This window comes from Rattus norvegicus, chromosome 20 (assembly GCF_021556685.1).
Source record: "Rattus norvegicus strain SHRSP/BbbUtx chromosome 20, alternate assembly SHRSP_T2T, whole genome shotgun sequence".
NCBI lineage: Eukaryota > Metazoa > Chordata > Mammalia > Rodentia > Muridae > Rattus > Rattus norvegicus.
In genome coordinates, this window is record NC_141553.1 from 3,272,799 (window position 1) to 3,411,223 (window position 138,425).

At 49.6% G+C, this 138,425-nt stretch overlaps 8 protein-coding genes, 4 long non-coding RNA genes and 3 pseudogenes across 73 annotated transcripts; 6 read left to right on the top strand and 9 right to left on the bottom strand.

The window, feature by feature from the left end:
- Positions 1-17,393: 17,393 nt before the first annotated feature.
- C20h6orf15 (similar to human chromosome 6 open reading frame 15) lies at positions 17,394-18,995 on the bottom strand. Of its 2 annotated transcripts, NM_001166267.1 has the most exon segments (3): positions 17,394-17,943; positions 17,977-18,657; positions 18,869-18,983. In NM_001166267.1, coding segments are annotated over 3 exon segments (1,155 nt in total). In that variant the 5' UTR covers positions 18,936-18,983; the 3' UTR covers positions 17,394-17,536.
- A 7,986-nt stretch (positions 18,996-26,981) lies between these two features.
- On the bottom strand, positions 26,982-31,813 carry Cdsn (corneodesmosin). The gene is given in 2 exon segments (NM_001399511.1): positions 26,982-29,186; positions 31,702-31,813. Coding segments are annotated over 2 exon segments (1,623 nt in total). The 5' UTR covers positions 31,787-31,813; the 3' UTR covers positions 26,982-27,648.
- Rpl22-ps1 (ribosomal protein L22, pseudogene 1) lies at positions 37,709-38,308 on the bottom strand (annotated as a pseudogene).
- Psors1c2 (psoriasis susceptibility 1 candidate 2) lies at positions 49,761-51,182 on the bottom strand. Its single transcript, NM_001166016.2, has 2 exons — positions 51,089-51,182; positions 49,761-50,504 (listed from the first exon to the last, which is right to left on the bottom strand). The coding sequence occupies exons 1-2, from the start codon at positions 51,141-51,143 to the stop codon at positions 50,155-50,157; spliced, it is 405 nt and encodes a 134-aa protein (NP_001159488.1). The 5' UTR covers positions 51,144-51,182; the 3' UTR covers positions 49,761-50,154.
- Positions 51,183-53,247: 2,065 nt separating this feature from the next.
- Cchcr1 (coiled-coil alpha-helical rod protein 1) lies at positions 53,248-66,047 on the bottom strand. Of its 50 annotated transcripts, none has more exons than XR_015644939.1 (19): positions 65,857-65,896; positions 65,139-65,310; positions 64,800-64,866; positions 64,474-64,687; positions 61,935-62,238; positions 59,395-59,558; positions 59,148-59,283; positions 58,894-59,004; positions 58,566-58,715; positions 57,421-57,531; positions 57,057-57,163; positions 56,122-56,234; positions 55,912-55,957; positions 55,612-55,760; positions 55,092-55,280; positions 54,912-55,013; positions 53,959-54,093; positions 53,698-53,848; positions 53,248-53,536 (listed from the first exon to the last, which is right to left on the bottom strand). XR_015644939.1 is itself a non-coding variant. In XM_087598022.1 (19 exons), the coding sequence occupies exons 3-19, from the start codon at positions 64,813-64,815 to the stop codon at positions 53,391-53,393; spliced, it is 2,259 nt and encodes a 752-aa protein (XP_087454148.1). In that variant the 5' UTR covers positions 64,816-64,866; positions 65,139-65,310; positions 65,857-65,896; the 3' UTR covers positions 53,248-53,390.
- Positions 61,937-63,428, top strand: LOC147998455 (uncharacterized). Its single transcript, XR_015645388.1, has 2 exons — positions 61,937-62,250; positions 62,614-63,428. It is a non-coding gene; the product is annotated as an uncharacterized LOC147998455 (long non-coding RNA).
- A 274-nt stretch (positions 66,048-66,321) lies between the features above and the next one.
- Positions 66,322-70,441, top strand: Tcf19 (transcription factor 19). Its single transcript, NM_213561.3, has 4 exons — positions 66,322-66,391; positions 66,665-67,192; positions 68,023-68,572; positions 70,001-70,441. The coding sequence occupies exons 2-4, from the start codon at positions 66,955-66,957 to the stop codon at positions 70,005-70,007; spliced, it is 795 nt and encodes a 264-aa protein (NP_998726.2). The 5' UTR covers positions 66,322-66,391; positions 66,665-66,954; the 3' UTR covers positions 70,008-70,441.
- Positions 70,442-70,707: 266 nt separating this feature from the next.
- On the bottom strand, positions 70,708-75,469 carry Pou5f1 (POU class 5 homeobox 1). Its single transcript, NM_001009178.2, is given in 5 exon segments — positions 70,708-71,197; positions 71,329-71,487; positions 72,010-72,140; positions 72,350-72,470; positions 75,006-75,469. Coding segments are annotated over 5 exon segments (1,059 nt in total). The 5' UTR covers positions 75,390-75,469; the 3' UTR covers positions 70,708-70,933.
- A 24,322-nt stretch (positions 75,470-99,791) lies between these two features.
- On the bottom strand, positions 99,792-101,953 carry LOC147998456 (uncharacterized). Its single transcript, XR_015645547.1, has 3 exons — positions 100,389-101,953; positions 99,967-100,270; positions 99,792-99,858 (listed from the first exon to the last, which is right to left on the bottom strand). It is a non-coding gene; the product is annotated as an uncharacterized LOC147998456 (long non-coding RNA).
- Positions 101,954-103,214: 1,261 nt separating this feature from the next.
- Positions 103,215-107,020, bottom strand: RT1-CE16 (RT1 class I, locus CE16). Of its 4 annotated transcripts, none has more exons than XR_015644972.1 (9): positions 106,884-107,008; positions 106,412-106,681; positions 105,966-106,241; positions 104,732-105,007; positions 104,476-104,604; positions 104,266-104,298; positions 104,010-104,057; positions 103,560-103,876; positions 103,215-103,356 (listed from the first exon to the last, which is right to left on the bottom strand). XR_015644972.1 is itself a non-coding variant. In XM_087598077.1 (8 exons), exons 1-8 carry the CDS (start codon positions 106,954-106,956, stop codon positions 103,872-103,874), a joined length of 1,125 nt encoding a protein of 374 aa, XP_087454203.1. In that variant the 5' UTR covers positions 106,957-107,008; the 3' UTR covers positions 103,366-103,871.
- Positions 106,291-110,013, top strand: LOC108353253 (uncharacterized). 2 transcript variants are annotated; one of them, XR_015645530.1, is made up of 3 exons: positions 106,291-107,111; positions 107,337-107,645; positions 108,177-108,838. It is a non-coding gene; the product is annotated as an uncharacterized LOC108353253 (long non-coding RNA). The 2 variants fall into 2 exon arrangements; XR_015645531.1 differs by adding an exon at positions 109,680-110,013 and having other exon boundaries at positions 107,095-107,645; positions 108,177-108,367.
- A 9,498-nt stretch (positions 110,014-119,511) lies between these two features.
- LOC147998457 (small ribosomal subunit protein uS8 pseudogene) lies at positions 119,512-119,957 on the bottom strand (annotated as a pseudogene). Its single transcript, XR_015645475.1, has one exon. The product of XR_015645475.1 is annotated as a small ribosomal subunit protein uS8 pseudogene (transcript).
- A 3,004-nt stretch (positions 119,958-122,961) lies between these two features.
- LOC147998458 (RT1 class I histocompatibility antigen, AA alpha chain-like) lies at positions 122,962-130,053 on the top strand. 7 transcript variants are annotated; one of them, XR_015645406.1, is made up of 9 exons: positions 122,962-123,053; positions 123,256-123,504; positions 123,654-123,929; positions 125,117-125,392; positions 125,520-125,645; positions 125,823-125,855; positions 126,049-126,096; positions 126,230-127,749; positions 129,810-130,053. XR_015645406.1 is itself a non-coding variant. In XM_087598527.1 (8 exons), exons 1-8 carry the CDS (start codon positions 122,981-122,983, stop codon positions 126,232-126,234), a joined length of 1,086 nt encoding a protein of 361 aa, XP_087454653.1. In that variant the 5' UTR covers positions 122,962-122,980; the 3' UTR covers positions 126,235-130,053. The 7 variants fall into 7 exon arrangements, 3 of the variants coding, with proteins under 3 accessions (XP_087454653.1, XP_087454655.1, XP_087454652.1); XR_015645407.1 differs by having other exon boundaries at positions 126,230-127,745; XR_015645405.1 differs by having other exon boundaries at positions 126,230-127,210; positions 127,299-130,053.
- Positions 130,054-130,253: 200 nt separating this feature from the next.
- On the top strand, positions 130,254-130,917 carry LOC147998459 (cyclin-dependent kinase 2-associated protein 1 pseudogene; annotated as a pseudogene).
- A 4,141-nt stretch (positions 130,918-135,058) lies between these two features.
- Positions 135,059-135,932, top strand: LOC147998460 (uncharacterized). Its single transcript, XR_015645556.1, has 2 exons — positions 135,059-135,618; positions 135,723-135,932. It is a non-coding gene; the product is annotated as an uncharacterized LOC147998460 (long non-coding RNA).
- Positions 135,933-138,425: the final 2,493 nt, after the last annotated feature.

Genomic DNA, 138,425 nt, shown 5'->3' on the forward strand with positions numbered 1-138,425 from the left:
GACTTTCAATGTCCTGCTGGGGTCTACATCAAAACAAGTGGCAGACACCCCATCTAAGGCTACTCCAGAAGGCAGGACAGTTAGTGAATGCCCTCTGCCGTGAGGGGTATACTATTCAGCTGAGATAGATTCTGGAAGAAATCTTTTCTTGTCAATACTCTTGGCAGTACAGGAAATAGATAGTTCCTGAAGGCATGACATGGTGGCACACTAGCCATTTCATAGAGTTTCAAAGACCAAGGATGGAATGTGCTTGATTTGTTTTGGTTTTTCAAGGCAGGGCTAGGGCTGGAGAGATGGCTCAGTGGTTAAGACCTCTGACAGCTTCTCCAGAGGCCCTGAGTTCAATTCCCATCAACAACATGGTGGCTTACAACCATCTGTAATTGGATTTGATGTGTCTGAGGACAGTAACAGTATGCTCATATACTCCAAACAAATAAATATATCTTCAAATATAAAAAAGAAGATACATTTTGGAAAAAAAACAGCAACAAAAAAAACAAACAAACAAAAAACAAACAAACAAACAATGCCTAGCACTCTTGCAGAGGATCTGAGTTCAGCTCCTTGCACCCATATTGGATGGCTCCCCAACCATCTGTAAGTCCAGCTCCAAGGAATCTGATGCCCTCTTCTGGCCTCCAAGGGCACTGCACTCTCATGCACACAGCCACATGCCGACACACATGTATAATTTTTAAAAGAAATAAATAAGTTTTAAAAAAAAACCCTCAGGGGCACGGGTACTAAAGAGATGGCTCAGTGGTTAACATCACTGGCTGCTCGTACAGAGGATCTGGGTTCAATTCCACCTGGTGGCTCAATACCATCCGTAACTCCCATTCCAGGGCATCCAATGTCCTTTACTATCCCCAAGTGCACTGAGCACATGAGTAGTGCACAGATATGCATGCAAGCAAAACACCGTGCACATGAAAATTAATTATAAAAAACCCTGAGGGCTGGTGAGATAATTTCTTGGCTGAAAGCACTTGTCAGACAAAACTGAGGTCCTGAGTTCAATCCTCAGGGCCCATGAAGAAATCCAGGTGTGGTGGCACACATCTGTAACCCCAGACTCTGTCAGCAAGATGGGAGGTTCTAACAGGAATAGGACAAACCCAAAATGCTGTCCTTTGACCTCCACACACACACACACTCACTTACAGTCACACACACACACAAACATACACACACAGTCACCTGCAGTTAGACACACACAATCACCTGCAATCACACACACATACACATTCACCTGCAGTCTCTCTCACTCTGTCGTTCTCTTGCTCTCTCTCTCAATCTCTCTCTCTCACACACACACACACACATACTCACACATACACACACCCACCTGCAATCACACACATATTCTCACACATACACAACACTCACCTGCAGTCACACACACACACACACACACACACACACACACACACACACACAGTAATAATTAATCTGAAGCTAGGTTATTTTTGTAAGCATAAGTAGCAGAGGCACAAGTCGACCTCCTTATGTCAACTCTTGGTATCTAACAATTGATCAGAGACTAAAAATCTAAAACAAAACTCAAAAGTCGCTCTTGTTCCGAAGATCTCCCTGAAGCTGACACATATGGAGCTTGAAAGATATCTCAGTGGCTGAGAGCATTGGCTGCTCTTCCAGTGGATCTGGACTCAGTCCCCAACACCACATGGTGGCTCACAACTATCTATAACTCCAGTTCTAGGGGATCCAATGCCCTCCACAGACACCAGGCCCGATGAGGTGCATTTACATGCATATAGGAAAGCACCCACATAAAATAAATATTTTTAAAAAGGTGACCTGTGGCCAGGGCCTGGCTCTCTTATCTACACATGAGAGAAGCTGCGTGGAAATGCATTGAGGCAGACACTAAAGCAGACGTTGCACACCTGAGGAGCCAGCAAGCCAAAGGGGCAAAAAAGCTCCATAACCATCATTAAAATAAAGCACCATTAGCCCAGGCTATGCACCCAGAGTCCAACGTGAACTGAAGCAGTCTTTCTGATTGAACACAGCCCTCTCACCACCAAACACAGAGTAGGAGTTTGCTTTGTTTTGAGACAGTCTTGTGTGGGGGCTGGACTCAAACTTGTTACGTAGCTAAGGCTAGCCCTGAATTCCTGACCATCCTGCCTCTGCCCACCAAATGCTGAGATTATAGGCGAGTACCACTCTGCCCACCTGGGACAGGTGGGTTTGTGATTTGATAGATTCTCATGAAATCCTGGCTCGCTTTGAACTCTTTATGTAAACACGTTCTCCGACTCCTGATTCTCCTGTCTCCACCTCCAAGGTACTGGGGTTTTAGGTGTTCTATACCATACTGGGATCTAAAGAGGTTTTAAAAGTCAAGACTGAGTGGTGGTGGTGCATGCCTTTGATCCCAGCACTCGGGAGGCAGAGGCCGGTAGATATCTTAAGTTCAAGGGTAGCCTGGTCTACAGAGCAAGGTCCAGGAGAGCCAGGACTGTACAGAGGAACCAAAATTTAATTAATTAATTTTTTTTAAAAGTTATTAGGGGCTGGAGAGATGGCTCTCCTTGGTGAGGAACACTGGCTGCCCTTCCAGAGGATCTGAGTTCAATTCCCAGCAACCATATGGTGGCTCACAGCCATCTGTAACTTCAGTCCCAGGGATTTCATGCCTTTTTAATCTCTGCAGTACCAGGCATGCACAGGGTACACATACATACATGCAGACAAAATATAACTCATGCACATAAATCTTTTTAAAAAATGCATGGGTTAAGGGTACTAGTGCCAGCACCCACATGACAACTCACAACTGTCTGTAACACCAGTTCCAGGGTCTCCAACAACCTCACAGACACAACAACCACGCACAGAAAGAAAAATAAATGAAGTTTCTTTAAAAAAAAAACAAAAGTCAAGATTCTCAGAGTGTGCTGGTGGAACCCTGTTTCTCAGGACTTGGGAGTCTGAGGCAGGGGGATCACAAACGAGCGGGAGGGGTGGAGTAAAAGTGAACACTCCACAAGTACAAAGTAAACAACTTCACATAATCAGCTTCTCCTCAGAAGATATGGCTCTGTCTTTTTCTGACTGGACAGGGAGGCAGCTGAGTGGTTAGGATTGAAAGTAAGTGGACGTTGTATAAGATATATCTGTATAAGATTGCCTATGGAAGGCTGGAGAGATGGCTCAGTGGTTAAGAGCACTGACTTCGGGGTTGGGGATTTAGCTCAGAGGTAGAGCGGTTGCCTAGCAAGCGCAAGGCCCTGGGTTCGATTCCCAGCTCCGAAAAAAAGAAAAGAAAAAAAAAAAGAGCACTGACTGCTCTTCCAGAGGTCTTGAGTTCAATTCTCAGCAACCACATGGTGGCTCACAACCACCTGTAATGAGATCTGATGCCCTCTTCTGGTGTGCATGAAGCCAGCTCCAGTGTACTTGTATATAATAAATAAATCCTTTTTAAAAATTGCCCATGGAACATTCTAGAAGCAGGCGACTTCCACGGCCAAACCTCAGAGGGACCAGAACACCAAGGGCCTCAGGTGTCTAGACCTAGTAGACAATCTCCAAGAAGCTCACAGTCTGCCTGACCCAACATGGCTCAGGGACAGACTCACACACACACACACACTCTCTCTCTCTCTCTCACACACACACACACACACACACACACACACACACACACACACACACACTCTACCTTGGGAGTGAGTTGCTCTCTGGACAGTGGCCAGGCCAAGGGATCCCTGCAGAGCCTTCAGTGTGGAGTTCCGAAGGGACTGGGCCACCGTTTGCTTCAAACACACCCCTCCGGTTGGCTCCTCTGAGGAGGAACGCGAGACCCAGGTTTCTTCCCGTTTTACCAGCCTCAACCACACAGGCAAAGGTTTGCAGCTGGGCAGCCTCTGTTAACCCCACTGGCAGCAGCTGGTCCCTAAGTGCAGGTGCCCGGCTTTCCTGTCACAGCTTTCTCACGGCCTCTAATGAGGACCTGGGACCACACACGGACCACAGCTCAAGGTGCCAGCCACAAGGCAGGCAGGGTAGCATTGACCTGTAGTCCCAGGCCTGGGAGGTAGAAGCAGGACAATCAGGGGTTCAAGAGAGTCTTCAGCTCCAGCGAGTGAACTAGAGACCCGTCTAAGCTACATGAGATCCTGTCACAAAACCCCTAAATCTGGGTCTGGTGAGATGTCACAGCTGGTGAAGTTGCTTGCTCCCTCCCTGCCAAGCCTGGTGACTGAGTTCCATCTCTGGGACCCATGTAGTGGGGCCAAGTCCCCTGAATGTCAGGCTCAGACATGGGAAAGCAAGCATTCTTTCCGTCACTGGCGTTCCACCAGCGCCCTCTGCTGGCAAAAGCTTAATATTGAGCTTTCCCAGACTCTGATCTGTGGAGAACCAAATGTCTGGATGCCATTCCCCAAATCTCTGCACTTGCTTGCTCAGCACTCCTAAATATTGTTGCAAGTCCCAAAGGCCCTCCAGGGAACCCCCTGCTGATTACTACAGCGAAGCAATGTCTATGCCAGGGCCCTACACACAGCTGCGGAATTACACACTGTTACAGAATAAAACAGTTAATAGGGGCTGGAGAGATGGCTCAGCAGGTAGGAATAATACACGGCTCTTAGAAAGGACACAGGTCTGGGTCCCAGCACCCATACTGTGGCTCACAACCCTCCATAACTCCAGTTCCAAGGGACCCCAATACTAGGCACCCACACGGTGCACAGACATATATGTGTAAGCAAAACATGCATGCACATCAAAGTAAAATTTTAAAAAGGATAAACAGAAAAATGAAAACTATGCAGGGCTCCGGACCTGGCTGTGGTAACGCTGGCCTGGTGAACACACGGTCCCAGCCTATGGCTCAGGGTTTGTAGAAGTTTGCATTTTAAAGTGTCTCTATCATGTTAGTGGGATAAAAGTTTAAAGCTGTTCACTAAGGTCTTTTAGGAATTGATATACATTAAGGCACTAAAGAATTGAACTGGTTTTCTCTTCAATCAAGGCTGGAGAGATGGCTCAGTGGTTAAGAGTGCTTGCTGCTCTTGCCAGATGGATCCAAGTTCAACAGATTCTCAGCACCCACAGAGAGCACCTCACAATGCTCTGGTTCCGAGGAATCTGGTGCCCTCTTGTGGCCATCAGCAACACCTGCATTTGTGTGCATGGACAAACACAAAATTCTGAATAATTCTTTTTCAATTAAATAAATATATACATTTTCAAGGACTCAATCAGGAAAGAGCTCCCCCACCCAGGAAGACTGCCTGTTACTTTGGCAGTGGTGTCTGGACAATCTCACAATCTTGGAGATTTACAAATGTATCAGGAGACAAATGTATCCTCTTGGGAGCTCTGAGCCTGTCCGTGTCCATCCAGTGCACTGTAGCTTGCTTCCATTCTCATGTTTTGCTCCTGTCCAGAGCTAAGTACATTCCACATGTTTGGACCACCAAGAGACACCTGCCAGACAGCTGCCAGCCAAACAGCTGCCAGACACCTGTCACACAGACACCTGCAGACGCCTGCTAGATACCTCCCAGAAATTTAGTGTCCTGCTGAGGTCTGTGTGAAAATGAGTGGCAGACACCCTATCTGAGGCTGCTCCAGAAGGCAGGGCAGTTAGTGGATGCCCTCTACCAGGAGGGGCATACTCCAGCTGAGAGAGATTCTGGAAGAAATTTGTTCTTGTCATTACTCTTGGCGGTACAGGAAATAGATTGGTCCTGAAGGGAGGATATGGATGGCACACTAGCCATTTGGTACAGTTTTACAAGGACCAAGGATGGAATGTGGTTGGTTGGTTTTGGTTTTTCAAGACACGGCTGGAGAGATAGCTCAGTGGTTAAGAACTCTGACTGCTCCTCCAGAGGTCCTGAGTTCAAATCTCAGCAACCACATGGTGGCTCACAACCACCTGTAATGGGATCTGATGCCCTCTTCTGGTGTGTCTGAAGACAGCCTCGGTGTACTTATTTATAACAAATCTTTAAAAAGTAAAAGAGAGAGAGAGAGAGAGAGAGAGAGAGAGAGAGAGAGAGAGACAGAGTTTCTCTGTGTAGCCCTGGCTGTCCTCTGTAGACCAGGCAGACCTTGAACTGAGAGATCCATCTGCTTCTGCTGCTTTGGGCTCGGAGGTAGAACAGGTGCCGGGTATGGGGCCAAGGTTCCAGGTTCCATCCTGACCAGGGGGGCAGTGGGTGACAAAGATGGTCATTATCTGGAGAGAGTCCAGACATTCTCTTCTGAGCAGGAGACTTGACAAGTAGAGAAAAAAGTTAGAGCCTGAGGAATCCCCAAGACAAATATCAACTGAAATACAGTCTGCTTCCAGAACTTTCCTAAGATATAGTGGGACCTGTGCAGGGCCTTGGCTGCGATGGGAGAGGTGACATGTCTCACACTTTGAAAGGTACTGCAGCGCCACCTAGGGGTAAAGTGGCGGCCATTCCATGGTAGTGGGAAGATATATGATACTGAGCTCAAAGGTTTTTCAAACCACGGATCTTGTGGAGATGTGGGAGCCACGAACATTTCCAAAAATAAAAGGGTCCTGAATGTACAATTCCCTCAAATACATTCAAAAATCAAAGAGGTGTCGAATCTGGGGTGTTTCTAACCTGTCCTTCGTGCTGCAGCTCCATGGCAACCTTGATTCTGAACACACCAGGCACACGAAACCTACAACACCCACAAACACTGCACCTGCAACGCCCACAAATGCTGCCTGAAAGACCGCGGTGGCTCAATTCTAGGCCTTTTAAACTTACCAACTGCAGGTTTTTACTGTATAGACGTTTTCTGCTCTTACAGAAACATGATAATTATGATAATTAAAGGGTGGAGAACAAATATTTAAGATTTCCTTATCCTTTTTTTAAAATATTTTACTTATTTATTTATTATATGAGTACATTGTAGCTGTCTTCAGACACACCAGAAGAGGGCATCAGATCTCATTACAGATGGTTGTGAGCCACCATATGGTTGCTGGGATTTGAACTCAGGACCTTTGGAAGAGCAGTTGGTGCTCTTAACCGCTGAGCCATCTCTCCAGCCCTTTCCTTATCATTCTTAAGCATGTAAGCATCACATTAGTACATCTCTAGATGATGCTAGACAAAGCCAACCACATCCGTCTAATATGCAAAATTGCTATTTCCTCTTAATAAATAAGGAGTGAAATTACACATACCAAACAATTCTTTTAAGATAAATTTGTATTTACTACCTAAACTAAAGCATAGCTGTTTTTCTGTTTTCTGTTTTTAAGGGAACATTATATAACATAAAACTTATTTGTGAACTGCCCTGGTGTGGCCTGAGCAGTAGCTGCCATCTCTTACCCTCAGACCTTCTGGAAACTCCAAGATCATCAGAAAGAGGACCAAGAAGTTCATCCAGCACCAGCCGGACTGGAATGTCAAAATTATGCGCAACTGGTGGAAACCCAGAGTCACAGATGCACACACCCCCTCTTGGTAACTGTCATTCCGCGACTCGCCACTAGAGGGCAGGTTCTGGGTACCACAATGCCATCTTCTGCAGGCAGAGCCTGCCCTCTTGTGGCGAAACTCGGAATGACAGGTGTTTTTTTTCTTTTTTATAAGTATGGGTTACCACACCCTCTTACCGAATTGCAGTGAGAAAAATTCATGCTTATAATGACGCTAAATGTCCCGCGACTCATAATTTTATATCTGCTGGTGAGGTGGTGATGCAATCTACTCCTGTTCAACAAATTAAAAGTGGAAGCAGCTTGTCCCATCAGCCACCAACCAACAGCTACAAGAGTGCCCATGCCTGCTTCGACACTTTCCTTCTCTGAGTCCTGCTGCCTTGGGGCTTGGCCCCTTAACACCAGCTCTTTTCCTTCTCTGCCCCGAAAGCTCATTCTCCAGACATGAGTTTACCTTCTGAGGCCAAAGGGCAAACCTGTCCTGCAGAGTGGCGCCTTCCCAAGACGCTCAGTTCCAGAGCACCCAGAAAAGAAACTGACTCAAACTCAAGATTGTTGCTGGGTCTCTGGTACCTGGCCACTTAGCTACAAAGGTAAAATGTTCTTGTCCATTGTCTGGGGTACAAGCTACCTAGGAAAGGGCAACTGCCAATCAGACCTCCAAGTGATGACCGGAAGTCAAAGTCAGAAGAGGTGAATCTTTATGGGACATTTCAACCAGGTCATAGTAAAACCCAGGCCTGCAAAAGAGTGCGGGATCACTTCCAATAGCCTTGCTTTAACATTGAATGCCAGCGGGACACGGTGCTAAACATCTTCTGTGTTAGTACTGGGTGGCTTCATCGCAACAGCCGTATTGCGTTGGGAGCTCTGACTATCCCCATTTTGCAGATAAGGAAACTGAAGCGGGGGAGCTTATGCGCGGCCCATTAGTCACATTAGCCAGAGCTGTAATTGGGAGGTGGCCAGGGGTCAGGACGTTGGCCTGTGAGTCACCTGCACGGGCTTGTCTGTTTGGTTGTTCTGGTCTCATTGTAAGTCGCTCTGCACGGTCCTTGACAGAGAACAAAGGAGTCGAAAAGTTCTGGAGAACATCTCTCACCAGAGTAACCACCGGAACCCTCGTGAATGGACTCTCACAAGAGAACGGCTTTCAGCGAACAGACGCAGGAGCTGCCCCATATAGGAGGCCACTTCCCTGGAACTTTCTGCCCCTCCCTACCTTCAAGCCTCCGGATAGAATGAGGGGGCAGGACCATCCTGCCATCTGGATGCCTTTATTCTTCCTGCTGTTCACTATGTGCTCACTCCCGCCTGCCCCTAGCTGAGGACATGGGCTGGGCCTGGCTCTCATTTGTTCGGTAGTTATTTGAAGTCTTAGCAAAACCATTCAAGTTAACATTCGCATGCCTGTGCAGATGCTCATGAGCGTGAAGGTCAGGGGCAACCTCAGGGGTTATCCATCCACCTTGTAGTCTGAGACAGAGTCTCTTACTGGGACCTGGAGCAGGCTGATCAGCCAGTGAGTCTCAGGGACCTCACTGTCTCCTCCTCTCCAGCACTGGGGTTTTATAACCGTTCTCCATCACACCCAGCTTTTAAAAAATATTATTTTTATTTTATGTGTACAAACACATGCATATATATGCACTAGGCTTCTGCCTGGTGCCGGAGGAGGTAGGAGAAGGGCATTGGATCTCCTGGAACTGAAGTTAAGGATGGTAGTAAGCTGCCGTGTTGGTGCTGAAAACAGAGGTTCTTTTTTCTTTTTTTTCTTTTCTTTTCTTTTCTTTTTTTTTTTTTCCAGAGCTGGGGACCAGAAAATAGAGGTTCTTTGCAGCAACAGTCAGTGCTCTGAACTGCTGAGCCACCTCTCCAGCCCCACGCCCACTTCTGGGCTCTGATATTTTTTTTTTTCTTTTCTTTTTTTCGGAGCTGGGGACCGAACCCAGGGCCTTGCGCTTGCTAGGCCTAAGCGCTCTACCACTGAGCTAAATCCCCAACCCGTGATTTTTTTTAAAGCACCACAGACAATTCAGTTTTAGTTTCCCTCTATCCCTGACCCTGGACTCCCCTAAGGCTCCCCAGATTTCGTGAACACCCTCTGGAGCTGGAATCTAGTGGGTGGGTTGTCCATTTACTAGGCAGAGGTAGAAGTGGGTGGATGGGAAGAACGGGGTGCACAGTCACCCCGGCTTTCAGGGCAGGTCATTTGGTAGGTCAGCAGGCGGGTCAATGGGCGGGCGCCTGCAGCATTTATGAACTTATCTGGCTCTGCAAACACTTTGAGTGTCATGCCTGACAGCCGTGCCTACCCAAGGAGAGGGTGAGGAGCAAAGTCAGCCCAGCCCAGAGCTTCGGGCAGCTACACAGGACTGGCCACTAGTGTGTTCCAGCTAGCCTTTAGGGAGTGATGGGATGCCTGGCCCAGAGGACTAGGGGTGACAGAACCTGTCCGTATGAGACAATTAGGAGACTGACTAAGCACCAGGCAGGAGGCCACGAGGATCCCCATGTGAGAAAGAAGGGCATAAACAGGAAACACATTTAATAATTAAACGAAGATACCTCCCTTGTGTGTGCGCCCAGCCAGGCCCTATAGAAACATCTGAGGAGTCACTTCCTCCCCGTCCCCGGCTAGAGTCGGCCCCAGGCAAGCTTCAAGCATCTCAGCTGTCCTGAGCGCACACAGTGCCCTTTCCTTACTGAAGCCCCTGAGAGCTTCCAGTTCTCCCTGTGTATGTATATATACACAGATATTAAAGAATTACATATTCCTTATGTTACATGTTGTATGTTATGTTATATGTTATATTACATATCACATTTTACATATTAAACATTACATATTGTGTTATATATTATGTCTTATATTTTATATTAAGTTATACATACATACATACATACATACATACATAAGCATTGGGAAGTAGAGGGAGGAGGACTAAGAGTTCAAGGCTATTCCCAGCTACACAGCTAGTAGAGGGCCAGCCTGGGCTATGTGATAGATGCCTCAAAAACAGAAACAAAAAAAAAAAATCAAATAAGATCCAATGCATACATTTAAGTCAGCAAATTCGGTAACTTGATACCATTTGTCTGCCTTAAAGGTAGTCAACAGATGATAATTAGCTCTTTATTTCCAATGCTGGAGACCAAACTCAAGGGGCCATGCATGCTAAGCAAGTGCTCTGTCTCTGAGCTATGGCCTTATTTCCCAGGAGAAAAGCATCTTGCCACCAGTTCTCATCCGGATGCCAGCACCTTGTCTGTGGTTCAAATCCTGGTCTCCACTTAAGGAGATGACGTTCTCATGGGGCCCGAGAGAGAGAGAGCTCAGTTAAGACTCCATGCTCTTGCAGAGGACAGAGTTTCAGTTCCCAGCACACACAGGTGGCTCACGGCCATCAATAACTCCACTTTGAGGGAGCCCGGTACCCTCTTCTGACCTCAGTGGGCACTGAGCACATGAGCAGTACACAAACACACACACACACACACACACACACACACACACACACGTAAGCCATACACTCAAATATGTAAAATAAAAGTTCATTTTTTAATGTATAAATAAGTCTGAACTATAGATAAATCTTAAAAAGAGAGGGGAGAGAGACTGGGAGGGAGGGAGAAGGAGAGAGAGGGAGAGAGAGGGAGAGAGAGGGAGAGAGAGGGAGAGAGAGGGAGAGGAAAAGAGAGGGAGAGAGAGGGAGAGAGAGGGAGAGAGAGGGAGAGAGAGGGAGAGAGGGAAAGAAAGAGAGAGGGAAAGAGAGGGGGAAAGAAAGGGAGAAGGAAAGGAAGAGAGGGGGAAGCAAAGGAGAGAGAGGGAGGGAGAGAGCGAGAACGAGAGGGAGAGAGAGAGAAAGAGAGAGAGAGACAGAGACAGAGACAGAGAGAGAGAGAGAGAGAGAGAGAGAGAGAGAGAGAGGCCTTAGAATGTAAGGCTCAGGAGATGGCTGGTTTTACCAGTCAGGGAACATCAGGACAGGACTGGAATGTTCTGTCATCTCCAGAAAGCAAAGATGTTTTCAAGAACGCCAAAGAAAGTGCTGGAAAGAATTCACCACTGTTCAAGTGGGGACATGTATGCACAGGACCTGAGTGAGAGGAATGGAAATTGCAGAGGCTGTGGAAGCCCCTGATACTCACCCGACACTGTTGATACCAAGGTCACCAATACCCCTACAATAAAAAACCTTTAGAGCCAATGGGAACAGTAAAGGACCTAGCGGGTCTGTCTTCCCTGTTGTGTGTCGTGCCCTACGCAGAGGGGGGTAGTTATGCTCCATAATCAGAGAAGAAACCTACAGAGAATCTCAATAAAGCAAGAAAGCATTTCAGATGAACTTTCAGTGAAATGAGGCCCCCTGTCAAAGGCTGGAGAGGTGGCTCTGTGGTTAGGAGCTCCGGCTGCTTTTGCACAGGACCCAGGTTCAGTCCCCAGCACCCACTTGGTGGCTCACAGCGGAATGGAACTCTTCTGACCTCAGGCCTGTGTGTGGTTCCCAGAGTACTCATACATGCAAAATAAACAAATCTAATGAAATATGTTTTTAAAAAAATATATCCGACAAATGATGTTGTGGAAGGCAAAAAGGGAAGAGAAGACAGCTTCGATAACAGGTACCAAGATGATAAATTCATACCAAGAAAAATCACTAAACAGGAGAGTTATCCAGGCCAACTCAATCCCTTACTTCCTACATTATTAAACGATTATATTTAGAGCAAAATAGAAACAAGAAAATATACTTAATAATGCTAATTAATGAAGTCAACTTTTTTTAAAAATATTTATTTATTATATATTATAGTACACTGTAGCTGTCTTCTGACTCACCAGTAGAGGGCATCGGATCTCTTTACAGATGGTTGTGAGCCACCATGTGGTTGCTGGGAATTGAACTCAGGGCCTCTGGAAGAGCAGACAGTGCTCTTAACCACTGAGCCATCTCTCCAGCCCAAATGGAGACTTTTTTTTTCTTTTTTTCGGAGCTGGGGACTGAACCCAGGGCCTTGCGCTTGCTAGGCAAGCGCTCTACCACTGAGCTAAATCCCCAACCCCGGAGACTTTTAAATTAAAAATATTTTCACATTTATTAGTAGTGTGCATGTGTGTGTGTGTATGTGCGTGTGTGCGCGCACAAGCACTACATTCCATGTGTGTGTGTGTTTCAGGAATCAGCTCCCTCCGTCCACCACATGGGTCCTGGGGATTGAACTTAGATCCTCAGTCCTGACAGCAAGAACACTTACCCCATGAGCCATCTTGCCCAAGGGAGACACTGAAATATTTTATATGTGCTCGCTCAAGAAAGTAGACTGCAAGCTTTTAAAAATCTATGTGAGGGGTTGGGGATTTGGCTCAGTGGTAGAGCGCTTACCTAGGAAGCGCAAGGTCCTGGGTTCGGTCCCCAGCCCCGGAAAAAAAATAAATAAATAAAAATCTATGTGAAAGCTGTGCATCTAAAAAGTATTCTTTAGTAGCCTGTCATGGAGGTGAAGGCCTTTAATACTAAACTATAATCCTACAGAGTAGACAGAGACCGGAGCAGCATCACAAGTTCAAGGTCATCCTGGTTGGTCTGTATAACAAGACCCTATGTCAATAATAATAATAATAATAATAATAATAATAATAATCACCTGACAACAATTAAGAACTGGTACATGCCGCCACATGGAAAGCACTGTGCTAACAGAAGATAACGTTTTTATATAATTTTACTTACATGCCTCAGATAGACCAATTCACAGGGACAGAAAGTAGGTAACCTACAGGGAGTTAAAGACCTCACAGCCAGCGTCCCCCAATCTGTCTTGTACCCCATAGATCTGCACACTGGTGTTCCTCTCTCAAGGAGAGGCCACAGGAAGTGTTGTCTTCTCAGCCCGCACGGGATTGTGGCGCCACCTTCAGTGCCAGATGCCCTCACTCTCTCCACCCTATACGTCACTAGGCTTCCTTAATTCCCCAACAGCATTAGGATTGTCTAGTGATTTCCTTCTTACAGGTAAAGGAACTGTGGTCCAGATACCCAGTGTCAGGTCATCAAGACCAGCGCCCAGGGGCTTTCGATGCCCGGACACCGGAACGCAACGCAACCCTCACAGAGGTGTCTGTAGAGAGCCGGCAGCCTGAGTTTGGCGTTGCCTCTCTGTGAACCAACTACCTATCTCTGTTCCTCTTCCCCAGCTCGGGGGATACCTTATGTTCGCTTCTGTCTGCTGGTCAACATTTTCCTTTTGTCTTTCAAGAAGCTTGCTTGGAAAAAACAAAAACAAACAAAAAAACCCCAACCAACAAACAAACAAACAAAAATGGAAAAAACAAAACAAAAACAAACAAACAAACAAACAAAAAACCTGGAGTGTTCTCACAAGGCCCTCAGAAATGTTTGCCAGGGTCATGAAGGATTCAACTCAGGTGGGCGTGTTCACAGATTGGCAAGTAGGTAAAGCTGTGGGGTATTTTATTGGTTAACGGCTTTTGTGGGTGGGTCCAGCTCACTGTGGGCGGTGCCACCCCGACCAGGTGGTCCTGGGTAGTGTGAGTGAGCCAGGGAGAGCAAGCTGCTGAGTAGCACGCCTCCATGGTCTCTGCTTCAGTCCCTGCCCTGACTTCCCTCAATGATGGGCCGTGATGTGGAAGTATAAGCCAAACGAACTGACTGTAACTCGAGCTCCTGGGGAATCCAACACCCTCTTCTGGCCTCCTTGGGTACTGCATACTTGTAGTACACATACATAGACTAAAGGAAAACAGTCATATACACTAAAATAAATCTTTTTTTTAAAATTTTGATCAGCACTCTACCCACACCTACTCAGAGCCCCTCCACCACTCCGTTCCCAGCTGCTAAGGGTCATCGGCAGTGCCTGCCCAGGCCAGCTTCACCTCATGCTCAGGGTTGACTGTATGCAAGCCCTCACCCCAACCCTGTCTGGGGCTCTGTATCCCCTGCACAAGGGGCACTGCCACGCCTTCGTGGGTGGGGTTGTTGGGAAGATTAGCTGAAAGGATTTGCGTACACACCTTGTCCATGATGTAGCACACTCGGTAAAAGTTAGTTGGTATTTCTGCTAATTGCACTGCGCCTGAACACTCCCCGGATGGATGAGCTTGGAGTCATCGTCTCTGTCATCCTTGACTGTGTGAGTTGCTTCATGTCCCTGACTCTGTTTCTCTGCCGATTAAAAAAAGAAGAACCTTAAAGTGCTTTCGTCACTGGTATTAACAAGGGTGACATGGTGAGATGTGCAGAACCTTGCACGGAACGAGAAAAGTCTCGAGAGCTCTGGGACGGACGAGGCAGCCGTTCAGCAGTGGTTGAAGGATAAAAGTGAGTAGAAGAAAGAGAAGCCTGGAGACTTGGTGTTAGCATTCTAAGCTCCACCCCCCACAGTTACCTGGCAACAGCCAGGTATGCCTGACTGTATAAAGGGGGCTGCTTGCCCCCTCCTCACTCTGTTCTCTCTTGCTCTTCTCTTTCTCCTGTCTTCCCTCCCCCCATCTCTCTACACGTGCTCATGGCCGGCCTCTACCTCTCTACTTCTCCACTCTCTCTCCGCCTTTCTCTTCCTCTACTACTCTCTTAACTCCCCTCCCCATGCCCTGAATAAACTCTATTCTATTCTATACCATTCTGTGCCCGGTCCCTCAGAGGGAAGGGATGTCTTAGCATGGGCCCGCCGACATACCCGCTTCCCCCACACCTCACCACACCCACATAGAACATATTCCCCCCTCTGTTTATCTTTTTATAAATACATCACTTGGTGTTGGCCAGGGCTATCATAACTCACCTGAAACAGTCAATTCACAGAGGAGAGTTTTGTCTGAGCTCACGGTTGCCACTGTTGTTTGGGGGTGGGGGGTGCTGTGGTGAGAGCTCATCAGGCAGGAGGACGATATCGAAATAAGCCATTCGCGGGGCTGGGGATTTAGCTCAGTGGTAGAGCGCTTACCTAGGAAGCGCAAGGCCCTGGGTTAGGTCCCCAGCTCCGAAAAAAAGAACCAAAAAAAAAAAAAAAAAAAAAAAAAAAGAAAAGAAAAAAAGAAATAAGCCATTCGCCTCATGGGAAACCAGGGAGCAAAGAGAAAAGGGAGCCAGAGTCCTGTGATCTCATTTAACAGCACCTCTCTTCAATGATGCAATGTCCTCCCTTGCAGGCCCTACCTCTTAAAGCTTCCAATGCCACCTAAGGGTCCCAGACTGGAGACCAAGCTGAAAAACACAGCTTGTGAGGATCACCGCAGCTCAGTGTTGTGGGTAGACGAGTAGACGAGTGGGTATATGTGTGGAGAGATGGATGGATGGATGGATGGGTGGGTGGATGGATGGATGGATGGATGGATGGATGAATGAACTGACAGACTGACAGGCAGAGGGAAGATTTGCCTGCTCATTCTGTGTTTGTTGAGCGCTTGTCCTCATCCAGACACTGTTCTGGAAGCACAACAGTGAGCATACAAGTTCCTTATCTCACTGGTACAATTATAATAGGACACATAACTTTAAAATGCATGTAGAAGGGGCCTGAAGAGATGGCTCAGCGGTTAAGAGCATGGACTGGTCTTCCAGAGGTCCTGAGTTCAAATCCCAGCAACCACATGGTGGCTCACGACCATCTGTAATGGGATCTGCTGCCCTCTTCTAGTGTGTCTGAAGAGAGCAAAAGTGTACTCACATACAATTATTTAATAATAAATCTTTCTTTCTTTCTTTTCTTTTTTCTTTTTTTTTTTTTTGGAGCTGGGGACCGAACCCAGGGCCTTGCGCCTCCTAGGCAAGCGCTCTACCACTGAGCTAAATCCCCAACCCATAAATCTTTCTTTTAAATGCACATAGAGTGAGTGTAGCACGATGGGCAACGAGGGAGAGAAGTGAACTTGCAAGCCTGAAGAGACCTGTGGGAAAGAGAGATTAAAAACAGTCCTCTACTCTTTCCGTAGCACTGAGAAAAATCAAGAGTCCAAGGAGGGGAGAGGGGCGTGTGAGGAAGTTGAGGTGACAGAGAAACATGGTTGGTTAGGAGAAATATGGCTTATGAAGAAACGTCACATCACAGAATTCTCACCATAGACACTGGGACAGCACACCACACTCCCACCCCTAGACCTTCACCTGCTCCACTCCTACAGGTTGCCCCGCCTCCCGATTTGGGACGATGCCAGGCTGTTCACACAGCCGGACCACTGAGAGGCAGGACGGTGGGGGGAATGCAGTCACCTTTGTCCCTGCTGACTTTTGTCTTCACCTCTATAGATCCACCCTACACCCCTGCCCTCACTCCCATCCTGTGCCAGGATGCTGAGCTCCTCTGCAAACCCGAGGGTGGAGGGAGAGACCACAGCTCAACCAAAGGCAGGGGCTATGTGAACAGAAGTGGTGGGGCTGCTGGCTGCAAGGCCCGGCCTTCTCTTTTCTCTCCTGCTTTATCAAGGCTGCTGCTTATTGGGCAAATGTTCAAAGTCCGTGACCCTGCGCATAAAGCGCTAAGTGGTGCGTGCGAAGGAGGAGATCGACGCACCCTCCGTTTCCAGAAAGCTTGACCATCCGGGGGAATAAAAGATAAGTGTGGGCCACATGACCTCCCCTGGCCCTGTGTTCTATGAATGGATAGGTATTTGTCCCTCTTGGCCTTGTGCCGGCTTGGTGCACCCTCCTCACTCCCTTGCTCCTGCTACAGGTGAACTCCCCACTCTTCCTTCCGTCCTTCCTCTCTGGGACCATATGTATAAGGGCGAAATCATATAGTGGGCCCACCCTCAAATTCCTGGGCTTCGATCTTTCCCCTCCGAAGACAGGGACAATAAATGGGAACCCTAGAGAGGCATAGGGATGGCTAGAAAAAAAAAGGGGGCCCAGGTGCACTGCCGTTACGCCCAGAAACAACGACGCAGAGACAAATCGAATTCAAGAACTGCTTGTGTTTATTGGTGACTAGCTCAGGTCAACAGAGGCTTTAAAAATGGAAAGAGAAGGGAAAACCATGTGACTAGGCCGGACTGAGCATGCTTCTGCTGATCTCTAACCTGGCTCCAAACCAGTTGGAACATTAGGGAGAGCCCCCAGAAGAGCCAGGAGGTTTGACTCCTGGGGGAAGCCGTTTCTGATCCTTAGCTCCCCAGCTCCCTGGTGGATACTGACAATTGGGCCCCCGGCTGCCTGCTGGGTACTGGCAGTTGGGCCCCCAGCTACCTGCTGGGTACCGACCATTACTGCCCCAGCTGCCTGCTGGGTACTGACCATTACCCCCCCAGTTGCCTACCGGATACCGACCATTACCCCCCCAGCTGCCTACTGGGTACCGACCATTACCCCCCCAGCTGCCTACTGGGTACCGACCATTACCCCCCCAGATGCCTGCTGGGTATCGACCACTACCCCCCCAGATGCCTGCTGGGTATCGACCACTACCCCCCCAGATGCCTAGCGGGTACCGACCACTACCCCCCCAGATGCCTACCGGGTACCGACCATTACCCCCCCAGATGCCTGCTGGATATCGACCATTACCCACCAAGCTAGTGCCTGATACTAGACCATTGCTACCCCATATTCCAGAAGGATACGGCATGGGCCTTGTTCCCCACCCAGTTCCAGCCCCTCCACTTCCCCAGGATGTTCCAGGATTTAGGATCCTCCCGGATACACCAGGCAGAAGTTTGTGGACAAGAAACCAGAATGGGCTCCGGGCGAAGGCTTCTGCCTCAGTTTCCAGCGATCTGGAACCAGGCTGTGGTTCAGGCTCTGTGTCCAGGGGGTAGGAAGCCTCTGGTGAAGGTTGCTTGACATGCGCAGAGGAAGCCTCAGGCAGAGGACTGTCTCTGGAAAGGTATGACAGGGCTTCTGGCAGAACTGGCTCCAAGTGGTCCTCGGCATCAGCAAACATCCCTTGCTGAGGGTCCTCTGAGGGCCAGGACTCCATGGGAGGCCGCCCCCAGAAGGGAGGCCGCCCCCAGAAGGGAGGCCCACCAGGCACCTCAGAGCCACCCTTGGGTAGAGATCCATCTTGTGGAGATTCGCTGAGCCTCGGAAGAACCCCTGGTAACTCATTATTCACAGAGTCTGGCTTGGGCTGAGGCTGTCCAGAGTTGAGGAGGCTGGTGAAGGAAGGTTGTCCCGAATGTGGGGAGACTTTCTCCTCTGGTGCCCCAATGCTCCGTGCAAAGAGGCCTGAAGGAAACGGAGGATAGAGCAGCCCGTGGGTCAGATTTGGTACCAGCTACTCCTTTACTCCCTGGCCCCTTTGCTGAATGCCCAGTTCTGTACCGGCACTTCCTACTTCCCTCAGGGACCTAAGTGCACCCTCCTAAAAGTGTCCACACCCCAAGCCTTTACTTTCTCCCTTACTTCCTGTTCCCAAGGGCCCCAGTACCCTCCATACCTGGCAGACCCAGACAGATCAGGAGCAGGCCTAGGGGAGCCTGGCTCCCACCCACGAGGCTCTGCATCTTGCTCAGCTCTGGCTTCTGCCGGGCGCCGAGATAGCAGGCTTTATCCTGTCGGTGGGGTGGAGGACAGCAGAGGCAGTCTGGGATAGTGGTTATAGAGACAATGGGTCTGCCCAGTCCACCCTCATTCTTGATTCGGTCTGTGGCAACAGGTGTCACTTGAAAGTCCCAGAGGAACTGGGTGTTCCTCACCCGGCTACTTCCTGGTACTCCCTGCCCCTTCCTCAGGTCCACAGGTCACCCCTACTTGTCAGCTCTACCCTGTCCTGTCTTGACACCAAGCTGTAGGATGCTGTCTTGAGGGTCTCTCTAAGCAACCCCACTTCTGCATTTAGATCACTCAGTCCAGCACCCTCCATCTATATCTCCACAAATTCACCCGGATGCTGACAAGCTGAAGGTCCTGGGGTCCCAATGCTTCCCCACCTAAGGAGCTACTTCTAGGTGAAGTCCTTACTCTGAAGACATGACATTATTAACTTCCTGCTCCTGTAGCAGAGCGCCAGGAGCCAATAAGTCCCAACATGTGTTGTATTCTTTTCTTGTTATTTTGTTTCCTTTCCTTTGCTTGTTTGTTTCCTGTACGGTCTGGTTTTCTTTTGGAGGGTCAAGTCCGGGTGGGTTAAGGCTGAGTCTCACTATGAGACTTGCCTCAAACGCAATCCTCCTGCCTCGGCCTGCCAAGACTTGCATGACAGGTATGTGGAGTCATACCTCCCCCATGATCAAGTTTGTAAAAGACTTATAAAATTTTTTTAGATGTTACTTATTTTGTTTCTCAATGTGCACAAGCGTTTCGCCTGCATGCATGTGTGTGCACCACACACGTGTCTGGTGTCCTCACAGGTCAGAAGGGGCTTCAGATCTCCTAAGACTGAAGTCGCAAATGAAGACATTTGTGAAGCCCCTTCTTTAGAACCATTCTTTAGAACATTCTTTAGACTAAAATGGGACTTTCTGGGTTAAAATAGAGGGATCTGGGGACTAAGTCCTGTTACAGCAACTCTAGAGAGACTCCACTTGTGGCTCTTTACAGCTTCTAAAGCCATTTGTGAGGGGTTGGGGATTTAGCTCAGTGGTAGAGCGTTTGCCTAGTAAGCGCAAGGCCCTGGGTTCAGTTCTCGGCTCCGGAAAAAAAGAAAAGAAAAAAAAAAAGCTATTTGTGTTTCTTGTAGTAAATCTGGAGTTTCTACCCCACATTTGGTCATTCGATTCCCAGATAAAAGACGCAAAACTTTTATATTTGTGGTAAGTCTTTAAAGCGTCAGAGCTGGACAGATATCTATTCTTGAAGCTATTAGTATTTGGGGTTCAGGACAAGGGCTAGAAACTGTAAGTATATGGCCAGGAGAAACAGCAAGTATTTGGGGAACACCACTGGGAAGGTAGCAGGTCAACATTTAGAAAAGTAGGTACCCCCCCCAATAATTGCCAAAGTCAAATAAAATAACCATAGCCTTGAGTTTCATGTATTTGTAAGCCAGTTGGGGATAAACTGAAATTGGCTGTGCTACAGTTTCTGGCCTCTTGCTTCCCTTCTTCCTCCTTCCAAGCCCCACACAGCAGGTCTTCCCACACTGTATCATCGGGCTTCCTCTTCTGCCTCCCAAATTCACAATCTGAAACACTGTGTTTATATGGGACCCACCCGGATAATCCTGGATAATCCCTTTAGAGTAAAGTCAGATGACGAACAACCGGAACCGCATTAGGAGCCTTGTTTCCCTTTGCCGAGTGATATAATGTATCCATAAATTCCCGGGATTAGGATGGCGACATCTTTGTAACGTAGGGGGTGGAAGCAGGTGTCAGATGTATACAAAGAGTTTAACAGGGGGCTGGGAATATGCCTTGGCAGTTTAAAGTAATAGTTGCTTTTTTGTTTGGCTGTTTGTTCCCCTCCCCCTGAGCCCCCACCCTGAGACAAGATTTCTCTGTGTAGCCCTGGCTGTTCTGAAACTCAGTCTGTAGACCAGGCTGGCCTTGAACTCAGAAATTCACCTGCCTTTGCCTCCCAAGAGCTGGGATTAAAGGTGTGCACCACCACCATCCAGCTAAGTAGTTATTGCTTTTGCAGAGGACCAGTGTTCAGTTCCCAGAGGCCCTCCTCGCCTGACTAACAACATCCCTTAACTCCAGTCCCATGAGATCTGACACCCTCTTCTGGTGTCCATAGGCATCAGGCATGCACAAGGTGGATAGATATACATACAGGGAAAACACTTATACACATAAGTTATCGATCTAAAAAAGTGTTTGCGGGTGGATATAAGAAACACTCAGAGCACCCACGGAGAAGGGCATTTAAATGCTGCTCTCAAATGACCACGACTTAAGCCTTGATGCACTGGGGTGACAGGAGCTCATTAATGATTGGTCAAGTTTTAAACATAGATGCTATGGTTTACATATGCATACACCACATATGGTGTCCCTCACCAGTCTTCAATGTAGGGATATTGAGAGATGCGGGACCTTTAATAAGCAAGGTCTATTAGGAGGTAGGTAAATCCCTGGGTAGATTAATGGGGAACTTGTTGTCATGAATTATCACCTGGGGGAATGGGTTGATCCTAGAGTGAGCCTTGCTGGCTCTTGACAACCTCAGCCCTATAGTTTTAACTTCTTGGAGGCTAAAGTAGGAAGGCCGCAAGTTCAAACCCAACCTGGGCTACAGAGTGAGCAACTTGAGAAGCTCAGGGAGACCCCATCTCAAAAGAAAAAAGGTTTAAAAGGGGAGGAAGGAGGCTGGAGCGATGGCCCATGGTTGAGGAGAACATGCAGCTCTTGCAGAAGACCAGAGTTCTGGCACCACATGGAAAAGGTCACAACCACCTGTAACTCCAGCTCTTGGGGATCTGACTCTCTTTTCCAAACTCCTCAGGTATTGGCTCTCATAAGGCATATGCCCAAACACATAATTAAAAATAAATATTGGGTTGGGGATTTAGCTCAGTGGTAGAGTGCTTGCCTAGCAAGCACAGGGCCCTGGGTTCGGTCCCCAGCTCCAAAAAAAAAAAAAAAAATTAACACTAATACTCTTTAAAGTTAATACTCTTTAAAGTTTTTTGGGGAGTTGGGGTTTTGGTTTTTTGTTTTGTTTTGTTTTGTTTGTTTTTGTTTTTTATAGTTCAACAATAGCTCAGGGCTAGGGAGAAGGTTCAGCGATTAAGAGCACTGACCGAGGGGCTGGGGATTTAGCTCAGTGGTAGAGCGCTTACCTAGGAAGCACAAGGCCCTGGGTTCGGTCCCCAGCTCCGAAAAAAAAAGAACCAAAAAAAAAAAAAAAAAAAAAAAAAAAGAGCACTGACCGCTCTTCCGGAGGTTCTGAGTTCAATTCCTAGCAACCACATGGTGGCTCACAACCATCTGTAATGAGATCTGATGCCCTCTTCTGGTGTGTCTGAAGACAGCTACTTATGCACATAAAATAAATGAAAGTAAATCTTAAGAAATAAAACAATTGGGCTGGAGAGATGGCTCAGTGGTTAAGAACACCCGACTGTTCTTCCAGAGGTCATGAGTTCAATTCCCAGCAACCGCATGGTGGCTCACAACCATCTGTGAAGAGATCCGATGCCCTCTTCTGGTGTATCTGAAGACAGCTACAGTGTACTTATATATAATAAATAAAATAAATCTTTAAAAAAAAAAAAAAAGAAATAAAACAATTATTTTAGGAGTTGGGGATTTAGCTCAGTGGTAGAGCGCTTGCCTAGCAAGCGCAAGGCCCTGGGTTCGGTCCCCAGCTCCGAAAAAAAAGAAAAGAAAAAACAATTATTTTAAAAAAAGAAAACAGCCAGGTATGGCAGCATACACCTTTGATCCTTGTGCTCCTGAGGCAGATACAGGTGGATCTCTGTGAGTTAGAGGCCAGCTTGGTCTGTACAGCAAATGTCAGGACAGCCAGGACTACATAGAGAGACCCTGTCTCCAAAAGATTTACTTAATTAATTAATTAATTAACCAACAGTGAGCCCAAACCTTTCTGGCATCCTACCCTGCCGTGTGACCTCTCATTCAGTTCTTCCATGGTGCTCAGAACTGGGCAGATGCTGGACCCAGGCTCTTGAATTTTGAAAAACAAGCTAAAAAAAAAAAAAAAAAAGAGCTAGAGACCTGTGAGCTAAATTGATCTTTACCGCTACACATTCCCAGGTCTCGGGTGTTTTATTATAGCAATGGAAAGTGAACTGATGCAAATATATTTGAGGGGCTGGGGTGTGGCTCAGTTGCTAGCGTGCCCGCCTGGCATGCACGGAGGCCCTGCGTCCCACTCCTGCACCACATAAAACTGTACACGGTGGTGCACGCAGGTCTGCAATCACAACACTCGGGAGGCAGAGGCAGGAGGATCAGGAGCCCGGGGTCATCCTTGGTGTGCTAGTCAGGGTTCCTGTTGCTGTGATGAAACACCATAACCAAAGAAATTTGGGGAGGACAGGGTTTGTGACACTTGCATATCACTGTTCATCATCAAAGGAATTCGGGTCGGGAACTGAAACAGGACAGGAACCTGAAGGCAGGAGCTGATGCAGAGGTCATGGCGGGGGGGGGGGGGTTGCTGACTGGCTTGCACAACCTACTTTCTTATAGAACCAGGACCACCAGCCCAGGGATGGTATCATTCATACGGACCCTCCCCCATTGATCTCCCATTTGAAAAATGACCTACAGGCTTGCCTTTGGGACCATCTTATGGAGTCACTTTCTTAATTAAGGCTCCTTCCTCCCTGGTGTCTCTCACTTGGGTCAAATTGACCTAAGGCTAGCCAGGACACTCAGCTTCCTAGAGAGCTCAAGGCCAGAATGAGCTACATTAAATCTTGTCTCAAAAATGAAAATAATATATGTGTGTGTGTGTGTGTGACTTAGTCAGGGTTTCTATTCCTGCACAAAACGTCATGACCAAGAAGCAAGTGGGGAAGAGAGGGCTTATTCAGCTTACACTTCCACCTTGCTGGAATCAGTCAGGACAGGAACTCACACAGGGCAGGAACTTGGAGGCAGGAGCCGATGCAGAGGCCATGGAGGGATGTTACTTACTGGCTTGTCCCCCTGGCTTGCTCAGCTTGCTCTCTTATAGAACCCAGGACCACCAGCCCAGGGATGGCTCCACCCACAATGGACTGAGTCCTCGCCGTTGATCACTAACTGAGAAAATGCCTTACAGCTGGGTCTCATGGAGGCATTTCCTCAAGGGAGGCTCCTTTGTCTGTGATAACTCCAGTTTGTGTCAAATTGACGCACAGAACCAGCCAGTACAATGTGAAATTTTTATATATATAAGTACTCTGTTGCTGTCTTCAGACACACCAGAAGAGGGCATCAGATCTCATGACAGATGGTTGTGAACCACCATGTGGTTGCTGGGAATATGAACTCAGGACCTCTGGAAGTGCAGTCAGTGCTCCTAACCACTGAGTCATCTCTCCAGTCCTATTGTTTTATAATACCAGAACTTGAACCCAAGTCCTCACACATGGCTAAGTGAACACTACCAGTAAGCTATGCCCCACCCCCTTCTCCCTGTTTGAAATAAGGTCTGATTAAGCCTTCAGCTCCTTCTGTATCCCAGGTCGTCCTCAAACTTGTCATTTTTCTGCTTCAGGCTTCCAAATAGCTGGGATTACAGGCCTAAACCACTAGGCACACTTAGCAAAAAGTGTCTAATTGCCTTTTCCAGTTTTTAAAATTTACAATTTTGTGCATGCATGGCATATGTGTGCAGATGCATGTGCCACAGCATGCGTGTGCAGGTCTGAAGACAATTAGGGGAGTTGGTTCTCTCCTTCCACCTTTACATGGGTTCTGGGGATCAAACTCGGGTTGCCAGCCGTATGGGGCAAGCTCCTTTACCCACTAAGCCATCTTGCTGGCCCTTTGCCATATCTGTTCTCTCTGTTTCCTCTAGAAACACCTGTCTGGCAGGTGTCCCTGGCTACCCGAAGAGACATACTGGCCCTTGGCTGATTTCTCTAGCCCCATCCTCACCAGCCATCAGTAATAAGCCCTTTCCTGAACTGGCCATTAGGGAACCTTAGAGTTTGGTTTCCAGTTTTGAGGCAACATACACCACACCAACCCTGCCCAATTTTGGTTTTGTTATTTTGAGACAGAGTCTCCCTATATAGCTCTGACTCTCTTGGCGCTATGTAGACCAGGCTAACCTTGAACTCACAGACACTTACCTGCCACCACCTCCCAAGTGCTAAGATTAGAGGCACATGCCACCAGGCCTGCTCTGCCCAAATGTTTAACATGAACCATAGCAGAGGCTAGAGGACTCCTACGTAACTGTCAGTTTCTCCTGCGTTTCTTTTTTTTTAATATTTTATTTATTTAATGTATATTAGTACATTGTAGCTGTCTTGAGATACACCAGAATCTGTTACAGATGCTTGTGAGCCACCACATGGTTGCTGGGAATTGAACTCAGGACCTCTGGAAGAACTGTCAGTGCTCTTAACCACTGAGCCATCTCTCCAGCCCTGTCCCGCGGTTCTTATCCTTGGAGCCTCTGAGGGCTGTGCTCACTGGCACTGTCTGGTTCAATGACTCTTTTTAAAAAGAGATATTATGAGGGGCTGGGGATTTAGCTCAGTGGTAGAGCGCTTACCTAGGAATCGCAAGGCCCTGGGTTCGGTTCCCAGCTCCGAAAAAAAAGAACCAAAAAAAAAAAAAAAAAGATATTATGGGCCAGAGAGATGGCTCAGCGGTTAAGAGCACTGACTGCTCTCCCAGAGGTCCTGAGTTCAAATCCCAGCAACCACACGGTGGCTCATAACCATCTGTGATGGGGTCTGATACCCTCTTCTGGTGTGTCTGAAGACAGCAATGGTGTACATACATAAAATAAGTAAATCTGGGGTTGGGGATTTGGCTCGTGGTAGAGCGCTTGCCTAGCAAGCGCAAGGCCCTGGGTTCGGTCCCAGCTCCAAAAAAAGAATAGAAAAAAAAATAAGTAAATCTTTTTTAAAAGAGAAATATTTTTAAAAAGAGAAATATTATTTATTTAATGTATATGAGTACACTGTAGTTGTCCTCAGACACACCAGAAGAGGGCATCAGATCCCATCACAGATGGTTATGAGCCACCATGTGGTTGCTGGGATTTGAACTCAGGACCTCTGGAAGAGCAGTCAGTGCTATAACCACTGAGCCATCTCTCCAGTGAACCAATGACTCTTAGGTAAATGACAAAAACAGATTATTACCTGCAAGCCTGCTTGACTCTTAAGGACCCTGAACCTGACTTAGATCCCAGGGCATCTGTGGTCAGTTCAGTGTGAAGCCGCCAGTTCTAGACTAGAAGCTTCAGGCACTTCGGACTCGGCACCTGCTCCCTCCTTCCTAACGAGGGCAGAGATGAGTCCCTTTTCAGAAGTTGCAAGAGCCTTGTGCATGAGATCTTCCTAGAGGGACACACACACACACACACCCATCTGTCCTTCCTGGGTCAGTGTCTGCCACAAGGCTCTCACCATGGAGCTTGGGCTGAGGAGGCTGAGGACACTGTGACTTTGTCTGTCACAGGACCTTGTTAAGTAGGCCAGTGAGTCACCAGGCTTGCTGCACTCCCCACACTGGGATGTTGTCTTTCTCACCCCACCCCCAGCTCCCAGAACACCCAGGCTCCTGCTCAGCCTTCAGGAATCTTGCTTGGGCTGGTCCCAGCGTCCCAGAAACTCAAGATGGGCGCTTAGGGCCTCCCAGAGAAGATGAGGCACACTGACGGAGAAGAAGGGTGAGAGAGAAGGAGAGGATGAGGGCTTTTTGGAGGGAAGAGGGAGGGAGGACTCCAGTGTCCGTGGGAAGCAGAGAGGGGATAGATTTCTCGGAGGGGAAGGATCCAGCCGGCAGACAACTCTCTGCTGTCAGTTCAATGTATATTTATTGTTTTACTTCTCTGTGGGGGAGGGGTAACATAGGAACGGCTGAGACAAGTTAGGTATGGGAATGGGAGAGATGGGCCCTCTAGAGGCATGGGAGGTGTACCACCCAGGTACTAAGAAGAGACCTAGGACTCCAAGAAGGCAAAAAGTCTGCACAAAGTTCACAACGTTTATTGAGCCCTGTCCAGGTCCAGAGAGAGCCGGGGAATCTGTGCCAGAGTCTGTGGATGCCCCGGGGGTACACACACGCACACATACAGCAACACCTGTGCTTCGTTCGGGTGAAGTGGCAACCAGGCAGAAAGTGGCATGGAGAGCTGGGTAGGGGGAGGCACGGGTGTGTTTTGGAAATGGGTCTGGTAGGGCGCGGTGAGACTCATGATGCATGGTGGGAACCCAACGATTTAGATGAGGGCTGGAGGAGGCGTCGCTGAGAAATGCACTTTGGTTCTCAGGTGACTGATTGGATTTTGCCTTAATCGGCAAACCGGCAGAGGCACGCTTTGACTTATCCCAGCACCCAAGGTTGAGGTGTGCTTCGAGGACTTCCCAGTCAAGGACTTGAAAAAGTGCGTTTCCAGGCAGGTAATCGGGCAGAGAGGGCACCCCAGTGGCGTGGTGTGGAAGCACCAGGAAAGGAGGAGGAGGAGGAGAAGGATGGAGTCCACCATTTCGAGTGCCGAAAACAGTCAAGAGCATCATCGGGCTAACTGCAGCACGTGAGGCAGCTTTCCCGGGAGGAGGGTGGGAAACTGGGCCCCTGAACGTCTTCCAGTCGGGAGGTGGCTGGCAATTGGAAAATAGCTCGCACGCACGGCTTAAGACTTGTCAAGTGGCTCGCCCTGTGGCAGAAAGACTTGGGGATCCATTAACTGGGGCCCCAAAGGCTTCACTTGGGTCAGAATGTCGCGGATGGAACGGCACGGCACTCTTCCAGGGCTGTTGGGGCCACAGGGCTTGAGAACCACTGAGGGGACAGGCTGAGGAGAGCCATTCAGACCCCCATTCAATGTGGAGGAGGGAACAGAAAGGCAGGGGTAGCCGGAAGAGCTAGATTTGCTGCCGCAGGGCTGAAGGACGATTTTGCCAGTGGAGACGGAAGAGCTTCCCCCGCTAATAGAGTTGGTGCCCGGTGAGGAGCAGGGCCCCTGGGAGGCACCACCACTGCAGGGGTGGTAGGAGGTACTGGAGCCGCTGGAGGTGATCTGAATTCTCGTACCAGAGCAAGGCCCCTTAGAGCCGATCGAGCCAGTGCCACAGGGCTGGACCCCGCCAGAGCCCACGGGCTGGAACACTATGCCCGATGGGTAGGCATTGGAGCTGCGGCTGGGAATGATGGGATTGCTAGAGAAGTACTTGCCCTCAGAGATTGGGGGCCCAGCGGCAAAGGAGGGGGACCCTGGCGAGCCTCTGATAGGGTTGTCCTTAGTGAAGTAGCCCACGGGGTAAATTTTACCCCCACTGTAGGTCATGCCGGGGACCAGATAACTGTCGGCAGAGCCACCTACCACCTCATAGCCGCCATAGGGTTTCTGGACAGAGGTGATGGGAGGGCAGGGCTTGCCTGAGGGGCCACCATTGCTACAGGGCATGCCTTGAAACCCTCCAGGGCCACCAGAGCCATGTTGCTCCACCACCACCACTACAGGTCTCTGGCCACCCGAAACGGTGTGGGAACCGGAGATGTAGGGCCCTGAGTGTGTGATGACAGGCCCCCCGCTGCAGGGAGAGTCGGGCACGTTGGAGCTACAAGGCCGCTGGTTGGAGCTGCTGCTCTTAGAAGTATACGAGCCTCCAGACTGGACAGTGCCTGATGTCAGGCGGGAAGAATTGTCATCCGTCGGGAGAGCAGAGCCATTTCCTGGTCCCTCTCGGCTGCTTCCTGAACTTCCGGACTGGGAACTACTGCTTACCCATTGAGAACTGCTGCTTACCCATCTTCCTGACTGAGAGCCGCTGCTTCCTGACTGATAGCCGCTGTTTCCTGACTGATAGCCGCTGCTTCCTGTCTGAGAACCACTGCTTCCTGTCTGAGAGCCGCTGCTTCCTGTCTGGGAGCCGCCAGAACCAAAAGAATAGCTACTCTGGGAATACCCTGTCCCTGGTTTAAATATCAAGGATCCTGAAGAACTTCCCTGGGAGCTGCTGGATCCACCCTGGCTGCTGATGCTGCTTGTGCCTCCGTGGCTGCTGATGCTGCTGGATCCACCCTGGCTGCTGATGCTGCTTGTGCCTCCGTGGCTGCTGATGCTGTTGGAGCCAGTCTTTCCAATGAGACAAGGGTCATTCGGAGAGGTGATCCTCGTGGGGTCCTTACAGGGGTCCGAGAAGGGCCCAATGCTCTTAGCCAAGGTTCCTGGGGATAAAAGCAACGATCTGTCAGGTCCTTTCTCACCCATCAGCCCCATACCTGACATCTGCCCAGTATCCCCCTAGAGGAACCCAGGCAAGTTCAGAGGTAGAGGAAGGAAACCCTGGCTATTGTCTATGAAGGAAGTGGGGGTGGCAGGAACAGGGAAGTTTGGTTGTCCAAGCAGTGGGGGATGAGTCGAGGAGCTCATAGGTTTCCAAGAAAAACAGATGCTGGAAACTCTGACGTGGTAGGTGTTGAAGGAGTCCCCTTCAGATAGTTGGGAAGGGGACAGAAAAAGTCAAACAAGTGGGGAGGCTGAAGCTTTGGGACAGGACGGAACAAAGAGGCTGGATTGGAGAGATGGGTTAGGAGCACTGACTGCTCTTGCAGAGGTCCTGAGTTCAAAATCCCAGCTCACGACCATCTGTCATGGGATCCAATGCCCTCTTCTGGTGTGTCTGAAGACAGCTACAGTGTACTTATGTATAATAAATAAATAAATCTTTTCTTTTAAAGGAGGAAGAGGAGGAGGAGGAGAAGAGGTGGCAGTGGGGGCAGCCAAGCAGGGTTTAGATGCCTTGGCTTAGCATGCACAAGTCCATAGATCTGATGGGGAAGGGGGTGCTGAGTCAGGAAGGAAACATATGAGCCCAGGAAAAGAGAAAGGGAGAGCAGCTTACGGAAGAGGAGCACACTTAACAGTTGATACCCAACCACCAACTCCCTAGCGAGAGTCCAGTCTGGATAAGGGGTGACATCCCTGCTTCTTGTCTCAGCCGTGGCCATACCAGTAAATCAGGGTGGGGGCCGGGATGTGGGGGCACTCACCTGTTGCTTCAGAACCTGCCAGTACCAGTATGACAGGACACTGCTGCACCCTGAGCCACCCATGTTCTCACTGTCCCAGCCCAGGGACAGAAGTATCAGCCCTCCTCCAAGCCACATGACCATTATCAGTCTCTCTCCCGGCCCGGCCTTCATATGCACCCGCTGCCCCCGTTCCCCTCCACAGTGACTCTTGCTACCTTCAGTCATCCACTGACTCCGCTCCCAGCCCTATGCTCCTTTTCCTCAGTCCGTCTGCACAGCTCTCACCTAAGTGCCTTCTGCCCACCCCAGCCCCTTCAGAGCTACACATCAGCAAGTGACTACTAGCCTTTTCAGGTTTATGTATCCAGAAAGGCAAAGTCTGCCGTGGCTCCCTTCATTGTCACCATGAAGACCATGTGACATCTCTCTGGACCGTATGTCCGAAAACAGCAAACTAGACATCGAAGTGTGTAATTAATACTCATGCAGACAGCTACCACCAGCCACCTCCCAAAACCTCATCTTAGAAAGAAAAGCTCTGAATGCCAGACGGTGGTAGCACAAACCCTTAATCCCAGCACTCAGGACGCAGAGGCAGGATCTCTGAGTTCAAAGCCAGCCTGGTCTACAGAGTGAGTTTCAGGACAACCAGAGCTACACACACACACACACACACACACACACACACACACACACACACACACACACACACTAATAATAATAATAATAACAACAAAAGAAAGAGAATAAAAATATCCCTACAATAAACCCTCCCCTTGCCTTTGTCTCTTTACCCTTAACACAGACCTCACCAGCCGCCCATCCTGGGCTCAGAATCCTGGATACCCTGCTTCTTTAAGTGCAATCTCAAGTCCGTTTTCTGACCTCTCAGGCCTTCTGGATCCTCAGACGCAGAGTGGGAATATGGAGTCTATCATGTCTATCTCAGAATGGCAGTGTATTTAAAGTGCCAGCTACAATGTAGCATTTAAAAGGCTCTGAGCTGAGGGTGGTACAAGCCTGCAATCCTCCTAGCTCTCAGGAGGCTGAGTCTGAGGCGAGGCTGGGCCTCAAAGCACGACCTTGTGTCTAAAAAGAAGAAAAAGAAAAGAAAGAAGAAAGAAAAGCAAAAAGGGACCAGAGGACCTAGATCACTTAGCAAGCATGAGGGCTGGGGTTTAGCTCCCAGAACCTCAGTAAAAATAAATCCATAAGAAAAATAAACAAGTTAATACATCTAAAACGCTTGTGAAGGAGAGCCCTGAAAATGGTAGCGATTGTTATTTCTGTAAAATGGGCTGATTGTGTCTTCTGGCGGGGCTGCCGCCGTTCATACGGCCACCTAGAACTTCTCTGGCTGTGTCGTATGCATTATTTGAGTCAGGAACTGAATGAAACTGGATGATGTTAACCTCCCCTCCAGGTTCCAGAAACAAGCTCGGAACGTTTACATAGGGCTTGGAGAATGGCTTGGCGGCAGAGCACTAGCCTGCTCAGCCGCCCGTGGAGCAAAGAGAAGAGAATTCGCCTGCAGTGACCACACAGAGAGGGCCAGGCAGGGATGAGGAATAGTCCCAGATAGAAAAGTCAGAGTCTCGAGCTCTACCTGTGCTCTCCTTAGGCCCTCTCCTGGACTGGATGCCCCTAGCATCCCTGGCCTATGGTCTCCATCCCCTACTGTCCCCTTCCCAAGGCCCCAGACTCCTACCTGGCAGGATGAAACCGGCCATCAGCAATGCCATCAGCCCGTGCCCTCCCACACGCCCCATCCTGGGTGCCCGAGAGGAACCCATTGTGCACCGTGTGGCCTCCTGACTGACAGAAGCTCTTGGGCACCGGGACCTTTATGCCGGGGCTGGACATTCTCTGGGCAGGAGTCACTGTGGGGAGGAGGAGGGGTGGAGGGGGAGGCTGCCCCAGGGAAGTTGGTGTGGCAGGAGAAGTTGAGGCAATCCAGTGTCCCATCTGCCTACTCAGCAGAAGAGGTGGCTGCAGTGCAGGGGACCTGAAGCCACTGGGCTCTGTCCCCTACCCCAGCTGATCTTCCTGAGCTCTTCATTACCTAATCGAGAACCAGGTGCTCTGCCCTGGGGCCACCTCCTGGAAGCTGGCCACTCTCGCCCAGGGACCCAGTCACCCTACTCTTTCCTCCCTGGCTTGCCCAAGGCCCATCCTCCCAGCATCCCTCCATCGAAGAACAGTGGACAGTGAGGCTTTCCCCGCTGGCCCTGAGAAGCACGCTGCCTACCCCCTCTCAGCCCACTATGCAGTACAACTCCCCCGGGGCTCACGCTGTAGCTCCTACCAGCTTGGCTCCCCGAGAGATTCCATGTCCCTGCCTTCTTCTCCTGCCTCACATGGGAAGACCAGGCCCCAACTCTGGACTCCCCTAAGGCCACTACCAAGCACCATCCCGCCACCAGCCCGTTGAAGTGTCCCATTACCACACAAGCCTTTATTCCTCTCAGAATAAACACACTGAAGACACCCACACACCGAAAACCTGAGGGTTCCTTTCTGGGGTCTCTTGGGTCAACCAGGGTGGGGTTGTGCAGTGGGTACCAGAGCTTGGACTAGGGAGAGGCCTGGGTTGGGACCCCTGTCATAGCTGGGCCTCGGTGACTCACGGGCCACTCACAGTCCCTATCCCATGGTAGTGACCCAGACTAAAGGAGGATGAGCAAGAGGCCAATGAGGCTAATTGGAAAGGTGGTGGCCAGGAGGCCCATTAGCCTGCTCCTTGGCCTAGATGGGCAAACAGAAAGCATCTGAGGTTTGTGCCTCAGTAGAATAAAAAACAACCAGACCAGCTCCTGGGTCCCTGAAGGGCAGGACAGAGCCCTGGGATCCACCACCACCACGAGGAAGATAGTCTCTCTTGCACTAATGTCTCTCCCTCCTCCTGTAGCCCAGGCCCCACCCCAGCCAATTGCTCACTGGTATTGTGGGAGTATCAGTTTCAGAGGAAGGGCCCTGAGTTTCCCTCACTCAGCCTCTCCTTTCCAGATGTCCATCTCTTCACAAGGTATCTCTACCCTCCAGACCTTGGGTTGGTCCCTTCCCTTCCCCCTGCCCTGCCCCTGAGTTCTGGACCGTGTGGTAGTGAATGTGGCCTGTGTCTGTGTACTGTCTGACACCACAGCTCTCCCCCATGCCACACAGGCCACAAGACACTTAAAATGGTTCTGTATAAACCACTGAGTTCTTGTTTTATTTAAGTCTAAAAGACCAGGTTCGGGCTGGAGAGATGGCTCAGCAAGCAGTTATTTGCACAGACTGTTCTTCCAGAGGTCCTAAGTTCAAATCCCAGCCTTCACATGGTGGCTCACAACTGTCTGTGATGAGATCCGATGCCCTCTTCTGGTGTGTCTGAAGACAGCACAGTGTACTCAGATAAATAAAACAATCTCTTTAAAAAAAAAAAAAGACCGCGAGCACTGTCAAGTCCTTTACCTCTCACTGGTGGCTAAAGGGGTTGGAAGGGGAAGAGGTCCAGGGAGCACTGCAGAGAGAAGCGACCGGAACACAAGCCCTGAGACGAGTAGTGGACGATTTTATGTGTAAGCGCACCACATGCTTGTAGTTTCTGAAGAGGCCAGGAGAGGGCGTTGGCTCCCCCTGGAACTGGAGTTACAGATGGTTGTCAGCCTGCTTGGAAGGCGCCGGGAATCAAACACCAGTCCTCAGGAAGAACAGTCGGTGCTCTTCACTGCTAAACCATCTTTCTAGCCCATTGAAATTATTTTAAATATTGACTGCTTTCAAAGGTTTATAAAGAGCAAGCAGGAGATGATAAGAGAGAATAAATGAAGCGGGACCAGAATGCGATCCCCTACAGGGTGGCTCCCCGGCTGGAACTCTCAGTGCCTCTCGCCCAGAGACAGGGATAGTGGAGAGGCTGCTCTTTCTGGAGCCTTCGATGTCTCCCCAACCCCTCCCTAGACTCTCAGGCCCCAGTTAGGATCTGGGGAAGGAGTGGGGCCCAGGCAGGGTGAGGAGTGGCGGAGACAAGACAGGGAAAGGAGCCTTTGTGGTCTGAGAATGTGGGCATCCCCAAACGGGTGGAGAAAAAACAAACCGCTTTCCAGCACAGTTTCCCCCGAGCCTCGGAGTATGCACGTCTTGTTTTCTTCTCCACATTCCTCCCTGTTGCCGTCAGACCTTGGCCAACACAACCAGGATGGGGGAGGCACAGTCTCTCTCGGCCTCGCGCCAGCTCCCAGCCACCCACGCAGTCACGTTCCTCACCCAGCCTCTCTCCTCCTGTCTTCTTCGTCCCATCCTTCACCGCCCTGCCCATATCTAGGACCTAGAAGCCTCAATCTGGTCTCTGTGTTAGTACTGAAAGCCTGTCTGTTACACCGCCTTATCCAATCTCCCTCCCTCGCATGTCCACTATCCACAGTCTGAAAATAGTGCATGGCAGGGGGTGGAGGAATGGCTCAGTGGTTAGGAGCACTGGCTGCTCACCCCTAAGGAGCTCACAAATCTAACTCCAGTTCCAGGAGATGATCCTGGGCGCACCCGCATGATCCACGTACACATACAGGCAAAACCCCAATGCACATTAAGTAAATATTTCTAAAAAAAATAGTAACAATTGCAGAAATAAGCAAGTTGTTGATCTGTAAATAACTCAATACAGTATATCATTATAATTGTCTTGCTCGACTATTTATCTCTTACTGGGTCTAATTCACAAATTAAGCCTCATTATAGTCTGTGTACAGAGAATGCTACCTCAGGCATCTTTAGAATCTTGGATGGTACCCGCTGCTGATAAAGCAGTTGCTACTCTCTAACTGGTCTCTCACCATCGCCGTTAACCCTTCAACTCAGGCAGCAAAACCCTAAAGCCAGTGGGGATCAGAAGTGGAGGCACAGGGTGTTAGCTGAGTGTCTGCACCGGCCAGGGTTACCTCTGGAGACTGCTCACTGGCCGTGGGAATGCTGAGAGCTCTATCAGAGAGTGAGTGCCTCGTTCAGTGAATTGATTGGGTAAGAAAAGGTGGGTAATGCGGAGCAATCCCTTCCCCAAAGGAAACCCAAGTTCCAAGCGCGAAGTGTGAGCCTTTGATGGGTAGAAAGTCCAGGTCCTAAGAATTGGGAGCCCAAGGGGTTGGTGAGAGGGCTCAGCAGTTAAGAGCACTGGCTGCTCTTCCAGAGGTTCTGAGTTCAGTTCTCAGTAACCACGCAGAGGCTCGCAGCCATCTGTCATGGGTGCACTCTTCTGACCTGCGGTTACACAGAGAAATCCTGTCCTGGGGTAGGGCGTGCTGGTGATTGGGTGGGATATAAGGCTACATTGTTGCGGGGAAGGGGGAGGGTAGGGTATGGAAAGGCCTTCATTCGTCTTAGCAGCCCCAGACTGCAAAGGGGGATTAGGGAGATATGGATGGAAGAAGGGCCTGGCTGGAGGAGGCTGAGGTGAGGTGGTCCCTTCACTGACTGTCCATCCTGCTAGCACCCCTGGGAGCACCCTGCTGGCACCCCTGGGAGCACCCTGCTGGCACCCCTGGGAGCACCCTGTTGGTTGCTCTGCTGGTACCCCTGGGAGCACCCTGCTGGAGCACCCCTGGGAGCACCCTGCCGGCACCCCCTGGGAGCACCCTGCTGGCATCTACAGTTTCAACCCTATGGAAGACAACCAGCTTTCTTCACTCTCTTCCTCACAAAGCCCCTGCAACGTGCCTGTCTTCCAGACACAGGGAACATTTCCCTAAGACCTCAGACCCTGGGATAGTGAGCAACGTATGTGTATACCTGAGCTCCCAGCACTCATCCTTGGGAGGCACATGGTGATGCAGGGGTGCATGTATTACATACATGTTCGTGGGGGTGTGTCTGTGCACATGCACACGGAAGTCACGGGTCTATGTCGATGTCTCAGTTACCATTTCACCTTTTAAATTTGTTCCTTAGAATCAAGGTCTCTCACTGGCCTGGAGCTCACTCACTGGCCAGACTGGCTGGATCCACCTGCCTATTACCCCTCCCCCCGCCCCCCAGCCCTTGGAATACAGGCTTTATGTAGATGCCTTGGATTCAGACACAGGTCCTCAAGTTTCCCTAGCAAGCACCTTGCTGACTGGGGCATCTCTGAGACCAGTAGTCGGTGATGTGTTTTGAATTGTGGGTTGTGCCCAAGCCACGCTGCCTCTTGCTGCTTCCCAGGGTTATGTAGTGCCTCTCTCTGGGTCTTACACCTTCCTTCCCGGCTGCCACATGCCCCTCCCCTTCCTGCCACATGTAAAGAATCCAGAGGTGCTGAAGGGGACCTCCAGGGGACACCACACTGGTGAGCAGAGAGCATATATCCAGGTCTAGCTATTGACCCTCTACTGGCCCTCAATCTAAGCTGCCCTCATCTCTCCCAGGTGACTGACTTTCCTCAGACTCTCTTCTCCCCTGGTGGATTATATTTTCCCCCAAGGGAGACAACACGTCTCTGACGCACAGCAGTGTTCACGAGGCTGCAATGAGGGTATACAGGCTTTTTCCCTGAACCATAAAATAGTCAGATGCTGGGCTGGGGGTTCAGGTGGGTGTCCCCTCCCTGTGCAACATATTGTCCCTCCTGAGAGCATCTACCCTATGTTCCTCCCTCAGAAGGTTTCATGCTGTTGTGAAATCTACCTCATTGAGGTGCCCCTCAGCTCCTACCACCTGTTCTCCTCCAGGTCTTTCCTCATGAGCCCAGCCTGGCCAGCCAGGTTTCATTGTCCACAGTACCCATATCTATTCTTCTCTTAGCGGCTCACTGACCGCTCCAAGGGACCCAAGGAGCACAGTGAGGATGGGGTTAGAGCCAACATCTTCAGGCTTCAACTCTGAAAGGAAAATCTAGGGGCCTCGTGCACCAGGTTTCCTGCTCCCGGACTCTCGTCCCCTCATACCATTCTCCCCAAAGCAGCACAGAGTCACCTGAGGGACAGTCATGTTCCCTGAGCTCAATACGTGGCCCTATTTAAGTGACATCTAATTTAGCCACCACCCCTCTCATCCTGTGAGAAGACACAGAAAGAGGGTGTGATTAGCTCTCAGATGAACTATTCTCTTGTCTGCTTTGTGGCACACATGCTGGGGAAACCTGTGTTCATCACCTGCCAATCAGCACGCCTATTAAGTAGTCATTCTTCCATTGTACCCAGGAATGCTTTTTAATTGGTGATCCAGAATCGGAGATCCAGCTCCCTTCCCAGGACTGAAATGCACAAGAGGCTGGAGGGAGGGAGAGAAGGAGGGAGGGTCAAAGCACAGTCAGATGGTTTCATGGCCTCCAGGGAGGCTGGAAGGACGGTACTGAACGGGACTTCTAGGCCAGCGTGACATCCCTGTGGGTCATCTCTGCTCTCCTGTTCCCCCCCCCCCCCCCGCGGGGTCAGGTATGTCAGCTAGCACACCAGATGAGCGGAGAACAAATCCAGTCCCTGGACGCTGCAGCATTCTGACACCCTCATAGTCAGGCCCTCATAGTCAGGCCCCCAGGTTCTCTGGGGCTCAAGAAGATGGAGGCTCTCCTCCTCTGGAGTCACAAATGTAACTTCAGAACATCCGCACAATACCCACTGCGCGCCCTGGAACACGGACTGGAACCAAAACACTGAACTCCGCTAACACTGAGTACACCGCTAACACTGCTCCCATGATGCCTTGCTCCCTCGTTCCGAGCTGTTTTTTTGTTTTTGTTTTTTTTTTTTTTAAGATTTATTGGTCCTCTTCCCATGGCTGCTGCTCAACATGGCGCCGCAGAAAGACAAGAAGCCTAAGAAGTCAACCTGGAGGTTTCTTTTCTTTTTTTTTTTTTTTGGTTCTTTTTTTCGGAGCTGGGGACCGAACCCAGGGCCTTGCGCTTCCTAGGCAAGCGCTCTACCACTGAGCTAAATCCCCAACCCCCTAACCTGGAGGTTTCATTTAGACCTTACTCATTCAGTAGAAGATGGAATTTTTGATTCTGGAAATTTTGAACAGTTTCTACGGGAGAAGGTTAAAGTCAATGGAAAAACTGGAAATCTTGGAAATGTTGTTCACATTGAACGCCTGAAGAATAAAATCACAGTTGTTTCTGAGAAACAGTTCTCAAAAAGGTATTTGAAATATCTGACCAAGAAATACCTTAAGAATAATAATCTCCGTGATTGGCTTCGTGTGGTCGCATCTGACAAGGAGACTTAGGAACTTCATTACCTCCAAATTAGTCAAGATGAAGATGGTTCAGAGTCTGAGGACTAATTGGCCTTTGCTTTTAATAAAATGGAAATATGCTAAAGAAACCTAAAATCAGACTTATCGAGCAAATAAAAATCATTTTACTCTATAAAAAAAAAGATTTATTTATTTATTATATATAAGTACATTGTGGCTATCTTCAGACACACCAGAAGAGGGCATCAGATCTCATTACATGTGGTTGCTGAGATTTGAACTCAGAACCTCTAGAAGAACAGTCAATGCTCTTAACCACTGAGCCATCTCTCCAGTCCCTCCACCCCCGAGCTGTTCTTGTCACCTGTCATCTCCTCAGAAGGGTCCTCTGTGCCTTTTTTTTTTACTTAAAAATATGTCGACTGGGAAGATGACTCAATCAGAGTCCAATCCCAGCACTCCTAAGAGAGACAGGAGGTAGAGATGTGAGAATCACCCAGAAGCCCGTGGGCCACACAGCATAGAGTGAGCTGTGGAGCAGAAACTAGAGCGACCATGCCTGCACAGGGTGAAAGGAAAGAGCCAGCTCCTGAAAAATACCTCCTGACTATCACACATGCTCTGTGGAGCACACATAAATGATTTCGAAAGTATGTCCTAGTCACCACATTCCCACCTTTGCACCACAAGCCTGACTGTCTCTTTCTTTGTGTATGTATATGTGAGTATGTATATATGCGTATATATGTGTATGTTTGTGCATGTGTGTATTGTGTATGTGTACATGTGTGTATATAAGTACATGTGTGTATGTATCTAAATGTGTATTTGTGTACGTATGTGTATATATGTGTATGTATGTCTGTGTTTATATGTGTATGTATGTGTTTATATACATGTGTGTGCATGTGTGTATAGTGTTTGTGTTTGTGTATGTATGTGTATGTGTGTATATGTGTTTTGTGTATGTGTGTATATGTATGTGTTTATATATGTGTGTGTGTGTATTTGTATACATGTATGTGTATATGTGTATTATGTATAGTGTGTTTGTGTATGTTTGTGTATGTATATGTATGTATATGTGTATTATGTATGTGTGTATATGTATATGTGTGTATGTGTGTGTATATGTGTGAGAGAACCAACTGCTAAAAACTACTTCCTGACCTCCATACACATGTGCGCACACATAGTTTTTCTTTTTTTTTTTTTCCGGAGCTGGGGACCGAACCCAGGGCCTTGTGCTTCCTAGGCAAGCACTCTACCACTGAGCTAAATCCCCAACCCCTTCTTTTTAAAATTTATTTATAGATTTTTTTTTTTTTTTTTTTTTTTTTTTTGGAGCTGGGGACCGAACCCAGGGCCTTGCGCTTCCTAGGCAAGTGCTCTACCACTGAGCTAAATCCCCAACCCCACGCACACATAGTTTTAAAAGTGTGTCCTGGGGGCTAGAGAGATGGCTCAGTGGTTAAGAGCGCTGACTGGGGGTTGGGAATTTAGCTCAGTGGTAGAGCGCTTGCCTAGCAATTGCAAGGGCCTGGGTTCGGTCGTTGACTGTTCTTACAGAGCTCCTGAGTTCAAATCCCAGCAACCACATGGTGGCTCACAACCATCTTTAATGAGATGTGATACCCTCTTCTGGTGTGTCTGAAGACAGCGACAGTGTACTTACATATAATAAATAAATCTTTAAAAAAAAAAGTAGGGGCTGGGGATTTAGCTCTGTGGTAGAGCACTTACCTAGGAAGCGCAAGGCCCTGGGTTCGGTCCCCAGCTCCGAAAAAAAGAACCAAAAAAAAAAAAAAAAAAAAAGTATGTCCTAGTCACCACGTTCCCACCCCTGCACCACGAGAGTGACTCACTCTCATCGATTGTCTGTCTGTCTGTCTGTCTCTGCCTCTGTGTGTGTGTGTGTATGTTACTGAACTTCATAGCATGCACCACTACACGATGTCCTATTACAGATACATACCTGCATGCACCTGTTCAGTAGTCACATCCCCCACTAGGGGAGTCGGGCCACTCTCCAGACCCCTAACAGCTGTCGCCAGCTTTAGAGTTGGCTTCTGAAGGAATTAACGTAATGAGCGAGAGAGGAATGGTTGCCAGAGTCTGGGGAGACTCACTGGTTAAACCACCTGCAGTGCAAGCATGGCCACCCTGAGCTCAGATCCTGTTGGATGGGTGCGGTGGCTTTCCTGTAATCCCAGACTCAGAAGGTGGAGGGAGGGGATTCCCAGATCCACAGTGCTGGCAGGAGTAGCCATATTGGTGAGCTCTGAGTTTGATTCGGAGACCCTGCCTCAGTGAATATGGTCCCGGGAGAACAAGAGAAAATGATTTCTAACATCAAATTCAGCCTCCACATGCACATGAATGGACCACAGAAGAGCTCGTAAAGGGGTGATTGTAAAACCAAGCAGGCTATATTGGAATTTTCCCGAAGTCTCCAGTTTCTCTCATCTCACTATGCTGACCAGAACAAAGGAGGGCTCCTTAATAAAACACCGATTAAGAAGCTCTAGGCTGCCCTCTGGTGGCCGTTTGAGGAACACCCACACAGGAGAAATTTAGGGCTCTGCCCAGCACTGCATCCTTAAAGAACTCTGGTCTGGGTAGGGGTAAAGGTCTGCAACCCCAACGCTCTCGACGACATGGAGTCAGGAAGGTCAAAAGTTCAAGGTCATAGGGGCTGGGGATTTAGCTCAGTGGTAGAGCGCTTACCTAGGAAGCGCAAGGCCCTGGGTTCGGTCCCCAGCTCCGAAAAAAAGAACAAAAAAAAAAAAAAAAAAAAAAGTTCAAGGTCATCATATAGCAAGTTCAAGTCCAACCTGGGCTATGTGAGACCGAGTCTCAAAATAAAAAATAAAAAGCAAGGTTGACTAATGCCTACAGTCCTAACACTCAGAAGGCTGAAGCAGGAAGATTGGTCACAAGTTCAAAACCAGCCTGAATTACAAACTAATAAATGCCCAAATGCAAATAAAACCTTAATCCAGGTGTTGTGGTGGCACACCTTTAATCCCAGCACTCGGGAGACGGAGGCATGTGGATCTCAGAGTTTGAGGCCAGCCTGGTCTACGTAAGTTCCAGGGTAACCAGAGTTACACAGTGAGATCCTGTCTCAAAATAAAACAAACACATAAATAGCTGGGTCTGGTGGTGCACAATGGCAGACTCTAGACCCAGATACTTGGGGGCTGAGTGAGGTTGGAGTGTCTTTGATCCTGGGACTCCGAGACCACCCTGAACAACAGAAAGCAGCCATCCCTTAACCATTTACAAAGAAGAAGTCTGAAGTGTGCCTTGGTGGTAGAGTACTTGTTTGCCTAACACGCATGAAGTTCTGGTTCAATGCCAGGACGGTAGTTCAACCCCAGCACTCAGGAGCTGAAGACAGGAGGATCAGACATTCAAAGTCATCCTGAGCTACATAGGGAATTCAGAGACAGCCTGGGCCAGATAAGACCCAATTACTGTCTCAAATAGTAATTAATCATCGTAAGCATCCTAGTGGGTGAGACTTCCGTGTACGGCAGGACTCCTGAGAACCATCCCAAGCATTAAAAAAGAAAGGAAAAGACGATATCAGTGAGAGAGGCTGAGTTCAAGGCAAAGCAAGTTGTCAGTCAGGATTCGAAGACAGCATGGGCAGATGCCCTAACTTAACTGGAATATGTTGTATTGCCACCACGACTGACGTGTTTATTATTTTTTCTCTAGACACAGAGTGCCTTGAGGGCAGGGAGGACAGACACTGCTTCCTGGGTCTGTCACCACACCCACACCCCTCATGGTGGAGGCTCAATAAATGCTGAATATGTGGAAACAGGAACAGATGATTGGTTAGAAGTTCCCTGCCTGAGATCTTCGAAGCAAGATGACAGCCATCTCTCCTTACTGTCCTGCCCGGGGAGGCTGCACTGTCACTTCCTGCTGTGTTCGGCTTCTATAATTAGATTATCCCATGAAACTTAGCAGGTCTCTTCTGTCGTGGGGCAAAGCATTTATGGACCGCCAGTCACGACGGCGTTGCTATTGTTAAGTAAATCTGCTATTTTGTTTCATCATTTAATTCCATGACTCCTTGTTGACACAAGAATGCCATGTCCCTTCTGCATGCACTCTCTGGTGACAAGGTACACAGGGAGGAAGTCACATCGACTGCCACAATGGCGCTCCCTGTGCTAAGGATTCCTCACCGCCCAGTCCCACACAGTTTCCTCCCAGCTAGTAAAACACATGCCATGTGGTCAAAGCAAATACGATCTATTAATAGGAACTGATACCCCCAGTTATCGTCTTCTTCCTCCCACTCACCCACCTGCTGCCTCCAACGGAGACCGGGTTGGAGCCGGGCAGCCCTGAACTGCCCCATCCACACTGGCATGTCTCAGGCAGGCGAGTTCCCTCTCATTGCTCATTGTCCTCTCCTCCACCTTCTTCCCTTCCCCCCTTCTCTCCCTCCCTTTCGCTTTTCCTCCCTTCCTCTTCCTCAAAACAAGCTCTCACTACACTGCCCAGGCTGGTCTCAAACCTTCTGTCCCGCTCCCTCAGACTCCAAGCAGCTACAGCCACGGGCGGGCGCGCAGCACCTGCACCTGGCTTCAGCACAGTATGCGAACCTTTGAAACAGAGCTAAGAACCTGCTTCGTTGAACAACTCTCTTGGCTAAGTAATATGGAACACAGAGAGAGACTACGGAACCAGACAAGCCTCAGTCCCCGACTCAGGACACCCACGCTTAGTAGAAAAAGACACAGCAAACAGCATACCACAGAATCAAACGTGGATCGTGACGTCAAGAGCCCTTGCTGGGCCACGCCAGGGACCATAGAACTATTTCATTCCTTCAATTCCCTCCCTTGTGAGACGTTGGCGTCGTTATCGCCCCTCCTCGCAAGTAGGCTGAGAATGTTCCTCTGTTAAAAAAAAAAAATTTTTTTTTTCCAGAATAACAATACCAACAAACCAGAGCTCCCAAGGACTAAACCACCACCCAAAGACTACACACGGACAGACCCATGGCTCCAGCTGCATACACAGCAGAGGCTGGCCTTGTTGGGCACCAATGGGAGGAGAAGCCCTTGGTCCTGCCAAGGCTGGACCCCCCCCCCAGTGTAGGGGAATGTCAGGGTGGGGAGGTGGGAAGTCGGGGGTGGTTGGGAAGGGGATCACCCTCTTATAAGAAGGGGGAATGGGGATGGGATAGGGGGTTTATGGACAGGAAACCGGGAAAGAGAATAACATTTGAAATGTAAATAAAAAATATCCAATAAAAACAAAAGTTCAACACTAAAGAAAAAAGAAAAAATTTACATAACACAGTTTAGTCAACTGTGAACATTGATTAAATATTTGACAAGAGAACTACATATGTGCTTAATAAATCATTATGGTTTTTTTGTAAAAACCAAAAAAAAAAAAAAAAAAAAATCTCCTAGGGCTGGAGAGATGGCTCAGTAGTTAGGAGCACTGGCTATTCTTCAGAGGTCCTGAGTTCAATTCCCAGCCACCACCACGTGGTGGGTCACACCATCTATAATGGGATCTGATGCCCTCTTCTGGTGTGTCTGAAGACAGCGACAGTGTACTCATATACATTAAGCAAATTGGCAGGGAAGGTTGACATGTTACAATCTCAGTACTTGTTTAAAAAAAAAAAAAAAAGAGTTCCAGGCCAGCCTAGGCTACATGAGCCCTCTTTTTTGTTGTTTGTTTGTTTGTTTGTTTAAAGGTGAGGGAGGAGGCTAGGAATGTAATCCAGAAGTTGGGCCAGATCTCCAGCGTATAAACTGGTCACGGTGGTAACCATCCGTTATCTTACTGCTCAGGCAATGGAAGAAGAAGACTCAGAAATCCAAGGCCCAGGTTAGTCACACAAGGAGTTCATGGCTAACCTGGACATAACACCCTGTCTCAAAAAGGGAGAAAAGGTAGGGATGTATATGCTGATATGTGTCTTTAGCTCCAGCCCTTGGGAAAAAAAGGCATATGGAGCTCTGCGAATTTGAGGCCAGCCTGGTCTACAGAGCTATTTCAGGCTAGCCAGGGCTATGTAAAAAGAACTTGTCTCAAAAGTAAAATAATAAAAAACATTTTTTTTTCAAGAGAGAATGAATAAACAGGCAAAGTGAAGTAAGGAGGGGTGGGGCAACGAGGGGCCTTGAACCTGGTACCAAGGCCTTCCCTAACAGCCTACCCAACAGTATCTGTCTCTTGTCCAGGTTGCAAAGTCTTCCCAGCCACCTCTTAGTGAATTCATCTATTTATAAGATATGAATTAAGGGACTGGAGAAATGGCCCCTTTCTTCCAGAGAAGCTGGGCTTGATTCCCAGCAAGCACCCACATTGTGGCTCACTTCAGTTCGAGGGATCTTGTGCCTTTCTATTTTTACCATTGGGGGTACCAGGTATGTTCAGGGAATGCATGATATGTTTTGTAATGCAGTGGCACGATGTGTTGGGAGAGGGTGTCTCGGCGAGCACATGCTGAGGCATCCCCACCCCTGACCCCTGAGGTACCAACCGTACAACAGGTCCAATATAAAATGAAGTTTCTCTTTGGGCATGAGAAGGGGTGTTGAGAAGGGAGTAGAGGCAGAGAAAGAGAGGGGATAAGAGAGAGGGGGGAGAGAGAAGAAGTGGCTAGGCAGGAACACATGGGTGGGGAGAGAGAGACACAGAGAGAGAGAGAGAGACAGAGAGAGAGAGACAGAGAGACAGAGAGACAGAGAGACATGGAGAGACAGAAAGAGAGAGAGAGAGGGAGGAAGGGAGAAGACGAGACAGAAACAGAAAGGGGGACAGAAAAAGATGACAGATAGACACACAGAGAGAGAAAGAAGCCAGAAAGAGAGAAAGTCCAGAGAGAGAGAAAGAGGTAAGAAAGAAAGAGAGGGAGAGATAAAAATAGAGAGAGAGAGAGAGAGAGAGAGGAGAGAAGAGAGGGGGGAGAGAGAGGCCAGAAAGAAAGGCCAGAGAGAGAGAGAGAAAGAGGTCAGAGAGAGAGAGAGAAAGGCAAAGACAGAGAGAGAGTGAGAGAGAGAGAGAACAGAAGGGAGAGAGAGAGGCCAGAAAAAGAGAAAGAGAGAAAGGAATCAGAAAGAGAGAAAGGAATCAGAAAGAGAGAGAAAGAAAAGGGGGGGGGGAGAGAACACAAACAGTTCTTTTACAGCAGTAAGGCTCCTGTTGCCAGGTAGCCGTTGAGTGGAGCCTAGAAGAAATGCTTGCAGACAAAATATTCATACACATAAAATACATCTAAAAAAACAAACAAACTCCTTGAGTTCGGTCCCCAGCTCCGAAAACAAACAAACAAACAAACAAAAACAACAACAACAAAAAAACCACCCATGCATGCATTAAGGGTGCCAGACAGCTCAGGGACTGGGTTGTATGTGAGGTGCGCCCAAATGAGTAGGAACAAACAAATGTATCAGCTAAAATTAGAGTTGTTGGTACAGAATCAGCCAGAGTCCCATAGCTGTCTCCTGAAGGACCTTCATGAGTCACTTTCCTCCCCTAGGCTCCTATCTCTCCCCAAGATGGTGACTCCTGAGCCCTGCCGGGATGGCAGCTGCTGTCAGGTGAGGACACAGAGCGTGGAGGAGCTTCTTTGCCTCACTTTGCATGCTTGAGCCTCTGGGTTGTACTTTGGGGACCCTCCTAGTCCAGCCCTCCCTTGCTCCAGGTCCCATGGTGGCTTCCTGCTGTGACTGTCCCCATTCACCTCCCTGTGACTCCTCTGAACTCAGGCGTTCCCAGAGTGGAGCTTACATAGCTATTTAGTCTTAGGCACCCTTACTCACTGTAGGTTACTTAACACGGAATGCAAATCCTGTCTCTCCTGGCTTCAAGTTCTGGCCTGTGGAGTCAGGTTTTTAACCTTGGGGTTTTTTTTTTTTTGTTTTGTTTTGTTTTTTTGGTTCTTTTTTTTTCCGGAGCTGGGGACCGAACCCAGGGCCTTGCGCTTCCTAGGCAAGCGCTCTACCACTGAGCTAAATCCCCAACCCCTTAACCTTGGTTTTTGTTTCTGTTCTGAAACTCGCTCTGTAGACCAGACTGGCCTCAGACACAGAGATCCACCTGCCTCTGCCTCCTGAGTGCTGGGATGAAAGCCCTGCGCTAGCACTACTGGGTCAGTTTGCTTTCTTACTCAACCCAGAACCACCTGTCCGGTAGTGGCAAAGACCCTTCCCCATCACGCATTAGTGGAGAAAATGCCTCACAGACTCTTCCTACAGGGTACTCTGCTGGGAACATTTGATAGCTTGTATCAAGTTGCCAAAACCAAAACACTTAATTGAAACTCTATGGGTAATTTTTTTTTTTTTTTGAACAGAGATATCATGTAGACTAATATTGTCTTGAATTAACCCTTGATCCTCTTGCCTCGGCTTCCCATGTGTTGAGATTCTAGATGTGAGTCTACACTCTGTTTAGAGGTGTAAAAATTAAATTTTAATGCCATGATTTTCAACTTCTTTTAGATTTTCTTCAGCCCCATCCCTGGTCAGCTACTGGATTGACACCAGATCACAGGGACTGTATGGACTCCTGCCCTCTGAATGTCACTGCTCCCTGAACAAACTTGAGGAACCTGTAACCCCAACACACTCGGGAGACTGAAGCAGGCTATCCTAGTTAGGGTTTCTATGGCCAAGATGAAACACCATGACCAAAAGTAAATTGGGGAGGAAAGGGTTTATCAGGCTTACACTTCCACATCATAATCTATCATCGAAGGAAGTCAGGGCAGGAACTCAAGCGGGGCAGGAACCCGGAGGCAGGAGCTGACGTGGATACCATGAAGGGGTACTGCTTACCGGCTTGCTCATCATGGCTTGCTCAGCCTGCTTTCTTGTAGAATCCAGGATCATCAGTCAGCCCAGGGATGGCATCACCTGCAGTGGGCGAGGTCCTCTCCATCAATCACTAATTGAGTAAATGCCTACAGCTGGAGCTCATGGAGACATTTTCTCCTTTGTTGTTCGTTCCCTCCTTTTAGACAACTCTATACTGAGTCAAGCTGACATAAACTACCCAGCACACAGACAGACCTCTAACTGGAGGCTGGACCAGGTGTAGTGGCTCAAACCCGTACCTTCTTTAATCCCAGTACTTGGGAAGCAGCGGCAGGCAGAGCTATGTAAATTTAATGGACAGAAATCCTGTCTATTTAGCGAGTTCCAGGACACCAAGGTTACATGATAGAGAGACTCTGTCTCAAAAACAAAACAACAAAGAAGTCACAGAACCCCTTTAGAGACAAGAAGATAAGATATAAATCCTGAGACTTCCTTTTACTTTTCTATGTATGAGTGTCTTGCCTGCCTGCCTGCCTGCCTGCCTGCCTGCCTGCCTGCCTGCCTGCCTGCCTGCCTGCCTGCCTGCCTGCCTGCCTGCCTGCCTGCCTGCCTGCCTGCGTACCATATGCATGCATTACCCATGGAGAACAGAAGAGGGCGCCAGATCCCCTGGACCTAGATTTACAGGCAGTTGTGAGCCACTATGTAGGTGCTGGGAATAGACCCTGATCCCTGCACACACACCCAGTGCTCTTTTTTCCTTTTTTCGGAGCTGGGGACCGAACCCAGGGCCTTGCGCTTGCTAGGCAAGTGCTCTACCACTGAGCTAAATCCCCAACCCCACTTCTTTTTTTCTTAGTTCTCTCATACAATATGGTTTCCTCTTCACTTCTCCCAGGACCCTCCGCCCCCAAATCAGGAAAGGGCGGGCCTCCCAGGATATGAACCAAACACTGCATAGCATGACACACTAAAACTAAGCACAAACCCTCAGATCAAGGCTGGCCAAGGCAACCCAGTAGGAAAAAAGGATCCCAGGAGCCTGAAGAAGAATCAGAGGCAGACCTACCCCCACTGTTAGGAGTCCCACAAAAACATGAAGCTAAACAGCCACAACCTATGTGCAGAGAGCCTACGGCAGACTCACGCAAGCTCAGAGAGCCTACGGCAGACTCATGCAAGCTCAGAGGTTGCTACTGCAGTCCCTGTGAGCCCCTACGAGCCCTGCTTAGTTGAGTCTGTGAGCCACGTTCCCTTGGAATCCTCTGGCTCCCACGGCTTTCCTCCCTTCCTTCTGCAGGGTTTCCTGAGCTCTGAAGGGAGGGACCCAGGGAGGTCCCCAACTTGGGTCCTTTCTCCGTCTAATGTTTGGCTATGGGTCTCTGGATCTGTTCTCACCAGCAGCTGCCAGAGGGGTGGGATTCTGTTATTGTCTTTTGTGTTTGGGGTATTTGATACAGGATTTCTTGCTGTAGTTTGGATTCAGGTAGGCGCCAATCTATTTTCACTGTATTTCTTATTTAAAAATTTATATATGTATATATATATACATATATATATTTACACACACACATATATATGGTATTTTGTCTGCATATACACCTGCACACCAGTAGGTGGCATCAGACACTTGTGAGCTGTCAATATGGTGGCTGAGAATTGAACTCAGCACCTTCCAAAGAGCAGTGAGTGCTCTTACCCACTGAGCTATCTCTCCAGCCCCTTCTTTGTATTTCTTTCTTGTATTTTTTTTTCTTGCTACTGTATATATCTGAGGGTCTCATGGATCTTGGGCCGTCTTCCAAATTGTTATATGGCTGTGGCCTGAACTGGGGGCTTTGCGAATGCTAGGGAGCTCTCTACCAATTGAGCCATTCCCTTTTTTTTATGTTGAGCTAGGGTTTCACGTATTCCAGGTGGCATCGAACTTGATGCGCTGTCCAAGACGCACTTGAACCGCTGAACCCTCTGCCTCCACTTCCCAAGTGCCAGGATTACAGATGTGTGCCAACATGGCCGACTCATGAGGCTCATATCGAATAATCATTCTGCACCGAGTTTATAGTACAACTATCATAAGACACAAATATTAAAGTTAAAAGGACTAATTAGGGGTTGGGGATTTAGCTCAGTGGTAGAGCGCTAGCCTAGCAAGCGCAAGGCTCTGGGTTTGGTCCCCAGCTCCGAAAAAAGAAAAAGAAAAAAAAAAAGGACTAATTAGACACGAAAAACAAACTTTCATCGAAAGTGCATCTTTAGAGGCTGGGAAGAGACAGGTATGGTGATGTGTTCTTAATCCCTGCACTGGGGAGACAGAGGAAAAGGTGGATCTCCATGTGGTGTTGGGGGCCTGCTTGGTCTACATACTGAGAGTTGGGACAGCCAGAACTTGTATGAACACACACACACACACACACACACACACACACACACACGTGGCTGGGAGACTGAGTTCCCGATAGCCAGAGAAATCCTGTCGCAGAGAAACCCTGTCTCTAAAACAAAACAAACTGATCATACACCGTACGGGTTTGCATGTACCACCGAGGGCACACAAGCCACAGCCATTAGAGAGTGGCAGGGACTTTGCGGCAAGCTTTCTCTTTCTTCACAGGGCCTCCAGGAGATCAGGACTGTTGGCTCTGCATAGCCTTGTGATGTGAAACTACATACTCAGCCCTCCTCCCTACACAGGGACAAGGCAGGAACCACAGATCATTCCTAGATCTCCTCAGGCGGAGGGCTGAGAAGAATGCGGCTGAACATTTAAAAACCTAATAAGCAATTGTAAAGAAGCAACCTAGGTTCGGAAGAAAACGAGGCTTTTATTTTTCCACTGGAAGCACCATCCTGGGCCACTGTCAGTTCCCAGCTAAGGACACCAGGTGGCAGCAGTGAGCACCGAGCTCAGGCTCTCCCTAGAAGTCCAGGTCTAGCCGAGCGAGAACAGGTTGAGTGAGGTAGGAGTGTGCTTTCTGCTGATCGAGAGAAGCAGAGGGACAACGTGGGGGTTGAACACGGACCGCAAGGTGGAGAGAGGGTGGTGCAGAGCATGGACGCTTCCAACACAGAACACAATCCAACCAGAGACTGAGGAAGGGAACGAAGGAATTAGGGAAAATTGAGATTCTAAAGGGGCAGACGAAGAAAGAAAGAGGTGGGCTTGGGTGTGCTCTGAGGAGGCTCAAGTTCTCTGGGGTACCCTATCTATACTCTTCCCGGGGTGGGTCAAGGTCTGGCTCCTCCTGAGATTCACTGTCCATCTCAGGGGCAGGAGGCCAGGGATTTTCTGGGGGCTGGGTCCCTGCTGGCCAGGGATCATCGGGCAGAGGAGGTTTAGGGGGATCAGTGCTCGGGGGCTTAGGGGGCCAGGCACCACTGTCAGGAAGATCTCTCCAGGGACGGTTGGAGCCTGGAGGAGGAGGCTCATCAAACAGAGGAGGTGCCCCTGGCCAGGGATCACCAGGGATTGGGGGTCCCAGAGGCAATGGTGGGGAGTTCTCTTCTTGGGTGTCTGTGGATTTGGGAGAGGGGTCGTCACTGCCTGAGATGCCTGTAGAGGAGGAAGGAGAAAGGTAAGAGATAAAAGTCACAAAGCACTTCCCACCCAGCTTCAGACCCAAAGGTTGAGCCTCACTTAGACCAGCACATCCTAAACCCCAAAACAGACTTCGGAGTGACCCCAAAGTGTTCTCCATAGGTTTCCAGAACACTGAGGCCAGCTTCACGGTATGAAAGCCCTGGGCTCATCGGGACCACCCACAGGATCATGCCTCCAAATGGTTCTGTTCAACCATGGTTAGGATAACCCACTGGAACCGCTCCCCAGGTGGTCTACTCCGGAAGTGGTCTTGCCCCACCTGTCACTCAGGCCCCATCTCTGTAACAACCAGCCCTCAACACAGACCTCAGTCCCGCTGACTCCACACACCCGGTGTCTCCACCTGACCCAGCAACATATTCAGAATCAAGGTGCCCCTGAGCTTCTCCACTAAGGACACTCCGAGAATCCCTTTCAGTCTGCGATCCGTTTACTCCTTCCCTCCTGGGGGGGGGGGGTGTCCCCTCCCTAAGGGTGAGTCCTCTTGGCCATCCCCATCACCCCAGCGGTGCTCCCGGCCTCTTCCAACGACTCACCTCCTGCAAATAGGCAAAGGACCAGCAGGCCGAGCAGCTTCCAATTGAGCATCATGGCTGTGTCCTGGCCCCCAAGGTGGGGTGCTCTGAGTCTAGGTGCTTGAGAACCCAAGAGGCTTTATAGCAAAGGAGGGAGAGGAGGTGGCTAGTCTGTGGGGAGGGGCCAGCCCAGCGCCCTGAGGAATCCCTATCAGAGCCTAACTGGTCAAACTCGTTTACAAAAAACCTGCCAGTAAGTATCCCTCTTTTCAGTCCCCCAGTCCCCCAGCCCCCCCCACTCCCCTACCCCCTGACAGTAGGGTCTTCCTATCAGTAACCCAGACCCCAGGAGGCTACACCTCTTGTTTTCACACCTCCTCCATCCACACCCTGCAGGAATCGGGACCCACCTGTCATCTTTATAATCACAGGGAAGGCCGCCTTTCATCTGTGATAGTTATTGGAAGCCACAAAATGGGGGCAAACCCTGCGTGGGGAAGCTTGGTAATTACAGACAGAGGCGGGACGCCTGGGCCAGATAGCGCCCTCTACACTGGCATCTCGGTCTCAGAGCCACCCCCCCTCCCCCAACTCTGGACCATGCAGGCTGCTCTCTGGCGTGTCTCTTCAGTCACGGGGACTTCCCAGGCAGTGACATCTAAGGAATTCCATGGGGAGCCACCTGGGTGACGGGAAGCCAGGATATCCTGGTTCCTGACCCCATGCAGAGGTGACTACATCAACACCAAAGGCTCAGGAAGAGCTTCCCCCTTGTAACCCCAAAAATCTTCCTTCCTCAGGATGGCCCTGAGCACCAGGGCTCTGGGACACACACATCCCTTCCCCACCACCATCACCACCAAGAGAGATTCCTTAAGGATTGAAAGGGTCTGAACTACAACTCCATTCACCACACATCGGTCCCCACCTGGTCTGTTTGGGATTCTGCCTGTGGCTGATCTGGGAAACTCAGTTTCCACTTGCAAGCCTTGTCCCTGGAGCATCCATCTTGATCCAGGGCAATCTTCCTCAGGGTCCCAAGGTTTTAACCCACTGTTACTCTTCCTCCCTCCTCTCTCACACACACACACATTTTTTTTTTTTTTACGAATTGTAAATGAGTGTTTTACAGACAAGTGATGCACGGGGAGGTCAGAAGGCACTGAATCCACCAGAACTGGAGTTACAGTGGTCGGCCTCCGCGTAGTTGCTAAGAATTTATCTAGGATTTCTGGAAGAGCAGCCAGAGAGCTCTTAGGCCCACTTAGCCGGCTCCCCAGCCCACCCCAAAGCCCTTCTGGAATTCTGCCTAGTACTCCCTGCCCTGCCCCTGCCAGTTCCTCCTGGTATCCCCCCCCATCACAGTGGCCCTGGGCCAGGACAGCATCTGCTGAGACTCCTCTTGAATGTTGAATGTTTAGTATCTTACTCCAGGCATTCAACACCCAAAGAAAGTAACTTTTACAGTAAAGGAGGACAAAGAAAACTTGGTCTGGGTAGCAATAGCACAGGCCTTTAATCCCAGCACCGGTGTGGTGTGGTATGGTGTGGTGTGTGTATGCGTGTGTGTGTGTGTGGTGTGTGTGTATGCCTGTGTGTGTAGTGTGTGTGTGGTGTGTGTGTGTGTGTGTGTGTGTGTGGTGTGTGTGGTGTGTGTAGTTGGGGGAGAGGGTTGGGGGGGCACAATACAGTAGCAGGCAGATCTCTGAGTTTGAGGTCAGCCAGATTTAAGGAGTGAATTCTTGATAGCCAGAGCTAAACAGAGACCCTGTCCTAAAAAAGAAAGGAAGTGAGGGAGGGAGGGAGGGAGGGAGGGAGGGAGAGAGAGAGAGAGAGAGAGAGAGAGAGAGAGAGAGAGAGAGAACACACAGACTTGGGAAGCAGAGGTAGGTGGGTCTCTGGTTCAAGGCTAGCCTGGTCTACAGAAATAAGCTCTAGGACAGCCAGGGCTATCTTAAATGTCAAAACAAAAAACCAAACTAACAAAACCACCACCACCAACAACAAAATCTGGGAGATTCTCAGAACACTTCCAGAGCAGTTAGGAAAGGTTTGGAGAAAGGTACCCTCAGAGGAAGGGCAGGGTTAGGAGGATAATCGTCTCACAGCCCCCCACCCCCCACCCCCCAGGGGCTGGCTCCAGGGGAATCCCAGTCTCCCAGACATCTCCAGGAAAGGACTCCATTCCAGCCATCTTTATTCAGTACAGAGTTTGAACTTGGTGGAAGCTGGGGTCCCAAGGCTTGCTGGGGAGCAGGGCCAGGCTGGCCCCACCCCATGTCCTCCCATCCAACCCTCCTGGGGATCCAATTCCAGGCTAGCTTCACTCCTCCTCCTGACAGCTCCGGCCCAGCAGTGGATTGGAAGGAGGGCTCTTAGTGTTCTGGTTATCTTCCAGACAAATAGCGTCGTCTCTGGAGATGGCCTCGCTCAGGCCTTGCAGGTTATCAAGCAGGACAGTCAGGGAGCCTGACAGAGGAGACATTGCAGAATGGACACGGGGGTGAGAGCAGGCTGCACAGGCTGGGAGGCCCTGAGGGAGGATCCTGGGCACACAGCAGCACAGATAAAAGGCCAAGGGCCTCTGGGGCTCGGGCCTGAAATTCCGCGTGCCCTTCAGTGTGTTCTACCTTTCATAGACTCCTTGCACGGTGAAGCTGCTGCAGACTCAGGGGGCTCTACAGGCTGGGAGCTGCACTTCTTACTCACTCCCGAGGGAAGCACTGCTAACAGGCGCTGCTGCTTGTAACGGGAGAGGAGACCCTCTTGCTTCAAGGTGGCCTGGGAAGGAGAGGGTCAGCCACACCGCACTGGCCCAGGCCAGGCCACCCGCCCCTCCACACCTTTACTCAACCACCAGCTCCCATGACCAGTTCCCTGCTGTCCCCTACCAGCATGAGGTTCTTGTCCCTCTCCAGCTCCTGCACTCGCCGTGTCAGCCGCTGCCCTTCTTCCTTCCGGGCCTCGTCCTGCAGGCGCCTGAGCTCCTGATTCCGCTCCTTTTCCAGAGTGGCTTTGTGTTGGATCTGGCGCAAGGAAACCACTAAGGAGATGGGAGTGGGTTAGCCCAGAGCCCCAGAATGAGACTTGAGCTCTCAACTCTCTCGGGGACTCTTCCACACCATGGGTGGGCTGATGTCATGGGATCCTCATCCCCGATGCCAGTTCCTTAGGCAAGACCTGGACAGGGGCCGGAGTGACACTCATGTGATCTGTGTTGCTGCTGTCTTGAGACAGGTTCCGCTATGTGGCCCAGGCTGGCCCTAAACTATTGAGACAGGTTCCGCTATGTGGTCCAGGCTGGCCCTAACCTACTCTGCCCCTTACTTTCAAAGGCTGGGCTGGGGTGACAGGCAAGTGCCGCCATGTGTGGCTAGGGCTCGTGTTCTTACGACACTGGTAGCATGATTAGAGAATTTTCTATCTGTGAGATGTGCAGCTAAACCATCATGTCTGCTGCAACTTACATGACTCAAATGTCCACACGTGTAAGCACGGACATAGGCAAGCGAGCAGGGTGTTAACTGTGTCTCCACTCAGGGAAGACACGAACATCCATCCTGTTCCTCTAACTCATCCAAGTGTTAGGTCTCTAGTGAGGGCAGCTGCCAGAAGTGACGCCACAACAGTGGTGTCCACTGAGGGGCAGTGACGCAGGCCCGGAACCAAAGCTGTTCCTGAGCTGGTGCTGGCTGCGGTGTGTTCACTGCGTAAGAATTCACTTATGTCAGTCCTACGGTACGTCACTACATACACGTGTCAACAAAAAGCTTGAAAAAAGTCTGGGGTGAGATGGGATTGGCAGCCCTGTGTCTCAATGCTGCCTTCCTCCCGCACATCTCACCAGCCTTGGCCTGCTCCCTCCGGGCCTCGTTCAGCCTCCTCTTTGTGTCTGAGAGCTGTTCCCGAAGCCGACTTTCCACCTCCGCCACCTTCTCTTGCAGAGCTGCAGTTGAGGGCATGAGGCAGTGTCAGGGGGAGCTGCCCGTCCTGCAGGGTGGCACACACTGCCACGCCCCCACACCTTGCCCGTAGATCTCCTGCTGCTGGGTCAGCTCCTGACGGAGGCTGGCAGCTTCCTCTGTGCTCTCCTGCTGGCCTTGACGGGCTGCCTCCAGCTGCTGCCCAACGCTAGCCAGGGATTCCTGGGCACGCTGCAGCTCCTGCTCCAACTGCTGGGCTACTTCGGTCAGGTGCCGGTGCTCTGCCTCTCCTGAAAGGGAACTGTGGTCACGCAAGACCTCTGCTGGCACCAGAGCTTCCGCTGATCAAGTCTCCTCCAGCCCCGCTCAGGCAGGCAGGCAGGCAGGCAGGCAGGCAGGGCAGGGCAGGGCAGGGCAGGCAGGGCAGACAGGCAGGCATGCAGGCAGGCACACAGGGCAGGCAGGCAGGCAGGGAGGCAGGCAGGGTAGGCAGGCAGGCAGGGAGGCAGGCAGGGCAGGGCAGGGCAGGCAGGCACACAGGGCAGGCAGGCAGGCAGGCAGGCAGGCAGGCACACAGGGCAGGCAGGCAGGGCAGGCAGGCAGGCCGGCAGGCAGGCGTACCTTGCTCCCGTACCCGGCCCACCTCCTGTTGGATCAGGTGGGCACTTAGCTGCAGTTCTGCATCCAAGCGGTTCCGTTCTTCCCGTAGCTGCTCCAACTCAAGGCTCAGGTCCGTGTCCGGTGGGGGTGCAGGTTCAGGTGGGGGACAGCTGGGACAGCGATGATGGAGTCAGAGAAACCTCCCCAGCAACTGAGTGACCGGTGCCTCCACCCCTCCTTGGTCCCTCTGGGTCCTAGCAGCCAACAGGTTGTCCCCAACATCCACACACACCCCTCCACCTCAATGTGCCCGAACTTTACCTCTCCAGGCGCAACTGAACAAGAGCCAACTTTCGAGCCATCAAACCTGAAGAGAAGAGAGGACAGACAGATGAGAACACGTGGACAGAGGGTGGCGGGGAGCACAGGACAGTGATAGTTACCAAGGCAACAGAGGACAAACATGGGGTTAGATCCAGAGCTAAGAGGAAGAGGGCTAGGCCGGAAGGAGGGCTAGGTCATTCTGTGTACCTTTAATGGTGTGGACCTTACGGACAGCATAGCTGAGCCGGTTGCAGAGGCTGGGAATCCGGGCTACAGCCTGGTCCACCCTGGTCATGGTGCTCTGGAGTCTGGCCTGAGTGCTGAAGAAGATATAGGTCACTCACGGTCCTTCCTCCCCTCATCCCTTCAAGACCCGCAGGGTCTGGGGCAGAGGACACGTCTGTCCTGTCCTGGTACATGAGCGGGGAGTGTGGGGGGAGGGGGGAGGCTGTTAAGTAGCCAGCAAAGGAGAAACGGGAGCCTACAGGAGAGGCAGGACCTTGGCGAACCCTGCAGGTCAATCCAGCTCCTTAGCAAACCTAGAGGATCTAAGTGCTTAAGCTCAGTCAGAACATCTCAACTGGGGTACGGGTGTTCAAAGCCTGGAAGGGCTTTCTGGTAGCTTTTATTGAGAACCATGTATGTGATCTGGCAGAAAGTAAAACCCCAGACACGACACCGTAACATCTTCCTGGAGGCAGGCACGTGCAGAGCTTTGAATCTGGTTCTTCTAAACTAGTCTGACTCTGTCTGTGCAAGTTTAAAAGTTTCAGCTTTCCTTTCTGGTGCCAGGGATTGAAACCAGAGATTCCTGAATGCTGGGTAAGTGTTCTGCTACTGAGCTATAGACCAGCCCAGCTGTACAATTAGGGTTGCAAAAGAAGGAAGGAGGAAGAGAGGGAGGGAGGGAGGTTTGCACACGGCTGCAGTTCCCTTCCCTGACCTCCGAAGTCACAGCTCCTCCTAGCTGCCCTACTTAGCTTCAGAGCACAGTAGACCAAAGTGCAGGAAGCCGGCATACTCCATCCTGCATCCTCCTGCCTGCCTCTCTCTCTCTCTCTCTCTCTCTCTCTCTCTCTCTCTCTCTCTCTCTCGCCTGAGGCTCTTCCGGGCTCCTCCACCTGCTGCTCTGTGACAGATACCTGTTCATAGCACTGACCACGAACTTCAGCTGCTCCTCAGCAGAGGCCGCCTGCTGCTCCTGCCTCCACCTGGCCTCCTGCGCCTGACTCAGCTCCATCTTCAGGGTCTGGTAAGGATGCAGCTTTGTGTGCGCTCTCTCTCGTACACCTCCCTCCCTGGCCCCTGGCCCACAGACCCAGCCAGGGTCTTCTTCACCCTCCTTCCCTAAGGAGCTTCACCCTCCTCCCTTAAGGAGCTTCACCCTCCTCCCTTAAGGAGCTTCACCCTCCTCCCTAAGGAGCTTCACCCTCCTCCCTTAAGGAGCTTCACCCTCCTCCCTTAAGGAGCTTCACCCTCCTCCCTTAAGGAGCTTCACCCTCAGACCTTGGTGCTCATCCGCTCCACCTCCACCTGTGCAGTCTTGTCTTGTAGGGCACGCTGCAAGATGGCCTGCTCCTGGCTTTGGGCAGTCACTTGCTCCTGGAGCTCTGCTACCTACAGGAGCAGAGGGAACTGAGCAGGGAAATCTAGAGCCAAAGCTATGGGGAATGCCGGTGAAGGAGACGGGGCAGGAGTCTCCAGACTGGGGCTGCAGAGATGGCTCAGTGGTTAAGAACGCTGGCTGCTCTCACAGAGTTCGAGTCCCTTTTCCCACAGGATGGCTCGTAACCATCTGTAACTCCAGTTCTGGGGGAGCAAACACCTCCTGACTTCCATGGGCACATGGTACACAGACATACATGCAGGCAAAACATTCAGACACATAAAACAAAATAAACACACCTTTTCTTTCTTTCTAAGACAGGGTTTCACTATGTAGCTCTGGCTGTCCTGGAACTCACTATGTAGACCAGGCTGGCCTCAAATTCAGAGACCCTCTGCCTCTTCCTCCTACCTGCTGGAATTAAAGGAGTACACCACACCCAGCTAAATTAAGTACGAAAGAAAGAAAGAAAGAAAGAAAGAAAGAAAGAAAGGAAGGAAGGAAGAAAGGAAGAAAGGAAGAAAGAAAGAAGAAAAGAAAGGAAGGAAAGAAGGAAGAAAAGAAGGAAGGAAGGAAGAAAAGAACGCCCAGTGTGGTATGGTGTGGTAAGACGTACCTTTAATTTCAGCATGAGGAGGGGAGAGGCAGGCAGATCACTTATTGGCCAGTCAGGTCTACAAAGTGAGTTCCAGGACAGCTACAGTACACAGAAAACTCTGTCTTGAATCTTCTTTCTGAGTCAGGCTGCCCACGCTTTGGGAAACCATCCTGATCCCTTCCCCTGACTGTGCCACGCCCTGATGGATGCTGTGGCCTGCTCAGAGAGGCCGTCCCTGACCATCCTATCCATCCACCTCAGTCTTGTCACCACCGCTTCTCCGTAGCACGTGTATGACGATGTGACCCATTTTTCTGCTTCTCCGTGCGTCCTTCTAGGACTCAAGCTCCGTGAAAACGGGGACTCTTCTGCTCAGGGCTCTGTGCCCAGCATGTGGCAACCACCCAAAGACTAACTGTCATCACTGGGAGAGACACAGCCCCTGACCTGGTCCCTCAGCTGCTTGGTGGAGTCCCTGTGCTGCAGGTCCTGGGCTTTGAGCTGCACCATAAGGGCAAACACCTTCTCCCGCCAGCCGCGCAGCAACGAGCGGCACTTCTTAGGAAACTCGGGCTCCAAGGGGTCTAGAGGATGAATCTGCACGTGGGAAAGAAGGGAATGGATCTTCTAAGGAGGCGGGAACTGGTGACCTTGTCCTTCCAGTCCTGCCATCCACGGTGAGGCGGTTAGGGGTCTCAGTAGTATACCACCTACCTTCCCCAGAGAGGGAAGGCCTACAGCAGGGCAGGGTTTGGAGGATGAGGGAGGGGCCTACCTTCCTGGTCAGCTCCTCTTCTTGCAGGGTGAGCATGTGTGTGAGGCTCTGTACCCGTACCTGCAGTAGCTCCACGGTGGCCTGAAGGTTAGTCCTGTCCTCCTTCAAGTGCTGGGAAAAGAACTCCATCATTCAGGATCCCCACGCTACCCTCAGACCGAGGGTAGTCCCAAGGACAGCATGGCTTCCCTTCTAGAGGGCTATGCTCTCTCCTCCCAATCCATCCCCTGATCCCCTGGTGTCTTTCCTCCCACCTTCAAGGTGTCTAGCAGCTCCTTCTGTTCCAGCTCCCGTGCCTGGCTAGGAACCTCAGGAGGGACTTGTTCCCCTACATACTTCCTCAGATTCTCCACCAAGGTCACCTGAGCCTCCAGCTCTTCTTGGGTCTTACTAAGGTTGAAGCAGAAATGGGACAGTCCTCAGTGGAACAGCCTGGAGATGATACCCAGCACCACGTCACCTGCTGGGGCCCTTGTTCACACCCCTGCACAGTCCACTGACCTCAGCTGATTCCTAAGCAGTTCTGCCTCCTTCTGGGCCATAGTCAGCTGCTTGGCTTCCCCTGCCTGTTTCATTTCCAGGCTGTTCAGAGACTTCTCCAAGTCCTCAGCCTTGCTGGTCAGACTGTCGAGAGCCTTCTGGTGAGCCTGTGTCAGGGAGGACAGCTGTGGAGGAGGAGGAGGAGGAAGAGGAGGAGGAGGAGGAGGAAGAGGAGGAGGCGGAGGGAGGGAGGAATGCATTCAGAAAAGGCCATCCTGGGGGGCTGGACAGGGGCTCAGCAGCTCAGACCCAAGTTCAGTTCCCAGCACCCACGACAGGCAGTTCAGAGGACCCAATGTCCTCTTCTGACCTCTGAGGCCCTCATACATGTGGTATACACTCACCGACACAACACACACTCACAAGCGAAAATAAATCTTTAGGAGATGGAGGGCCACCTACCACACTATGGGGCCTGGTCTCCCAGAGAGCCATCTGACTGATATGCTACTGTAAGCAAATGGGGGAGATCTTGGCCTCTGGTTCTCCACAGTTATGTTTCAAACAATCGTCAACTGGTGCCGGTTCACTTCCCGGTCTCTCTGTGTTCATTGCTAACAGCTAGAGTAAATGGCCCCACCTCAGGCCTGAGACTTGCCGACTATGGAGATGACTCGTCAGTAAGTGTTTGCCTCACAAGTATGAAGACCTGAGTTAGGAGCCCCAAAACTTTTGCAAAGCCAGGCAGGCCAGCACACACCTGTAATCGCCCCACTCTGTGGGATAGGAGGAGACATGGGTGGATCCCTGAAGCTCCAGGTCTGGCCTCCATGATAAAAGACCTTGTCTGGAGGCCTCACACACGTGCCAGTCACACTCACACCCTCACCTACAGACCCACACCTGAATGTACACACACCCCTCAGTGCATGGCGGGAGCAAAATGTCTTCAACCCCGAGTGCTAGCTCCTCTTTGGCCAACCTGACATGGGCTGCAGTTATTGGAGAAGGGGAAACTCAGTTGAGGTAGTGCACCCATCAGATCAGCCTATAAGCAAGCCAATGGGACATTCTTGATGGTGATTGATTGGTAAGGACCCCGCCCACGGGGAGGTGGTGCCTCCCCTAGATAGGTGGTCCTGAGTTATGCAGGAAAGCCTGCTGACCAAGCCAAAGAGGAACAAGCCAGGGAGCAGTGTCCCTCCGTGGCCTCAGCTTCCCTCAGCCGGCTGTGAGCAGGGTGAGGTGAGCCAGAAGCTTTTCCCTTCCTTCCTGAGGATGCTTTTCGTCAGCTCTTTATCAGAGCAATAGGAACCCTGAGACCTTCCAGTACTTGGGAGGCTGAGTGGGGAGTACTGTCTCAAGTTCACAGCCAGCCAGGCCTACAGATCAAGGTGCTACCTTAACAACCCTCGACCCACAAAGAAGCAGGCTTGCCACACCCACAAAGCCTACAGCACGTACAACACACTTCCCCAAGCTCTCCTGTGGCTCTCCCTGCACCCTTGTGCAGGTGCTGTCCCGCCCTCAGGAAGACCTCTCATCTGCTCTTGGCCTGCTGGCAGCTTTCTAAGCTCTAGCAGCCAATGGTCGGACCCTACTTCAGTGTAATGATGGGGGTGCTCTAGGAAGGGAGGGTCTTCCTCACTAGACCCCAAACCAGGCCAGGGGCAGATGGGGCTCCTGCTTCCCCCTGCAGGGCCGGCCCAGCCAGCCCTGTCAACATCACCAGTGCCAAATCTTTCTTGAAGCCCAGGTCTTTCTGGACATAAAATATAAATCTGATTGTGTTATTTCCCTGTTTCTCTCTGAAGCTCGGTGTGGCAGTGCAGCACTTGGGAGGCAGAAGCAAGAGTCAAGGCTGGCCACAGCTACATAGCGAGACCCTGTCTCGACAACAACAAAAATTAAAAAAACAAAAGCCTTCTTTTCTGGTGACTCGGAGGCTGAACCGGTAGCCTCGTGCAGAGCAGGCGGACACTCTACTGCTGAGTTCCAGCCTCAGTTACTTAGAACCTGTCAGTGGCTTTTTGTCTTTTTTTTTTTTCCCCCTTTTCTTTTTTTCGGAGCTGGGGACCGAACCCAGGGTCTTGCGCCTCCTAGGCAAGCGCTCTACCACTGAGCCAAATCCCCAACCCCTTGTCTTTTTTTTAAAAAAAGATTTATTTATTGATTATATATAAGCACACTGTAGCTGTCTTCAGACACACCAGAAGAGGGCATCGGATCCCATTACAGATAGTTGTGAGCCACCATGTGGTTACTGGGAATTGAACTCAGGACGTCTGGAAGAGCAGTCGGTGCTCTTAACCACTGAGCCATCTCTCCAGCCCCCATTTGTCATTTTTTTTGACATACCACCAGCCAGCCCATCTCGCTCACAATGTCTGACTGGAGCTGACTGATTCAGAGAACCATCCTACAGGTAACTCAAAGACGCAGCCTGAGGGAAACCCAGGTTCTCCCCCAGCCCCACGGGTCTGCTATTCCCGAGGCTCCTTGCGATTTACTGGACAGTGGGCCCTGAAACGCTTTTAAGCCACTCCCCGCTGCGTGTTCACCTGCTCTTGGTGCAGACTCTGAATCTCCTCCAGCTCCTTCTGCTTCGCCTCTTCCAGGTTCTTCCGAACCATTTCCGCTCCGGCCAAGGCGGTGCGCAGGCCCTCGGCCTCGGCTTGCCCGGCCTTCTCCGCCACTGCGAGAGCATCCAGCTCCACGGCCTGAGACTCTAACCTCATCTTCTGCTGCAGGGAGGTCTCCCGAAGGGTCCGGACCTCCTCCTCCAGCAGCCTCAACTCTTGGAGCTGCCGAGAGATCAGCTCAGCCTGCTGGCTCAGGGCACCGGAGACCCCCAGCTCCAGAGACCTTCAAAGACAGGTGGGCACGGGTGAGCTGCTGGGAAGGTGGAAGCAAGGGGCTGAAGCTGAGGCAGGAGGATCGATGCATCTACCACACCACCATCACCCATCAAGTCCCTACTAAGCGCATGAGGTCATCACTATTTGCACTCGGACGACCTAAGGGCTAGTGAGATCGGCAAAGAACACCATCTCTCCAGAGATCTACACACAAGCAGATAGATGCGTTAAACGTCAAACGTGCACATGGGGGAAGGGGGGTACAGGTTTTGAGTGTGAAGATATTTGAATTCTAGATAAAGGCAAAGGAAGGGGTGGGGCGGAAACGCAGGGCCAAGTGATTTTTTTTTTACATTTTTGTTTTTCAATTTGTTTGAGACAGGGTCTCATGTAGCCCAGGCTGACCCAGTACACAGCAGAGGCTGGCCCTGAACTTGAGATCCTCCGCCCCCACTCTTTGATCTGTGCACCAGGGCATGTATGCGCGCATGTATATATGAAGTATATAAGCGCAACAAGGGAAAAAAATTGAAGACAAAGTCACTCCTGTTTCCTGATGGTGTCTTCCGCTTCCCTTCCTGACCTCTTGGTTGTCAGGGGTTTCCCTAAGCCTGCTTGCACTGCGTCAGCACGCTGGCTTTTGGCTTCTCCCAAGACTCTTTGCAAGTCGCAACTGGGATTATGGGCACGCACGGCTGCACCCTGCTCTTTCAGTGCGGGCTTTGGGTGAGTGCTCAGTACATCGCATGAGGAGTCTGAGGCACTCGGTTTACAAGTGACTCAGTGTCCTGCACATCTGAACGTGCAATGTGGAGACTCCTGAGGCAGCTCTGTCCCTGAGGATGGCAGGATTCCCTTTCACTGGAGGCTAGTAATGACTTGCCCACGGTTCCCTACAATCTGTCTCCTAACATCCCCCTCTGACAGACTGATGCTCCAGGACACTGGGGGGTAAAGACACTAAGGTAAGACCTCTCATTCACACAGAGCCGTGTATCCACAGGGGCTGGAGAGACGGCTGGGGGGCTAAGAGTGCTTGATGATCTTGCAAAGAACCTGAGTTCGGTTCCCAGCCCCGACACTGTAAGGCTGATAGCTGCCTGTAACTCCCAACTACGCAGGATCCTTCCCCCTCTTTTGGCCTCCAAATATAAATGCTCACACACAGATAAATAAAGTCTTTCTTGTTTGGTTTTCTTTCTAGACAAGTTTTTTGTCTATGTAGCCCTGACTGTCCTGAAACTCAGTCTCTAGACCAGGATGGGGCCTTGAACTAAGAGATCAGCCTACCTTTGACTCTCTAGTGCTGGGATTAAAGGCAGACCGTATCGGGCTCAAAAATAAAAATCCAGGGGCTGGAGAGATGGCTCAGTGGTTAAGAGCACTGACTGCTCTTCCAGAGGTCCTGAGTTCAATTCCCAGCAACTACATGGTGGCTTATGGCCATCTGTAATGGGATCTGGTGCCCTCCTCTGGTACACCGGTATGCATGTAGGCAGAACAATATATATATTACACACACATACATACATATATACATACACATATGTATATAATAAATAAATCTTTAAAACAATTTTTTTAAAAAATTAAGTCTTTTTTTAAAGATTTATTTATTTATTATATATAAGTACACTGTAGCTGTCTTCAGACACACCAGAAGAGGGCATCAGATTTCATTACAGTTGGTTGTGAGCCACCATGTGGTTGCTGGGATTAGAACTCAGGACCCCAGGAAGAGCAGTCAGTGCTCTTAACCGCTGAGCCATCTCTCCAGCCCTCTAAATACAAGTCTTAAAACACATTCACAGAGCAGAGCCTGCTCCAGTTGCATATTCCTACTAAAGAACTGGGTCAAGGGGCTGGGGATTTAGCTCAGTGGTAGAGCGCTTACCTAGGAAGCGCAAGGCCCTGGGTTCGATCCCCAGCTCCGAAAAAAAGAACCAAAAAAAAAAAAAAAAAAAAAAAAAAAAGAACTGGGTCAATATGTCTAAGCTGCGTGTCATTTTGCTTTAAAACAGCTTCTGCACACTTGTCCCCTCCCTTAAGACATCCACATTCCTCATTCAGTTGAGAATTTAAGTCCAGACATCTCTTTATGTTGTCCCGGGCAGATGTGGTGTGCGCCAACAATGGCCTATGGAAAGCTATACAAGTCACAGAACTGGGGGCTGAAAGGAAGGCACGTTTGTATGGAAGGCCGTTAGTCAGTCTGAGGAAGAGGTGATTGACAGATCCCTACCTGCCTCTCCGCCCAAGCCCCTGCCTGTCTCCACAGAAATCCTGTCCCCACATGGTCACTGTCGACCTCTGAGTGTCTAGCCGCCTCTCTAAGACATCTTGGCCAGGCGGAGATTGGACCAAGGGAACGTTTGAAGCCCAGGTCGAGGCCATTCTTGGCAGGGTTGAGAGGGGTCGAGCTTGGAAGTGGGAGGGAGGAACCAGCCCATCAAAACCTGAGGGGTCACAAGAGTAAAAGATTGTCAGTTTCTGGGGGGGCACGGGGGTGTGGTGGGGTGGGGTGGGGGAGATCCTGGCCTCCTGGCCTCCTTGACTACCTTTACTGACCTGATGGTGGCAGCATCTCCCCGTTATATGAATCTTCTAGCTCTTGTCTCCAGTCACCTATGTTCCCCTGGACAACAGGAGAAACAAGGACACTCCAATTCAATTTTCAGACCACCTTCCAAAGAGAAAGCCCTATAACAACAAAGTCATAATCCTTAAGTTACTGGCAGGTCTATCCGGCCATAGGCTTCTCTTTTCCTACTTCCCTAAGAAGACAGACCATAGCCAAACCACTTGTTTGTCCCAACCATGCTCTAACGAACCAGGCGACAACCCTAAGGTAAATTTGCTGAGATGAAGGCTTGCTTCTACTTACAGGATTCTGGGTGTTGCCTTTACCTTCCTCCTTAAGTGTCTACGGTCCCTGCAGCTCAGGACTCTCTGAACACAGTATAGGGAACCCAGTCTCCACAGTCCTCGCCACGGAATGGTAGGCCCGTTGGGAAGCCCATCTAGGCACCATCGAGTCACGATTTCTGGGTCATTTCCTATTAAAGGGTTAGCCCAAGGCCTGGCCCCAGAAGAATGAGGCCACATGTGGGGTTAAGCGGCTTCCCTAGGATCCCCGAGGGAGGAACCCGCGCAGCCTGGAAGCCCGTTGCTGGGAAGCCAGCTTCCTGCTAACTCATCTGTGCCTCTCTGTAACTGGCTTCAGTTGCACTCTATCCCCTAGGGGATTTCCATCCCCGATGCACCTCTCTTCAGAGTCCTACAGCATCTCCTTTCCCCCACTTCCGTTAATTCAAGTTTTTTTTTTTCACTCGACCCCCGAAATTCCTACCCGCTTCTCTTCCTAGTCCTAAGTCCTAGTCTGAATCTTTCTCGATGGAATTATCTTGGTGGCTCCCTGTCCTGTCTCCCCCCTCTCCTCTCCCGCACACACTCCTGGCTCAACCCTATCAGGACCACCCTGAACTCTGAGGCTGTCTTGACCTCCTCATCTGTCCCTTGACCCGACTCCTGCACCCCTCTTGCCCTGTGGACCCCCCTCCGCCCCCCTTGTACCCCCTCTCAGACTCTTTCCGCCCCCAACTGACTCTGCCCGAACGCCCCTTACCCAGCGCGAGATCCGCCCTCTTGCCACGCCCCTTACACCTAGCTCCCAGTCTAGACGCCACACCCTGATCACGCATGCGCGAAGCGGGTGTGTTGGCGGGCTGCTCTACAGCACCATTTCTCCCCTACCGGAAATAGGAAGAAGAAAGGTGCACGCAGGAACACCGACGCCCAAGATCTTCTCCGCGCCCTGACAGCCCCGCCCCTTCCCGGGAACCCGGGAAAACGTGCCGGCCAATCAGAAGTGGCGGAGGGCGGGAGATAGGCAACCCCTGCCCACGCACCGACCAATAAAGCAGAGGGACGCAACTCAAATGACCAATCAGAAGCAGACCGCGGGAGCAGGCTCGCGGGCGCGAAAGTCGGACCCGGGAATTCCGAGGGAGGAGTCTGCGCGGCGCGCGCGCGCGCGCGCTCGCCCACCCAAGCCGCGCCCTCGGGGCGGCTTCCCTGGCTGTCAAACCGCGGCGGGAGCGCGGCGCCCAGGGTGCTGAGTCTCTTTCCTCAGTTTACCCCGCGAGCGAAAAAAGGAAAGGGTGAGATCCACTTTGTTACAGAATTAGGGACCCGTCTGCACCGCCCTTTGTGGGTGACAGCGGATTCACTTTTCTCAGGGGAACTGGCCCCAAGAACGGGGGAGGATGGAAGGGGTACCCCAGTTAGATTAGCAAGTTTGACCATAAGTTCTCAGGCTCCAGGTTACACTTAGGGTGACAAGGTCGTGTCGCACGCACGTTTATGTAGCAGGACCCCTTTCACCCCCTCTGCATGTTCCCAGCTGCGGATTAAACTAGCTTTGCCCTGCACAGATTGTCAAAGGCTCCCGGATGTTGAGCGGCCTGGGGATCCGGCTTCACTGTGTTGCCGTAGGACGTCTTCCTGGTTTTGCATCGCATCAGGACTTTGCTAGAGTTTTTTCTTAAAACCTCATCTTGACAACCTCTGCTGTGGTGCATGTCCAGGCCTTGGGCGCTCTGAATCTGCACTTCCTAAGTTGGCATCGGAGAGAACTGAACCGAAGCCCACGGCGCATGACCCAGGAGTAGAAGAGGGGAATGGACTGCTAAAGTGGGAGGAGTGGTGCACAGGGGGCACCCCCATGCTGCCCTGCTTCCAGCTGCTGCGCATAGGGGGCGGCAGGGGCGGTGATCTCTATACCTTCCACCCCCCATCCAAGTCTGGCTGCACCTATCGGTTGGGCTGCAGGGCTGACCTGTGTGATGTGGCCCTGCGGCCCCAGCAGGAGCCTGGCCTCATCTCTGGGGTCCATGCAGAACTGCATGCTGAACTCCAAGGGGACGACTGGAGGGTCAGCCTGGAGGATCACAGCAGCCAAGGTAAGCAGTGAGCAGGCAGCCCCCAGGTAGGCATGAGAAAGGGGAGCCTCTGGGAACCTGCTTCGTACTTCCCAGAGTCCTGTCAGTCTCTGTCGAGTGGTCATGGTCCAGTCTTAATTGGCCAGGAGAACTATGCTTCTGTCAGCTCTTCACAGGACTAACCTGTTTGTCTGGTTTTAGCTCACACAGGACCTAGGAGGGGTGTGTTGACTTTCATCAAATTCTATGGATCTAGTATTAAGCTCAGATCTGACTGTTTGCACCTTGCCGTCACTAAGGCAGTTATGAGTGTTCTAGTGACCTAGGCATTCTGTCCTAACCCAAGGCAGCCCCCCCACCCCCCAAGGCTGGGGTTAGGGTTCAGTTCTTAGATTCCTGTTAGGTCAAACACCAGGTTTGGAGAAGCCCTATCTGATGTGTCCTGGGCATTAGTCCCCAACAGGCAAGTGAGTGCTCAGGGTGTTATAGGCTAGGTCTTATTCTGTGTTAGGTGTGAGACACAAAGAAAATGACAGCAAGAGGCAAGTATTGGTGGTGTACTCTGATCTCAGCACTTCAGAGCTGAGGCAGGAGGAATCATGGGTTCTGGGAATCTTAGGAAGGGGGGAAAAAGGGCTGTTTATCCAAGAAGAGCTAAGCCCAGAAAGGAAGCCTCCCGTTGTCATGGAGAAAAATAAGCTTGCTTCTTGGAGTTTAATGCCTGACCCTGTGTTCTCCTGGTGTGTGTTTTGGGGGGGGGGGGGGGGCTCGAATGGCCAGACCATCATGGTACTTCTGACTAGAAGCCTGTTCCTGTTCTTGTCAATTGTCTCCTGTCTCACCATTAACAGGGACTTTGGTCAATAATGTCCGACTCCCAAGGGGACACAGGCTGGAGTTGAGTGACGGTGACCTCCTGACCTTTGGCCCCGAAGGGCAAGCAGGAACCAGCTCCTCCGAATTCTACTTCATGTTCCAACAAGTCCGGGTCAAACCTCAGGACTTTGCCGCCATCACGGTCCCTCGGTCCAAGGGAAAAACTGGGGCCGGTTTCCAGCCCATGCTGCCCCCACAAGGGGCACCTCAGAGGCCACTCAGCACCCTCTCCTCTGCCCCCAAGGCCACACTGATTCTCAATTCCATCGGCAGCCTCAGCAAGCTGCAGCCCCAGCCTCTCACCTTCTCCCGTGGCGGTGGCCGGCAGCAGAGCCTGGCCGTTCCCACTCAGCCAGGGGAAGTGGGAGCTTCACCCGCTCCACCCACAAGAAACCGGAGGAAATCGGCTCATAAAGTGTTGGCAGAACTGGATGATGAGAGTGAGGCTTCCCCGGGGCACCTTTCAGTCCTGATGGAGCCCAGGAAGAAGCTGCGTTTGGAGAAAACGGCTCTGATATCCAGTGGGTAAGTAGAGTCCAGCATTAACCTTGTTAGCACCTTGAACCCTAGACTCCGGAACAGCCTCCCTGTGAGGTCTCAGAAGGCAGGGGAGAGGGGTGCACAAACACAGCATGCACCTGGGCTAGCCTTCACCCACAGATGCATGAGAGCCACTATGTGCAAGGCTGGGGGGGTGGGGTGGGGAATAACAGTTAGGATTAGACTATAAAAACAATCTGCATGATGACTACAACATTGTGAGTCTGAGGTCCACATCATAATCAAAAAAAAAAAAAAAAAATCTGGGAGGCTGGAGCAGTTGAGAGAACTGACTGCTCTTCCAGAGGTCCTGAGTTCAAGTCCTAGCCACCACACGGCGGCTCACAACCATCTGTAATGAGATTGGATGCCCTCTGACTTGCCCAGGGTTGGAGTCCCAGCAGCATATATAAAAAACTGTATAGACAACTGTCTCTCATGTCATTTTTTTTTTTCCGGAGCTGAGGACCGAACTCAGGGCCTTGCGCTTGCTAGGCAAGCGCTCTACCACTGAGCTAAATCCCCAACCCCAACAACTGTCTCAAAACTAGAAAGCAGGTTAACCCAGGGCTGCTTTTATTTTGTGCATGGCTGTTTTGACTGCCGAGTTGTTCATGCAGTACCAACAGTAGCCAGAAGAGGGCAACGGGTCCTCTGTAACTAGATGGGTAGTTCCTAGCCACTATGTAGGTACTGGGGTTCAAACCCAGATACTCTCTGGAAGAACAGCTTGAGACACCCAATTCTACTTTTTTTAAAAACACAAGGAAGGATCTCACTGTGTAGCCCAGGCTAGCCTCAAATGCCTCAGGTAAATAATAGTCAGGATAGAGCATTCAGAACGGAAACACTAGTGTGTTTCCAGGAATACTCCCGTAGGGGTGGGGAACCCTGTGTAGTGTCTTGCTGCTGCTATAAGTAGCCTGGGTTTTGGTGTGATGGCTGTGATATTTGGTACCATATGACCCACATTGGCTGTAGCACCCAGGGTGCCACGTTGGCACCTTGACTTTGCAGTCAGGGCACAGATGTGGCTCCCTCAACTCAGAGTCAGACAGTGTTAGAATGGATCTTGAGTTGGGAGATGGCTGGGCAGTTAAGTGCACTGGCTGCTCTTCCAGAGAGAGGTCCTGAGTTCAATTGGCAGCAATCACATGGTGGGGCTCACCACCATCTCTAAAAGGGATCTGATGCCTTCTTCTGACCTGCAGATACACATGCAAACAGCACACACTGGAAGACTAAAGAATGGCTTGAAGGGCTGAAGCTGGCTGTGTGTGTGTGTGTGTGTGTGTGTGTGTGTGTGTGTGTGTGTGAGTGAGAGAGAGAGAGAGAGAGAGAGCGAGAGCGGGTGCGCAAAGCACCACTCATTCAAAAGTAACCATGGACTTTGAGAAACGTCTTTCTCCAAAGGGAATGACCACAGGGAGAGGTCCACTGCTAGAGAAGACTGACTCAAGGCTGGAGAGCACTATGGCTGAAGTGACAGGAAAAAGAGCTGCAGCCTCCAAGTTAAGTAACAAGGAGTAAAGCCCCGTTTCCACAAACACCAGGATCCTACAGTTAGAGCATCAATCACAGGAACCATCCCTGAAGGCATTAAGAAGGGGTGCTAAATGTCTTCTTATTTTGCTGAGGCCAGCATACCAGGCAAGTCCCCTGTACTGAGCACCCACCCTAACCCTAATGTTCTTGAACGGCATCGGCTAACGCACCCTGGACGACCCAGAGCACAGCCCCAAGGTTTCGCTCATGCCAAGGCTAGCTAATCCTGCCACCAACTAGGTATTTGTGACTGGCTCTTCGGAGCTTTGCCTTTGATTTCCAAATAAAGAATAAACTGCTTCACCTACATCGGGGCATTCACTGAGTCTCAAGTCTGCAAGATGAGGTGACGAGATCCTTCGGCTGGCAGACTTTAAATCCTCTAGGATGGCAGGCACACAATACCTTCCTCTATAGGTTGACCTCCAACCCCCAATAACCCTTTGGGCGTTTCGTAACCTCCCACGGTTTCAATGGCGCCTGTTCTGAAGACCGCCTGGGTTTGAGAATTCCATTATTGGCTTTCTCCATCCTCAGGCCCTCTAGGAACTGAAGGAAAACAAAATTTAGCTATCTACTGTGTATCCCAGACTTTATTTAAGAACTTAAGAACTTCGGACGGGTTCCTGATCAACAGCGTCACTGAACTTCATCTCTCCCCCCCCCCGCCCCCCCAACCACCCCTGTTTGTGCTTTCAATTCCTCCCCAGTAAAAGAATCTAGGCCCCAAAGCTTCAGGTTCTCTTTGTCTACCTCCCTTCCTTGCCTTGGCTCACCTCATCCCCAGGGAGGGCTGGTGCCTCAGTTTGAATGCATGGGAGAGCCCAGAGCAGTGACAGGAACAGAGGGAAAGGCCTCGCCCTCAGGAAAAGGGACCGAGTAGAGTGTGGTGAAATGGGGGCTCCCATAGCCTGGAGCACCAAAGTGGGGGCCTGGGGGCAGAGGAAAGGACACAGCCCCCCCTGGGAAAGGTTTCCCCGCGGCCTCATACTCTTCTCGTTGGGAATATTCAATGCTCGATCTTTTCCCCTTCTGGCGCCGGTTACAGAACCACACTCGAACCACCTAGGATGGGCACAGAGATGGACGTCAGGCCCAAAGCTCAGGGACGCTGCAGTCAGAGGTGGGGAGGGGGGAGAGAAGGAATGGGAACAGGGAGACATCCGGGTACCACGGGGAAGGATCCCGGCACTCACATCCCTCTCCAGCCCAAGCTGCTTGGCAATGCTAGTGATCTGCTGCAGGGAGGGCTTCGGGCACTGCAGAAACATGTTCTCCAGGTTCCACCTCACACGGTTCTCAATGCTAGTCCGCTTTCTCTTCCGGGCCTGCACCAGGGTCTCCGATTTGCATATCTGGGCAGGGGAAGAGGGGGGGTGTAACAAGAGTTAAGTCTAGGATTTGGTTGGGCAACAGTCCCGAGGGGAGATGGGACTGGAGACAAACAGGCTAAGGGAGCGTTGATTGGATGTGGCCCCAGAGTCAGGGGTTACTGGAAGGGGTTGGATAGAAACCTAGGTCTGAACCTTTCCTAGCATTAGATGGAGTGTAGGGCTCCATCTGTCAGGCTAGAGGGGGCTGAAGGGGACTAAAGAAGGAGAGAACCTGGGGGTGGGGATTTAGCTCAGTGGTAGAGCATTTGCCTAGCAAGCGCAAGGCCCTGGCTTCGGTCCCCAGCTCCGAAAAAAAAGAAAAAAAGAAGGAGAGAACCTGATGTTTAAAGGCCTTGGATTCCAGTTCTCAGCACTAGAATAAAGAAAAACCCCAAGGCACTGAACTGCTAACACTAGTTCTGGTTGGAGAGGGAGAGCCTCAAGCCAGTAATGGAAGCAGGCTCCCGCGCCTGGCAGGTAGGTACTCGCCCTGCCACCCCTCACCTCCTGAAGGTTCTCGTTGTTGTCAGCTTCCTCCACCCACTTCTCCAGCAGGGGCCGCAGCTTACACATGTTCTTAAGGCTGAGCTGCAGGGCCTCGAAGCGGCAGATGGTTGTCTGGCTGAACACCTTTCCTGAGGAGAGGCCACCAGACAGGGAGAGTGAGGCAACCAAAGCGTGTTGGGAGCCCAAGCAACCCCCCCTCCCTTAACAATTCAAGGGGTCAGTATCTAATCCTCTCCCCCACCCGTGGAGGAGAGGCGGCTGGGAAAAAAACGCCCGCCCCAAACCCCTTGCACCTACACTAAGGCCGCGGGATCAGAACATGCTGAGGGAGACCCACCAAAGAGAACGCCCAGGGTGAGCCCCACGTCGGCCTGGGTGTACCCCAAGGTGATCCTCTTCTGTTTCAGCAGCTTGGCAAACTGCTCTAGCTCCTTCTGCAGGGCTTTCATATCCTGGGACTGTGGCGAGAAAGGCAGACCTGTGAGAGTCACAGCAGCTATCGGCTTCCACCATTGGGACCCCTGGGGGGGGCTCTGTGAGAGGCTCACAGCCTCCCAGGCCGCCCAGCATATAAACGGTCTGATTATATAAATGTCATTCACTCTATCCCTAGGTGACAGGAATGGCTTCTTTCTCCAGAACCTGGCATTATACAGAGTTCCGTGCATTCCAACACCTGTGCGGCATCCCAGCAAATCTGCTCAGACTGTTCAAAACCGCCCCCGCTGACAAAATGTCACCCTGGTCTGAAGAAGTTTTAAAGGCTACAGAAATAACCAGACGTGGCAGAACAGGCGTGTAATCCCCGTGGCTCAAAAAAAAAAAAACAAAAACAAAAACAAAAACAAAAACGGGGGTTGGGGATTTAGCTCAGTGGTTAGAGCGCTTGCCTAGGAAGCGCAAGGCCCTGGGTTTGGTCCCCAGCTCCGGAAAAAAAAAAAAAAAAAAAAAAAAAAAAACGGAGGCAGGACCGCTAGATAGTCGTTTGCTCAAAACAGGGGGAACTAGAGAAATAAAGTGCACCGGGTCCATTGATTCTAAACTCAACACTCAAAGCAACTCAGCTTGCTTTGAAAGTCCCAAAGTATGACACAGTAGAAGTAGAGAGGATATTAAAACAGGGACTCGTTGGGTAGCTGTCCTGCCTCAGTCTCTCAAGTCCTGGGGTAATAGGATTTGTCTCTCTCTCTCTGCTCGGCTCTAAATGAAAACCTGGGAACCACATACCACACAGGGAGAGGAAACCTAGAAACCACACAAATGTCCAGGCCCTGTGAACTGACAGTCCCAGCACGTGAGGAAAACCCATGCCACACTGGAGCGCTACATACAGAGAAAGGCGAGGCAGCAGGATAGAAGTTTCTGGAGGTGCTAAGTCTAACTAAGACGATAGTAGGTGAGTCGGATAAACCTCAAGGTCTTAACCAAAGGAAATCATCCCACTCACTTCTGAACCACGGATTTGGTGCTAGCCGGACCAACTGAATTTGAAATGAAAGGTGCAGAGGGCCGCCTCTGACGCCCGCAGGTGCACAGTGGCAGGCATGCACTCACAACCAGGAAAAAAAAATTATTTTCAAAGTTAAAACAGGGATACCAATCGATGCACGAGCAATAGAACGGCACAGGCAAGTGAGGCTGTGGCTAAGGCTGCGGCCTTCTTCCCAGCAGACAGTGGTGGTTAGGACCAGGTGAGGGGCATAATGGATGGCCGGTTGAGTGTGCTCTCTTAAGGAGCAGTGTGTGAACCAGAAGAAAATGGCTGGCGGCCTTTCACGCTATCGATAACAGAAGACAGAAAAGGAGGCAGTCATCTGCAGATGCAAGTGAGCCCTGAGGGCGGAAGAGACCAGGGGCTGTTGGCCGAGCAAAGCTCCGGGACTGAACTCTGTCTGAGGTACCCCACTAAGGCCGGCCAACTCAAGGGGACAGCAGCCAGCGGGGCAAACCTCAATGTGATTTCAATAGAAAAGGATTCTCTCGGCTTCAAACAGACTTTCATCCCCCAACTGTTCCTCAAAGACCAAAACTTGTAATCTCGCCCTCAGCTGTGTCTCCAGCTTTTCTAAATCCTATTTTGGGGATCTGGGATTAGCTCAACTGAGGTTCAAGTCCCCTGCTTCATTAAGGCCATTTAAGACGTGAGATTAACTACTAATGCCTTCCTAGGGGGCTCCAGGTGGCTAAAAGGACGTGAGATAACCCAGAAACCGGCACTTAGGGAGGGGACTCCCTGGCGGGCCTCTGTATCCACTCGCACCTTGTTCTTAAGGGCTAATTGCTTACACTTGCTACAGAGCACTGGCCGAAGCCATCAGACACTCAGCAAAGCCCGAGCCCTCACAGAATGGTCCAGAGATGGCCTGGAGATTAACTCCAGCCAAGTGTGTCGGTGTCTGGTTTACAACGAAAGGAAGCGAGGCTGAAATCGATCAGATTTGCATCTCCAGCACTCTACAAGGGTCCACTCCGTGTAAAGGTGACTCACAGGGTCTGAGGCAGAAGTAGAGGGCAGACAAACTTGACTGGAGGGTGAGCCCGACTCCAAACACACAGCCTCAACAGGAGCTCTATCAGCAACCAGTCACACCCAAGCGTTTCAGTAACAATAACACCTGGATAAGCACCATTTTACGCCCCCAGCCAAGCCTAACCCTAAGGCCAAGGTCTTGGGTTCGACAGGCATCCAAATCCCCAGAGGGACTAATATAATTGAAGGAAAAAACAAAGCTTAATTTCACCCAACACTGGTGTACAGTGATGGCACCAATCAAGTGTTCAGACACAGGCCAGGCCTAGGTGACCTACATGACAAGGACCAGGCCAGAATGATCCAGGCAGGTTGCTAATTCTTGAAATTCTGGCTTCTAGTTCAAACCTTGTCCTGCTTCTCAGGAGGGCCGGCAGCCACTACCTTTGGCAAGGTTGCTGTCCCGCGTGTCCCCAATTCCCTTCACTGCTGCCTCAATTAGCCCAGCCATGTCCCCTCTCACCTCCTCGGGACTAGGTTCCACCTTCTCCAACTTCACGGCGCTGGGGCGGGCAGTACAGGGCCCAGAGGAGGCTCCCTCCGAGTTGCTCTCCACTCGTGCTCCTGCCTGGCCCTCGGGCTGCAGAGTCTCCACGCCAACTTGGGGGACTAGGCCCAGTCCAACCTGAGGTCCACAGTATGCCATCCCTCCACAGAACTCGTATGCTGGGGGACACGGGGAGATCCCCAGCACCTCTGAACCTGGTCCGATTCCAGGCCCACTTGGAGGCCCCTGGAAGCTTAGCCAGGTTCGAGGGTCCACCCAGCCCGGCTCCAGCCCTGCTGACCCATCACCCCCACCAGGTGGGGGTGAGAAGGCGAAGTCTGAAGCCAGGTGTCCAGCCATGGGGAAGGTGGGCTCCCCGAGCCGGGGGCCTGGTGGAAGGACGACTCACCTAGGGACTGTTTGCACCTCTCTCCCTCCCCAATCCCACCCTCTAGCCTTGACCTCTGGCCCCGCCCCCTGGGTGGGTGGAGGAGTAGAGCAGTGGGGGTAGGAGAAACTGAGGCGAATGAAATTTGCCTGAAGTCTGGAAGACTGAGGTTGGGGACGTCCTGACCCGGCAACCAAGTGGACCTTCATTTTCAACCTTCAAGGTCCTCTCACCTCTGCCATAGGTCCCTGGACACCTCAGAGCTGACTCTGTCTCTTTCACTTCTCCACATTCCTCAGGAACCAGTTGCTTGGATCCCCATCACACCATTCTTTTTTTTTTTTTTAATTATTTTATTTTATTTTATTTTATTTTTTTTTTTGGAGCTGGGGACCGAACCCAGGGCCTTGTGCTTGCTAGGCAAGCGCTCTACCACTGAGCTAAATCCCCAACCCCATCACACCACTCTTTGGCACTGCCCCCTCTCTGCCTCTCGCCACAGCCCACCCAGCCATCTTCTCAAGAGCCTAAAACATGCATTGAATGTTCGTGTGCCAAGTATATCTGGGGCCACCCTTCTAGAATCCTAGGTTCTAGGTGAACTCAGTACTTCAGCCTGTGTCCAGGGCCAGGACTAGACAGCCACTCCACCCCAAGTCCTCCAGACAGTAAAAAGGCTCTACACCGGGGTTGGGGGTTTAGCTCAGCGGTAGAGCGCTTGCCTAACAAGCACAAGGCCCTGGGTTCGGTCCCCAGCTCCTGGGGAAAAAAAAAAGTCTCTACACCATGGGACCCTGAGCTCCAACCCAAGATGTCCCCAGAGAACCCAGAGAAGGGCTGGTTCTGCCTTCTCAGAGCGTAGCTTTCCAACCTATGTTGTCTAGGTTGGCAGATGTCAAGCCAATCGGCCACTAGCACCCAAACCCCCTATAAGACCTGCACCCGAGCCCAGGCTCGGTCCCCTCACAATCAAGCAAGGCCTAGGCCTCGCTTTCTACGAGAGGCTCAGTTGTCCCTCCCCCACCTCCCCAGCTCAGGCCTCCAGCCTAGTTCCTGGGTGGAGAAACCCAACGGGTGGGAGGTGGGTATAGAGAAAAAAAAATCTGACTTCAGGTTCAAAGGGGCCTGGGAGGGACTGGGGGGAAGGGGGCAGGACAATGGCCTTGGCTGGACAATCCTGGTCCCCAGAGGGGGCAGCTTTAACCCTAAACAACTACTCAACCCTTGAATGGGCCTGGATGGCTCCCCTGGGGGGAACTTCCTGCTCCCCAACCCCCTCCGGAGCCCCAATCCCTTCACACAAGATTTCCCTCAGCTCTCTACCTCCCCTCAAAGACTGAGCCTCAGACCCAGGTACCCCTGCTTCCCTTTCTCCAAGGGACGCCAGTGTTCATCCTCGTCACCCACCCCTCCCCCAGTCTTCTGCAGGCGGAAAGGCGCTGAGGAGACGGGATTAGGAGGAGGGGGTGCAGGAAGCCTAGCCTAGACTTTCCTAAAGCGGTTTTCTGGGCCCCGTCTGAGGATCCTCCAGGATCCCATTGCTGGCCCAGTGCTTAGTTTATCTTTGCAAGAGAATAGCCCTCGGAGTGCCCGTCTGCAAGGGATGGTGTTTGTCTGTCTGCTCTGACACCGTGCCCTAAATCAAGGCCCCAGGGTAAATCACACAACCTCAAAAAAAGGCCAAAGCACCCCACAGTGTACACAGCCAGAACAGAGTTCTGAGCCTGGGCCTAGCCTGCCTGAACCGTTGGCTAGGGTCAGTAATTCTAGGTGCCCTGGAGGGGGTCTCCTGATGGTAGTCTTCATCCCTTAGGGATGGAACCCTAGTCTGTATACCAAACTGCCCTTGAACACCTCATGACTCTCCTGCCTTAGCTTCTCAAAAGCTAGGGGGACTGGGATTACAGTGTTGAGTATTGACCTCACCAAATTCCCTGTGCAACTTGGAAAATAATTCAGTCTTGAGCGGTGTGTATGAACCTACACCCAGCCCTTGTGTGGAGGTCCTTCCACCACGTAGGTCCAAGTCATCCGGCCGGGTGGCTGAGCCTTCATTCCTGCCCTCTCCGTGAATCTTCTGCCTCCTCCCTTCTAAGTCACGCTTGCCTCCCAATGTCTATACATTCACTATAAACTTTCATTCGTTAGTTGGAAGACCTAAAGGCCGTGAAGCTGGAGCCACCCAGTTCCCAAGGCAGACACAAACTTCCCCACAATGGGCAGATTAAAGGAAGGCTGGGACAAGAAGGACCCCTCCCCAACCATCTTCTCTGCCCCCAGGACAGAGCTATCACACACCTTTGTCATGCATCTGCTGTCTGCGGAGAACGCTCAGCCTCCCAAGGGGGGAGGGGCGGGCAGGGACCGGCTAAAACCCCCCACACCCAATGCCTCCAGCCTCTAAGGCATCATGAGCACACTCTCCACCAGAATCCGAGTGTGCCTGCTGCCCAGCCTTCCTGTCCAGACTCAACACCACCAACCTTGTCTTTGCTCTGTTGGTGACCCACTGGTCAGGACAAGAGGCATATTCTGAGTCCTTAGCTACCTAGTGACTGGCGTTGGAGTGAGGTTGGCCCAAAGCATGCCGAGAGTCTGATGCAGACTTTAACAAGAACTTTGTCCGAAGTCCCAAACTAGCCTGAAACTGAGATGCGTCTTGGCTGGGTCCCCTGGTATTAGCCCGGTGGCCACGGAGATGGGACGGCAGGCCTGTTGGCTAATCTAACCCGGCTTCTTGCCTCCTGGGTCTTAAAGAATCATCATGCTATCTTCTGGTTTTGATGTTTTCGTTTGTTTGTTTGTTTATATTTCATTCAAGGGCTCCCTATATAGCCTTAAATGGTTTGGAACTCACAATGTAGACCAGGCTGGTCTTGAACTCACAGAGTTCACTCTGCCACTGCCTCCTGAGTGCTGTGCGACTCCTGGTTAAAAGCATGTGCCACTATGCCCGGTTTAAGAGCCATCCTGATATCTTAAATAGCCCAAATCTGAGCAAAAATTCACTAACTCTCCACACACCACCTGTACTTTAGAACCAAGTCAAGATCTGTCTCAGAGTTCTGTCTGGAGAACCAGAGACAGCAGAGGAAGCCCACATGTTCCCAGCCAGGGATGGCCCACCCACAGGACCGAAAGTTATCATGGGAATCCAGATGTGGCGCTCCACACCCGTAATGCCTGCCCTCGGGGGTTGGAAGCCTTTAGATCCAAAGCCCAAGGTCAGGAGCTGAAAAACAGAGGACCCTTTTAAAATTACCCATGTTGGGTGATTTACAGCTAAGGGGAACGTGAGGGGCCGCTGTGGGCATCTATTGTCCTTGTATGGACACACACATGTACATGTGATTTTTTTTTTTAAGAGAATTTAAGGTCAACCTTAACCATCAGAGTCCCCAGGCCAGCTTGAGCCACAGCAGGAGACCTTGTCTAAAACAAAACAAACAAACAAAGGGCTTTGACCTGCAGCTTTCTTACTGTGTGCTCAGCCTCTGCCTCACAGACTGGAGAATCAGCCGAACAACAAACCCTTGGAGGACAACAACCAGACTAGAGCTGGGAAATCACTCCTGTTAGCATCCCGGTTTTGTCTCCCCGTGAAGCCAGAGGAAGGAATGAGGAGCTTCAGAGACATGAACTCTGGGGCAGGCATGGCCCAGCCAGAAAGAGCTTTTCCCCTGCTGCTGGTCAGCAGCTGCCCCTCCAACTGCCTTAAGACCAGGAACTTCTCTTCCCAAATCTAGATGTCCTGACCTGGAAGCGGGAAGTAGCTTCTGTGGTTGACATGGCATGGATTCCTTCCCTAACTGCGTCTCCCTTTCCTTATCTTGGTTTTCTTGCCTAATCAAAAAGACTTGGGTGGGGGAAGGGGGGGTCTTGGGAGAGGCAGGAGAGGAACCTGGGGACGCCTCACTGAGTAACTGCACTTGTTCAGCCTTAACAACCTTGATCTGATCTGTGGAGCCCATTTGGAAGAAACAGAGAACCAGCTCCTACCTATGTGTTGTTCTTTGATCTCCAGAGTCATGCTATCACACTCGAGCACACACACACACACACACACACACACACACACACACACACAATGCAATAAAAATTAAAAGGCAAAGAAGAGATCTAGGAGCTGAAGGTGTAGATCACCAGCAGAACAGAAGTCTTGCTTGCGAATGTGCCTGACTCCATGAGTTCAATCCCCAGCACTACAGAAAAGGGGGGAGGGGGAGAGAAGGCAGGGATAAAGGAAGGCCCCCTTGAAATAAATGAATTCTCAGAGGCTGGAGAGATGGCTCAGTGGTTAAGAGCACCGACTCCTCTTCCAGAGGTACTAAGTTCAATTCCCAGTAACCACATGGTGGCTCACAACCATCTGTAATGGGATCTGATGCCCTCTTCTGGTGTGTCTGAAGACGGCTACAGTGTACCTATGTATAATAAATAAATCTTAAAAGAAAAAAAAAAAGGGGCTGGGGATTTAGCTCAGTGGTAGAGCGCTTACCTAGGAAGCGCAAGGCCCTGGGTTCGGTCCCCAGCTCCGAAAAAAAAGAACCAAAAAAAAAAAAAAAAAAAAGAAAGAAAGAAAAAAAAAAAAAGAAACGATTCTACTTCTCCTTTCTTTTTTTGTTGTGAGGCGGAGTTGCGTGTAGCAGAGGCTGCCCATAAATTCCATGTAGCCAAAAAGGACCTTGAATTTCTGACCCTCCTGACTTCCCAGTTCTGAGGAGCTGTGTCAAAAAAAAAAAAGAAAGAAAAGAAAAAGAAAGAAAGAAAAAGAAAAGAAAAAATGCCTTTTAGACTTGCAGAAATAACTTCCCCACTGTACCCCAGCTGCGCCTGATAACTAGACCCCCGAGACATCATCAGTCACTCAAGATAACCAGCCACCTTGATCTGCTTTATGGTTGGAGAGTCTCCTCCGGGATCCTGACCCTCAAATCTCTTAAGAGAGTGGACCTGACCTCCAGCTAAGATTCATCCCACTGAGCGGCCTTGGGGAGACAGGCATAGGACAGTAGTTAGGAATTTAGAATTTAGAGCGTGAGCCTTGTGTGATGGATGACCCTCAGCCTAGTAAAATAGAACTCTTGTTATACTAGTAAATATAGCTACCTACTTGTTCACACCACCAGTGCTAGAATTACTTGTGTGTGCAAATGTGTGTGCGTGTGCGTGCGTGTGCACGTGCAATACCATGCCTGGCCTAACTCTCCATTTTCTTCTATCTTGGTAAGAAAACTACAGTCCTGTTCCCACACTTCCCCCTGCCCTCCTCACTCCATGGGGGTGGGGGTGGGGGTAGTTCTCTCTGTGCCTCTGTAAAGAGAAGTTTGGCATTAGAGAGACAGGAGGGGGACCTTGTGAGACCAACATCCACCTTCTCTACTCCACCTTCTACCTCCGACCTCCACACAGCCTTCTTGGGAAAGGTGGCAAGGTCTCCTCTCAGGAGTAATCAAGCTAGAGGAGACTCGAGCAGTTTGCAAGTAAACCGGATAAGCTTTCAGGAGAAACCCATCCCAAACTGCTAGCTGGGGAAGCTGTCAAACTCGTGCAATCTGTACTCCAGGGAGCCTCTGAGGCACGAGTATAGCAAATGGAAGATTAGCCTGAGCTACAGAGTGAAACTCTGTATCAAAAAAAAAAAAACAAAAAAAACCAAAAAAAAAAAACCAAAAAAAAAAAAAAAAAAACAGAGAGGAGAGGGGCTGGAGGGATGGCTCAGCCGTTAAGGTTAAGAGCACTGGCTGCTCTTCCAGAGGTCCTGAGCTCAAATCCCAGCACCCACTTGGTGGCTCACAGCCATCTGTAATGAGATCCAATGCCCTCTTCTGGTGTGTCTGAAGACAGCGACAGCAACAGTGTGCTTGCATACATAAAACAAACAAATAAATAAATCTTTGTTGAGAGAGAAGACTCAGATGCCAAGTCAACAAAAAATGGCCCTTTGGGTGGTTCTAATGCTGTGAACAGACCCATTGCCCCGCCCTTTTACCTTGATTAACTTTCAGGGATCCGCCTGTCTCCACCCTTGCTCCACCTAGCCCCTATCCTGTTCATGTAAGGAGTAGACATTACAGACACTATACATCCCTTTAGGAGTCTCTCTCTCTCTCTCTCTCTCTCTCTCTCTCTCTTTCTTTCTAACAGGGTTCCACTGTGTAGTCCTGCCTGACCTAGAACTCACTTTGTACACCAGGCTGGCCTCCACCTCCGGGGATTAAAGGTAGGCATGTACCATGCCCAACCCCAGTTTTGAGATTCTTGATGTAAAAGAATCTTCAAAAGAGCCTGAGTGAAAGGAAGTCAGTTTACTACCGAGAGATCTATGCACTTTTGAGAGTCAAATTCAGGCCTCCGGAGAGGAATTCAACTACACGTGCTTTAATGCCACAACTGACAGGAACTCCTGGAGACGTGCTGCCTAAGAGACATGATTACAGCTGAGGCTAAGAGAAAAAGAGAAAAAAAGTGTGAAGTTTTTATTACAGTTAGGTGTTGTGATGGACATCCTTAATCCCAGCACTCGGGAGTCAGAGGCAGGAGGATCTCTGAGTTTGAGGCCAGCCTGGTCTACAAAGTTGAGTTCTGAGGATACATAGAGAAATTTTCTCAAAAATAAATCAGGAGGACAGGAGGACAACTTTGGGCAATGTTCTTCCACTGTGTAGGTGCAGGGAATTGGGAAAATGAACTCCTAGTCACCAGGTTTGGCAGGAAGAGTCCCTACCCACCATGCCCAGAGGTTAAAGGGGGAGGACCTGCTGCTGGCCTAGGGCCCTACTCTCCCAGCCCTCCCCACAAATGCCCTTAGCATCTCCAACTTCCCTTTCACTGACCTAGCTCCCAGGGGTTTCCAGAGAGGATTTGCCTCTCTGGGTCATAACAACATTTCCTTTCCTCCTCTGCCTCTCTGCCTCTCTGTAATTCCGCTTGTTTCTGGTTCAAAAGACTCCTGGGCACAGAGAAGGGCATGCCAGCAGTTATGATTGGTTCTGATTACATGATGGGTGTTTCCTGGTGGCTCCCAAGACCATTCTGATTCAGAGTGCCTCTTACCCCCTGTGATACCTGGGATTCCCTGATCCATAGACCGTTCGGTCTGTCAAGCAGGTGCCCAGCAAAGGAACCATTCTGTCCTCCACCCTGTGTCCCCTGCAGCCAGTGGCTCCCTCTGCACCACAACAGACCTCCTTCAAACTACGAACTCACTTTCCTAAGTCTAAGAAAGAGAGAGATAAGGGCCCACACCCCAAGGGAAGATTGGCGAGGCTCATTTAGAGATCTTCAACGCTTAGACTGATCGCCGATGCCCCCAAAGGGTCTCACTGCATGGCCTAAAACTTTCTCTATAAACCAGGCTGGTCTGAAACTCAGAGATCCCCCCCTGCCTCAGCCTTTGAGCGACTAGATCTAAGTCATGCATTACCACATCCAGTCCTGCTTTGATTCCGGAGTTCTAATGCAGAAAGCGTAACTTTTTTTTTCTTTTAATGGCTGTCTTTCAGTCTCAAACACCTAGAGAGACATCCTGGGGAGTTTCTTACTGGCAGGGGGTAAGGACAGGGTGAGGGTATGTGTGTGGAGGGGTGAAACTAGACAAGAAGGGCTGGGGTATAGCTCATTGGAGAGTGTTCACCTCGAATGCAGAAAGGTCAGGGATGGGTACCCCCTGCCACCACCACCATCACCGCATAGATTAAAGGAGACAATTCATGCAGTTATGTGGAATGTGGCAGAACACACACGGAACACCCCAGTGTTGCAAAGAAAACAACAACCAAAACTGTACACATAAGAATTTAAAGTCGGGGCTGGAGAGATGGCTCAGCGGTTAAGAGCACCCGACTGCTCTTTCAGAGGTCATGAGTTCAATTCCCAGCAACCACATGGTGGCTCACAACCATCTGTAAAGAGATCCGATGCCCTCTTCTGGTGTATCTGAAGACAGCTACAGTGTACTTATATATAATAAATAAATAAATCTAAAAAAAAAAGAATTTAAAGTCAGGGGTTGGGGATTTAGCTCGGTCCCCAGCTCATATATATGCTGGTATGAGCTTATATACCTTATATGTGTTCAATGCTGTGGGACATAAACTCTGAAACTGGAGTCACAGACGTTGTGAGCTGACCTGTGGGTGCTGGGAAATCGAACCTGGGTCCCCTGCAAGAACAGCTGGTTCTCTTAAATGACAGCCACAGTCCTTAAATTCTATTATGTGGTGGTTGTTTTGAGGCAGGGTTTTGTGTGTGTGTGTGTGTGTGTGGGTGTGTGTGTAGCCTTGGTTGATCTGGAACTAGCTCTGTAACGCAGGCTGACCACGAACTCGCAGAGCTGGGATTGAAGGTATGTACCACCACGGTCACCACCTGACTTTAAATCCCCCCCCCCCCCTCCCCAGCTGGGGACCGAACACAGGGCTTTGCGCTTAGCTAGGCAAGCAAGCGCTCTACCACTGAGCTAAATCCCCAACCCCCTCTTTCTGATCTTTAAGGTGAACAGGCATGCCCTAATACACATAACAAACTAAATTTAAAATAACAGTAACGCTAAGAGGCAGGCAGAGCTCTGGGAGTTCCAGGCTAGCCCCTAACAGGGTGACACTATATTTAAAACAGTGTCGGGTGGGAGGTAAGAAACAGAGAAAAAAAAAAGTGTGTAAGGCATATGTGGTGGCACAGCCTGTCACCCCAGGACAGGGGAGGCTGAGGCAGGATCTTACTTTAAGGCTGGGGCTGATGCGCAGAGCAAAATTCTGGGTCCCAAACAAAAGCGAAATACATTGTGAGGGCCAGCAGCCATGGTGGCATGAGTGGAACCCTTAGTCGGCCCGAGGCTGTTTGCTAGTTGGAAACAAAAGTTAGGCGTGAGAGAAATAAGTTTTGCTTTCTTTATAACTGCTAGATCAGGTGTAGGGGTGCTCCAGAAAGAAAACTGCTCCTGAATTTAAAAGGCAGGATTGGATTTTTTTTCCCCCTATAGGGAAGGCTAGAGGCAAAGGGTAAAGAGTGGAAACCTATCCTTGAGTGACAGAAGAGGAGCGATCTTACTTTCCAGTATCCATATGCAGGCCTTTAGCACCCCTGCAGGGATGAAGTCCTCTGGCAGAAGAAAATAGGATCTCAGGGAAGACTCCAGTGCCCAGCACAAAGAGCTACAAATCCTATACTGAGAATAATAAAACCATCTCCACATATTTTGGGAAGATTTTTGTTTGTTTGTTTTGCTTTGCTTTTATGTTTGTGTGTGGAGGCGTGTTGGGGATGTTAATTTAACTTAATTTTTTTGAGATTATAATATTATCACATCATTTCCCAATTCCCTTCCCTCCTTCCGAATCTTCCCACATACCCCTCCCAGCTCTTTCAAATTCAGAGCCTCTTTTTTTTTTTAGTAACTGTTAAGTATATATACACATATCTAAGTATTTTTTAAAAAAGATTTATTTATTTTATGTACATAAGTAGTTGTCTTCAGACACACCAGAAGAGGGCATCAGACCTCATTACAGATGGTTGTGAGCCACCATGTGGTTGCTGGGAATTGAACTCAGGACCTCTGGAAGGAGTCGGTGCTCTTAACCACTGAGCCATCTCTCCAGCCCCTAAGTATTTATTCTTAAATGTAACTGTGCAGTCTGTGTAATGTTACTTAATGTATGTTTTTATAGCTGACAATTTGGCACAGAATAACCAACTGATGTGCTCTTCCCTGGGGAAGGCTACTTCTGCTCTCAGCTTTCTTTAGTTGCCAGTTGTTCTTTGTGTAGGGCTGAGGCTTTGTGGACTTTCCCTATCCACTCTGGCCCGTCCATCATGTCATCCTTGTCCAGCTCGTGTTTAAGTTTTCATGCTCTTAAGACGTTATGACTTTATTATAAGACAAAGTCTCACGGCAAACTTCCGGATCCTCTGGTTGTTACAATCTTTCCATCCCCTCTCTTTCTTTTGCAACATTCCCTGAGCCTTAGGTGTGGGAGTTGTTTTCTGGATGTATCCATTAGGGCTGGACTCCACAACTCAGCATTTTGACTGGAAATGGTTTTTGTAATGGTCTCTCTCCATTGCAAAGAGAAGTTTCCTTGGTGAGGGATGAGAACTACGGTTATCTGTGGGTAGAGAAACAATGAATAAATAAATAAAAGGTAGTTAGGGGTTATGCTGGTTTAAGAAAGTAGTGGTTATATTCTCCTCCAAGATTCATGATGTCAAGAGCCTGGGTGAAGGCCAGGTTACCATAACAAGCAGGATTTCCTTCTTGTTGGGTGGCTCTTAAGTCCAAGGGAGCTGTTGGTTTCCACCAAGATATGTGTGCCACACCTGCACCCCTGGGGTCCCATAGTGGGTTGTGGTTCCAACATCATGGCTGGACTGTTGGTTTCTGCTAGTTCTCTGGGATGAGCATTCAGATCAGTTCCAGCTCAGGGGCCTGTGGGCTCTGTTAACTCTTATTTTAAAAAACAAAAAAACATTTTCTTTGTTGTTGTTTTTTGTTTTTTTTCTTTTCTTTTTTCGGAGCTGGGGACCGAACCCAGGGCCTTTCGAATGCTAGGCAAGCGCCCTACCACTGAGCTAAATCCCCAACCCCTGTTGTTGTTTGTAAAGATTTATTTTATGTATATGAGTACACTGTGGCTGTCTTCAGACACACCTGAAGAAGGCATTGAATCCCATTACAGATGGTTGTGAGCCACCATGTGGTTGCTGGGATTTGAACTCAGGACCTCTGGAAGAGCTGTCGGTGCTCTTATCGAATGAGCCACCTCTCCAGCCCCCACATTTGCTTGTTTAACTTTATGGGCATGAGTATTCTGCACCATATTTGTCTGGTGCCCTTTGAGGCTAGAAGAGGTAAACTATCAGATGAGCCCCCCTATCCAGCCCCATCAAATACAATATTCTGTTACTTAAGGGTTTCTTTAAATAAATTAATATTTTGTTTTTGTTGGGGGTTGGAGGGCTGGCACTGGCTGCTCTTGCACAGGACTAGGGTTTTGGTTCCCAGCTCCTACATAAAGGTTCATAAAGGTTCCAGGAGATCCAATAACCTCTTCCAGCCTCTGTGGCACCAGACACGGGGTCCATAGACGCATATAGGCAAAACACTGTACCCATAAAATAATTTAAAAACTATTTGGGGGCTGGAGAGATGGCTCAGCGGTTAAGAGTTCCGACTGCTCTTCCAGAGGTCCTGAGTTCAATTCCCAGCAACCACATGGTGGCTCACAACCATCTGTAATGAGGTCTGGTGTGTCTGAAGACAGCTTACAGTGTACTCGTATACATTAAATAAATAAACAAATCTTAAAAAATAAAATAAAAACTATTTGCAGTCAGGCAGCAGTGGCATATGCCTTTAATTCCAGCACTGGGGAGGCAGTGACAGGGTCTCTATGAGTTTGAGGCCAGCCTGTCTGTCTACAGAGCGAGTTCTAAGACAGCCAAGGCTACACAGAGAAACTCTGTCTCAAAAATTTTCTGGGTTTGGTGGCACACACCTAATCCCGGCACTTGGGCGGCAGAGGCAGTAGGATCTCTGTGAGTTTGAGTCTAGCATGGTCTACAAAGACAGTTCACTACATAGTAAAACCCTATCTCAAAAAAAAAAAAAGAAAAAAAAAAAGAAAAGAAAGGTTTTTTTTTTTTTAAGATAATGTACTTGATCGATTGATTTCCTTTCTGACAAAAGTAACATGAACGAATATTATGAAGAAAGCCGGAGCTCGCTCGCTATGATGTGCACCCCCTTCAGTCCCAGTGTCGCCAAGAAAGAGGCTGACTTCCGGGGCTGCATACAGAATCGGTCTCAAAAGAGCCCCGCCTCCTCCACCTGTGCCAGACCAGCCTGAGGTTGCCTATCACTTCATAAATGCCAAAACCGGGCTCTCTGGCCCTTGACTGATGGCTTCAAGTGACCCCAGGTTCCTCTTCCTCTTGCCATTCTTCTGCTTGGAAGCTGACAGCTTGGCGGCTCCAGGTCTGCAGTGACCACAGGGTTCTTCTGGTGGTTTCTTCGGGGCTCCTCCTGGCTCACACTGCAAATATGTCCCGGCCAACCCCCCACCCCCTTCACTGGCCTTCTTTCTCTTGAGGCTTCCGTCCTCTCTCCTCCTGCACATCTCCTCCTGCACACAGAGGACCTTTCCTGAACTTGCTTCCTCGTACTTTCCAACCCGGGCAGATCGATCATCCCACTTCCTGTCCTGTAATGAGTCAGTATCAAGGAGCAGTGCCTGTGGAAACTGGAGGCACCTGGGTACGATTTATTAAAAGAACCGGCTAGATAGACATCTCTCATCCAATACTAGTAGTGTGGATTCCTGGGGAAACTTCTAAGCCAGGGACTGGAAAGATGGCTCAGTATCTTTTTTTTTTTTCTTTTTTTTTTCCGGAGCTGAGGACTGAACCCAGGGCCTTGCGCTTGCTAGGCAAGCTCTCTACCACTGAGCTAAATCCCCAACCCCAGGCTCAGTATCTTATAACCAGCATTTTGCTGAGGACTCAGGTTCGATTCTCAGCACCCACGTGGTAGCTCAGAGCCGTCATCTGTAACTTCAGTTCCAGGGGTCTGTTGCCTTCTTCTGACCTCCCTGGACACCGAGTACACACAAGGGACACACACATACAAGCAAGCAAAACCAAACCAAACAAACAACACACACACACATACACACACACACACACACAGAACCTTCACATACATAAAAATTAATAGATCTTAAAAAAATGTACAAAATAAAACAAAGTGGGTTTTTTTGTTTGTTTGTTTTGTTTTTTTTGAGATAGGGTTTCTCTGTATGGCTCTGGCCTGGTCCTGGAACTCATTCTGTAGACCAGGCTAGCCTACAAACTCACTCTGTAGACCTAGCTAGCCTACAAACTCACAGAGATCCACCTGCCTTGGCCTCCTGAGCGCAGGTATTAAAGGTATAAGTCACTCTATCACTGCCCGGCTAAGAATCAAAAGCTTTTCGGAACTCCTTTTGCTTATCTGTAGCTCCAGAAATCAAACCTTCTAGGAGAACATACCTCATTCAACAGCTCCTTACTAAATGTTACAAAGTATCTTAGAGGAGGTTCTCCTTCCTATTCCTCTCTACTCCTGCCTCTCCTGCGCTTGCAGAGCTCCAGTTTCTGGCTTCCTGTTCTCTGGAGAGCACTCCACTGGGGCATCTCTTTCTCAATCAAGGCTGTCTGTTTCCAAAGTAATTCCCTCCCACTCCGGGAGGGGATCCCAGGCTACGATACAGTCTGCAGTCCCAGCATCTACATTTTTTTTTTTTTTTTTTGAGCTGGGGACCGAACCCAGGGCCTTGCGCTTGCTAGGCAAGAGCTCTACCACTGAGCTAAATCCCCAACCCCTACATTTTTTTAAAGAAGTTTTTTTTTTTGGGGGGGGGGCTGGAGAGATGGTGCAGCCTTTGTAGCTCAGCCTTTGCTCAAAGCTTGTCACGTGGACAGTTTCGTCCGTCTTTGACTGTCACTGCCTGCTTGCCTTGCTTACAAGGCCCTGCCTCAATTGCCCCACTCTCTTGCTGATTTCCTGGCATTTGTCAAGAACTGATGGTTGCAGAGAGGTCCTATAGGTCTGTCCTAATCTCTGGGCATCCCAGCATCTGGCCTCAGAGGGACTCAAAAATACTGTTGAATAGCCAGGCAGGGTGGCTCATACCTAGAATTCTAGTGTTTGGGTGCTTGAGGCAGGAGGATTTAGAGTTTGAGGCCATGGCTACATAGGAAAACCTAGCCTGGGGTACATAGGGAGAATCTACAAGGACAGAGTTAACAAATGAATTGGGGAAGAACTGGAGTTAAGAATGCCCAAGAACAGGGGCTGGAGAGATGGCTCAGCGGTTAAGAGCACTGACTGCTCTTCCAGAGGTCCTGAGTTCAATTCCCAGCACCACATGGTAGCTCACAACCATCTGTAATGGGATCTGATGCCCTCTTCTGGTGTGTCTGAAGTACAGCTAGAGTGTACTCATATACCTAAAATAAATAAATAATTATTTTTAAAAAAGCTTTTTTTAAAAAGATTTATTTTATTTATATGAATACACTGTAGCTGTCTTCAGACACACCAGAACAGGGCATGGGATCCCATTACAGACGGTTGTGAGCCACCATGTAGTTGCTGGGATTTGAACTCAGAACTTCTGGAAGAGCGGGTCTGTGCTCTTAACCGCTGAGCCATCTCTCCAGCCACCAAGCATCTACATTTTATGGATCTACTCAACAGTTTTTCAAGAGGAGACAGCCCCCAAGATCAGGACTTGTTTATCTTCTTGCCCCTTAGATCATGTAGGAAGCAGATATTAGAAAGTCAATTTCAGGGGTTGGGGATTTAGCTCAGTGGTAGAGCGCTTGCCTAGCAAGCGCAAGGCCCTGGGTTCGGTCCCCAGCTCTGAAAAAAAAAAAAAAAGATTGCTCACACCAGTGACCCCATCACTTCAGAGCTGAGGCAGGAGGATTGCCAGTTCTAGATCATTGTGGCAACATACCCAGACCCTACTTAAAACACAAACCATCATGCCAGGTGTGGTGGAATTCACTGTAGCTGTAGCATTCAGAAGGCAGAGGCAGGCGGGTTGTAGCAAAGTCTAGACCAGCCTGTTCTGCATAGTGGGCTCCAGATCAGCCAGGACCTCACAGTAAGACCCCCCTCTCAAACACACAAAACACCACACACAAAACAAAATAAGAGGAGGTGATTGGGCAATCAATCTGCCTCTGAGAGGCAACCAGCTTCTGGGGGACCCTGTCTTCCTGGTCTCGAGGAGGGTCCACGGGGCTGTATAAAGGTTGCAGAATAGGGAAAGGTATTGTTCCCCAGAAGGGCAAGGTTTCAATACAATGAGCACATCTGAGCCGGTAAGTCATTAGCGCCTTGTGAATGGGGACCAATGGTAGCACCCACCGGCACCCACCCAGCCTGTCTTGTGAAGCTGGGTCTGGTACAGCCTGGCTTGGGGACTCAGCAGAACTGAAATACGTAGAGAGAGACAATGGACACTACACATGTGGTGTCCAGCAGCCCCTGCTTAACTTCTGCCAAGAGCTGGGTCAGACTGAATGCCAAGCACCTATTTCTCCTGTACCTGGGCCTTTGGGACCCCACCAGCAAAGCAGAGTTTCCCCTCCTCGGGGGCGGGGGAGAAGCCGGAGGGAGTGGGGACCAAGGGCATGGTGAGCCCCCCCAAAGCCCAACATGGGTCTCTCAAGTTAAGCTGAAGCTCACCATTTTGGGGGCTAGGCTCCCAAGATCCGCCTGCCTCCACCCTCAGTGTTGGGGTGACAGGCAGATACAGCCGTGGCCGACGTTCATGTGGTTGCTGGGGAATCAAATTGGACTCCTCTCGTCCTTCCTCCTTGTTATCTGCTTGTCAGAGAGGACTAGAGCTGCCATAACTAAGGCGGCTCTTCCCACGGTTAATTAACCTAATCTAGATAATCTCACACAGGTAAGCCTAGGCTAATCAACATAACCCTTAGCTGGCAGGCTCGGAAGCTCTTTTCCCAGGTGATACTAGATCCTGTCACGCCGCCATCTTCCTTTTTTATAACTTGAAATGTAGATCAGGCTGTACTCAGATTCACATAGATCTGCCTGTCTCTGCTTCCCAGAGTGCGGACTCTAAAGACGGATGTGTACAAGGTTGCCTGGAGACAATCACGGTCAACCACCACAGTTAGTAACAAGTCAGCCTGAGGTTCATGAGTCTCAAAGATATAGAGATCACTCAGTGGTCAAGAGCACTTTCTGGGACCAGAGCTCTTAACGGCCCACAGTGGCTCACACCAACCTCTAACTTCAAATCCAGGGTATTGGGTGCCTCTGGTTTCAGGGGGACACCTGCATTGAAGTGTACATCCTCATATGGAGACACACACCTACAGATAACTTAAAAATAAATTTTTTAAAAAAATTTATCTATTTATTTTATGTGAATACACTGTACCTGTGTTCAGACACATCAGAAGAGGGCCTCAGATCCCATTACGGATGGTGGTGAGCCACCGTGTGGTTGCTGGGAATTGAATTCGGGACCTCTGGAAGCGCAGTCAGTGCTCTTAACCACTGAGCCATCTCTCCAGTCCTAAAAAATAAATCTTAAGAAAGAAGAAGGTATTTTGAGAAAGAAAGGATAGGTATCTTGTTTGGTTGCTGGCTCAGGCTCAGAGAGCGTTTTTTATGGATGGTGTGAGGCCACAGGTTCTTTTATTACCTCCTTGCTTCCACAAGGGTCTTCTCCCCTGCATATCTGTCAGCCGTAGGCGTTAGGCCGGCCATCTGAGCTCATAAATAAACCTTTGAGACAGAGGGAAGCACTTTATCTCCGGGTTAGGCAGGTGACCAGTTCCACTGTTGCTTCAGTAGCCACACCCTGGATGATGGTGGACGTAGCCCTGCGAACAAGGTGAACATCACCAATGCAGCAGCCAGGAGCTGAGAGTTTGGCCTGGAGGAAGCCTTGAGGGGGTTGTGGGCAACAACTCAGCCTCCAGGAGTTTTCCATCCCCCCCCCCCCAAAGATCTTGTCCATCCCTCAAAACAATGGAAAAAAATAGGTCAGAGAAATCAGCCTCCCTCTGCCTCTAAAATATTGGGAATTTAAAATCATTCTTAAAAACCCGTTTATTGGGCTGGAGAGATGGCTCAGAGGTTAAGAGCACTGACTACTCTTCCAGAGGTCCTGAGTTCAATTCCCAGCAACCACATGGTGGCTCACAACCATCTGTAATGAGATCTGATGCCCTCTTCTGGTCATGCAGAAAGCTGCATGATGTATATATAATAAATAAATAAATATTTTAAAAAATTTTAAAAAAACCTATTTACTTTGTGGAATGTGTGTGGGCCTGAGTGTGTGTGTGTGTGTGTGTGTGTGTGTGTGTGTGTATGCATGCATGCATGTATGTATGTATTCATGTATGTATTAGTACCACATGCATAAAGATGCCTGAAGAGGGTGCTTGATCCCCTGGAACAGAACTTACTGCCCGTTGTGAGTTTCCCACATGAGTGCTGGGAACTGAACTTAGGTCCCCTGCAGAACAGCAAGTGCTATTAACCTTGACGCTATCTCTCCAGCCCCTCCAACCCTCTAGGGCTTTGGATGTAGTTCTAAGAGCAAGATGGAACATTCTAGGGGTCTGTAGGGTCCAGGGTTCAAGCCCCTGCACCTGAAAGACCCCAGCTTAGCAGCAGTAACGCCATTTTGCAAGGCTGTACTTAAGATGACTGGTTCAGGGAAAGGTTAGAACACTGAGTACACAGCAGCTGCCAAGCAGGATGTGTTTGGTTGAAGGCCTGGCAACAGGACGACTTCGGTTGAGCACCTGACAATGAAAAAAAGCCCCGGGAGAGGTCCCACACCCTGGTGGGGGGCCGAGTCAGTCGTTATGTTCCAAGAAGGTAGCTAAGAAACTTGCCCCCGGGCTGAACCCTTGGGGGGCCGAGTCAGCCGTTATGTTTCAGGAAGGTAGCTAGGAAACTTGCCCCCGGGCTAAACCCTTGCCATATTAGAATCCACCAATTATATCCCTGTAACCATGCATCTGCTTCTGTATGCTTGCTTCTGCTCCCCAAAATCCTATAAAAGCCCATCCTTGGTTCCGTGGGGCGCGCCAGTCCCCCGAGTGACTGAAGCGCCCGCAGGTGCCTGTGCCTGTGTATCCCGACAATAAACCAAATCCTCTTGCTGATTGCATCCTGTGGTGTCTCGGTCTGGTCTTTGGAGTTAGAGGGTCTCCATCCCGAGGGAAAGTTCTCCCTGAGAGCTTTTTACACCAAAAATAGATTTAAAAAAAAAAATCCCACTGAGAAATAAAAGTTACTGATTTTAACATTTATGGGTTTTTGTTTGTTTAACTCTTTAGCAATTGTATCATTTTTAGTGAAGAACAAAAGGGGATCTTGGAAATCAAATCCCTTTGGGAGAGTCGGGCTCAAGATTCCCAGAATCCTCCAGGGATAGTGTAATCCCAGCACCTGGGAGGCAGAGGAAGGCGGATCTCTGAGTATGAGGTCAGCCTGACTTACAGAGTTCCAGGACAGGCAGGGCTGCACAGAGAGACCCTGTCTTGAGAGGAAAACAAACAAACAAACAAAAAACAAAAAACAAAAAACAAATCCCAGAATCCTCTGTATGTCCTTTGAGCACTTGGTGAAGAGCCGGAGAGACGGGAGAGGCTAGGCATGACTTACAAAGATTGTAGCCACAAGGCTGTGTCTTGCTCCAGAGGAAGGAAGGTCAGGGCCCAGTACCAGCTGCAGCTACGGTCTTCTTAGTACCTGGGTTCCACTTCTCATCCAGTTCCTTCCTTAGCTTTCGTGTGCAGGGTCTGGCCCAGTGATGGTCTCCTGGCACTAAGCATTGCACATTTCCGACTTCAGAGTCCCTCAGTGGGTTTACGCAGGTGGCCCCATCACAGCGCCCCCCTCCCCCGCCCCCTTTCTGATGAGTGGGATTGCCTTTAACCTCCTTCCTCCTAGCCTCTAGGCCAAACCAGATCCTTCAAAGAAACACCTCCCCTTCCTTGCGGCCACAGACCTTGATACTGTTGGGGGTGGGGTGGGCTGCCCGGCTCACATCAGCTGCTTGGCTGGTCCTAATCGGGCATCTTTTTTTCTTAGCTGGCTCTGAAGTGAAGCCCAGTAGGGAGAGGAGAAAAAGAAGGAAGGCTTGCTCTGTCTAGCGTCAACCCTCGGAACTTCCTGAAAAAAAAAAAATTTTTTTTTTATCATACATTATCAGAAATGGTGACCCTGGGGTTGGGGATTTAGCTCAGTGGTAGAGCGCTTGCCTAGGAAGGGCAAGGCCCTGGGTTCGGTCCCCAGCTCCGAAAAAAAAAAAAATGAAAAAAAAAAATGGTGACCCAAGGACCATGAATTTGGGGCCAGCCTGGGGAAGTCAGACTTTACTTTTAAAGTAAAATATGTGTGTGTGTGTGTGTGCGCGCGCGCTTCAGAGAAAGGGGGGGGGGGAGAAGAGAGAGAAACTTTTTACCGGTTTGAATTTTCCACTTTTAAAGGCAAAACAGACAAAGCAAACAACGCAAATTTAAAAAAACAACAACAAAAACATGAAACAATTAAACTGGAATTTCACAGGAAGTTAAAAGTTAAAACTGACTATATCAGTTTTTCAGAAGGTTCTAGAACTGCTGAGGGAGTTTGATTTTTAGATTCTTAGATTTTTTTTTTTTTTATTTCTTAACTTTTTGATTCTTACATTTTAAAACCTGTTTCAGGAGATCTTTTTCTGAAGGCTGAAGGAGCTAATTCTCTAAGAACTCCCTTGTCTAGGCCCCAGAGATAAAGAAGAATACCAGAGCCCAGCCCGGCTTTCACCGCGCAGTCACCTCAGGGCACCTGTCTTCCTCTCTCACCTGGGGCCACTTCGTTCTGGCTCTGGCTTCAGGCCAAATTCCTTCTCCTCAAGGTCACAGGCTCTTCCGCAAGCATCTTCGTTGTCCCCGCGTACTTCAGGACACCGGGGTGGGGTGGGGGTGGGTCCGACAACACGGGGGTGGAGTGGGGTGGGGGGAGGACAGGACGGGACAGGATGGACACCGACACGGATGGACAGGACAGAATTGGAGGAAAGTGGTGGAAGCCAGGTGTGGAGGCATGTCTGAAATCCCAACACTCTAGAAACAAGAGTTAGGGGGGACCATTATTGGCCAGCCTGGCGCTCAGTCGGGCTTTAACTTCAAAAGAAAATGTTCTGTCTGTCGTGTGTGTGTGTGTGTGTGTGTGTGTGTGTGTGTGTGTGTGTGTGTGTGTGTGTGTGTTGGTGTGTCAGAGAGAGAGAGGGGGAGGGAGACTTTTTATTTTTACACCTTTGTCCGTTTTTTTTAAAAGCCCCCAGAAGGCAGAGCAAACAGAACAAAAATAGAAAATGAAAAAAAAATTTTTTTTTTCGGAGCTGGGGACCGAACCCAGGGCCTTGGGCTAGCTAGGCAAGCGCTCTACCGCTGAGCTAAATCCCCAACCCTGAAAATGAAAAATTTAAACTGGGATCTGGCTCATGACAGGCCAGGCTTTGGGGCCAATCCCCAGCTCCAAGACATAGGAACACAAAACAAAACACAGACACAGACACACACACACACACACACACACACACACACACACACACATTAAAAACAATGTTTTTGCCTGCTGGGTATACATGTCTGTATTGCAGCATTGGGGGCTGGGAGGCAGGAATGTTTGAGGCCAGCCTGGATTACAAGACACAATTAAAAAAAAAAAAAAATCATTGTTCGGTTTTGAGCCAAGATCTTCCTATGTAGATCTAGCTATCCTGGAATCCACTCTGCAGACCAGGCTAGTCTCGAACTCCCAGAGATCTTCCTGCCTCTGCCTCCCAAGTGCTGAGATTTAAAGGTGTATGTGTGCCACCATGCCCAGCACAATTAAAACATTTAATCATTAAGGAAAGAAACTGTGGGTAGGGTGGGGGTGGGGAATGGATAGTGGCCGCATGAGTCAAGAGCACTGGCTGTTCTTCCTGACGACCCAGATTCAATTACCAGCACCCACTTGGCGACTTACAACTGTCTGTAACTCCAGTTCCAGGGTATCTGACACCCTCACACAGACCTACATGTAAGCAAAACACTGTACCAGATGAAACACAAAACTAAACAAGTCTGAAAGAAAGAAAGAAAAAGAGAAAGGAAGGAAGGAAGGAAGGAAGGAAGGAAGGAAGGAAGGAAGGAAGGAAGGAAGAAAACCAGATTGAGGGCAGCTGTCTGGCAATTCTTAAGTGAAGATGCCTTCTACCATTTTTTAAAAAAGATTAATTCATTTATTATATATGAGTACACTGTAGCTGTCTTCAGACACACCAGAAGAGGGCAACAGATCTCATTACAATCTCAGCACTTGGGAAACTGAGGTAGGAGATCACGTTGGATTTGAAAGGAGCCTTGATCACATAGCAAATCGGGCCAGCCTGGGCTACAGGTAAGATCCTTTCTCAGAACCCCTTCCTCCGCCAAATGAAAGAAAACAAACACACGGGCTGGAGAGAAGGTTAAGAGCACTTGATGCTCTCCTGGATGTCTCGGGTTTGAGTCTCAGCCCCCACAAGCTTCTTCACTCCCGTTCTAGGGATCCCGTTTTCTCTTCTGGCTTCCTAGGGGCACCAGACGCATATGTGAAGGCAAAACATCCATACCTGCAATGTAAGAAAATTTCAAAAAAGCATAATTTTCACGATAAATTCAGTTTAGCATAGAACAATTGGACCAACCTTTAAGGGAGTCTCTCACCTTTAAGGAGTCTGGGTGGCTTCCGCGAGCTCAGCGCGCCCCCTAGCGTCGTCTAGGCTCCAGCACACCATAGTTAGAAAATGCGGGCGGAACTTGGGTAAACCTAGATATCTTTGAAGCCAATGAGCAAATTTTCAGTTACTCTGCCACCTTCTGGTAGCCCTGTAATTTGCTCATACCCGTCAAACTACACTACAACCCCTGAGGGTGAGAGGAGTCCCGGAGCCCCTCTGGTTACATCTTATCCCTGACAGCAGCCTTATCCCTGACAGCAGCAACAGTACTAGGCCAAGCACAAGGCCCCCAGCCCCGTGGTGTTGTCAGCGTCTGGTCATGCTATCTGGTTCTTTTGGGCAACCAAGAACACTGGCAATTTCCTGTGTTGTTGTTGGGGCTTCTCTGCCTGACAGCTCAACAGGGAGAAGATTGAGCCCCGGAACTGGGTACCATTTTAAGAACCTCTGGTTTGGGAAATAGCCTTTTAAAGACAACATCACACTTAGTAACCGTGGTTGTCGTGAGTTTGCTATACAATGCACACCAGGCTGGCCTCGAACTCACAGAGATCTGCTTGCCTCTGCCTGCTGAATGGGTAATTCTTCTATTAAGAGATTTCTGTTCAGAGCCACGGCTCACCGTTCGACTGGGTTTTTGAGTTTTTGAGTTCATGTGCGTTCTGGGTATTAAGCTCTGTCAGGTGTAGAACTAGCAGATTTTCCTCTATTCCATAGTCCCCCCACCCCCCACCCCCCACCCCCCTTTGCTCTGCTTTCCCAGAAGCCTTTAAATTCTGTGAGGTCCCTTTGTTGACTGGTGACTTATTTCGCAGGTGACTAGAATCCTAATTAAGTGCTTTCCCCTGCCTCTGTCTTTTTGTTTGTTTGGTTTTGTCTTTCTGTTTTTGTTTTGAGATGGACTCTATGTATTCCTGACTGTCCTGTACTTCTGACTGTCCTGGAACTCCATATGTAGATCAGGCTGGCCTCACCTCACGGAGATCCCCCTGCCTCTGTCTTTATTTTAAAGTGTTTTCTCTTCTTTTCCATTTATCATGCTCAGAGTTTTGTTTGGTTCGCCTGTTTTTCATTTTTCATGACTGGGTTTCTCTGTGTAGCCCTGGTGGCCCTGGAGATCCACCTGCCTCTGCCTTCTAAGTGCTGGGATCGAAGTGTGTATCACCGCAGGCTGGGTTTGGGGGTTTGACATGTGGGGCTGGTCACATTTGTATGCAGAGTGAGAGAGGAGACCTGGGTTTCATCCATCTGTATGAGAAATCATATTAAGAGCCCCACATTTTCTTTTCTCCAACATCTAGTCTGGCACTTTTGTCAAAAATCAGGTGGCTGAGGAGCGGAAAGGTTGTTTAGATCAGTGACTCTCACCCTTCTGATAAGTACACTGCTGCTGTCTTCAGACGCACCAGAAGAGGGCATCAGATCCCATTACAGATGGTTGTGAACCACCATGTGGTTGCTCGTAATTGAACTCAGGACCTCTGGAAGAGCTGTCAGTGTTCTTAACCACTGAGCCACCTCTCCGGCCCCTCTTTTTTAAAAATATATTTATTTATTAACTTTATGTATTTATTAACTAATCTATATGTATGTACACCACCATGCCAGAAGAGGGCATCAGATCCCAGTACAGATGGTTGTGAGCCACCATGTGCCTCCTGGGATTTGAACTCAGATTTCTGGGAGAGCAGCCAGTGCTCTTAACCACACTCTTTGTATTTTCTTATGAATTGTAACTTTTATTCCCTATATTCATAGAAAACAGTACCGACATTTTGATTGATTACTCTAGATCCGTACATTGCTTTTGGTAGGATGGTCATCTTTTTCTTTTCTTTTCTTCTTAATTTTATTATTTTGTGTATGTGAGTACACTTCAGACACACCAGAAGAGGGCATCGGATCCCATTAGAGATGGTTGTGAGCCACCATGTAGTTGCTGGGATTTGAACTCAGGACCTCTGGAAGAGGAGTTAGTGAGTGCTCTTAACCACTGAGCTATCTCTCCAGCCCTAGGGAAAGAGTTCCTACAATCTTCAAAGCTTTCCTCAAAGGTCACCCTCTGACTGACGCCACACTGAATACCTATTCCAACAGCTCTCTTAGGGCTGAGAGCCCCTTCTGCTCCTGGGGAGAACCAAGTGCAGTTTCCAGCACCACATCCAGGGCATCTGACTTCCTCTTTTGACCTCCAGGACCCCTGCACTCACCTGACTACACCCACAATGGTGCACACATCCACAGGGGTAGACTCAGTGAGAAATCTCCCCCATGGGCTAGGGTTGTTGATCTTTGTTCAGAGGTATGGCCTTGCAGGAGGAAGTACGTTCCTGGGGGAAGCTTGTGAGAGTAAAAATTCCCAGCAGCTTCCATTTTGCTCCCTCTGTTTCCTGTATTCCATTAGGGATGTGAGCTCTCAGCTTCCTGCTCCAGCCACCACGCCTGTGGCTTGCTACAACACTTGCCTGCCATGAGGCACTCTTCTCTGTTGGAGTGTAGCCCCACCCCCACCCCCATCTTCAATGAGTTGCCTTGGTCAGAGGGTTGTACCACAGCAACCTAAAAGTAATTACTACACACAAATAATTTTTTTAAAGATATGTTTATTTATAATAGATAATAAGTACATTGTAGCTATCTTCAGACACACCAGAAGAGGGCATCCAATCCCATCACAGATGGTTGTGAGCCACCTTGTAGTTGCTGGGATTTGAACTCATGGCCTCTGGAAGCCTCTGGAAGAGCAGTCAGTACTCATAACCACTGAGCCATTGCTCCAGCCCTCCACTTGCCTTTTGAAGTGGAAATTTCTGGCATCTTTGGAGACTCAGTTAGGTCATACGATGTCTTTCTGAGGCAGACACGGGCGAGAGAATATTTTGCTGAAGCAGACACGTGATATTTTGAGAGAATAAATGTGACTCTACAGGCGAAGCCCTGGCATTGGTTCCCCTGTGCATTGCCTTGCTGATTGTGGGGTGATGTCATCACGCAGGTGTAGGCGGGTACAAAATAGAACGAGGCCTGTCATTGGACGAGAAGGAAGGATGGGTGGGAGAAAAGTTTGAGGGAAGAGGAGGAGACTGGAATGGGAGGAGAGAAACTGCGGAGAGAACACGGAGGCTGACGTTAAGATTCCACTCTGTGGGGTTGGGGATTTAGCTCAGTGGTAGAGCGCTTGCCTAGCAAGCGCAAGGCCCTGGGTTCGTTCCCCAGCTCCGAAAAAAAGAAAAAAAAAAAAAGATTCCACTCTGTATATTTACAGGTTTTTATGAATGTTCTCAAGGGATGGATGTGTACAGGGCTTTGTATGTTTAGGTGGGCAATTATATCTTATCAATTGGATCAGAGGTCATTGTTGTGTGTCCTTTCATGTACCGATTTAAGTTTAAGAGAACGTGTGGCAGCTAGAGACACTGGACCGCCGCGGAATTGGGATGTGTGTTTCTGGCAAGAGATCTACCAGCTATCTTGGGGCACTGCGGTGCCGGATCTAGCGGGTGTAAAAGACAGCATTTGAGTTTTTATAATTTTACAACAACAGCTGATCTTTGCTTGTTGTGACTTTTTTTTTTTTTTTTTTTTTTTGGTTCTTTTTTTCGGAGCTGGGGACCGAACCCAGGGCCTTGCGCTTCCTAGGCAAGCGCTCTACCACTGAGCTAAATCCCCAACCCCTTGTTGTGACTTTGTAGAGAGAAAATGCACCAAAGAACTTCTTGTGGTATACAGGGGATTCTTGCCTTCCATTGACTTGTGCCAACTGGGCGGAACCTCGTGGTTTCTTCTGGATTGAGGTGCTACTGCTGCTCCCAGTGTGGTATTTGTTGAGTGCACTGGACTGTGGCTGCTGATTCCTGTTTAGTAGTTTGCTAGTGGACCTGACTGCTCATATCCTGACAACAAAGATTGGAATCACCCCAAGGAACTATTTCTAAACAAATCCATGTCCCACGTCACCCTATTAGCCTTTCTTTCCCACTACCTCTGGTGGGTTGTGAGATAGATGGGAGGTTGAAGTATTAAAGAAACTATATTAAAGAAGTTTTTTAAAAATCCAAGCCTATAGACCCTGAAGTCAGAGACCTGGCTATAAACACACACACACACACACACACACACACACACACACACACACACAATCTTTTTTTAAAAATTTATTTATTTATTTTTATACGAGTACACTATAGCCATTCACAGACACACCAGAAGAGGGCGTTGGATCTCATTACAGATGGTTGTGAGCCACTATGTGGTTGCTGGGAATTGAACTCAGGACCTCTGGAAGAGCAGCCAGTGCTCTTAACCTCTGAGCCATCTCTCCAGCCCGCACACACAAAATCTTAAACAATCTTAAATAATAATAACTCAAAGAGTGGTGGATGTGCAACTTTTAATCCCAGCAGAGGCAGAGGCAGCATGATCTATGTTTGAGGCCAACCTGGTCTACATAGTAAGTTCCAGGACCGCCAGGGCTACTACATATGGAAACCCTGTCTTGGAAAACCAAAAATTAAAAACCAATAGCTCTCTGCCCTGCTCCTTTCACCTGCACTCTGGTCGCCTTGCCTTTTGCCCTCCAGCTCCGGACACAACCTGTTCTTTGTTATTCCCTTACATTGTATCACATGCATCTTTCCACTACAGTGCTTGCTCCAGGAAACCAGCAACACCGTATTCTTTGTACTGTATCTTAGAAACAGGACTTAGATCTCAAATCTGGAACAGACACTGTGGGCTGATGACAATGGACACAGCTGTGTCACCTGATTGAGGAGTGCATTTCCTCCAGGCCAGACAGAGACAGCTACAGCAGACCCAGGAGAGCATCCATCCATGGTCAGCTCGGTGAACTCTGGGCAACCTGGTTACTCACGGGAGCCTGTGTGAGTCGGGAGATAATCACTGAACAGCCCTGCCCAGTGTGAGTATCCACTCACAACAGGTACATCACTGTAAGCCTCTGCATGGCCCCCAGCAGCTCCACTCAAGAGTCTCCCCTCACCCCAGCCACCCAGGAAGTGCTACTGGTTCAACCCTGACAGGAACCTGCTACATTGTGTAAGCTCAGTGAATCTGTAACTTCTTGTGTTTCCTGGGCTCATCAGCCTCCTCCCGGCTACAGCAGGGAATGATTCAGTCCAGAGGAGAAACTCATGCAGTCACCTCCAGCTTCTGCAGAGGCTCCGATTATTAATGCAACCTCCAGCCAAAGGCTGTGAATGCAGCTCCCTGTCCCCTCACACTGAGGTCAGCATCACCTGAGCTTTCCCCTCAGCAGAGCCCTCCCTTCCTCCCCACCTGCCTTTCTGTCTTTGACTCATGACCTATTATCCATTAATACAACATTTATTGTGTATGAGTGTTTGTCTGCTGGGTCTGGCGAAGTCGTCATCCTTCACAAGATGAAGATGGCTGCATCATGATAGAGATTATCATCAAGTTGGTATTCACACATCTCAGTTAAGGCTCCTGGAACTCTTGACTGGAAATCACAAAGCTAGAAGAGAATCCTTCAAGGGTCAGAATCCGGAACAAAGGAATTTCCTTCTCACAAATTCCCATAATATAGTTTTGAAAAGATTTATTAATCTTGTCTACAAACCTTTTTTTTTTTTCTGTATTTATTTGTACCATGCATGAGCCTGATCTCCACAGGGCACTGGATGCTCTTGGGCAGGAATTATGGATGGCTGTGAGCAACCATCTGTGTTCTGGGATCAAGACATCATCTGCATTAGCACCAAGTGCTCTCAACCCCTGGGCTATTTCCAATTCCTGGACCAGTTTCTAAAATAAACATAAATCTAAAGTAGACTCATCCCATCAATCCTGAAGCTTCTCTAGAGGCAGCACCAGGATCCCCAGAGGTAGGGAAGGAAAGGGGCATGGGCACAGCACAGATTCAACAGGGCCAGATCTGAGATGAGAGCCTGTGGATCCTTCCTCTGTGTGGATCCTGCAATCCGGGGTTAGGTGGGGAAAGATGGGAAACATGGGGAGAACCTCCACGGAGGGCCCTGGAAGGAGGCAGGAGCTCAGGAGAGCTTAGTTCATCGGTGTAGCTCATAGTATCCCAAGAGCACAGCCCTTGTAGAGTCTGCTGGGACAAGAGTGGAAAAACACTTCCCACTCCTGTCACACTTGGGCATCCATGGGGAGAGCAAGACAGGAAGCACCCACAGGAAAAGAACAGGCCCAGTCCTCCATACAAACAAAAACACAGGAAATAAACACAGAAGACAAAGAGCCGAAGTCAGGACAGCAGCCTGGGCTGCTCATCATCCTGGGGACAGGACAAGGATCTGGCCGTCCTGTGACCCTGTGATCACAGACGTGTGCTTCATAATGATGAAAAGAATAGAGCCCGGAGGTGACACAGCCAAGGAGTGACCCCCAAAGATGACAACACACTGAGCTCCACCTGGGCACAGCCCTGTCCACACTCACCTCCCATAGCCCCACCCTGTCCACCAGACACACACAGCTTAGTGACACAGATTCTGGGAGCTTCTCCACCTGCCATTTATTTAAAACAAAAGAAAACAAAACAAAACCAAAAAACAACCTCTAAGTATTCTCAATCCAGTAATTTAAAAAGCCATCCACACTTGTGTCAAGGATGTGAACAGTCAAGTTCACACTCAGATTCTTTTTTTTTTTTTAAAGATTTATTTACTTATTATATATAAGTACACTGTAGCTTTCTTCAGATACACCAGAAGAGGGCATTGGATCTCTTTATAGATGGTTGTGAGCCACCATGCGGTTGCTGGGAATTGAACTCATGACCTCTAGAAGAGCAGTCGGGTGCTCTTAACCACTGAGCCATCTCTCCAGCCCCACACTTAGATTCTTATTCTCAGTGTAGAAGTGAGGAGTTGCAGCTAGAAGCAGCACTGAGTGATAGGGTGCAGATGTCCCCAGCCCTCAACCCCAGGCTAGACCAGCGAGGTTGGCTGTGGAAGGGAACACAGGCAGTGCAGGGACAGGGTCCAGGTGTGCAGGGCAGACTGGGCTCCACAGTTCTTCACACAGAAGCCATAGAATCACAGGGAACATCAGACACTGGTGTCTAAAGAGAACTGAGGACTCTGGATGTCACAGGAGAGACCTGAACACATCGTCTGTCACTCAGTCCACTCCAGGCAGCTGTCTTCATGCTAGAAAACAAGAGTCACAAACCACCACTGTGAAGACAACAGCCCAACAACCCTCCACTCACAGAGGATTCTGGGAGTCCCTGAAACCCAATCATGTCCACATTGCCCCTCCCCAGTCAGACCCCATAGTCACCTTTACAATCTGGGAGAGACACATCAGAGCTCTCAGAGCTGTCCCTGCCTAGGGTAAAAGAAAACATGTATATGTATATATCTATAGGCATATGTGTTTTGGTATATGTACATAAACGTATGTATGGATTCACATCATGGTACAACTGAGGCCCCCAGAAGATTTCTCTGGAGGAACTACTATGGATTCCCTGAGCTCCCAACATCTCTAGCTTCACCCCAATACCCTCAGGGACACTCCTGCTCCCCACACTTACTTGGAGCAGGGGTGTAGACTCCTACTTTTCCACCTGTGAGAAGAAAAGCTGTGAGAGTTCAAGGAAGGTCTTGACAGGAGGAAGTTTCCAGAACTGACAGGGGACCCAGTTGGAGACAGCAGCAATGAGGGGTGTGGTCATGTTTCCCATTCATGAGCAGAGCACTCTTCTAAAGGAAGCTGAGGGGAAACAGACCCTGCCCTTTCCTACCTGTGTTTCTCCTCTTCCTCACAACAGTCACCAGAGCTGCAATGATCACAGCTCCAATGATGGCCACAGCTCCAAGGATGACATAAATGACATTGGTTTCCATGTTGGAGTCGGTCGATGGAGAAGGCTCTGGGAAGGACAGGTATAGGAAATGAAGGTGGGGGTCATGACCCCAGCTCTCAGCCCTGACCAGCTCAGGGTCTGCAGAAGGCTCCATCTTTTCCTGACCCCAGATCTGCACCCACACACTCCTTACCCCATCTCTGGGTAAGCGGCTCAGGCAGCCCCTCATGCTCCACAAGGCATGTGTAATTCTGTTCCTTCCCAAGAGGCACCACCACAGATGCCCACTTCTGGAAGGTTCCATCCCCTGCAGGCCTGGTCTCCACAAGCTCCATGTCCTGGGTCAGGTCCTCCCCATTCAACTGCCAGGTCAGGGAGATGCCAGCAGGGTAGAAGCCCAGGGCCCAGCACCTCAGGGTGACATCACCTTCAGGTCTGGGGTGAAGGGTCACATGTGCCTTTGGGGGATCTGTGTGGAAGATTTAAGAAATCACACAGTTAAGCACACAAACTGAAATCTACACAAGACACAGTTAAATCAATGATGACACTGAACTGTGTGTCTGACACTTCAACTGTCATCCACTAGTGACCTGCAGGGAGAGCTGGTCCCCTCAGCACAGAACTGCACACTTTCCTGAGAGACTCAGAAGCTAAGAGGGAATCCACATGAGCCAGTGGATCAACATGGCCGTCCTTATGTGATGTTCTATAGCATGAGATGAGTAGTCATAGAACAGAAGTGGGAATGGAAAATAATTGATTTAATATGTGTTTGCAGACAAACGCAAAATAATGCCTTCCAAAAAAAATGGAAAGGAAAAATAAATATGAAAAAGAGAGAAGGAAAGAAAAAAAAAAAAAGAAACCCCGCAATTTATATTCCTCCAGGGTACCCCACAAGGGCTCATGGGACCATTCTCCACTGTAGGAATAGAGAGAAATGGGGTGTGCAAGAGATGCAAAACCCACATCAGGGAGGGATCTGTGAGAATGTATTCTATGGAAAGTTCTAGAAACTGGGGGAACCAGCCTAGTGCAGTGGAGTCCATGTCTCCTCTGAGGTAAAGGAGACTCCTGGTCTTGAGGTGTAAGGACTGACACACTCAGCAGGACAGGAGTCAGTGTCCTCAGAGAGTGGGTGGGGGCAGAGAACCTGGCCTGGGAGAGGCCATGGCTGACAGCAGGGAGCCCCTGCTGTTAAGTGGGGGAAATTCTCTCCTTCCCTCCTGAGAGGGACTCACAACTCTCCAGGGAGAAGGTTGGGCCCAGGGAGAGGCAGTGCAGTCACTGTGATGAGGGATCAGGAGACCCAGGGACACTGTCCCCCTTCTGAGACAGGGGCATCACCCAGCTGAGGGTTCCTTCTTCCACAGGACTGAGCCCCAGTCCCAGGGCAGAGGAGAAGAGGCCCGCGGCCCCCGCACCTGAGCGCAGCAGCGCCTCCTTCCCGAGCTCCAGGTATCTGAGGAGCGACTCCAAGCACGTGCCCTCCAGGTAGGCCTTGTGTCTCTCTGCAACACCAGCCCGATCCCACTTGTTCCGGGTGATCCGTGCCGCCGTGTCCGCCGCCGTCCACGTTTTCAGGTCTTCGTTCAGGACGATGTAATCGCGGCCGTCGTAGGCGGACTGCTCATATCCGCGGAGGAGGCTCCCGTCCGACCCCAGGTCACAGCCAGACATCCACTGGAAGGTGTGAGAGCCTGCGGGACCCCGCGGTCAGACACGGCCCCGCCCACCCGCGGATTCCTCCAAATTGAAAGGGAAACCGGCCCGGGTCGGTTCTGCTCCCGAACCTCCGACTTGGGACCCGGAAGTCCCCGGCCCTGTGGGGATGCGGAGGGGTCGTGACCTCCAACCCGGGGTCACTCACCGCCCTCGCTCTGGTTGTAGTAGCGGAGCGCGGTCCTCAGGTTCTCTCGGAAAGTCTGCTCGTTTCCCTTGGCGATCCGTGTCTCCCGCTCCCAATACTCCCGCCCCTCCCGCTCCATCCACCTCGCCCGCGGCTCCATCCCCGGATTCTTCGCGTCGCTGTCGTAGCGCACGAACTCCGTGTCGTCCACGTAGCCGACTTCCATGAATCGGGGCTTCCCGAGGCCGGGCCCGGACATGGCGGTGACGAAATACCGCAGCGAGTGTGAGCCTGGGGGCGGCGCGCGGTGAGACTCAGACCTCCTCCCGGGACCCCGGGCGGGTGCGCGGGTCGGGCGGGGAGCAGGGCGCGGGGCTCGGGACGCGGGTGGAGAAGGGGCGGGGGTCTGGTGTGCGACCCGGGGACCCGGCTTCCCGGGTGCCGCCCGCGCCCCTCCCCGCATAGGCGGTTTCCCTCCCGACCCCACACTCACCCGCGCGAGTCTGCGTCGGGGCCAGGGCGGCTGCCAGCAGCAGGAGCAGCGTGCGCGGTGCCATCGCCCCCATCTGAGATCCCGGACGCGGCTGAGTCCCGCGGGCTGCGTGGAGTTTACGGACTAGTGTCTGGGGCGACGCTGATTGGGTCACAGGGTTCACGGCACCAAATAGGAGTGAGAATTGCCAGCGCGTCATCAGTATCCGGGCAGAAGGACCTGACACAGGTTAGAAGCAGAAGTGAAACTGGGGAGATGGGGAATCTCCAGCACCGCCCCTGACCTCAGCGCCTGGCGAATACAACTTTGCCTGAACCTTGTGCTGTGGGGCAGAGCGCTGTTTGTCATGGTGTCTCCAAGTCACGGTGACCCAGAAGCTGTGTGGACACCAGGAGACGCCTGCAGGCCTTTCTGTGTGCTCTCCTCCACCCTCCTCTTCCTTCTTCTCTTCAGAAGTCAGACCCTGGAGTCTTCTAGAAGAAAAGTGACTTCCGGGAATACAATCACAACACAAGCCTTGTGGATGCAGCGGAGAGACGCTTCTCCTTTAAGAGGAGGCTCTGGCCTGCAAGCCCCACCCGGACCCCACAGAGACCAGGCTCTGTTCACCTGCATGGTTGGCTCACACTGCCAAGCCTGAGTGCAGGACTCTGATCTGTAAAGAGGAGACTTTGCCTCTTCCCTCAGGATTTGTCTTCTGAAACTCGGGTTTAGACCCAGACTCCTTGCGTTTATTCCCAGAAGATGCATCTGTGGCTCCAGGTGGGTGCGTTTTACAAGGATCTTCATTCCGAGTCCTGAGATTTTTCATGTGGCCCCGGGTAGTTGTCTCAGCACAGGAAACCCCGTTGTCCACAGGGAACAGACCCCTGTGGAGACCACAGACAGCACAGCACCCTGTGCTACACTGCACTTCCCTGTGTCCACACTTCCCCTGTGCAGCTGCTTTAGTGACTAAATCACGGTAGGAGGGGACCTGTAATTAACTATACCACAGAATAATGAGAGAGTGTGGGAGAAGTTATCAATCTGTGACCTCTCACTCCCTCTCTGACCTTCACTCACACTTAGGAGCTGAAGGGGTGAGGGACATGAATGTGTGGAACACTGGATCTAATAACTGAGTTGGGGCCCCAGAGTTCCTCAGGCCTGAGCAGTGTGGACATTGGAGGGAAGATGATTCTCAGGCCAGAGAGCACACGTTGGTGATGTGAGGTTTCATCCCTGGTCAGTAGTGTGGGGAAAGATTAAATTTACATGTTTCTTCATTCTGTGGATCTCTCCAAATCACAGCCACAGAACTGAAGTGGAAAGAAGAGGAGAGATGGGTGGGGGCTCCTGAAGAGAGTCACCCATCACACAGAGCAACAAATGTGGTGACCACTGGTGTGAACTCCAGTCACCTCCCCATGCAGGTCTCCACAGCAGTCCAGCAGCCTCTCCAGGATTCAGCATCTCCTGTTTCAGTGAACCACTCTTATTAGGTGCTGTGAGTGTTTTCCGTGGGAACTTGAAGCTCTTAGGTTCCATCCTGACTGACCTAAGGATGCAGTTGGGGTAGGCAGCCCCACAGAAAGGATCTGTCTCTGTTACTTTTCTTCTCACTTATTCTGTTTTTTGAGACAAGGCCTGTCTGCACTGCTCTGGCTGTCCTGGAACTTACTATGTAGACCAAGCTGACCTTGACCTCTCAGAGATACATGGCCTTTGCATCCTGAGGGCTGGGTGTCTTAGTTTTCCTTTCATTGTTGTGAAGAAACACCATGACCAAGGCAGCACTTCTAAAAAGAAACATTCAATAGTGGCTGGGTAACAGTTTCAAAGGTTTAGTCCATTATAACAGGAAGCATGGCAGCTGCAGGCAGACATGGTGCTGAAGGAGCTGAGACTTCTACATCTTGATCCAAAGGCAGCCAGGAAGAGGCTCTCATTCCACACTGGGCAGAGCATGAGCACAGAGACCTCAAAGCCCTTCCTCTCAGTGACACACTTCCTCCAGCAAGGCCACGCCTACTCCCACAAGGCCACACCTCCTAATAGTGCCACTCTTTGTGGGTCCAGCATCCAAACACATGAGCCTATGGGGGCCACGTATTCAATCAACCACAAGAGGATTGAAGGCCTGTGTCAGCACACTACCTCTAGTTAGTGTTTATTACTGTGATAAGACACTATGACCAAGGTATCTTATAAAAGAATATGTTTAATCTGTTATGTAGTTTCAGAGGATTTGAGTCCATGATGGCAGAGGAGAGGTGTGGGGGGGAACAGCTGAGAGCTCCCGACTTGATTTGCAAGCAAGGGACTGATACGCTGGGAATCATTTCTCAAAAATTTTATTCTATGTAGCAGTCTTAAGACACACCAGAAGAGGGCACCAGATCTCATTACAAATGGATGTGAGCCACCATGTGGTTGCTGGGATTTGAACTTTGAAGCTCTAGAAGAGCAGCCAGTATTATTAGCCACTGAGCCATCTCTCCAGCCCAGTGAAATCTTTTAAAACCTCAGTGCACACACCAGTGGCACACATCCTCCATCAAAGCCACACCTCCCAATCCTCTCTGAACATGGCCTCAGCTGGATTTGAAGGATTCATTCCCATGAGCCTGTGTGGCTGTTCTCATTCAAACCAGCACAGCGGTCACTGTGAAGTGTAAGAGGCCAGCAGGGTTCTGGAGATGTGTCCAGTGCAGGCTGAGGGAAATGCCCTCACACAGGGCACTCTGCTGAGTTAGGTCTCCCCCTTTGTCTCTGTCTCCTCCTGCTCAGCCCCTCTGTGTCTCTGTCCCTCAGGTCTCACCCCATCCATGCCCAGCTCCCCTCCCTCCTGAGCTCTGCACTGACCCTGTCTCTTCCTTGGCCTCTGGTTTCTCTATGGCATCAGCCAGCAACTGTGAGGCAGCTGTGTGGTTCCTGAGGCAAACATTCCAATGGAGGCTGGGGAGATGGCTCAGCAGCCAGGAGCACTTGTTGCTGGTGCAGAGGATCCAGGATGAGTTCCCTCAGCACACGGTGGCTTCCACCATCTGTGACTTCAGTTCCCAGGGATCAATGGGTGTGCACCTACATATTTATATGCACAGATGAGGATATGTCATGATAATAAAATATAAAAATATGATTTTAATAATCCTGACTGTCTTTCTTCTACACATCGAGAGTGTGAGGCCAGGGGCAGAGGGCACAGTGCTGTTCAGACAACAGTGGACCACCAGCCAATGAAGAGAGCTCTGTATTCGGAAGTCTGAGATAGTTGAAATAGTGTGTATTGTAATGCCAATTTACAGAACAGCATAAAATTAAATATACAAAAGATCTCTCACTATATGGACCTACTGTGCACAGAGGAACACGGCCTCATCCCAAGATGAAAACACAGTGTGGGCTGATCTTTGTAATTGAACAGATGTCAGTTTTGATTCCCCATGAACAAGATAAATTCCACTCAGATGGTTGGATACTAATTTATAACAGACCAGGACATCCAAACACCCAGAATGTTCCTCAGAGAAAGGTGTCCCCTTCCCCCATCTTCCCTCCCACAGCTGACCCTCCAGGTCTCACCTGTTGAAGATGGAGGAGAAGCGTCCCGTTCTTGGCCAATGGCGCCCCCTGGTGGAAGAAACAGAGAGGACGGAGTCTGAGCCCACGGAGCTGAGGGTAAAGGGGACCCAGGCTGGCTGAGCTGCCCCAGGGCTTCCTTGCTGTCTGTGCCTCTCCAGGGTCTTGGGTCTCATGCTGCCCTGCTCTCATCACACTTACATCCAGAAGAACTTTACATGCTTTTCCAGCCGTGGGAAGAAAACGCCCTGTAAGAGGGGAGGCAGGAGGCAGAGCCCTGAGTGCTCAGAGAAGCTGCAAAGCCCCAGAGTAGTTGCAGAACTCTGACCTGGACTGTGATGTTGATTGTTTGACGTCAGCTACATGCAGGGTTAACTAAAACCCCAAAATGGAGGTCAACATCTGTGAGGCCGTTTTGCTTAAGGTGAAGTGGGAAGATCAGTTTCTGATCCTTTCCTTTGAGGGAGGAAGAGACATCTGTAATCCTGATTATTTGATGTATGATAATGTCTTACAGTCTGTATAATGGCTGACAATAAATAGAAAATACAAGAATTCAGTAGATGCTCAGTCCACAAGGCTGGATGGCTCAGCTGCCCTTCAGTATAAGCTACCACCCCAAAGACGTAGGCGCTCAAGTCAGTGAAGAAGTGAACTTCCCAGCAGGGCAGAGCAGCAGGCAAAGAGCAAAGGCTTCCTTCATCCGTGTCCTTATGTAGCATCCACCAGAAGGTGTGGTCCATTTTAGGGTGGGGGTCTCCATCTCAGATACTCTGGATTAAAATGTATCTTCCTACCACAAAATCCATATAGAAGTTGATTTTTCACACTTCAAATTGAGCAAATCCTGTCACAGATGTTCCCTCCATGTTGGGGTTAATTCCAGATGCAGTCCAGTTGGCATGTAAGCCTGGCCACCACACGTCCACCTCTCGTCAGCTTTGTTAGCACAATTGTCATTGTGCACAGTGTAAAGATTACCTTTGTGTCACTCAAATGACGATTTCTGCACATCTGGTTTTAAACTGGGCGTGGCACTGGAATGCTTACTATAAGAATGTGTGCAAACATTGCTCCCCATCTGTTTTCTGCTTTGTCAATAAAGCTGATCAGCCAAGAACTGAGCAATGGAGAGAACAGGGTGGTACTTCCGATTCCATGGAGGAGAGAAAGGAGAGGGGGGAGTTCAGCCATGAGGAGAGGTGGAGAAGCCACCCTGAGAAAACAGCCCAGATGCAGATAGAGCCACATCTACACTACAGTGACAGCATCACGGGAGACTAGGCTGGGAGGAAGCTGGGTGAGCTTAGAGGATTAGAACAGAACAGCAATGCCCAGTGATCATGATTTAAAGAGAATTGAAAAAACTATAGTCTCTCTGTGTCAATTACTGGGAGCAAGCTGGGTCAGAGGAAAAACACCACTTACTTTAATGATATACAACTGGACACACAGTCACATCTCCCTGTGTGATGCGAAACCAATAACCAGGTTATAATAATGCAGGAACATGAGATAACTGTTCTATGTGACGTCACAAAGACATTGTAAATTTAGAAAGAGTGGCAATGTCCCTATGGGGCATTTTTTACTATCCAAATTTAAATATGATAACCATTTAAATTTTCTCAATTGGTGCTACATTGTATGATACACAGAAAACACAAATATCTGTACAAAGACGTTCTGAACCAAACACCACAGAAATGCTCGTGTAACTTATAATCCGCATTTCTGCAACAGGTGCCAAGACTGCCTGGTATTTATAGCCCTAACCTCATGTGTTCTACCCAGCCTCTTTATTTCAAGAAATAAGGACTCTGAGACGTACATGCTTAAGGCCTTGGTCAAACACCTTTGGCTGCTGTCCGGCTAGCTCAGACTCTATAATCCCATTCATTTGACACTATTTTCTGCCACGTGGGTAATTACCACTCCTCAGCTTCATGTCTGTCCTCTACAGTGTCCATAGGCAAATCTCCCTCTCTCCTGACTGGTATTTATGACGACCTTCCTCTACTGTGCATTCTACACTTCATTTCTTCTAGCAAGCACCTCAGCAGGTCTTGTCTCTCTTTTGGGAGCAGTGACCACACCTCCATTCCTGAAGGGGCTGTGCTGTTTGTCATCCTGCCTGGATTAGGCTGTTGTACCTTCACATTGACTTTAATCAGAGGACACAGTTGTGCTATGAGAAGCCCTAAGAGGTCCCCTGCACTCCAGACATGATCCTTCTCACCACCACTGTGGAGGGCAATCTAATTTCCCCTTGGTGTTCTGCAATCACTCACCTAACACTGTCATCCCTGTCTTAGCCTGATGGGCAGTACCTAGACAGGAGAGTAAAGGTGGGACTTCTGGGCTGAGAGAGGGCTCTGGGAAAAGATTCAGAGTCAGGAGGATTCGCCAGCATGACAGGGGGGAGGACCAATGAGGGCTGTGTGAGAGAGGTAAAGAACAGGCCACACGGGGGGACATGGGCCAGTATTTGTGAGGCTAGAATAGCGGAAAGTCGGCCAAGCTAAGTGTGTCAGCTGTTATAAATAATAATAATTATTCATGTCTTTATTCATCCACTGCAGGACCAAGAAAGTCCCACTATACATAAGTCAGCCCTCCATGCTCTGTCACCTAATGAGAGCACTGTGACTGTGTCTTCAGAAAGTCCCTGCATCTTTATATCAATCGAGCTGTCTCAGATTGGTGTGTACCATGGGAAGCCTAGAGGACTCCATGACTCTGGGCCGACTGTCACACTTCTCCTTCTCTGCAGAGAGTTCCTTGGTCAGAATACCATGTTGAACTCTGGTATTCTGTGGGAGAGCAGGCCGGTGGATAAAGCATCCTGTAAGTTCACTGATGGTGATTTCAGCAGATGCATCACAGGCCGGAAAGGCAAATCCATGTTTATTATCTACATCCATGGTCAGAATGGGTATCTACTCCAGTAAGTACCAAGTGATGTCCTTTCCATGAAGGACCTGATCCAATGAAGTCAACCTCCCACCAGGTTGCAGACACCTTGAGGGATGATGCCATATCTGGGGCTCAGTGTTGGTCTCTGTCGTTGGCAGATCTGCCCTGCAGCATCAGCTGTAGTCAGTCAGCCTTAGTGAGTAGAGGTCCATATTTTTGAGGCCATGCATAACCCCCATTTCTGCAACCATGGCCTCTTTGTTCATGGGCCTGTTGGGTGATGGCAGAGATGGCTGGTAAGGAGACTGACTGTCTACAGAATGGGTCACCCTCCTACTTGGTTATTTAACTTCTGAGCTGATGTCACCTTTTGTTGACCATGTTCATGGGACACAAGTGACTTCACACCCTTCCTCTATTTGGAGAGATCTAGCCCCAGATGTCTTCCCCAGATGACTCCAATCCTGCTCTTTCCAAGGCCCTGTCAATCCCACCAATCCATTGTCCACAGCCCATGAATTAGAGAATAATCTCACATGTGACCATTTCTCCATCCAAATGAAAGGCATTACCATGTGCATGGCCTGAACTTCCTCCCACTGTGAAGACGTCCCACCAGAAGTGTCCTTCAGGGATCTCCAGGCAAGGGGTGGTAATGCTGCAGCTGTCCACGTCTGGTGGGGCCTGCATAGCATACACAGCCATCAGCAAGACAGGCCCTCGTCTCTTCTTCCTCAGTCTTGCAAGGATAAGGCACAGCTCATGAGGCTGCAGGTGCATGCTTGGCTGCAAATGACATTGTAACAGGAGTGGAGACCGGAGGCCGTTGGGCAAAGTCTTCATGTAACTTCCTTGTGCCTGTAGGACCTGTCCAGTCCTGATTACGTTTTTTTTTTCTTTGACCCAATTGGTAAGTTATAATTGCCCACTTAAACAGACAAAGCCCGGTACCATCCATCCCTTAGGAACATTGATAACAACCTGTAAATACACAGAGCAGAATCTTTTTTTTTTTTTTTTTGGTTCTTTTTTTCGGAGCTGGGGACCGAACCCCGAGCCTTGCGCTTCCTAGGTAAGCGCTCTACCACTGAGCTAAATCCCCAGCCCCCACAGAGCAGAATCTTAACATCACCTGCCATAGCTTCTCCCCTCTCTCTCCTCTGTCCTGTCTCTCCCTGATTATGTTCATACCACTTCTATTTGATAACAGCTTAGGGCTGTGTGTGTCCTATTTTATGACCTGGTGGGTCAGATAACATCCAACTCATTATAGGCAGCCCAGGTCACATGGTAACTTGGTGGCCCATTGTCAAATGTTCAGGTTGCATCAAGGCCAAGAGCTGCCTCTCAAAGTGGGAATAGTTGTGTGCAGATGATGGTGGAGTTCTCTTCTGTGACTCACTCACAGAAGCCTTCTAAACATCCTTCTCTGTCACTGACACCTCGAGTACCATCAGGTCTGCTGGATCACATGGTCCAAGATGTTGGAGCAGCCTGAACTGTCGCGCCCACCTTGTCCGGCAAGGAAGACGTAACACGGTTGGATTCTTCTCAACAGCCTTTACTGCAAGACACCTTCATTGTTGATACAGGGAGGCGGCGGCAGCCTGCCCTAATTGTTACAGCTTCAAGTGTTACAGCTCCAAGTGTTACAGCTTTAAGTGCTACGGCTTTAAGTGTTACCGAGACGAGCGGCAAAGCTGCTCGGCTTATATACACAACAGTATGCTAATCTTCTTTCAGGGATTGGTGGGGCACGAGTCACCCCACTGCCATCCCAGCTACTTGTCCTCCAGAGATTGGCGCGGCATGAACTCCCATTTAGCATAGTACCGCCCCAGCCAGACTGATGTCAGGTGCAAAACCCCACACATGCTCAGTACTGTTGTTAGGGGGGCGCCAGATTCACCTCATTATCATACAGCTGCCGCGCTGCTCCCTACACTGAACCACAGCTGGGACCTGTTGAAGAGTCTTCACCTGTCCTAGGACCCACAGGAAGTTAGCAGCTCTCTGATTCAGAAGGCTTATGGGCCTGAGTAACAGATCCAAGTGAGGGATGTGCTGTCTGCAGAATCCAAAGACACAAACTAAGCCCTGAGCTCCTCTCTTGGTGGTGGGAGGGGCCAGGTCAGGAGCCTTCCCTTCTTCTTGGATGGAATGTCTGTGCCTGCCCCATCCACTGGATTCCTGAATTCCCTGAATTAGAAGGATTTGAATGATTGGTAGGATTTATTTCCCACCCTCTGCAGCATACATATGTTACCAGAATCCAAAGTTGTTCTGACCACATCTCCCTTTACCTCTCCTGTCTGTCCAGTGCAGAGCAAGACAGACTGACTGTGGAGAGTGACACTTGACAATTGATGGTGGCACTGATTTTGTAATTCCTACAAGGATGAGATACTTTTTTTTTTTTAAAGATTTATTCATTTATTATATATGAGTACACTGTAGCTGTCTTCAGACACACCAGAAGAGGGCATCAGATCTCTTTACAGATGGTTGTGAGCCACCATGTGGTTGCTGGGAATTGAACTCAGGACCTCTGGAAGAGAAGTCGGGTGCTTTTAACTGCTGAGCCATCTCTCCAGCCCCGAGATACTGTTTTTTATTCACTATTTTCCTTGGCAGAGGGAACTCTAAAGGCTTCCATTTAGTCTTTCCAACCATGATAGCCCTCACTCCACAGGTCAGGGAACCAATGTGAGAATTCTGCCAACCTCAGTACATCTATCCCAATTCAACATTCTTGGACTGGAATATAGTCACTGCATGAATTCAGGAACCCAGTAAACCTAATATAATCAGATTTCTGTCAAAACCTCACTATTCCCTGGCCCTCTGTAACACTCTACTCTAACTGAAGAACCATAATGTTTCCTGGATCTCCTGGAAGCAGCATTAATTTGGGCCGATATGCAATAGAGCCTGGTAAGTCTGATTATTTCTTTCCCCAGTGTATGGTTACCTTGGTGAAAAACTAGTTCCCACTAGGAAAGGACTGGAGAAAGGCTAGCTGCTACACCCACTCCAGTGGAGTCTGTGTGACAGGAAGCTCTTGTGCTTCGTTTCTGTCCTGAACAGAGGCCTGTTCCTGGCATGGCTTGACCTCCTGGAGGTCCTGGCCGTCTCCCTAAAAATAGATGATGACTGGGGTCTATGCTTGCGGTGGAGGTGCCTTCTGTGTTTTAGCCTTGGTGATCTTAGCAACTTTAAGCCTGTCAGCAATATCTGATTTTAAGAATATAGCAGTGTGGGAAGATGGTCATGTACCTTTAGATGTCTCAGGAAAGTTCAGAGACGGAAACGTCTCACACCATCGTGATCCTGACGAACTCAACGGCTGTGATGAATTCAACTGCTGTACCCATTAGCTCCCAGCAAATAGGAGAGAAATTAATTGCAGCTATTAAGAACATGACTGTTCCAGAAAAGCCTTTCCCCACTTTTGGGAAAGTTTTGTTTAGCATGGTTCAGAATAGTAGTGACTCCTTTAGAAAGATCATGGACAAGTTCCAACAAGTTGAACAAACTTATCAAGAGTTAACTATGGGGGCTGGGGATTTAGCTCAGTGGTAGAGCGCTTACCTAGGAAGCGCAAGGCCCTGGGTTCGGTCCCCAGCTCCGAAAAAAAGAACCAAAAAAAAAAAAAAAAAAAAAAGAGTTAACTATGGTTACAAAAGTTTCCTTGTTATTCTGAGGGACCATAAATATAGAGTTTAAACTTTATTATGACAAAGATAAATGATGAATGCATACCTGGTGCCCATAAATCTGGCAGTATAACTACAGAAACATAAGTCTCAAAAAAAAAGTAAAACGTATGTCAACGAGGGGTGCAGAGGGAAGAGAATGGGGGACAAGGGTCACAAAGAAGGACTCCAAGACAAGAGTCTGATCAAGGCGACAATTTTATTTTTCCCCAAGGCTGAATTTATACCATAACAGGGGTAACAGAGGGAGGGGGAAGTAAGAAACATTTATGCAGGCCAAGGACACAGTATTTGTGTGGTCAGCTGATGTCAACAGGTTGTTGGTTTTTCAGAAAGGTTACAGGTCATCACATTGGGTATCTTAACGTCAGATGTGTTTCTCAGCAAGGTCACAACTTTATCATATGATTATTCATCTTGACCACCAGATTTGTATTAGTTTTCTGCAGCTGGCTGGGGAATTCCATGAACCCAGTCATACTTAATTCTAACCATAATAATAACATCAATAATGGAGGGTTTCAAGGACATCACTCCCAACAAATATATTCAATATTCACTCAGGTAAGTTCCTAGATTTGAATTTATGGTCATTTGGATTCATAGGACAGATAATAGTTTCTCAATGGTTGGCAGATACAAAGAAGCCAGATGTTATGAGCCTAATACTTATATTTTTAATATTAAGAATAAATTGAAATTCTTAATTGTAAAATTAATTCCTCTTAATCAATTAAATAAATAGTAATTCTTAATGAAGAATTAATAATCATTAACTCTTTATAATAATGTTTTTATCCTTGTTCTCACTATATAGTTGATGATGTCAGAGAAAGATTTGCCTTTTATAGGACGAACGGGGGCAATGCTGAGGTAATGTTGTTGGGCCCTGTGTGAGGAAGCCTCTCCGTCCTACCCTGCCTACCTAAAGCACCTTCTGAAGGATGAGATACAAAGCCTATGTCCTATAGCCAAGGAGAGCTGAGGGCAGGATTGTGGTCAGAGGGAGGAACTCTGGGAAGAGAGAAGCATGGGGGATTCGCCACCCAGACTCAGAGGAGTCGGGATGTGTGAATCTGAGGAGAGGTGAGCAGCCACATGGCAGAACTTAGGATGGTGTAAATGGGATAACTGAGTTAGGAGAAGCTGGAACAGGCCCAGCATGAAGCCTAGGCATCCATAAATAAATGTAAGTCTGCTGTCATTATGCAGAGCAAGGACTGGCAGGCAGGAATGCCCCACAGAAGCAGCAGGAGCTGGAGCAGGAGCAAGAGCAAGCAGACAAAGAGCAAGCGATTCCTTCCATGTCTACACTGAGGCCTCCAGCAGAAGGTGTGGGCAGATTAGAAACAGGGAGGGACTCCACTCAAATACTCAGGATTACAGGTGTCTCTTCCTCCATCAAAGGAGAGGGTCAGAAACTGATCTTCCCACTTCACCTTAAGCAAAACTGCCTCATAGATGTTGCCCTCCATTTTGGGGTTTTAGTTAACCTCCCATGTAGCTGACATCAAACAATCAACATCATAGTCCAGGTCAGAGTTCTGCACCTACTCTGGGGCTCTGCAGCTCCTCTGAGCACTCAGGGCTCTGCCTCCTGCCTCCCCTCTTACAGGGCGTTTTCTTCCCACGGCTGGAAAAGCATGTAAAGTTCTTCTGGATGTAAGTGTGATGAGAGCAGGGCAGCATGAGACCCGAGACCCTGGAGAAGCACAGACAGCAAGGAAGCCCTGGGGCAGCTCAGCCAGCCTGGGTCCCCTTTACCCTCAGCTCCGAGGGCTCAGACTCAGTCCTCTCCGTTTCTTCCACCAGGTGGCGTTATTGCGCAAGATTGGAACTCGTCTCTTCCATCTGCAACAGGTGAGACCTGGAGGGCCAGCAGTGGGAGGGAAGATGGGGAAAGGGGACACCTTTCACTGCAGGAACGCTCTGGCTGTTTGGATGTCGGGGTCTGTTACAAATTAGCATTCAAACGTCTGAGTGGATTTCTTATAACTCATGGGGAATCAAAAACTGGCATGGGCTTACATGCAAAGTTCAGCACACACTGAGTCATCTCCCTGGGATGAGGCTGTGACCCACTGTGCACAGTAGGTCCATACAATGAAAGATCTTCTTATTTTTATATTTATACTGTTTTGCAAATTGTCGTTTCAATACACTATTTCAACCATCTCTACCTTCCTGTTACAGAGCTCTCTTCATTGGCTGGTGGTCCACTGTTGTCTGAATAGCACTGTGCCCTCCACCCCTGGCCTCACACTCTTTTTTTTTTTTTTTTGGTTCTTTTTTTTCGGAGCTGGGGACTGAACCCAGGGCCTTGCGCTTCCTAGGTAAGTGCTCTACCACTGAGCTAAATCCCCAGCCCCTGAGCTAAATCCCCAGCCCCTCTCACACTCTTGATGTGTAGAAGAAAGACCGGCAGAATTCTTTTTTTCACAGTCCACAGAGGCTTTTTATTTATGCTTTACATTTTAAAAAAGAATCCCAGGATTTTCCCTCCCGTACGTTTTCGTCTTGCCTCTTCATGGTCCATATTGCCAGCTGAGGTTGTCAGCACAATGAAACCAAACTGCCGTGATGGGAGCAGATTGTTCTGCCACTTCTCTAGGTCTTTGAGTTGAACATCAAATCTAGGGCTTATAACTCCACACTTGTTCAACCTTCCTGTGAGGGTCACAACAATCTTCCCAGCTCTGTGATCATCAATGATCTCGAATTCACCAATGTAGCCATGCTTCATCATCACAGTTAGAAACTGAACGATGACTTTGGAACACGGCCTGATGAAGACCTGGCGTTTGCCCCTCTTCTCCACACTGTTGATGCTCTTGAGAGCATCTGCCAGAACATTCATTCCCACTATGGTGACAGTGAGAGAAGATGGCTAGAGAGGCAGTATTCTTAAAATCATAGTTTTTAATTTTTATTTTCATGACCTGTCCTCTTTGTGCATATAAATATGTAGGTGCACAGCCATTGATCCCTTGGAACTGAAGTCACAGATGGTGGAAGCCACCGTGTGCTGAGGGAACTCAACCTGGATCCTCTGCACCAGCAGCAAGTGCTCCTGGCTGCTGAGCCATCTCCCCAGCCACCATTGGAATGTTTGCCTCAGGAACCACACAGCTGCCTCACAGCTGCTGGCTGACACCATAGAGAAACCAGAGGCCAAGGAAGAGACAGGGTCAGTGCAGAGCTCAGGAGGGAGGGGAGCTGGGCACGGATGGGGTGAGACCTGAGGGACAGAGACACAGAGGGGCTGAGCAGGAGGAGACGGAGGCCAAGGGGGAGACCTAACTCAGCAGAGTGCCCTCAGCATTTCCCTCAGCCTGCACTGGACACATCTCCAGAACCCTGCTGGCCTCTTACACTTCACAGTGACTGCTGTGCTGGTTTGAATGAGAACAGCCACACAGGCTCATGGGAATGAATCCTTCAAATCCAGCTGAGGCCATGTTCAGAGAGGATTGGGAGGTGTGGCCTTGATGGAGGATGTGTGCCACTGGTGTGTGCACTGAGGTTTTAAAAGACTTTCACTGGGCTGGAGAGATGGCTCAGTGGTTAAGAGCACTGACTGCACCTGAGTCTTCTGGTGTGTCTTAAGACAGCTACAGTATATATATATATATGTAATTTAAAAAAACTAATTTTCATTATTCCCAGTGTCTCAGCCTGTTGCTTGCAAATCAAGTCCGGAGCTCTCAGCTGTTCCCCCACCACACTTCTCCTCTGTCATCACGGACTCAAATCCTCTGAAACTAGAGAACAGATTGAACATATTCTTTTATTAGATGCCTTGGTCATAGTGTCTTATCACAGTAATAAAAACTAACTAGAGCTAGTGTGCTAACACAGGCCTTCAATCCTATTGTGGCTGATTGAATAGGTGGCCCCCTATTCAGACTCATGTGTTTGGATGCTTGGCCCACAAAGAGTGGCACTATTAGGAGGTGTGGCCTTGTGGGAGAAGGCGTGGCCTTGCTGGAGGAAGTGTGTCACTGAGAGGGAGGGCTTTGAGGTCTCCATGCTCATGCTCTGCCCAGTATGGAATGAGAGCCTCTTCCTGGCTGCCTTTGGATCAAGATGTAGAAGTCTCAGCTCCTTCAGCACCATGTCTGCCTGCAGCTGCCATGCTTCCTGTTATAATGGACTAAACCCCTGAAACTGTTACCCAACCACTATTGAATGTCTCTTTTTAGAAGTGTTGCCTTGGTCATGGTGTTTCTTCACAACAATGAAAGGGAAACTAAGACACCCAGCCCTCAGGATGCAAAGGCCATGTATCTATATGAGTTCAAGGGCAGCTTGGTCTACACAGTAAGTTCCAGGACAGCCAGAGCAGTGCAGACAGACCTTGTCTGAAAAAACAGAATAAATAAGAAGAAAAGTGACAGGGACAGATCCTTTCTGTGGGGCTGCCTACCCCAACTGCATCCTTAGATCAGTCAGGATGGAACCTAAGAGCTTCAAGTTCCCATGGAAAACACTCACAGTACCTAAGAGTGGTTCACTGAAACAGGAGCCCCGGAATCCTGGTGAGGCTGCTGGGCTGCTGTGGAGACCTGCATGGGGAGGTGACTGGAGTTCACACCTGTGCTCACCCACATTTGTTACTCTGTGTGATGGGTGACTCTCTTCAGGAGCCCCCATCCATCTCTCCTCTTCTTTCCACTTCAGTTTTGTGGCTGCGATTTGGAGAGCTCCACAGAATCAAGAAACCTGAAAATTTAATCTTTCCCCACACTACTGACCAGGGATGAAACCTCACATCACCAGTGTGTACTCTCTGGCCTGAGAATCATCTTTCCTCCAATGTCCACACTGCTCAGGCCTGAGGAACTCTGGGGCCAGCTTGGTTATCAGATCCACTGTCCCCCTCAGCTGTGACTTTCATGTCTCTCACCCCCTCAGCTCATAAATGTGAGTGAAGGTCAGAGAGGGAGTGAGAGGTCACAGAATAATAACTTCTCCCACACTCTCTCATTATTCTGTGGTATAGTTAATTTCAGTTCCTCTCCTACCGTGATTTAGTCACTAAAGCAGGTGCACAGGGGAAGTGTGGACACAGGGAAGTGCAGTGTAGCACAGATCTCTGTGCTGTCTGTGGCCTCCACAGGGGTCTCTTCCCTGTGGACAACGGGGTCTCCTGTGCTGAGACAACTACCCGGGTCCACATGGACAATCTCAGGACTCAGAATGAAGATCCTTGTAAAACGCACCCACCTGGAGCCACAGATGCATCTTCTGGGAATTAACACAAGGAGTCTGGGTCTAAACCCGAGGGTCAGAAGACAAATCCTGAGGGAAGAGGCAAAGTCTCCTCTTTACAGATGAGAGTCCTGCACTCAGGCTTTGCAGTGTGAGCTGCCCATGCAGGTGAACAGAACCTGGTCTCTGTGGGGTCTGGGTGGGTCTTAAGGGCCAGCTCCTCCTCTTAAAGGAGAAGAGTCTCTCCACTGCATCCACAAGGCTTGTGTTGTGATTGTATTCCCGGAAGTGGCTTTTCTTTAGAAGACTCCAGGGTCTGATGTCTGAACAGAAGAAGGAAGAGGAGAGGAAACAGAAGGTCAGGCCTGCGGGTGTCTCCTGGTGTACAGACAGCTTCTGGGTCAGAACTCACAGACACCATGGCAAACAGCGCTCTGTCTGGCATTACAGGCTTCAGGCAAAGTCTTAGTCGCTAGGCCCTGAGGTCAGGAGCGGGACTGGGGTTACCACATCTCTCCAGTTTCACTTCTGCTCCTAACCTGTTGAGTCCTTCCGCCCGGACACTGATGATGCGGATGCAATTCTCACCCCCATTGGGTGCCGTGAACCCTGTGAACCAATCAGCGCCGCCCCAGACACTGGTAATAAAGTCCACGCAGCCCGCGGGACTCAGTCGGTCCAGGACCTCAGATGGTGGAGGTGGCGCGGCCCACGCTGCTCCTGCTGCTGGCGGCCGCCCTGGCCTCGACCCAGACCCACTTGGGTGAGTGCGGGGTCCGGAGGGAAACGGCCTCTGCGGGGAGGGGCGGGGGCGGCACCAAGGAAGCCGGGTCCCCGCGTCGGACACCAGACCCCCGCCTCTTCTCCACCCACGTCCCGAGCCCCGCGCCCTGCTCCTCGCTCGACCCGCGCACCCGCCCGGGGTCCGGGGAAGAGGTCGGGGTCTCAACGCGCACCGCCCCCAGGCTCACACTCGCTGCGGTATTTCCACACCGCCGTGTCCCGGCCCCGCCTCGGGAAGCCCCGGTTCATTATTGTCGGCTACGTGGACGACACGGAGTTCATGCGCTACGACAGCGACGCAGATAATCCGAGGATGGAGCGGGAGGGGCCGGAGTATTGGGAGGAGCAGACACGGATCGCTAAGGAAACCGAGCAAATTTTCCGAGTGGATCTGAGGATCTTGCGCGGCTACTACAACCAGAGCGAGGGCGGTGAGTGACCCCGGGTCGGAGGTCACGACCCCTCCCCGTCCCTACACGGGTGGGAGAGGTCCCGGGTCCCATGTCCGAGGTTCTGGAGCAGAAGGGACCAGGGTCGGTTTTCCGAGTGGGTGGGCGGAGCTGACCGCTGGGTCCTGCAGGCTCTCACACCATCCAGAGAATTTATGGCTGTGTCATGGGGTCGGACGGGAAACTCCAGCATGGGTATGATCAGCTCGCCTATGACGGCCGAGATTACATCGCCCTTAATGAAGACCTGAAAACCTGGACGGCGGCGGATAAGGCAGCACGGATCACAAGGAGCAAGTGGGAGCGGGCTGGTGTTGCAGAGAGACGCAGGGCCTACCTGGAGGGGGAGTGCGTGGAGTCTCTCCGCAGATACCTGGAGGAGGAGAAGGAGACGCTGCTTCGCTCAGGTGCGGGGGCCGCGGGCTTCTCCTCCTCTGCCCTCGGGCTGGGACTCAGTCCTGGGTAAGAAGGAACCCTCAGCTGGGTGATGCCCCTGTCTCAGAGGGGAGAGAAGTGTCCCTGGGTCTCCTCATCCCTCATCACAGTGACTGCACTGCCTCTCCCAGGGCCCAGCCTTCTCCCTGGAGAGTTCTGAGTCCCTCTCAGGAGGGAAGGAGAGAATTTCCTAATCTAACAGCAGGGGCTTCCTGCTGTCAGCCATGGCCTCTCCCAGGCCAGGTCCTCTGCCCACACCCACTCTCTGAGGACACTGACTCCTGTCCTGCTGAGTGTGTCAGCCCTTACACCTCAGGACCAGAAGTCTCCTTTACCTCATAGGAGACATGGACTCCACTACACTAGGCTGGTTCCCCCAGTTTCTAGAACTTTCCACAGAATACATTCTCACAGATCCCTCCCTGATGTGGGGTTTGCTTCTCTTCCACACCCCATTTCTCTCTATTCCTACAGTGGAGAATGGTCCCATGAGCCCTTGTGGGGTACCCTGGAGGAATATAAGTTGAGGGATTTCTTTTTCTTTTTTTTTTTTTAAAGATTTATTTATTTATCTCATGTATGTGGGTACACTGTCTCTGTCTTCAGACACACCAGAAGAGGGCATCGGATCCCAATACAGATGGTTGTGAGCCACCATGTGGTTGCTGGGATTTGAACTCAGGACCTCTGGAAGAGCAGTCAGTGCTCTTAACCGCTGAGCCATCTCTCCAGCCCGGGATTTCTTTTTCTTTTTTCTTTTTTTCTCTCTTTTTTCTTATTTCTTACTTTCTTTTTTTCTTTCCTTTTTGTTGTAGGCATTATTTTGCTTCTAGTCAGTTGTTTGCTGCGAACACATATTAAATCAATTATTTTCCATTCCCTCTTCTGTTCTATGACCACCCATCTCATGCTATAGAACATCACATAGGGACAGCCATATTGACCCACTGGCTCATGTGGATTCCCTCTTATCTTCTGAGTCCCTCAGGAAAGTGTGCAGTTCTGTGCTGAAGGGACCAGCTCTCCCTGCAGCTCACTAGTGAGATGACAGTTGAAGTGTCAGACACACACAGTTCAGTGTCATCATTGATTTAACTGTGTCTTGTGTAGATTTCAGTTTGTCTTGTTAACTGTGTGATTTCTTAAATCTTCCACACAGATCCCCCAAAGGCACATGTGACCCTTCACCCCAGACCTGAAGGTGATGTCACCCTGAGGTGCTGGGCCCTGGGCTTCTACCCTGCTGACATCACCCTGACCTGGCAGTTGAATGGGGAGGATCTGACCCAGGACATGGAGCTTGTGGAGACCAGGCCTGCAGGGGATGGAACCTTCCAGAAGTGGGCAGCTGTGGTGGTACCTCTTGGGGAGGAGCCGAATTACACATGCCATGTGGAGCATGAGGGGCTGCCTGAGCCCCTCACCTTGAGATGGGGTAAGGAGGGTGTGGGTGCAGAGCTGGGGTCAGGAAAAGCTGGAGCCTTCTGCAGACCCTGAGCTGGTCAGGGCTGAGAGCTGGGGTCATGACCCCCACCTTCATTTCCTGTATCTGTCCTTCCTAGAGCCACCTCCATCTACCAACTCCAACATGAGTATCATTGCTGTCCTGGTTGTCCTCATTGTGTCTGTGGCAATCAATGGAACTGTGGCCTTCATTGAAACTGATGAGAGGAGGAGGAGAAACACAGGTAGGAAAGGGCAGGGTCTGTTTCCCCTCAGCTTCCTTTAGAAGAGAGCTCTGCTCATTAATGGGAAACATGGCCATAGCTGGCATTGCTACTGTCTCCAACTGGGTCCTCTGTCAGTTCTGGAAACTTCCTCCTGTCAAGACCTTTCTTGAACTCTCACAGCCTTTTTTCTCACAGGTGGGAAAGGAGGAGACTATGCCCCTGCTCCAGGTTAGTGTGGGGGCAGGAGTGTCCCTGAGGGTATTGGAGTGAAGCTGGAGATGTGGGGAGCTCTGGGAATCCATAGTAGCTCCTCCAGAGAAATCTTCTGGGGGCCTCAGTTGTACCGTGATGTGAATTCAGACATACACACACACATACACATATACATATAAACATATACATGTGTTTTGTTTTACCCTAGGCAGGGACAGCTCCCAGAGCTCTGATGTGTCTCTCCCAGATTGTAAAGGTGACTCTGGGGTCTGACTGGGGAGGGGCAATGTGGACATGATTGCGTTTCAGGGACTCCCAGAATCCCCTGTGAGTGGAGGGTTGTTGGGCTGTTGTCTTCACAGTGATGGTTTGTGACTCTCGTTCTCTAGCATGAAGACAGCTGCCTGGAGTGGACTGAGTGACAGACGATGTGTTCAGGTCTCTCCTGTGACACCCAGAGCCCTCAGTTCTCTTTAGACACCAGTGTCTGATGTTCCCTGTGATTCTATGGCTTCAGTGTGAAGAACTGTGGAGCCCAGCCTGCCCTGCACTTCAGGACCCTGTCCCTGCACTGCCTGTGTTCCCTACCAAGGCCAACCTTGCTGGTCCAGCCTGGGGTTGGGGGTGGGGACATCTATATCCTGTCACTCTGTGCTGCCCTGAGCTGCAGCTCCTCACTTTCACACTGAGAATAAGAATCTGAGTGTGAACTTGATTGTTCACATCCTTGACACAAGTGTTGATAGCTTTTTAATTGCTGGATTGAGAATACTTAGAGGTTGTTTTTTGTTCTAGGGTTTTGATTTGTTTTATTGAAGAAAACAATTGGCAGATGGAGAAGCTTCCAGAATCTGTGTCACTAAGCTGTGTGTCTGGAGGGACAGGGTGAGGCTGTAGGGAGCTGAGTGTGGACAGGGCTGTGCCCAGGTGTGCTCAGTCAGTTCTTGTCTGTGATGGGCTCAGGCCTCAGCTCTGTCACCTCCAGGCAGTGCTCTCTCCATCACTGTGAAGACATGGGGAGAGTCTGTGATCACAAGGACACAGGGAAGGCCAGAGCCTTGTCCTGTCCCCAGGATTATGAGCCCCCAGGGCTGAAGATCAGAGACTCAAGTGGGGTCCTCTAAAGTGCAGGGTGCACAAGATGAGTCACTACATTTCCTCCCACCCACTTGATTTAGCTGCTAATGATGGGGTCGGGAAGCTGCCCTGGGCTCTCCCTGTAGCCATGCTGCTGTGGTGATTTCTGCTTCTCCTTTCTGGTGTCTTTCCCAGGGTTCTCAGGGTCTGGTGAGGTCTGTCTGCTCATCTCTCAGGAGCACCTCCACAGCTGAGATAAGACCTAACAGAGAGGCTTCTCCCCTGTAACTTGGGTACCGATTCCTGAACCTGGACTGTCTTACCTTTTCTGTCTGGTGTACTGGAATTAACTCCCTGAAATCTCTTAATCTCCACCCCCAGCTCTGTGCACCTGGGTCTTGCAGCTGATGCACCTGTGGTTGCTCTGCCTTTGGATGGCTCTGTATGGCAGGAGAGCAAAGTCCCCCTCAGAGGCCTGTGACCATTAAATCATCTCATATTCATGGCACTGAAGACACGGGAGGCAGAAGCTGAGGGAAAAACCTGACAGCTCAGCAAGGAAACTTTATTTTCTTAACTACATACAGGATATCTATTTACCAGCCTCATGCTACAACTAAACTCCAGACCTTCAGAAATCTGTCTGTGTCACTCTATCAGTCTAGTCTGCCTTTCTCTTGAGCTCCTGCAAACCCAAGAGAGCTCCTGAGCTCTCTTTCCTGGATTTCTATTTTTTTTTTAAAGATTTATTCATTTATTATATATAAGTACACTGTAGCTGTCTTCAGATACACCAGAAGAGGGCATCAGATCTCTTTACAGATGGTTGTGAGCCACCATGTGGTTGCTGGGAATTGAACTCATGACCTCTGGAAGAGCAGTCGGGTGCTCTTAACCGCTGAGCCATCTCTCCAGCCCCTGGATTTCTATTTTACCTGTGTCCTGCCAGTGGCTTCTTGGTCGTTCCTGCAAGTCCTAAGAGAAAATCCTATTCCATAAAGGCTCTTCAAAGCTGAGAGAGAGGGGTGGGGGTTGTTAAAAGTTAAAATACTTATAAAAGAAGTATTTAATTCCTCCCTGACCCCCTCACCTACTAAGCCATTTCACTGTCATGGGAGTTGGGGTTGGGAGCTGTCCAAGGCAAGCCACTACAGGCTCAACCATTTCACTTTATGGTTGAAGGGAGCACAAGGCCACCTGCTGACCTTGCCTCAGGTCATAGAGCAAGGACCACAGGACCTCTCCCAAGCATCTTGCCTTAAAATAAGCTGGGTCTTTCCCTTCTTTAGTGTTCTTATCTGTGGGGAATTCAGAGGCACCCAAACCACACCAGGACACATATCCTGGATCTGCCAAATGTGGTATCTACTGAGGATTTTATATTTTCCTAACCATTCGGTTTTCTACATGCAATAATTAAATATTCTGTGACATGGGCTTGTCAGTGGTTAGGAGCTGAACATTTCTAGTCTGGGCTTTTCTGGCTGACAGGGGAAGGCAGTGGCTGGTCAGGATCTCTCCTTTTGGTTGATCTGGGTGAGTGGCCATAGTTTGCAGAGGACCTCCCTGGTCAACTCTGAGCTTTATGACTTTTGATGCAATCTACAGCCTTTTGTGTCCTGCGGTAATAAAAACAAATCAGCATCCCTAACACTATAGATTTGCTGACTTCCATTCTGATGTTAACACATCCTTGTAGTATATAGGGTGATTTAATTCCACAGTTTTTTCCCTTGATCCAGTGTCTCTCTGCAGCTGTTGGTCCTCTCTTGTTAATGTTCAGAAAATCCAAAGTTAATGGAGCACACTGTATTCTACTCCTGGGGCCTTTATTCTTTCTTTTTGTTTTATAGCTATGTTCTTTAAGGTGTGATTGGGTCTTTTCTACCACTCTTTGCCCTGCAGGATTGTGTGGTGTAGCTGTAATGTGCTTTGTAATGAGGGAAGAATTGCTGCATCTTACTGGAGACGTATGCAGGGCACTGTCGGTCCTAGTTTGTACACCTATTCCCACCAGAGCCATGCCTTCCAGTAAATGTGTAATTACAGAGCCAGCCTTTTCAGAACTCAAACCATTTGCCCATTGGAAGCCTGAGTATGTGTCAATGGTGTGGTGCAAGCCTTAGGCTTCCAAATTCTGCAAACTGAAACACATCTATCTGTCAGATTCCATTTTTTATTTACTTTTGTTGGTGCCCTTAGAGTTACTTCTAGTGTGTAATGTAGTTTGGTTGTACAAAAAACAAGTAGAAAATTTCTTTATAAGTTCCTTGACTTCTTGCCAGGTCATAGAATTTTTTCTTTAAACCTTAACTGTTAACATAGTGGTTTTCAGGAACATCTGAGGCTCCTAACACACTCCTTATGAATAATCAGTCATTTCCTTCATTCCCTCTGCCAATGGCCCCGGCATGACCGTGAGAGACTGAATGTGGGTGATAAGTCATGGACAGTTGCTATTTCTGATTGCCTGGTGCAGTGGCAAAAATAACGTGAATTCTGAATTATCCAGAATAAATTCCGCAGTTGCTGTGTGCAGAACAAATCTTTCCGCATATTGAGCCTCAGTCACTATATTAAAAGATTCTGGAAAATGTGATAATACCATAAAGATTGCATACAACTCTGACTTTTGAACTGAAGCACATGGGCTTTGAATTACTTTTTCTTTTGTTTTTACTGACTTATATGCAGCCATTCACAGCTTTTTCACCTGGATGGAATTTAGGGTCTTCAGGAATTAGTGTTCCTTTTCCAATGCATGGGACAGTCCAATTAGTTCTTTTTTTAAACTGAAGTTGCTTTCTTTTAGGGTATTTGTTGGGATGGAGAGATGGTTTGAGGGTTAAGAGCACTGACTGCTCTTTCAGAGCTCCTGAGTTCAAATCCCAGCAACCACAATGGATGTAACGGTATCACATACCCTGTTCTGACAGCTACAGTGTACTTACATATAATAAAAGGATATGTGTTAATTGCTCCCAAATAGTTGTTACAAACTGTTTGCCAGTCTTCATTGATTACCCATAATGACGTAATCTCAGCATTAGTATAAGGCTCTGTAATTTTGATGGGGCTATTCCTACAATTGACATAATCATACTTTTATAATTAAACCAGAAACTTTTTAATATAAGGCTTTGGTTTTTTACTTTGAGTGTATGCTATATAATGCTGCTTCCCTTTGTCTAATGAGTCCCTGTGGGAGAATGGATTAAAGGGGCTGGGGACACCATGTGGACCGTAGCCCCCCAACATTTGGCAAGTTGCAGGCAGCAGCACAGTGCCGGGCGAGACCTGGTGAGGAGCTGCCTCTTGTGGCCTCATGCCCTCTACTGGTCCAGGCGGGCACAGCACCGCCTGGGCTCAAAGTTTGTGGCTCCCTCCTATGCTGTGCCCACTGTATGGGTGGTGTACTGCTGAGGTGGCAGGATGGGGACAGCTCTCTTTGCCGGCGACAGGAGCCTGAGGCAACAAAAAGTGCGCGGGCTCCCGGGCAGGCGCTCGGACGGGTGGGGGGACGTGGGGCCACCTGGCCGGACTCCGCCGCTCGTGGGGAGGTCGGACAAGCCTAACCTGACCACGCACCTGCCCGCCGCTGCCCTCAACGTCGAAAGTGTCCATTCACCGTCTACTCGCATGGCGACCTCCTCCCAACATCGCCAGCTGCTGAGTGACTATGGGCCTCCATCGCTAGGCTACACCCATGAAACTGGAAATAGCCAGGGGCCTCAGAGTAAAGGTGCAGAGTTACTGGCCACCATTGTAGAATCGGGGAAAGAGATCAGACCAATGTCTGCAGGGAGCAGGAGCGCCATGGAGTGGCTAAAATGAGGCTTCATTCATGCCCAAGCCTGGTTCCGGAGTGCTTGGCTGAAATGGAACCTAAGGCCAGGTCCTAGCCCCTGGCCACTATGAAGGCCCATCTCGCTACCCCGTGGAGAGGAGAGGCTTTGTTCAAAATGGCAGTATTTTTCTCCCACAATCATTAAGCTCTGAACCCATACTCAGAAGACTGGAAGACGTTTCGCAGTAACTGACTGTGTGCATTTTAAATAGTTAGGAAGGACCCAGCTCTTTTTTCTTTTCAAGCATTTGAAAGATGTCTGTGAAGCCACATTACAGCAAGCTATTGTTTGTCCCCAAATACCAGTGTTCCCTCTAATCTCCCTTTGGACACATTTTCCACTTGCATCGCCCCAGTTGACTTCCTTTCCATGAGCTCACCTGCCTCTTAGGAGTCGAGTGCAAACCACCGCACGTTTGCTCTGTAGCTGGCCCGCCTGTGTGCAGTGTAGACCCTGCTTCCTGGAGCTTCTCTGCTTAAGCATTGGCATGACTGTGTTGGGCCCTGCCTTAGTGTTTCCCTTCCCCCTCGTTGAGCCTTTTAGCCTGCTATAGCAAGAAGTTGTTTACACACTTGTGAGCTGCTCTTAGCCCCTGATTTGGGGCTGGGATTTTCCATGGCACCCTTCCTCCCCACCGAGCCTTCCAGCTTGTTGTTTAAGAAGTCGTTTATGCCCCTGATAGGGCCCAGGACTTTCCACCACACAGACTTTTCCTATTTTACTGGTTAGGGATTTTCGCCTGCCTTGTTGTTTTCCACGGCTTTTGCCTCTGGTATATAGGGAGATCTCAGTAAAGTCTTGGTGGTACTCACTGAAAACAGGTGACCTGTGTACGTGTTTTCTTTCAATCCCGCAGACCTATGCCCGATATTCACACACTGGCGGCGCAGGCGCCAACATGACTGAGTGCTTTGAAGTCCATCTTTAAAATGCACAGGTTATAAAGACAGAAGAAAGAGCCATCTATCCAACTGACCAAGCACCCCGTAGATCTCAGTTCAGTGTTTACTTTGAGGCAATCACAACATCTAGAGGAAAACGACTGAAACATGGTATCTTTGTATTTATTACTTGATGTAACAAAGCTTATTTTCATAGAAAAAAAAACCAAGAACAAAAGACAAAAGAACCAAATACAGTCCAGTTTGGGAACTATGGTACCCAACATATATGTCTTGCAGTCTCTTTTCTTTCTTTCCTTCCTTCTTTCTTTTTTAAGATTTATTTGTTTATATATGTGAGTACACTGTCGCTGTCTTCAGACACACCAGAAGAGGGCATCAGATTCCATTACTGATGCTTGTGAGCCCTCATGTGGTTGCTGGGGATCGAACTCATGACCTCTGGAAGATCACCTGGTGGTGCTCTTAACCACTGAGACATTTCTCCAGCCCCTGCAGTGTCTTTTCTATTAAGGTGAACTCTTTCTCTTCTAATCTGTTAGCTGTCTTGGCCTGTCAATGTCTGAATCTCCTTGGAACATCTGAAACAGATTACTTAATTCTTTTTTTTTCTTTTTTTTTTTTTCCAGAGCTGGGGACCGAACCCAGGGCCTTGCGCGTGCTAGGCAAGCGCTCTACCGCTGAGCTAAATCCCCAACCCCAGATTACTTAATTCTTGTGCAGCTAATCCAATGTTGAGCCAGAGCCAACTGGTATACCCCATTAATTTCTGAAAATTGAGATTTCACAACTGATTCTTTCCAATTGGTACCCTCTGAGGTTGAATGTTTTTGTTGACTTATGTTATAATATAGATGATGAATACAATCTCTTCTCTGTATTTTTTTTTTTTCAGAAGCAATCTGCAAACCTCAACAAGGCAAAATTCTTTTGGTTTCAGAAAACATTTTTTTTCTAAAGTATCTGCATCAGAATCAGCCATCAAAATATCCTCCATGTAATAATAAACAATGAATTGAAGAAATTGCCTACAAATTATTTCTGGTGGCTGTTGCATTAAATCCGGACACAGTGTTGGATGTTTAACATTCCCTGTGAAGAATTTCCCATGGATATCATTGGACAGGTTGAACATTATTATATTATGTACTATGAAGGCAATTATTTCCTAGCTGCTCTGAGGCAAACAGCCATACTTTTGTTGTAGGGCCTCAAGCAACAATCCCCCAACGCCCATTTTGTTTCCTGTTGGCAAGGAGTCGCCTTGTAGTCTCTCCAGGACCTACACTCATTGGTGCAGTGGCAACCCTTACCCGGTTGCCTGCACACACTTGGAAACCTAGGCCTTCTTTCTTGTTTACATTCAGAAAAGTACATTGCCCTTGGAGATGCCTTGTTCACAATCATGTGTCAAATGACCATGTTTCCCACAGTTAAAGCATAGGACATTTTGAGATCTGAGACCTTGATCAACTTGGTCAAAGTCTTTGTGCTACACCTTCTTCACAGGGAATGCTAAACCGGATTTTGAGATCCAAAACCTTTAGATATGGGTCGCCCAATGTGGTGGCACTATAGAGGTTAGAAACAATATCTGTCTTCTCCCTGACCCACTGTTCCCTGTGTGTTGCTCTCAACTTTAATGGCCTGACAATATTTTGCATTTTGTATTTGCATCTTCAAAGGTCTCAATGAGCACTTCTCTGGAATCAGGGTCTGACATAGCTTTGTTCATAGCTGAAACCAATCCGTGCAAAAGAAAAAAAATCAGTGAAGGCTTCCCCTGAGACTTGCATAGTTTTTCTAAGTGATGTGGACTTCCGTCCTGGCTCCTCCACTCCGTTCCCAGCCCTTAAAGCTGCTCAGCAGCACTGTTCTGAGATTGGATCCTCAAGTTGCCCTGTTCCTGTACAGCAGCGCAGAGCCCCTCTCAAGTGGACCTGAGTTGTGTTAATTCCCCTCCTCCTCTGTGCTCTTCCACATTCCTGGCTTCTGCTCTCCATCATGGCAACCATTAACACTGAGGTCCAGCCTGTGCTACAGCTGTTACCAATCCTCCTCAGTCTTGGGGAATAGTTCAATTCTAAGTAGTCTAAATATTTAGAGTTTGTTTCACATAGGACAAGGGCATGCCATAGGACATCATTGTGTCTTTGAAATGCCTTAGGTCCATCATTGTACAGCACCCCATCCTGTATTTTCATAACTGTATGGGTGCATTGTCTCCATTAGCCAGCATATGCTGTGGTGGAACTACTTGGAATGCTGTTGGTGAGTCTGTGACCCAGGACAGCCTGTCCTCAAAAGCTGCTGTGGGTTTATCCCTGTCTCCCAAACATGGCGGTCTCCTCTGACCATCCTCCTGCTTTCCACTTTGACCTGACTGCCCTCTGTCCCCATTCCTTCCTCTCTTTCTACCTGGGGGAAACTCCCTCTCTCTGCTTCAGTCACTGGGAATAAACCTATTGGTTCTCCCTTTTCTTGTGTTTGACATTTTTCAAACTTGTCTGCCTCTATGCTAATTTCTCTAGCTGCACAGACAACTCTGCTATTTCTCAGAAGAGAGAGAAACTAGTCCTCCTCTTTTCCTTTTATTCTCCATGTTTTGAATCACAAGCTTCTCCATTTCTTCCCGTATTTATTCCAGTTCCTCAGTCAAGTCTTTCCTCCTTTTTTATAAACAAAATAGCCCCAAATGAGGGATAATGGAAAAGAAAACTCCTGTGGAAATCCATGTGGGTCATGTCCCAAGAAAAGCCTGAGCAAACACAATGTTGGCTTTTTGAAACAAAGTATCCACTCCTCCTTTTCCTGCCTTTGGTCTAAGGTACTTGAAATAAACCCGCCCATTCTGCATCAGCCCACATTTGGCACCACTTATAAAATGTGCATTTTATTTTCAAACAATGATCAGTTCTGTACACCCTAAGCTATTAGCTGCAAATCCCATCAAAGGTGCAGTGAATCGCTTCTTTCTGCCCCAGCCTACAGTCTATGCCCCCACAGGAGCTGTCAAAATTGGTGGCTCCTGTCCTAATGGCAGAGGCCCTAATATCTCCTCAGCCTGCCACCATCCCAGGAACTGTCCGTGGTTGGGCATCGCCTGTCCTGCCTCAGCCTACTGCTGTCATGAGGAGCCATTCACAGTGGTGACTTCTCTCCTGCCTCAGCCTACAGTCTTGGTAAAATCCCACCCCAGGAGCTGTCTCACAGGAGCTGTCCATAGTGACAGTGCCTCCTCTCCCGCCTCGCCCAGCAGCTCCACAGAGATGGCACCGTAATGTTACATTTTTCTCAGCTCTACTTGTAATGTGGTCTCTTAAATGCTTTAACCTCCCTTCAAGCCCACAACCCACTAAAGGTAGTGGAAAAGAAAGGGTATTAAGATACAGGGAAAATGGACCTGCTTAGGAATTGATCTTTGGAGCAAGTTTCCTCTGTGTTGTCAGGAAATCAGCAGTTCAGTTCACAGGTCAGTTCATTAGTGTCTGGATAGCAGCAATGGTGGCATGACCTTGCAGAAACTGCTAGACCTCATACAAATTAGCATGGGTCAGCAGGAGGGATTAGGACCAGCAGTGACACCAGGAGAAGTTCCTTAGCATGCCTCTCTCAGGGAAGAGCAGATCAGTGAAGACAGGAGACCAAGATGCATTACAAAGAGAGCTGTGCAAGCAATCCAAGCCTCCTGTCACTGTCCATTGGGTACCATTTATACTCCCTCCAAACTTCGCATGTCCTCCATAAGTCTTGGCTCAGCAAGGGTCTTACCTCAGCATGTGAGTTTATCTTAGCCAGACTTCACATAAACCTGTATCATTCACAGATTGATGACACTCTGCCAATCAGCTCAGTCTACAGAAGCAGCAGGGAGCCGCCAGCACACCACCAGGACATTTCTGGTGCATTTCTCTCTATGGAATCAGAACTAGTGGAGCTCCACAAAGCAATGTAAGGTGAACCAATCCCTGTGTGTCATAATCAAATAATCCTTTATCATGGTCCTTTCACGTCCTTGCTTTAGCAGAATGTCCTTTCACTTGTGTCTGCTTCAGGAAAGCACTCCTTCACATGTTTGCCTCAGCAAAATACCATCCACACAAATGACTTTGTAAGGAAACCAAAAGTTTGAGCTTCATGGCACTTCAGAAAAGCTGTCTGGAGCTGAGAAGAACTTCCCACCGGAGGGAAGAGGCTGGATGGGGATGGTACCTGGACATTCCTTGCTGGTCATTGTTTGTCCTGACTTCACAGAAAGAAATGGTGTTCTGGAGGCTTTGTGCCAATTCTGTGGACTCGGGCAAATTGGCAGGTTGGAGCCCAAATTTTAGATATGCTAACTGATACAGACTCACATGGAGTTTGTTAAGACAGATTCATGTAGAATTTTGCTAAGACAGACTCACACGGTGTTTTGCTGAGCTGTGGAAAGACTCGGAAATTTTGAAGGGAGTGTAACAGGATGCCATGGACAGTGATGGCGGGCTTGCATAGCTGGCTGTGCAAGGCTTCATTGATCTCAAGTATTTGCCTTCACTGGTACCTCCAGTCATAGTCTTTAAGGCTGGCCCTCTTCAGCTGGCCCCATTCTCCTACCATTAGACCTGCCACTCTGCAGTTCCCTTAGGTCTCCTGGGCCATGGCGCCCCCTACCTGCCCTTTGCTCACCTTCCCTTCAGAGCTGCCTCTCCCAAACCTCCTCTAGGTCCTTGTGGATTTCAGCACAGTTTCCTTAGGCCCTGCTGGGCTACTGTGACTTTTCTGGTCTTCCCCCCATCCCTCCACATTCAGAGCTGTAACCCTGTACTTTCCTCAGGCCCTGCTGGGCTACTGTGACTCTTCCTGCCCTCTCCTACCCTCTCATGTTAGAGACGCCTGCAACTTGCAACTCTAACCCTGCAACTCCTCTAGGCCCTTTCATGGCTTCTGAGACTCCATTCCCAACCCTTTCCTATGAATAAGACCGTCCATGAGAGCTTGGTTCTCATTCCACTTCTGGCTTCTACAAAAGTCCTGGCACCAGGCACCGGGACTCTTAGGTTTGGACCAGGCTGCTGGGTTGTGGTGATGACCCACTGAACAGCTTGGTCCTCATTTTCTTCTCCCTGAGTCTGGGGGCGCCCATGGCTCCAGGCTGCAGTGACATTCTGCTTCCCCTCTCTCACCCAGGGCAGCAGGATCTTTCCCACCCTCTTGTTCTCTTGGGAGGCCTCTTAGAATCCTCCACCCTGTGCATCTGAAACCAAACCTGAAGATCCCTAAGTGTATTCACCTGTCCATGCAACATTGGCCTCAGTGTCCCTTAGAGAAACAACATGAATGGCCACCCAATGGCACCCAAGATCCTAATTGTTCCTTGTTGTCATGGTGGGGAGCACAGTAGCAGACAGACAGACAGACAAGATGCAGGAGATGCAGCTGAGAGTTTACATCCAGACCCGTGGGCAGCTGGAAGAGCCAGACCCTGGGCCTGGCCTGAGCATTTGAAACTCCTCAGCCACCTCAGTGACGCAGTCCCTCCCACAAGGCCACACTTCCTGACAGTGCCCAACCCTGGGGACCAAGCACTCACATCTATGAGCCTGGGGGGCCATTCTCATTAAACCACACATTTCTGTCCACCACAGGGCAAACCAGTGCTTCCTGGCCGTGCTGGGTCTGTGTATTAGCCGTGTCTCAAGAGTAACAGAACGTATAGAATGAACATTTATATGTTATATATAATGTAATACATTTGATGCATGATAATGTCTTACAGTCTGTGGTCCAGAAAACTCAGCAATGGCTGACAATGAATAGAAACTCCAAGAATTCAGTAGATGCTCAGTCCACAAGGCTGGATGCCTCAGCTGCCCTTCAGTGTAAGCTACCACCCCAAAGAAATAGGCGCTCAAGTCAGTGAAGAAGTGAACTTCCCAGCAGGGCAGAGCAGCAGGCAAAGAGCAAAGGCTTCCTTCATCCGTGTCCTTATGTAGCATCCACCAGAAGGTGTGGTCCATTTTAGGGTGGGGGTCTCCATCTCAGATACTCTGGATTAAAATGTATCTTCCTACCACAAAATCCATATAGAAGTTGATTTTTCACACTTCAAATTGAGCAAATCCTGTCACAGATGTTCCCTCCATGTTGGGGTTAATTCCAGATGCAGTCCAGTTGGCATGTAAGCCTGGCCACCACACGTCCACCTCTCGTCAGCTTTGTTAGCACAATTGTCATTGTGCACAGTGTAAAGATTACCTTTGTGTCACTCAAATGACGATTTCTGCACATCTGGTTTTAAACTGGGCGTGGCACTGGAATGCTTACTATAAGAATGTGTGCAAACATTGCTCCCCATCTGTTTTCTGCTTTGTCAATAAAGCTGATCAGCCAAGAACTGAGCAATGGAGAGAACAGGGTGGTACTTCCGATTCCATGGAGGAGAGAAAGGAGAGGGGGGAGTTCAGCCATGAGGAGAGGTGGAGAAGCCACCCTGAGAAAACAGCCCAGATGCAGATAGAGCCACATCTACACTACAGTGACAGCATCACGGGAGACTAGGCTGGGAGGAAGCTGGGTGAGCTTAGAGGATTAGAACAGAACAGCAATGCCCAGTGATCATGATTTAAAGAGAATTGAAAAAACTATAGTCTCTCTGTGTCAATTACTGGGAGCAAGCTGGGTCAGAGGAAAAACACCACTTACTTTAATGATATACAACTGGACACACAGTCACATCTCCCTGTGTGATGCGAAACCAATAACCAGGTTATAATAAT

Excerpts from the sequence above, each read along its gene's own strand:
- LOC147998458 (XM_087598526.1), top strand. The coding sequence starts at position 122,981 with ATGGTGGAGGTGGCGCGGCCCACGCTGCTCCTGCTGCTGGCGGCCGCC. Across the intron at positions 123,930-125,116 it reads GGAGACGCTGCTTCGCTCAG|ATCCCCCAAAGGCACATGTG; the intron begins GTGCGGGGGCCG and ends TCTTCCACACAG. Across the intron at positions 125,393-125,519 it reads GCCCCTCACCTTGAGATGGG|AGCCACCTCCATCTACCAAC; the intron begins GTAAGGAGGGTG and ends TGTCCTTCCTAG.
- Tcf19 (NM_213561.3), top strand. The coding sequence starts at position 66,955 with ATGCTGCCCTGCTTCCAGCTGCTGCGCATAGGGGGCGGCAGGGGCGGT. Across the intron at positions 67,193-68,022 it reads GGAGGATCACAGCAGCCAAG|GGACTTTGGTCAATAATGTC; the intron begins GTAAGCAGTGAG and ends CACCATTAACAG.
- Psors1c2 (NM_001166016.2), bottom strand. The coding sequence starts at position 51,143 with ATGATGCTCAATTGGAAGCTGCTCGGCCTGCTGGTCCTTTGCCTATTT. Across the intron at positions 50,505-51,088 it reads CCTTTGCCTATTTGCAGGAG|GCATCTCAGGCAGTGACGAC; the intron begins GTGAGTCGTTGG and ends CCTCCTCTACAG.
- C20h6orf15 (XM_087598242.1), bottom strand. The coding sequence starts at position 18,935 with ATGCAGAGCCTCGTGGGTGGGAGCCAGGCTCCCCTAGGCCTGCTCCTG. Across the intron at positions 18,658-18,868 it reads GATCTGTCTGGGTCTGCCAG|GCCTCTTTGCACGGAGCATT; the intron begins GTATGGAGGGTA and ends CGTTTCCTTCAG.
- RT1-CE16 (XM_087598077.1), bottom strand. The coding sequence starts at position 106,956 with ATGGGGGCGATGGCACCGCGCACGCTGCTCCTGCTGCTGGCAGCCGCC. Across the intron at positions 106,242-106,411 it reads CTACAACCAGAGCGAGGGCG|GCTCTCACACCTTCCAGTGG; the intron begins GTGAGTGACCCC and ends GGGGTCCCGCAG. Across the intron at positions 104,058-104,265 it reads AGTCTACACCCCTGCTCCAA|GCAGGGACAGCTCTGAGAGC; the intron begins GTAAGTGTGGGG and ends CTTTTACCCTAG.
- Cchcr1 (XM_087598003.1), bottom strand. The coding sequence starts at position 65,336 with ATGTGGCCTCATTCTTCTGGGGCCAGGCCTTGGGCTAACCCTTTAATA. Across the intron at positions 57,532-58,565 it reads CCAAGCAGCTGAGGGACCAG|GTAGCAGAGCTCCAGGAGCA; the intron begins GTCAGGGGCTGT and ends CTGCTCCTGTAG. Across the intron at positions 57,164-57,420 it reads TGGAGCGGATGAGCACCAAG|ACCCTGAAGATGGAGCTGAG; the intron begins GTCTGAGGGTGA and ends CATCCTTACCAG.